Source organism: Gobio gobio (assembly GCF_949357685.1).
Source record: "Gobio gobio genome assembly, chromosome: 7".
In the NCBI taxonomy this organism is placed as follows: domain Eukaryota; kingdom Metazoa; phylum Chordata; class Actinopteri; order Cypriniformes; family Gobionidae; genus Gobio; species Gobio gobio.
The window spans coordinates 23304577-23448755 of record NC_137103.1 but is presented as its reverse complement, the minus strand read 5'-3'; the positions used below and the strand labels follow the sequence as shown (position 1 = coordinate 23448755).

At 39.6% G+C, this 144179-nt stretch overlaps 3 protein-coding genes across 3 annotated transcripts; 2 read left to right on the top strand and 1 right to left on the bottom strand.

The window, feature by feature from the left end:
* Positions 1–28174: 28174 nt before the first annotated feature.
* On the top strand, positions 28175–44573 carry LOC307128940 (Golgi pH regulator). The gene is made up of 14 exons (XM_079821025.1): positions 28175–28386; positions 28889–28948; positions 29043–29146; positions 29231–29337; positions 29444–29545; positions 32230–32350; positions 32441–32521; positions 33488–33597; positions 34715–34803; positions 37571–37663; positions 37760–37855; positions 40788–40877; positions 41118–41183; positions 43677–44573. The coding sequence occupies exons 1-14, from the start codon at positions 28345–28347 to the stop codon at positions 43881–43883; spliced, it is 1368 nt and encodes a 455-aa protein (XP_079677151.1). The 5' UTR covers positions 28175–28344; the 3' UTR covers positions 43884–44573.
* A 2675-nt stretch (positions 44574–47248) lies between these two features.
* pdzk1 (PDZ domain containing 1) lies at positions 47249–60909 on the bottom strand (the record flags this gene model as incomplete). The annotated part of the gene is made up of 8 exons (XM_079821520.1): positions 47249–47320; positions 48160–48486; positions 50787–51008; positions 54052–54248; positions 56234–56429; positions 58486–58622; positions 60373–60601; positions 60703–60909. 8 exons carry the CDS (start codon positions 60907–60909, stop codon positions 47249–47251), a joined length of 1587 nt encoding a protein of 528 aa, XP_079677646.1.
* A 3511-nt stretch (positions 60910–64420) lies between these two features.
* cckbrb (cholecystokinin B receptor b) lies at positions 64421–129723 on the top strand (the record flags this gene model as incomplete). The annotated part of the gene is made up of 5 exons (XM_079821028.1): positions 64421–64574; positions 111763–112011; positions 118358–118619; positions 127609–127736; positions 129194–129723. 5 exons carry the CDS (start codon positions 64421–64423, stop codon positions 129721–129723), a joined length of 1323 nt encoding a protein of 440 aa, XP_079677154.1.
* Positions 129724–144179: the final 14456 nt, after the last annotated feature.

The window sequence follows — 144179 nt, the reverse complement described above, 5'->3', positions numbered from 1 at the left end:
AAAACAGAATAGCTACAGACATCGCCACCTTGGAATGATAAGGTTCTATCTGCATTCTGACTGGTTTGGAGATATTGAGCTTTAAAGTTTTTGCATTCCATTTGACTGTGTAGAAAGAATCTTTTTATTTTCTAAATAAAAAGTAAAAAGAAAAAAAAATCTTAAACAACATCACATAATGTAAAGAAGTTGTCACAGAATGAGAATGTGAATAACTCAATTTTGACAAAAATGTCAGATAGAACCTTATAATTCCAAGGGGATGACATGGGATTCATTCTTAAGATTCATCTGTGGCAAGAACGAAAAAGGAGAGGAACAAGAGGAGGATGAAGCCAAACAAGAGAAATTAAGAAGTGTTGTAAATCTGTTTTGAAAGTTGTTTTTCAAATAAAGGTTTCCAAGTGATATCAGATTGTGAATGTGTTTTTATTGTAGGCTACTTACCCTGTAACTACATGAAACCAGAGGGGAACAAACACCACTTTAATTTACAGCCCGCAGATTCATACTTATCCTGTAACTACATGGATAATTACCCCTTAATTAAAAAAACTTACAGGAGAAATAATTTTTTATTATGTCCTGATAGACCCCTTTATTCCCCAAATTAAATATTGTTCCCTTATACCTACACGTATGTCCTTTATAGTTACACTATAATTACCGAAAGTTACGCTGTAAATTCGTTTTACTTACGCAGTACTTTCCGGACTGTAATTTAAAGATTTACCGTTTTTCTCAATGTTAGTTAATTTTTGTTAATGCGTTAACTAATGTTGACTAATGGAATTTTATTGTAAAGTGTTAGCCTTTTCCCCGCTTGTTAGATCATGTTAAATAATGTACAGTAGCTAATGTTTAAAAGTTGAACCTTAAAGTGTCACAAGTAATGATAACAGAGCTTCCTTTATATGGATGAAGCAGTCATTTTACCTTCCCAGCTGAGCTCTTCTCGTTTCCTTTTACGTTCTGTTGACTACATCATCACACGCACAAAAACATACAGTACATTCACACACAACACAGCTGTGTTGCTACAAAAATAAAAATTTTGCCTGACCTTTCAATTTTGCATAATCTCATCATTGTCTGGTCTTTATCTCTCTCTCTCTCTCTCTCTCTCTCTCTCTCTCTCTCTCTCTCTCTCTCTCTGTGTGTGCGTGCGTGCGAATGTGTGTGTGTTTATGTGCCCAAAGGCCATATGATTTCAGGTCCCAGTGAAACTCCCAACAGGAAGCCTGTGGGGAACAACCGCCATGGAGACATTACACTTCTATGAGCAGGAACGAACAGTCACTTCAAATTAAATAATAACTGTCCAATACATCTCATCCGTGGAAGTTCATTCATTTGAATTTCTTGAATAGATGCACTTGCTGGTCTAGATGAGGCAACATATGGTTGTGTAATTTTCTAATAGATTAAATTACCTCAAAGGTAAAGGGTCATCTGTCAGCCTTTTAGCTCAGTGATTCAAGATGACCTAACTCATTCCAGTGCTGTATATACTCCCTGGAATATCTGAATCTGATTGGTCAAAAGTGGCATTTTGCGTTCAAATCCACTCAACTATATAATTAAATAGCAACTTATTTGCTACATAGCATAACATTTAATGTCTATTTATTTATTTATTAAGCAGCTCTGTAATAAGCGGACAGTCATTATCATACAGTAAACCTAATAAACATAGAGGGTGATACAAATGCTGATCACCCTGTCAGTGTTTATTGAACTATAATTGACTGCATATGATCCTTTACTTAGTCCAAAGACTAAATTACTCAAAATATAAGATTTTAAGCATTAGGCTACATCTGGAGCAAAAGCAAGTTGTGTAACACACATCTATGGGCTAATTTTGTCTTGTATCACGTAGTTTTGCGGTTTCTGCCTGATTTGCATAACTACAGTATGTGGCACATAGAATGGGATTTTACTTGCAAATTGCTTAAATTCAAAAATAGTCCTTTCTTTCCCATATATTGATATTTCCCAGTGAACGACTTGATTCTAGCACAAGTCACAGAAAACAGTGGAGATTTTTTTTTCATTGTTAGTTCATGTTAACTTATATAGTTATTGTGTTATTATTTCTTTTAAGTGTTATCATTTCTTCTTTTGTTCCACTGCTTCCTATTTTTCACTGAAGAAAAAAATCACAACAGTTGTTGCTTTATAAAAACACGAGGGTGAGTAAATAATGACTCAATTGGGATTTTTATGTGAATTAATTCAAATGAAATGATGATGTTGCTAGGGGTGTGTGTGTGTGTGTGTGTGTGTGTGTGTGTGTGTGTGTGTGTGTGTGTGTGTGTGTGTGTGTGTGTGTGTGTGTGTGTGTGTGTGTGTGTGTGTGTGTGTGTGTGTGTGTGTGTGTGTGTGTGTGTGTGTGTGTATAACGGTGTGATTTCTTTGAGAAATTCCCTGACGCAGCAGAAAAAGTGCTGCTGCTGCACTGTCTGTTTTTCTCTTTCTGAGAGCCGGAGACAGTAGGGCATGACACACGCTAAACAGGAGAATGAGGGACAGGAAGACAAAGAAATTAAAAGGCAAGCATAACAATTAAATAACAGGAAAAAAATGCTACAACACTTAAAAAAAAAAGCTGTTAAGAAGCAATAAGCATTAAACCATAGAAGTGAGATATACAAGAACATGTTATAGTATAGAGTGCAATAACTAACACTCCCCATAGAACAATAACAAAATTAAAAGAAAAAATGTGTTTAAATTGTATGTCCGCTTGTCACCATATTGATGAGCAGAACAGGCTTGTTTTACTTTATTTTGACCAAAATTAAAAAAAAAAAAAATTCATGCATTTTCTATTTTTTCGTTGTTGTTGCTGTTATTGCTGTATATAACACAAAATTAAGCATATGCATATGACTTATGCATAGCCTATAAGACATCCCAAAAAACATTAAGGTCTTTTGAAGTTTAAACTAAATTAAACATTGGTTAACCCTAACCCTAACCTAACCCTAAAGAATGAGATGTGGATCTAATTGCAGCAGTAGCGTCATTTATTCACAATTTCAACTGAAAAAAATACACGGAATGCAGGAAAAAAACATCATAACAGCTTTACATGTAAAATAAAGACAATACCAGACACTGAATTGAGGGCATAAATACACAGGTAAATGAGGTACAAAACAAGACACATGTGATTATAATGAGTAACCAAGTGATTAGAACAAAGGAAACATGAATCAAACTAGGAAATACAATCCTTGGAAAGAGAAGGGAGGGGGTATACTTTCTATACAGGGGTAGGAATGAAGGACAGGACCTCTGCACCAAAGAGTCCAAGAAGGAGCATCCAGAGGAGTCCATGGACGGGGCAGTGGAGGAAGAAACAGTGGAGAAGCTAGCGAAGGAGACCACAATGGAACTGCCGGACCCATTAACCCAGACAACCCTGGAGGACTTATGATCCATGGTGGAGTCTTTAAAGGTGTGGACTAGGGCAGAGCCAGGGGAAAGGAAGACTGGAACAAAGTCCAGTGGAGACCACGATGGAGATGGAGAACCAGGGTGACATTGTGCTCTCTGAGGATCAAGGCAGAGCTGGAGAATCAGAGGACCAAGCGGAGCTGGGGGCTTGAAAGAGCAAGGTTGAGCCGGTAAGAGAAAGAATCAAGGTAGAGCAGAGGGATAGAGGATTCGGTGGAACCGAAGGGTTGGAGGGCACAGGCACTGCCAAAGGCCTGGTAGTCCATAGTGGAGCTAGGGGGTCAACGGACCAAGGCGGGTCCGAGGGACCCCGGTGAAGCCGGAGGGATGACAGACCATAGTGGAGCCACAGGGCATGATAAGTCACAGTGGAGCCGATGGGTGGAAGGGCTTAAGTGGAGCAATGGGTTCAAAAAACCACAGAGGAGTCAGATAGTCATGAAGCCTGGGCTGTGGTCTTGGGTCCTTTGACCACAGTTGGATGACCATGAAGACCATGGTCATCCAAGGAGTCATTCTAACATTCTTTCAAGTCTTCAACAATGTGCTGTCAAAAAAATGCTGAGACCTGTATTTGAGAGAGATTGAACAAAATGTATAGGCCTGACCTAAAGGATGATGGGAAACAGGGAGGGAGAGAAATGTTACCAGCTAGAAATAATGATAGAAAGACTGACATAATCTGTCCATCTGATAAGAAGGCTGTAAATTGGGCCACCACTCAGGCTTTGAATGTCTCTCACTGATTCATAGGTATTTTGTGAATGCATGAGGGTCATTCTGTATTTCTTTCTCTCTCTCCAGGGAGGATTTATCTGATGCCCTGATTCTGTTGTCTAACACGATACAGAATATCTCTGAACATGCATGTTTATGTGTAGAGAGTTGTACATGAATGAGAGTGGGATCACATGATATTCAGTGCACTCCCTGAGGAGTTTACCAGTATCTGAAGTATCTGTAACCCTACACTTACATAACTGTACCACTACTAAACTGCTTAGTAAAGCTGTATTGTACTATATTGCAAACTACCCCGTGTTCTACAACATTGCATACTACCCTTCCAGAAAACATAATTATTTCCAGGGGCTTTTTTAAAATACTTTATAAAAAATGAATTTAATTTAATTAAATCCGCAACACTTTACATTAAGGTTCCCTTTGTAAAGTATTTATAAAGGTGTTTGTTAATGACTAGTAAGTCATTTACAAATGCATTATTTTGTTGATTAGCTGCTATAAGGCATGAATAAAAAACTTTAACACAATACCTGTCAAATAGTGAGCCATGTAATAAATGCTTAATAAATGTATTTATTCACTTATTTAACTCAAAACCAGATTTCTGATTTATTGCATGATGCAGCAAAAATAGTGAGGCTGTGTCCACAATGGTTCAGAATCAGAAAGAGCTTTATTGCCAAGTATGTTTGCACACACAAGCTTCCAGTACAGAGAGACAACAACAGTACACTAAACTAAAGAATAAAGATATATAAATAAGACACACACACACACACACACACACACACACACACACACACACACACACACACACACACACACACACACACACACACACACACACACACACACACACACACACACACACACACACACACACACACACACACACACACACACACACACACACACACACACACACACACACACACACAGTCAAATAAGTACAAGTTGTATTGCAAATATTTATCATTGCCTAATGGGCATTTAACTGTTCATGATGTAGATTGCCTGGGGGAAGAAACTTCTATTGTGCCTGGTTGTTCTAGTGCTCAGTGCTCTGTAGCACTGGCTGGACGGCAACAGTTCAAATAGAAAGTGACTTGGACGTGAGGGATCCAGAGTGATTTTCTGAGCCCTTTTCCTTACTCTGGATAAACGTCAAGGGAAGGGGGCAGGGGAGCACCAATAATCCTCTCAACAGTCTGAACCGTCCTCTGTAGTCTTCTGATGTCTGATTTTGTAGCAGAGCCAAACCAGACAGTTATGGAAGTGCAGAGGACAGACTCAATGACTGCTGAGTACAACTGCATTAGCAGCACCTGTGGCAGGTTGAACTTCTTCAGTACAACCTCTGCTGGGCCTGAGACAGTGCTGTTCATAACATGGGGGTTGTGTTTCTCTATAAAGTATCATGACCCGGTTCCCTTTGTAAAGTATTTATAACAGAGCAGAAAAAGTCTCTAGAAATGGGCATGTAAAGCTGTGGAAAAGTGGGAGAGTAGTGGGGAATAAGAGAGGAGACAACAACTAATAAAACACAGACCTACAACACACTCATTATACAGACAAATTAATATTAGAATAATAGCGGAGGGAGAAAAACAGAGTTGAGGGCACCATGATGTGTTTCGAAAATTCTATGGCAACAAACGAGGGAGAAACACGGAAGAACATTTAAAAGATTTAATAATATTTTCACTACGTTTATGAGCACAATATAACAACACACGTCAGTTTAACAGAAATAATAAAGGCATATTTACTTATATTGGGGTTCTTCATTTATGGGTCACACTCAGGACCTTCGGGTCAAAAATGACCCGGAGGGCGGGATTAAGATAAAAAAGATTTGAGTAAAATCAATGAAATATATTTTTGTTCAATAATATTTTTTCTTTTCTTTTTTGGTGTTTTGAGATAATTTTATGATTTATAATTAATATTTATGCAATAATTATGACCCATATTTTCTCATTGAATATAATAAAAAATGTATATATATATATATTATTATTTTTATTTATTTTTTATTAAAGCTCTATTTCATTTTAGAGTCAAGCCTAGGCCTCATGAAAGCTATTTTTTTAATGAGATCGGTGCCATCCGGTGGACACATTGAGCATTTTTATCACGCAATAGCACATTTTTACCACTATAGTGGATCTTGCGTTTTATAATTTTAAAAAAAAAAATCGTAGCTTCTTCAGAATGGTCCGAAAGTGGTGACTTTATTGCTACTTGGTATATGAACACCCAAAAAAAACTGGGGACAGGGTTTGAAAAGTCTAAGTGGTCGTAAAAAAAATAGTCACATTCAGGACCTTCTGGTCAAAAATGACCCCCATAGGAAATGAATGGGAAATTAGTTTTTTTGTGCATACAATCTACAAATCAGCCAGGATCACCCCTTCACTGTTGAGTCCTTTTTTTCTGCATCCTGGCTGATTTGTAGGTTGTATGCACAAAATTTTTTCATGTTTTTGCCAATTATCCATTCATTTCCTATGGGGGTCATTTTTGACCCGAAGGTCCTGAGTGTGACTACTTTTTTTACGATCACTTAGACTTTTCAAATCCTGTCCCCAATTTTTTTGGGTGTTCATATACCAAGTATCAATGAAGTCACCAAGTTTCGGACCATTCCGATGAAGCTACGATTTTTAACATTAAAAAAAAAAAATGTTGGGGTCAGAAATGACCGAAGAACCCCAGAAGGTTAAACTCATTGCGTGTTCTGCGCAGAAACCGCTCTCATGCGCGCGCCACATGTTGTTTGAATTCTCAGCTGTAATGCGATCTCATGCGCAATACAGCACAGTGATTGGGTTAAAAGAGTTCATACTCATGACTAGATGCAGAGAAGTGCTCAGAAACGGTTGACGTCAGCTCGTTGTCCAGCAGCTACTGGAGAACCGCAGCCAGTCACCACTCCGGATCTTGTCGGTATTACGCATTGACATCAGAATCCGTGATGTTGCTTTGACTTTGCTTTTTATAAACAGGAAGACAGAAATTGCTCAAAAAATTCAAAATGAACTACTTTCCACTTATGAATAAACTTAATGATTACTTTTAGTGTTTTCAATGATGTGCAGTCTATATCTGTTCACATCTCAAAAAATGTGTTTTAAAGTTTCATGACCCTTTAAGTCCACAATCATCCACTGTTTTGAGTGTGTTCAGCTCCAGGATGTTATGACTTAACCAGACAGTCACCATTGTGTATAAGGCAGATGATGTTGTTTGCAAACTTCATAAGGTCTTTGGCAGTTCAGTCGTTGGTGAACAGGGAGAAGAGCAGTGGGGAGAGAACACATCCCTGAGAAGCGCCAGTGCTGACTGTGCAGGTGTTGGATGCGAATTTCCCCAGTCTCACTAGCTGTTGCCTGCATGTCAGAAAGCTGGTGATCCACTGACAAATATAACTAGCTGGGTTGACTTATTCTGGATTCAAGGAGTGCTGGGATGATCCTCACATAAGACCCTGGTTTGTCCATATGTTGCAGGATCTAATACAGTCCCATGTTGACTGCATCGTCCCCTGACCTATTTGTTCGATAAGAAAACTGCACGGGATCCAGTAATGTCCTTCAGGTGAGCCAGCTCACCAGTCTTTCAAATGACTTCATGACCACAGATATGCACGTGACAGGTCTGTAGTCAATAAGTCCAGTGATTTTGTTTTTTGGGGGATGTAGATGATGGTGGAGCGTTTGAAGCAGGAAGGGACTACACACAGCTCCAGTGATCTGTTAAAGATCTGCGAGAAGATTAAGGCCAGCTGGACAGCACAGGTTTTTAGAAAGGCTGGTGAGACACCATCTGGGCCTGGTGCTTCCTTGTGTTCTGTTTCCTGAAGTCACGACGCACATCCTTTTCACTGATCTGAATTGCAGGAGGGGGTGAGAGAGGGGTTACTGGAGTTGTTGAGTGTTGTGCAGAGAGAACGTCAGAGTTGGTGTGGGGTGTGAGTCTGGGATTTTTAAATCTGCAGTAGAAATCATTAATGTCGCCGGCCAGTTGTTAATTCCCTACAGATGGTGTCTTGTAGTTTGTGAAGTATTTCAGGCCTTTCAAAACTGACACAGGGTCATACAGCTTTTTAGGGTAGCTCCTCTTAGCCACCTTTGCTCTTTTGACAGTGTGTTTTTGGCCTGATTGTACAAGATTTTGTCCCCCTTTCCTGTAGGCATCTTCTTTGGCCTTGCATAGCTGTCTGAGTTTCACTGAGAACCATGGTTTGTCCAATGTTATCTCACAACCAATTTGTACGTATTTTACGAGGTGGCTAAATTATACAAATTTTTACGACCTCACTCATGCGAATTTGTACGATTTGTATAATTTGTCTAGACCCCAGTGATGGGTAGGTTTAGGGGCAGGGTTTGAGGTTAGGTCATTCATATAGACCCCTTAAAGGGTTAGTTCACCCAAAAATGAAAATTCAGTCATTAATTACTCACCCTCATGTCGTTGGACACCCGTAAGACCTCCGTTCATATTCGGAAAACAAATATTTTAGTTGAAAGCTGATGGCTGAGAAAGGCTTCAGACAGGCCTCCATTGGCATTCAGTACATTGACACTTCCAAGATCCATGAAAGGCACTTAAAACGTCGTTACAAAGTCTATCTCACCACAGTGGCTCTATAATAATTTTACGATGCGACGACAATAGTTTTTGTGCGCAAAAAAAAATCAAAATAACACCTTTATCCAACTTGTTCTCGACTTCCGTGTGTGCCTCCACGACGCATGCGCGAGAATATGACGTAGCGCCGGCGTTCGGGAATCCATGAAATACACACTTAAGCCACTTATTTTGATTTTTTTTTGCGCACAAAAACTATTGTCGTCGCATCGTAAAATTATTGTAGAGCCACTGTGGTGAGATAGACTTTGTAACAACGTTTTAAGTGCCTTTCATGGATCTTGGAAGTGTCAAAGTACTGAATGCCAATGGAGGCCTGTCTGAAGCCTTTCTCAGCCATCAGCTTTCAACTAAAATATCTTCATTTGTGTTCCGAATATGAACGGAGGTCTTATGGGTGTCGAACAACATGAGGGTGAGTAATTAATGACAGAATTTTCATTTTTGGGTGAACTAACCCTTTAATCGCCTACGTCACTGTGTCTTCACCGCTCTAGTTGGAGGCAAAGCATAAGGAAGAACTCATAGCAGGCAAGCTAAAAGTTTGAGGTTTTGACTTTAAAATGTCGTCTTGTTGTGTTTTTGGCTGCCAGAATAGAAGGAACAGCACTTTTGGTTCAAAACTAAAGTGTTACCGGATCCCGGCAGACATTCCTTCACAGAAATCAAGAAGAAAATTGTGGTTGAATGCAATACGGCATACAGTCTGGACGGAAACGATCATAAAAATGCTCATGTTTGCAGTGCACACTTCATATAAGGTAAAATAATCTATGCATATGTACTGGTGTGTTGGTTTTATCTAGTACAAATCAGCAAGTTTCTGTTTTATAGGTGAAAAGTCGTCAACCTTCAGCGCACTAACGTAAGCTAGCTTAAATGTTAAACAAACATACAGCGCTAGATGTGTGTGCCATCCTTTGAATGGTCTCTTAAAATAATCCACATTGCTAATCATAGTTAGCCCAGCGATAGGTTACATTAGACAATAAGCCTTGACAAAATTCCCCAAACCACCCGAAAGTAATTCATATGTTGTCTAGGAAATATCCAAAGCCTGGTTAAATTGTTTCTTAGCTTAGGCTTGGCTTAGCTAAAAAAAAATAAAAAAAAGTAGGCTACTGTAATGTTATCCACTCGTCATTATATTTCAGTCAGTTAACCAGTTTGGCATATGGGTCAGGCAGCCTGCTTCCATCCACGAGAGTAAATTTACAAAAATAGTTGTCACAGTCCCACAGAGTCAGTGACTGTACATATTCGGACAGTTCCGAACCTTCTTCTGCATCCATGTTTAAAAAATCCCTCCAAAAACGCGCTTGTCAACATTGCGTCCAGCGCCTTTTTTTGCCTCCAGCTAAGCCCCGCCCACCATTAAAAGTTGCAATGTTTACAAAATTTTAAGGGGTCAGAGACAGAGAGATGCATTTAGGCCACGCCCACATCGGTGGTGGTGGGGGGGGATGGGGGTTGCACAATCCAACGCTCTCCATTGACTTTGTATTGCGTGAAGTGGTCTCCTTGTCATTTATGACTTATAACAAAAAACATAACAATGTCTAAAAGCTGATATGTGACAAGTTGTACAGCAAACAAGCTAAAATAAACACATTCATACGTTTTTATAAGCTGTCGACCCAAAAAAATTAGCGTTTAAGGAGACAAAAGTGGATACAAGCAATAAAACGTGAAGCATCAGCAGGAAGAATGGGTACATTTTGGGATCCCGACACTCAGTATGCCTATGTGTGCAGTAAAAATTTTGACACTGTTAAAGGGTTAGTTCACCCAAAAATGAAAATTCTGTCATTAATTACTCACCCTCATGTCGTTGGACACCCGTAAGACCTCCGTTCATATTCGGAACACAAATGAAGATATTTTAGTTGAAAGCTGATGGCTGAGAAAGGCTTCACACAGGCCTCCATTGGCATTCAGTACATTGACACTTCCAAGATCCATGAAAGGCACTTAAAACGTCGTTACAAAGTCTATCTCACCACAGTGGCTCTACAATAATCATACAATGCGACGACAATAGTTTTTGTGCGCAAAAAAAAATCAAAATAACACCTTTATCCAGCTTGTTATTGCCTTCCGCGTGTGTCTCCACGACGCATGCGCGAGAATATGACGTAGCGCCGGGGCTCGGGATTCCATGAAATGCACACTCTAACCCCATTTTGAGCACTACGCCGAGACCTAAAGCACGATCAATGTAGAATCCAACAGCTTAGACACGCGCGTCTTCCTCTGCTCGTAAACAAATCGCTTCTGGGTCATATGTCCGAACGCCGGATCTGCGTCATATTCTCGCGCATGCGTCGTGGAGTCATACACGGAAGTCGAGAACAAGTTGGATAAAGGTGTTATTTTGATTTTTTTTTGCGCACAAAAACTATTGTCGTCGCATTGTATGATTATTGTAGGGTCACTGTGGTGAGATAGACTTTGTAACGACGTTTTAAGTGCCTTTCATGGATCTTGGAAGTGTCAATGTACTGAATGCCAATGGAGGCCTGTGTGAAGCCTTTCTCAGCCATCAGCTTTCAACTAAAATATCTTCATTTGTGTTCCGAATATGAACGGAGGTCTTACGGGTGTCCAACGACATGAGGGTGAGTAATTAATGACAGAATTTTCATTTTTGGGTGAACTAACCCTTTAAGTCAAATATCAAAATGTCAGTTTTATATATTATATTTCCTGTCGCTGATTACGTTCCACTCTAGTAGGTGTAGAACACTCGTTTTTTGAGTCAACAGCTCATAAAAACTTCTGGGTTTTTGGTTCTGGGTTTTGTTTAGCTTGTTTGCTGTACACTTTATCACATATCAGCTTTTAGACATTGTTCTGTTTTTTGTTATAAGTCATAAATGACAAGGAGACTGCTTCACGCAATGCAAAGTCAATGGAGAGCGTTGGATTGTGATTGTGAGCTCATCCAAATCAGTGGCAGCAACTTCAAAAACAGTCCAATCAGTGCAATCGAAGCAGGCTTGTAAGTGTCACGATCCCAGCCTGTGCTCCTCTTGTGTGGGGAATTCCATGTTACTTTCTGTTTCTAGTGCCATGTTATAGTCACTTTATAGTCCTATTGTTTCATTGGTCCCCTTGATTGCATTCCTAGGTGTGTCTTGTTAACTTATATCTTATTAGCGTCTCTGTGTGTCATGGTTCAGGGTGCTTCACCGGCTTCTGTGTTGTCCTGTCATTTTCTGCAGCTCGTGACCTGGGCAATCAGCCCAGTGTGTGCAGTTCACGAGCTGATTGTCCTCACCTGTCGCTTGTTCCCTTCCTCCCTTAAATTCTCTGCTGTGTCTGTCCCTTGTTTTCAGTAGATTTCGTGCTGTTGTTTCATGTACGGTGTTACCTGTGTTGTGTGTCATTTTGTCTTACCTTCATCTGCTGCTGTGCCCAGGACGCCTAGACGAGGAGCCATACAGCTGGCCGTGCGCTCGCTGTCCTCAGTCTCGTTCCCTGTCCCGTTGGGCATTGCACCTGAGGTGGTCTCCACAGTCTGTGTCCGCAGGTGTCTGTACGGACAGCTCTGGAGCTGTTACACTTTGTTTCTGTTCGTGTGTGTGTCATATGTATGTTTATTGGATTTTCTGAAGTGCCTAATAAACTGTTGCACAAATCCTCTCTTTACATGCTTGACACTGTGTATAAATAACCCAGTGTTTTAGACACAGTCTTTGTCAGTCGTTGTCTCTGCTAGGATGTACTTTATGTTTTGCCTTGTTTTCCTTGTGTTTCGGATTTCTTGTTCCTGTTTGGATTACTTCTTGTTTTATTAAAAACAATGCTTGCATTTGGATCCAGCCTCTCCTCCTGCATCGGCTACGTTACAGAACGGCTGACAAAGACTGACTAATACACTGAAACACTTTTTTGTTGGGTAGAGAGCAGAGAATTGCCAGATGGATACTAGGCAGCTTGGTTCTAAAGCCACTTTACCATCCACTTTACATCACAGGAAACATCACAGCTTTCCACTTACATTAAGGTTCACTTTCATAGATTACTAATGTTTGTAACTCATGAATAAATGGTTCACAGGATTCCACTTTTCGTTAAGGTTCACAAGAAAGTAATACTGGGATTACATTTTTCATTATTAATATCTTGAACTTGATTAATATAAAGTTATGGTTGTGCTCGTATGTTTTTTTCTAAATAAAGTTTGATAATTTCATCTTGATAAACAAGAAATTTCAGTTTTTTATACATTGTGGATAGCCATCATGACCTTTTTGCAGGATATCATGGGTAAGACAGTAACTTCTGGTGAGAAAAGTAATGATATATCAATGTGAAAACCACAATACAACACCCCTCAGTCTCACTATTTTTGCTGCATCATAAAAAATGAATCAGGAATTTGATTTTGAGTTAAATAAATGTGAATAAATACATTTATTAAGCATTTATAACATGTGAGTTAAAATGGCTCACTATTTGACAGGTATTCCCTTAAAGTCAACTCTCTTACAATCACTTTCAAACATAATAGCATAATCATAAGGTAAACAAAACTAAATATGCAATTTGTTTAAACGCTGCATGTGCTTTGTTTTGCTAATCTCCTCAAGAAAATGCCTACTGTAATGCAAAAAGAACATTTCTGTGCACTTTGTGGATGTCAAATGTTCGTGGAACATGTTAATGTGATGTATTGCATCTCCACAATCTAAAATAACCTTGCCCTTTGAAAGTTATTTAAAAACATTTTTTTTTTAATTGTTCAGAAAATGGTTAGTTCTGTAAAAAGATCTAGACATTCCGACATTTTTAAGTTTGACTAAAGTATCCGACTCATTTTTGGCCCACTCATCTAAGTCTCTCTAATCTGTTCTCTCTTTCTCTCTCATTTTGTGTTTCTCTCTTGGTTTTAACCAAAGTCAGTCGGTCTTGGCTCTTTTAGGTACTAATGAGAGGGCGTCTATTTCCTGATTACAGGAGAAATCACCAGTTCTATCCTGATCTTTTTTTTCCACCCCCCATGACTGGATTTATACACATATGTGTACATGAGATTGAATCCTGAGATTTCTTCTGTTTAAGCTGCAAGAGAAATATACGATTAAAACCACAGACTTTACTCTGATGAATTCTGTGTCTTACACTATAGGTCACACTGAAGCCAATTTTCAAGATCCTCATATCACAAAGCAGCGAGAGAAATCAAGATCATGGCAAAAGGGAACCATCTTTCACTATCTTCATCTTCCTTCCTCCTTAGTGAAGTGGGAATCTTGGAGCAATATTTATAGTAAAGAGTTTTATAAGAATTTATTTGAGAAAATTGTGGGTTATGTACACCAAAAAAAATTTAATTAATGTTTTAAGAAGTATAATAGTTTCAGAAATTAACGGCTTGGTGCAAAAATGCCAAATATGCCCCACATGTAAAATGTCGGTTTGACAAAGGTGAATGTTTTATCTGTTTTTAATATTTTATATATTTCCTAAGTGGCCTGTAGTTGGCAGATATCTAAATTTACTTCCTCAGAGGTGAGAGTTATTGAATGTGAAGCTGAAAGTGCATTTTGATGGGGGGAAACAACAGAGAGAGAGAGAGAGATCTGGGAAAGAATATATATACACTGATCAGGCATAACATTATGACCATTATGATTCCTAATATTGTGTTGGTCCCCCTTTTCAGTTTACCTGATATACCCGTTGGGGCATGGACTCCATTAGACCCCTGAAGGGTGTTCTGTGGTTTTTGACACCAAGATGTTAGTAGCAAATTCTTTAAGTCCTGTAAGTTGCGAGGTGGGGCCTCCATGGATCGGACTTGTTTGTTCAGCACATCCCACAGATGCTCAATTGGATTGAGATGTGCGGATTTTGGAGGTCAAGTCAACACCTAAAAATTGTTGTTGTGCTCCTCAAACCATCCCTGAACCATTTTTTTGCTTTGTGGCAGGCCCATTATCCTGCTGAAAGAAGCCACAGCCACCAGGGAATACTGTTTCCATGAAAGGGTGTACATGGTCTGCAACAATGCTTAGGTAGGTGGTTCGTGTCAAAGTAACTTCCCCATGGATGGCAGGATGCAAGGTTTCCCAGCAGAACATTGCCAAAAGCATCACACTGCCTCCACCCGGCTTGCCTTCTTCCTATAGTGCATCCTGGTGCCATGTGTTCCCTAGGTAAGCAACACACCAGCATGCCCAACAAACTGCGATGCACTGTGTATTCTGACACCTTTCTATCCGAACCAGCATTAAGTTCTTGAGCAGTGGCTCGTCTGTTTGATCGGACCACACGGGCCTGCCTTTGCTTCCCATGTGTATCAATGAGCCTTGGCCGCCCATAACCCTGTCGCCGGTTCACCACTGTTCCTTCCTTGGACCACTTTTGATAGATACTGACAACTGCAGACCGGGAACACCCAGCAAGAGCAATGAATAATGAGCAATAAACAATGAATCTCCTGTCTGTGTGATACACACACGACTCAAGCACAGAGAGCCGCTTCAGACAGTGCTTGAATGGACAAAAACACACAAAATGCCCGTTTTGTCGAGTACGTTCGTAAGCAAAGTCTTAAATTAGTTACATAAAGTCTTAAATGAATGTAAAGAGTTCATTTAAGTGAGAAAATGGGATGCATGTCAGGTCCGCGTCATGTGCGGCAGTTCATAAAGTTTCATTAATGTTAATCAAAGAACAAAAGAAAAAGATAAAATCACTCACTGCTCTTGAATGAATAACTTTAGTAGCCTCAATAAGGATTCATCTCTATTTAATTTATAATTTAGGCAGTGAAGACTGTGAAGTGTTTGATAACTTTACAATATAAAACTTTACAATATAAAAATATATTAAAAAAAACTCATGTTAGATGCGATTAATCGCAATCAATTACAGGAAAATATGTGATTAATCGTGATTAATTAAAGGAAAATGTGCGATGAATTCGTTATTTTTTTTATTTTTTATCGATTGACAGCGCTAACATTATTCCTCATTAGCTGGTTTCCTAGAAGAATCTTTTATTAGTTACAGTCTTATCCTTTTATTTAATTCCCTTTCTGCTTGTTTGATCAGCCAACAGTTAGATATATTTGAGTTGTGTACTGCTATGAGTCTGGCCCAGAGGGAGTATTAGAGAAAGCATTCAACATCTGGAGGAGAGAGAGGCAGACAGAGGGATGGACAAAGGTTAAGTCACGAGGCTTAAAGTGAGATGAGTGCTTGACGTAACTCATCACTACGAGATGAACCATTTACAGCAGGCAGCTTTTGACCCAGGCCTATAATCTCTCAGATATATGTCAGCAAATCACTTCCTAGCAAATTTCTCACTTGGTAATCGTTCGGTGTCTGATGCTCCACATGAAACTTATCTACAATTCTTTTGAACCGAATGAACTTTGTTTGAACCCAGCTCTCACATTTACTCATCTCTATTCTTTTCAATCGCTCTGAATTTGAACTCCGGATGACCTTGGTACTTTTGCCCACTTAAAGTTTCTCTGTCTTACCACACAGATTTCAAATTGGGTTCGATAACCCTCATAAATCGATCTCCTCTTTCATCCAAATAGATATAGAGATCACGCAGAACTTCAGTATAGAGTACACTTTTACATTAGGTAGAACGGTGCTAAAGGCGCCGCTGGGGTAAAAGGCGCCTATTTGATTTTATTTTCATAAACCAATAGATGGCACAAAAACTCGCCGCAGCACTTTCCAAAACATCCACTTTTCAAGATACACATTGAAATTTGTCTGATCTTTGACTTGATTGCGGGCAGCCACACAAAGTTGATTCAGCACTAATTTGATCTAATATTTGATGTTGTTTTTTAAATGTTGTAGATTTAATGAGAATCGATAATATTAATGTTTATATTTTGAGACAAAGGTCTTCTTAATTATTTTGTTCAAGGTAATGAAAGCAAGTTTTTCAATAACGGAAGAATATGTAAAAGTATGATGCGGTAAAAAATCCTCTGGAAAAAATCCTCAGATGGCGCAAAATTACGATATTTGCGCTATCGGAGGATTTTTTCCAGAAATAAAATGCATAATTCTCTCATCTCAGGGGAATATGAGGGGGGAAAGTACCATAATTAAAATATACTACGGGGTTTCTACTGATACAAAGCTTAATGCTAAATCACTGAAGTTACCCTTTAAGAACTAAACTGAGGATTTTTTGGCCAGAGGCTAAAAACTACAGCCAGTTGAGGGAGCTGTTTCAGCCGTGTTGCTCTTTTAGAAGGAAATGCTCTTTTAGAAGTGCTGAAGCACTCAGGGAGATGGCCGCGGCTCACAGCAGTCCGATTGCAAGCCTGCGTGTGAGCACTCAAAGAACAGAAACGCCCAGCCAACCAACACAGGAACAAATGTATGTTGCAGCGGCCACTCGCTGACTCGCGCCGTCACACCAGCACCCAGGTAAGAGAGCGTTCCTCCTCGAGACTCGTCTAAACACTCTTCGTAGAAACAGCTTGTTACAGCAAACCGTTCGGCTCCGAAGTTAAAAAGCAATGATGCGGTATTCCACTTCCGTATTTATACCCGCGCTGCGGGGCGGTGCGTGGAATGTGTGAACCGCATGCCAATGTCCATTGGCTGGTTTTAATCACTCGAAGTAGGTCGGTCTCTGGAAACAGATCCCAATTCGTCGGTCAGTTCCGACGTACGTCGAACGTGACCGACTGAAAGGGAACTGAGGATTTTTTGGCCAGAGGCTAAAAACTACAGCCAGTTGAGGGAGCTGTTCCGCATGTTATCAACCCGGCCACAGGGGAGAGATCTCACACACAGAATGTAAATGCGCTCGGCTCGGCCTCGGGCATTCATAACGGTGCAGTGCAGAGCAAAGTGAGTGTTTCAACTTTTCACTGAATTCCTATGAAAGTTTAGCTTCCATATGGGATCAGAAAACACACCAGACTGGACACGCGCTGAGAATGAATGCCGCGCTTACCTCAGCTCTTACCTTCTCTCGTGCTGAATGAGATTGGACTCATGCTGCGTTTGTCAGCTCTCGTGACTTTTGTTCGGCTCACTCACACTTTATTGAAAAGAAACGTTCAGTTTTTAATTGTAGTGTTTATTCTCTAACTGAACGAAATTATTGTATTATTATGAAGATCAAAACGACGCTGGGGGTGGTGTAAGGAGTGGCCTCGAAGGGCAGCGAAGCAAGTGCATTCTGGGAGTTGTTATCTTTCATCCACATGAGACAAAAATACATGTTCTGTCTTTTCTCAGTCTAGAAGGCACCAAATTCAAAAATAATTTCACATTTCTACTACATAAATGACCCAGTTTAAATACACATTCATCTTCCCAGCGCTGAAGTGCCCCTTTAAGTTCACACAGGTGTCCTAACCGACACAATTATGTTGGTATATCATAGACTATGTCCAAATGATCTATTGTTTTATTTTAAAATCTCTGTGTAATGTGTTGTTTGAAAAGTGTGATCTATCAGTTGTTTGTCTGAAAGAGATTCTGTGCTCTGATTCTGTTCATTAAAGGTGTATTGGGGGCGATAATGACATGAGAATTTTCTGGAAAGTACTTGGAACTCTCACCTGTGATGCTTCTCTGACACTCTTTATTCACATGGTCTTCACACACACACACACACACACACACACACACACACACACACACACACACACACACGCACGCACGCACGCACGCACGCACGCACGCACGCACGCACGCGCACGCGCGCGCGCACACACACACACACACACACACATACACCTCTCTGATTCAATCAGCACTTTCAGCTACATCACCTCACAACCTTCTTCTTTGTCTGGACCCTGCTAGCATTGTACTGCAGATCATGACAATAATGTATATGGTTATATATATTTATTTTCACATTTACAGTATCTATTTCCAAAGGTTTTTCGGCATTATGTTAAAATTGTATTGTTGCCAAATCACTTATTGTTATCCATGGTGAATGATACAGATTTCTGATTGTCAGTTCATTTGATAGACTGTATTTTTGCAGGTTCCTCACAGAAAACCATCACTTGGCTTCAGGAGGCTTGAAGATAAAGTTGTTCAGACCACTTTAATGACACTTTCACAGTGTTTGGCATTTTCTTGAAGCTTGAAAACGTCAGTCTCCATTTATTGGAGTTGCATTGAAAGAGCGACAAGCACAAATGGTCAAAACTATACAAAACAAAAAAAAACTCACAAACTCACAATCTTTTTCCACAACTGAAAGAAAGTCATACAGGTTCTGAACGACATGAGGGTGACTATAACGACAGAATTGAATTTTTGGGTGCTCTAATCCCTTAAGTAAAATGAGAAATGGTTTTAATCCTAACACAGAGAGGACATTAGCCTTGTAAGATTAGTCCCATGGAAGGCAATGATCCGGTGCAGTGTTCAGGACATTTCCCTTTATAGCAGAAAGGATATATAAAGGAGCACTTAGATAATAGAGGAACAGTCTAATAATTTCAGGTATTCACTTCATTTAGAGATTGTTTTTGAAGGTAACACTTTACAACAAGATTTAATTAGTTCATGTTTTAGGTATTATGAACTAACAATATACAATACTTTCACAGCATTTATTAATCTAAGTTAATGTTAATTACTATAATAAATGTTTAACTTGCGTACATTAACATTAATGTTAATGAATTTATAATTATCATAGTAATTTTATACTACTATATGTCATCCCACGACACACAGATTATATTTCAAACAGAGATTTAAAGGAACATTGGTAAATGCTGTAAAAAATAAATAAATAAAAAAAAAACATTAATTGTTGTTGTTTACACCTATTCCATGCATACAGCCAAATGCAGCTTATGTCAAACATCACAAATTACTTTGAAAATTGCAAATCACTTACGTCAGGTGAACAGGCAAACAAGATAAGTAAAATGAACATAATATGCTGTGCAGTTTTGCACCCAGTCTATACTATACAGTCTTCCCCCAAACATGCCCAATACCTATATAATCCTCTCCTGACCTCTTAAACCCCTTGTAGCATCTTTACAAGACTCATTTGGCTTCTAATTACCACAAACATGCAGATCGAAATATCTCGTCCTTTCTGTGCGTGGCCTGGGGAAGAGAGTTCCTCCTCACTGCATTGATGGAGCTCTGAAGTGTCAGCCCTGGGGGAATGTTTTATTTTTGTGATGTGTAAAGCAATAGCAGAACCTCTCTCTATCTCTCTCTCTCTCTCTCTCTCTCTCTCTCTCTCTCTCTCTCTCTCTCTCTCTCTCTCTCTCTCTCTCTCTCTCTCTCTCTCTCTCTCTCTCTCTCTCTCTCTCTCTCTCTCTCTCTCTCTCTCTCCTTATCACCATCTATCTCTGTTCAGAATCGCTGTTTGTCAGTGGTGGAATTGTATTCTCTGCCTCAACATGTCCACTGTCACACTCTGTAGAGTCTGTAAAGCATACAGCTTATAGTGCTGCAGCCAACATGAACACACCTCAATGACTCATATTTTCAGACCTTAAATAAAAGAATCATATCACAGTTACATGTTTTTGATGCTGTAAGAGCTCTATTTTCAAGTGTTGTATGAAATGTGCAGGCCTACAGTATGGTGTTCTGGCCTTACAATCACTGTTAACACAACCTCAAATGGCTTATTGCTTTTATTAAAAAGCAATGGTGGAGAAATAGTATGATTTATTTATGATAATACAAATCAGAATAAACAATTCTTTAGTAGTAGCTCAGCAACCGTTTCAAAATTATTGATTGATTGATGTAACGTTATGTGACGGCCATGTATGGTAACTCATACTTGGAATTTGTCTTCTGCATTTAAACCATCCAAGTTAGTGCACACACATTAGGAGCAGTGAAAAGTAACCACATACACTGTCACACACACACACACACTACAAGCTGTGTTGATATAGAATATTAAACATTGCCTTGTTAAAAAAAATATAAATATAGTTGATCCTTCCATTTTCATCAGATGCTGTTCTATGACTAGAATAGAACTGGATAGAACAGAACAGAATAGAATAGAACAAATCCTTCTGTTCATTATCAGATACTCAGATACTGTTCTTTGTGTGGAATAGAACAAATCCTTCTGTTCATCATAAGATACTGTTCCTCGAATAGAATAGAATAGAATAGAATAGAACGGAATGGATCCTTCTCCCTTTTTTATTTAATCAGATAATGCTCTGTGAGTAGAGTAGAACAGAACTGAATGGATTTTATATAGATGCTTTTCCATAAATAGAATAGCATATGATCCATGAGAAGGATCCATTCTATTCTATTCTATTCTATTCTATTCTATTCTATTCTATTCTATTCTATTCTATTCTATTCTATTCTATTCTATTCTATTCTATTCTATTCTATTCTATTCTATTCTATTCTATTCTATTCTATTCTATTCTATTTTATTCTATTCTATTCAAGGAGCAGTATCTGATGATTAACAACAGGATTTGTTCTGTTCTATTCAATGATCAGTATCTAAGCTGATGATGAACAGAAGGATTTGTTCTATTAAGCAGAATAGAATAGAGTAAAATAGAACAGAACAGAATAGAACAAATCCTTCAGTTCATCACCAGATACTGTTCCTCGAATAGAATAGAATAGAATAGAATGGAATGGATCCTTCTTGTTAGATCCTTCTCATTTCATCAGATAATGCTCTGAGTAGAGTAGAACTGAATGGATTTTATATAGATGCTTTTCCATGAATAGAATACCATAGAATACATCTGTTTTCATCAGACAATGTTCTATGAATAGAGTACAGCAGATCAGAATAGAGTAAAATAGAATAGCATTGATCGTTCCATTTTCATCAGATGCTGTTCAATGAGTAGAATAGAACAGAATAGTAGAATAGAAAAAAAATCCTTCTGTTCATCATCAGTTTCTGTTCTTTGAATGGAACAGAACAGAACAAAATAGAACATTTTATGATGTTAAAGTACCTCAGATTATTTTGCAGAGACAATGTTAAATTTGTTCGAAAATTACGAACAGCTAGACACAGCAACACTGTCTCAACCAATGACACTCCATGCATTTGTGCACAATTTGTGCAAATCTGTGGGTTGTATGTTCACAGGTTTAGGCGGCAAAATGAGCAGATTTGTGTAGAATTATAACATTAATCACCACAGCTGAAGGTTAAAGCTGACACTGATGCCCTGAACCATGAAATGGACGTTTGAGCTGTGTACAGCTAGTGTACACCACTATGGCGGTGTCTTTAAGGAGCGCCCATGTGGGACAGGCTTAATTTAGCTCTCACAGAAGAGGATTCTGACACAGATTGTGTGTGACAGCTGTTTCCTCCCACACATACAAACATGCTTTCAGACTTTCTCTTTCCCTCTCGCTCACATGCACACACAGACACACAACCCTTTCAGAGATAAAACATTCCACTGGAAAAGAAAATTACCATTTCAAAATAAAAATGGAAAATAAATAAATAAATACGAAATGCGTGAAATGAGTGAAAGGTCAAAGGTGAGCCACTTTTGAGACAAGGATGGGAAACCCAGATGCTGATAATTATGTGACATTAGAGCCAATTAATCTCATTGGCTCCCTTTAAATGGATTATATTAAAACTGTTTGCAGGGTTTAATGCTTTGTTGTGTTCATTGTTTTCTCAATTAGCATATACAAAGCGTATTCACATAAAAAGGAGAAATACCTCCAATCAATGTGTTGCTGTATGAACTCGAAAATATGAAAATAAAAGCGGGGATCTGAAAGAAGCCTGAGATATGTATTTCTCTCTTACAGTCAAAGAATATTGACTTCCCAAGAGTCCCAAAAGCTCATTAGAAACACTTTATCGCTTGCATCACATCCTAGTCTCACGGCGGATGCTTCCCCACACATCAGTCCTGGACTCCTACAGTATATAAATAAATCAGCCAATGAATTAGAAAACTCTCTGTCACCTCCAATTGTCTGCTGACAGTGCTGTGGGACACCTGAGCATCTGTTTCAATTCACACCTCAGCACTGTCAAGAAGCACTTCAGGGGCTGTGAAGAAGTTAAGCCTTTTGTGTTGTTGTGGGAGGTCTTGACTTAATGCTTATTTTCTTTGGGCAAGTTGTAGCAAAAGAAGAGTGGTGGTTGGCTAAAGCAGCTGTTCTCAATGGGATTTGCTGCAGGAATCTGATGTTTATCTGTCTTTTGAAGCTCACAGGACACACTTTAGTCAAGTATCCCTTCAATAACAATTCAATTCAATTGGGGGGATATAATTATGGGGGTGGGGGGTGGTTGATGGGGACAAATGTAAAAATGCAAAACGTTTCTTGTCACATCAAATTCGGTCATGATTTACATAAATAATGTCATATTTTCAATTCAAAATATTAAAATTTTGCATCACTTGATATTACTGTTGGTTGCTGAATTTGGCCATTTCTAACTATTCGGGGGGACTTGTCCCCTTCAATGTCTATGGTGTTTATGTCCCTGCTTTTCACAATACATATTTCAAAGCAGCTTTACTGAAAATGCATGTGTCTACATTACAATTTAGAGTGATCTGTTATCAGAGGTGGCTGTGTCCAAGTAATGTACAGTTCTAAGATAATACAAATCATGCAGTTAGCTAACATCATGTTTTAATTTAAGGTAGAAACGAGTCTTGAGTTACCTCAGGATGGGCATCCCGAGATAAAACAGAAAAGCAAATGGAAAATAACTGCCGTTCATAACATTTTTGAGCAAAGACAATCATGCGTTTGATCTGATATAACTGGAGTACAAGGTAATGAGATTCATTATGTGAAGGCTTGGCCAAAGAGATGTCTTTAATCTAGATTTAAACTGGGAGAGTGTCTCTAAGCTCCGAACCTCATTAGAGTTTAGGAACCTAATGCAAAAGTGCTCTCCCTCTTTTAGTACTTAGATATCCTAGGTATTACTAAAAGTCCAGACTTTTGAGACTTTAAAGAGTGTGATGGATTGAAAGGCGATAGATAGCATGTTCTGTAGCTTAGCAATGTTTCTGAGGTGGAAGAAGGCTGTTTTTGTGGAAACAGTGGAAAACAGTGGAAACTAATTTTATGTACAGTATATTGAAAAGCATATATATTGAGAATAGCAGAGGGCCTAACACAGATCCTTGTGGCGCTCCATAATTTACTGATGCTATCTTAGATTTTTCCCTGTTTAAATAGACAAAATGGTAGCGGCCTGACTTTAATGCCTGTCCCTGAATACAAGTGTATTCTATGGTATATCTGAAAGTGTAACGTGTATTAGTCGATCTAAGAGTATTTTATGATTTATAGTGTTGAACACAGCACTAAGATCAAATACAATAGTATTGAGATACAGGATTGGTCAGAAGTTAGAAGAAAATCATTAGTAATTTTTAACAAGCACAGTTTCTGTGTTATGATGGGGCCTGAATCCGGGCTGAAATTTTGATAATTTGATATTCAACATATACAAATATTGAACATATGAAAAATGACCACAGGCTGTTTTTTTTTGTGTCCATTTTTTGGTTCTTAACTAAAATATAAAACTCTACCGTACGGTTGAGATTTATGTAAAATCTTGCTTTAGATTTACAGTAGTTCCCCTTCGAGGGAACTCGCACTGCGTCGTCGAGTGACAACACTCTGGGAACGCCCTCAGCGTTACGCATCTGAAGCATGAATGAAATCAAGCCAATCTGATTGGTGGTGCGTCGTGACGTAGTAGATGACGGCATACCCGGAAGATACAAAAAGGAAGCTGATGCAAACACACACTAGCTTTTTGCTCTTCAGCGAAGCGCTATATGTCATTTTGTCTGTCTATTTGGTGTTGTTTGTCACAAAATATATCACAGAAAGTATGGCTAGTGGGCAACAGTTCACGAGGTGTGTGCATCCGTGTCCGCGATTCCTTTCGGGCACGGACACACACCTTTTGTGTGTGCAATGCCTGGGTGTGCAGCACGCTAGGGCGGCTCTCGAGGGAGCCGCCTGTGGCGAATGTGAAAAGCTGCCGCTCAAAGTGTTGCGCTCACGGCTGGCCATGTTCCCTTGTTCCCTTGTTCCCCGAGAAGGGAACGAGACACTGCGTCTCGTCGCCACACCTATCACGGCTAGAGCGCTTGCTTCATCGCAAAAGAACTAGTGTGTGTTTGCATCAGCTTCCTTTTTGTATCTTCCGGGTATGCCGTCATCTACTACGTCACGACGCACCACCAATCAGATTGGCTTGATTTCATTCATGCTTCAGATGCGTAACGCTGAGGGCGTTCCCAGAGTGTTGTCACTCGACGACGCAGTGTCTCGTTCCCTTCTCGGGGAACAAGGGTTATAGTCATAACCCGAGACGTTTATGAGGGTTTTTTTATGATAAACATACCTGTAACAATGTTAGTACAGTATACATTTATTGTATATACACTGATCAGGCATAACATCATAATCACCTTCCTATATTGTGTTGGTCCTCATTTTGTTTCACTGTTACTTCCTTGGACCACTTTTGATAGATACTGACCACCCACAAGAGCTGCAGTTTTGGAGATGCTCTGACCCAGTCGTCTAGCCATCACAACTTGGTCCTGTCAAACTCGCTCAAATCCTTATGCTTGCTACATATGCCCAACTTTGAGGACAAAATGTTGACTTGCTGCGTAATATATCCCACCCACTATAACAGGTGCCGTGATGAAGAGATAATCAGTGTTATTAATTTCACCAGTCATAATGTTATGCCTGATCAGTGTATGTGTGAGTAACATTATTGAAATTGTATTGTAAATTCCTTGTTTTTTTTTTTTTTTTTACTATATCTGCTTGATGAAAAACATAAAATATTCCAATGGACATTCTCATAATCCACTCTCAGAAGTTCCTATTGTCACACAGTCTGTCCTATCTGGCTACATTTTATCCCTTTTACCCTTTACAGACATATCAACTGTATGGTCACGCATACTTTTGGAAAATTATGACAAACATGTTGGTTTAGATGCAATAAGTTTATTTAGCGCTTCCTTTCCTAAAGCACTGCAATTGTTCGTGAGGGGCAATAATTGAGGCTAAATCATAAAACGCTGTCAAAACTTGTGCAAAAGTCTCAAACTGTGATGGAATATTGAGTTCAGGCAATGTCTGTTTATTTCTTAATCTAGCCACCGTATTAAATAAAAATCATGGAGTGTTTTGTTTATTTTCTATGAGTTTGTGTAGACGTTCGGCCCTGGCTGCTTTTAGAGCCTTTTTATAGCAGGACACACTGTCTTTCCATCTAGAATTAGACTTCTAAATTAGTTTGTTTCCATTTGTGCTCTAAATTGCGAATGAGTAATACTAGAAAAAATGGAGCCCATATACTGCAAGTCATTTCCTCAAGTTAATTTGTGTGTTAGGCATTTTATTGAAGGTACACTGAGCAGCTGAGAGAGATGAGGCAGGTTATTTGTGAGGTCACATGGTCTATACACGGTAGCCAAAGCAAAAGATAGTAGGGATTTTTTTCTCTTATATCTGAAATGGTAACATTTAGCACAGGCACTTCAAATGAATTAAACCTGTGTACTGCTTTCTGAGTAACATTAAGTATCAAATGTTTCTCAAATGTTTCTCCTAAAGTTTTTTAGACAAATGTTGACTCAGTACAAGTAAAGTGCTAAAATATGAATGTGGATAGCACACATTTAAAAATAAAGATTCTTTATTGGCATGATCTATGGTTCCATGAAGAACCTTTCACATAGGCTTATGGAAGCCTTACAAGGTTCTAAAGAAGGAAAACATTTCTTTAGATTATTAAAATGTTCTTCCCACTAAGAAATAAAATGGTTCGGTCACACTTTATAATAACTGCATGCTGTGAATCATTAGTTAAGCATTACATAGTTAACTCATCATTTATAAAGCATTAATTTACATAAATAAGTAGTTTATAAATACAGCTATACACTCTAAAAAAAAAAGGTTCTATATGCACCAAAATGGTTCTTGGCTCGTAATCATAGGGGAACCTTTTTTAGTGCTACATAGCACCAATTTTGGTGCTTCAGTGGTTCTTCAGCGGTTCTTCAGAGGTGCTATATAGCACCTTAGTCAAAGAATCGGTGAAGAACTGCTAAAGAACCACTGAAGCACCAAAATTGGTGCTATATAGCACTAAAAAAAAGGTTCCCCTATGATTACGAGCCAATAACCATTTTTGGTGCCATATAGAACCTTTTTCTTTAGAGTGTAGATGCTATAAGCATACCTATAATGTGTTTAATAATTGTATTGTCATCCTTTATTAATGATTAATTTATCATTTCTAAATTAAGTATTAAATTATTTACAAACCAGTTATTTAGAAGTTGTCGGTGGTTAATAAGACTATTTAGAAAGTGTAAGTAAATGAATAAACTATTTAAATATACATTTATACAATTACAAATCGTATTATTAAGACATAGTTACTCTGTGTGTTAATACATGTTTTATTAACATGTATTCCTACTGTAATTTATATATAAAACATTTGTGAGCTCATCTAAAGTGAGGACTATTAATGTCCCGAAAAAGCTTTTACAAAGGAGATTTAAAGGCTCAGTTACCAAAACACCTTTTCATTTAATAATATAATATAATCATTTGAATTTGAATTTTGCCATTCAACTAAAATGAATAACACAAAGGAAAAAGAACTTAAAATGATGTAGACTAAGTGACGTTTTGATATTTATAGTTATGAATTTTACACCAATGGGCCACTGGGACTGCTGTGTGGTGACAGCTTTCACAGGATGCGATTTAGCCAAGACTCCCATGTTCTCTGTTCCATATGTCGCACCAGTCTGAGGAGACTTTTCATCTTAATAATGAAACACCCAGCCCTGGCTTCAATCACAAACCAGAGCAGCATGATATCCATATAGCCTACTTACATCAAAAAATAAGTAGGCTACAATACGTATTGTGTTCATAATGTATTGCAAAACACTTTTGCTGTTATTGAGGTGGGAATCGGGTATGGTTAGGGACAGGTTTGGTGGTAAGGGTAGGTTTAAAGGTGGGGTTAACAATGCAAATAGATGTAAGTTAGGCTAATTACAGAAATTAATTAATTTACAGCTGTGTAATTACATGCAGGTTTTTTTAAGTACAACGTAAAACATATGTTCACAATAAGTGCATTGTATCAAATTATTAATTTAAATGTAAGTACATAGTAGTTAAAGACACCTAATATAAAGTGGGACCTTGTGTCGTCTGTGCTTTCGTGATGTTTGAGGTGGTATCGCCCTCTAGTGACCGCATTACGAAACAGTCGATGATGACATTACTGTGCGCCGGAAAACCTGTGTGTCCCAATGTCATGACGTCATCAGTTTGACAGCTTGGTCAGACACTTGTTCTGTTCAGTATTTGTTTCTCTGTATTAACCGAGCATTGAAACACTATGAGCTGAGAGTGTGTTAGTCGTTTTCTATATATAAACCTGATACCACATGCTACGCCATGTCTTTTTTCGTAGATTCCGTGATTATGGTCACTTCTCAGGTAAGTCTCATCTCTCTGACCTTATTAAATACTTATCAACCTGAACAACGCTAACAGAATTTCATTATTTCATTCATTGTACAATAAACAACATGTTTCTAAGTTTAAATTGATTAAATGAATGGTTTAAATTATGACTGTGTCCGTCTTTCTAACAAATGCCTAATAATAATAATAACAACTATATATATATACTTTTACATTTGTACGAAACACAACAATACATTAATTAAATATAGTTAATAATAATAATAATAATAATAATAATAATAATAATAATAACTTGATTTCGAGCTTTATGGGTGTGGATCTTCTTCATTAATATACATTTTATCCTTTATAAAAATTCTCTGGCCATCAATCTGCTCAGTATTTGTTCAAGTAAGTTAGTTTTGAAGCTGTTTGGTTTGGGTTGCTGACTGTATATATTACAATATACAATATGTTACATGTAGAAAAGCTGGAAGAATGTACTCCAACTAACATAGTTTTTCACACACAGGTGCTGTTTTTCGGGTTTGGGTGGCTGTTTTTCATGCGGCAGTTGTTTAAAGATTATGAGGTATTGTGCATAAGAGTGTAAATTTAGACCAGTTTTGTTGATTCTGGCCTTTCAGGATGTCTCATACAGGTGATCTGTCTCAATTCTTCATCAGGTTCGACAGTATGTTGTGCAGGTGGTGTTCTCCATCACATTTGCCTTTTCTTGCACTATGTTTGAGCTCATTATCTTTGAGATTCTCGGTGTATTAAGCAGCACGTACGTATTCACGATTTACTTGATGAAATACTCATTGAAGAGAACTGTAGATCAGATGATCACATGCTGTTTGTTTCTAAACAGGTCCAGATATTTCCATTGGAAGCTGAATTTGTATGTAATATTACTAGTTCTAATATTTGTGGTGCCTTTCTACATTGGCTACTTTGTGGTCAGTAATATACGTTTATGTAAGTAAATCCAGTTCTCACTTTATATTCCTTAACTTTTCCATTTGTTTGTCAAATTTGCTCAAAGTTTGCTTATGCACCGCACGTGTTTTCTTTTCTCTTACAGTGCACAGACAAAGGTTGCTTTTTTCATGCGTGGTCTGGTTCACATTCATGTATTTCTTCTGGAAACTGGGCGATCCTTTCCCTATTCTTAGTCCAAAACATGGTAGGCACTGTTCTTTTCACTTTAAAGGGATAGTTAACTCAAAAACTAAAATTCTGTCATTTTCTCACCCTCAAGTTGTTCCAAACCTGTATGAATTTCTTTCTTTAGCAGATCTCGGCAAAAAATGGATTGTGGGGAAAAAAAATCATGGCTGCCGAGATCTGCTTGGTTACAAACATTCTTCCAAATATCTTCCTTTGTGTTCAGCAGAACAAAGACATTTATACAGGTTTGGAGCAACTTGAGCGTGACTAAATGATGACAGAATTTTCATTTTTGGGTGAACTATCCCTTTAAGACCAAATGCACGGATCCAATATACTGTTACACATGCGTTTTCTTTCTCAACTGTTTATGCTTTCTTAAGACATAAATGATTGTGTTTATGAGGATGTCTGCAAAGACGGCCATTTTGACACTTAAGTATGTGTATTTAACCGTTCAAGCCAATTACGTGGCAAAAAGAACTCAGTTTGGTGCTCACACGCTTTCTGAGCAGCGGCTTTATGCACACGCGTCTCTCAGACAGCGCTCAGAAACATTGACTGGGTCCGAAATTGCATACTCTCTTGAGTACACTTATTTTGAATAAGTAATTACTTCACAACTGCTAAAAAGTAAATTTTATATGAATTTATGCAGTATGAATGTATGTAATTCAGATGTACTACATCCACCATGCTGTTATTATCATGTGGTCTACCAGTGTCAGTTGCGTCACTTCACCTCCATTCATAACTCCTCTCCCGTGGCCTCATGCAGGGTTTTTCCTGGGTCAATAATGGTCTTCGGTGGTGGCTGACAGACATGGTCATCCATACACACACACGCACGCACAGTAAAAAAGTACCCTACCCACGTGATCTGCAAGCGCAATACTGACAATACATTTTAAATAAATTCAAAGAAAGTTTGTAACTTTTGCTTATCTTATTTTGATCCCACATGAAAAAATACTATAGTATATTATAGTAAAATTACTATAGTGTTTTTGAACCGTACTATAGTAAATATACTACAGTAAATTAACAAAGTATAGTAAATACTATAATATACTACAATACTGTATACTACAATTTACTGTAGTATATTTACTATAGTATGGTTCAAAAACACTATAGTAATTTTACTATAATATACTATAGTATGTTTTCATGTGGGATACCTTGATGTTTGTTTTTGTTCCTCATTTTTACACTATTTACTGATAATTGTTTTGGTATATAATCAAGTAGTAATAAAAGTAGTAATAAAAAAATGAACAAATAGCCTAATTTTCTGCCATATACAATTTCATAAAATTATCAGCTAGCAAATAACAACTTTGTTCTGGGTTCACCTCACTCCAGTCTAAACTAAGTGATTTATAGGTAATTTATTGTACTACACATTATGAACATAAATAAGCTGAAAGACTGTGGATAATTAAAACTAACTCTTACACCCACTCTTCTGCTAAATTGTGTAAGCACACTTTTGTTCTCATTTCAGATGTTCAGAGTAAATGATTAAACTGATTCATTAGTTCAGTGTTGGACAGATCAGTTGTTCTAACCAGTCGTTAAAATGATTCGGTTCAAAGGAGTCAATAGGTGGCGAATCGGACATTAGCAGACGCGTTGTGTGCGAATCCCGCGAACATCGCGAAAGATTTGTCAACACACAGAAAACACTTCATAACCGGATAGGATTTGTTTCCCGTTTATTGAAAGTATGGTTTATGTCAGCTGGTCAGAGAATCAGTCAATGTTTTTTGAGCGCATTTCACACTCAGCGGTAATTAAAGGAAAACATCGTCTGATAGCGCCACGTGCAACATGGATTCGGTCTTCCGACCTTTTTATTTTGATTAACGTAATATGTGAAATATTAGAAAGCTAAGAATGCTTATTTTGAAGACAGAGAGAGTGCGAGCGGGGGAGGAGCTCTGATCGTTCTCTCTGTCACTCAGTTACAAGCGCAGCATCTATTCTACATCATTCATAAATCACAATAACTCATCAAATAAAGCTTTGGCGGGACACACATTTGTTTTGGCGACCGCCAACAATTTTTCAATGTAGGAAAAACCCTGCTCATGGGATAGTAAAGTGTCCATTGTATGCACACTTCAGAATCTCGACAGAAGTAGTGGGTCATCCAGGTACTTTTTGCCCACTCTTTTATGAGTAGTGTGAAATCGGACATAGCCCACTTCTTTTGTCACATACTGTTTTTCGCCTACAGTATGCGATTTCAGACAGATGCAGCCAGTGTCTTAGACAGCAAGCTCATATAGTGATATAGTGAAATGAGTTGTCTTTCGCTGTTTATTGCGCTTGAATGGTTTAAAAATCAAAAATTTTAACCACAGTGCTTAAAAACGACTTAAACAATACGTTTTCGTAACCATGCCCAATGGCAACATCACACACTCCAAAATGTCTTGTGTCTATCGGTATATATCGTATATATACTATGTATTTATGAATGAAATGGGATATTTAACAAGAATAAAAAAACATATAATTGATTAGTATATAAGAAGTTTTTAGTAGATTAGGAGATCAACCATTTGTTTTATTTGAAATAATAGGTACCAGTAAATTATGCACATTATGTGTGCAATAAGAGAGTAAATATATTAATAATATTATAAAATAATTGGTTTTCCAGCTTAATATCCAGCTTTCTTGTGTTCTCAGGCATTCTGTCCATAGAGCAGCTGATCAGTCGTGTTGGGGTCATTGGGGTCACACTGATGGCTCTTCTATCTGGCTTTGGTGCTGTAAACTGTCCATATACATACATGTCTTATTTCCTGAGGTATCTTTACTCTCAGACACATACAATAACATAGAAAAGTACAGTATTTATATTTTTTATGCTAGATATTTGTTTGGTTTGTTTACTCAGAAATGTGACAGACAGTGATATTCTGGCCCTGGAGAGAAGACTGCTCCAGACTATGGACATGATTGTCAGTAAAAAGAAAAGGTAAGCGATATAAAGAGAGTGATCCAATCAGTTCAGCCCAAAAATGAAAATACTGTCATCATTACTCACCCACAATGTGAAGTGAGGCGCTCTGCATTTAACCCATCCAAGTACACACACACACACACACACACACACACACACACACACACACACACACACACACACACACACACACACACACACACACACACACACACACACACACACACACACACACACACACCCGGAGCAGTGGGCAGCCATATTGCTGCGGCGCCCTGGGAGCAGTTGGGGGTTCGGTGGCTTGCTCAAGGGTCTCACCTCAATCGTGGTATTGAGGGTGGAGGAGGGCGCTGGTTTTCCCTCCCCCCACCAACAATTCCTGCCGGACCTGAGACTCGAACCTGCAACCTTCAGGTTACAAGTCCGACTCTCTAACCATTAGGCCACGACTGCCAGCCACTGTTACTGTTCAAAAGTTTGTAAGAAGTCCCACCAAAACCTTCATTTATTTCATCAAAAGAGCACTTTAAAAAAAAAAAAATATTTAAAATTTTGAATTTATTTCTGTGATGGCAAATTACTTGACTCTTCAGTGTCACACAATCCTTCAGAAATCATTCTAATATGCTGATTTGCTGCACAAGAAACATTTCGTATTATTAGCAATGTTGAAAACCGTTGTGCTGCTTCATTTTTTGTGGAACCCGTGATACATTTTCAAGGTTCTTTGATGAATAGAACGTTCAAAAGAACAGCATTTTTAATGAATTAGAAATTTCTTTACTCTCCTTTTTGATCACTTGAAATATTTGAAAATGGAAATATTTATTTCTTACTGACCCTGCATATATGGATGTTATATAAACCTAAAACACTAAAAAGTGAACAATTTAAGAACATAAGTTTTGTATTCAAGAGTTTTATCATAACAGAATGCGAATTTTCTTTTTAATATGTTTTTAATGTCTCTTTTTTTTCTAGGATTGCCATGGTAAGAAGGCAGATGTACCAGCGTGGAGAGGAGCAGAATAAACAGACAGGATTTTGGGGGATGATAAAGAGTGTGACCTCCTCGCCATCAAGCAGTGAGAGTATCCTTAATGATCCGGTTCATTTGAGACATTAAGCTAATACTAGTTATCCTAACTTACAGGCCTTCAGTCTCATTTAGGAGTGACCCAGCAACTGGAGAGTTACTGAGATCATATATATATATTCATCACTACTGTGCTCTGAGCAAAGTGCTTAACCCCTGTTTGCTCCTAGAGGACTGCCTCAACAATTTACTTTAAAGCATTAGTTAATGGGCAGTACAAAATGTGCATGTGTGTGTGTGTGCATGTTTAATAGACTGGTTAACCTTCTGGCTAAAAGCTATGGTTCTCATTCTCAATTTGTTTAGTTTCAGGACACAGATTTTACAATACACATTTTTAGTTATGACAAAAGCAAACAATGATTTGCACAGTCAAACATTGAAATGTAAACTATGAAAGCTTGTTTCGACTAGGGGTGGGACAAAATATCGATAGGGCAATATATCATTGTCCTTTTCCGTGCGATACGAGAATCGATACGCTGGCACCAAATATAGATTTTTTTTTTTAATGAATAAAATAAGGCGGTCCAATAGATTTCCCTGCTCCCAGTGTCGCTACTTCATGGCTCCATAAGGTGGCGCTCAACACATAAATGAGGGAAACGTGAATATAAGTTAACTAGCCTAAGAAAAATATGTTTTTAACGGGATGGCAGACAGCAAGGCGAGTAAAATAATAGATGCAACTGCTACGTTTAAGTCCAAAATTCTGGAAAACCTGCACTTTACCTTTTCACAGGCATTTTGTTTTCATAATTAGACAGAAATTGTGATGTATCATTGTAGGATTTTCTAGTGATATATTGATTGTCTAGCAATATATTGATTAGCGCAGAATTGCTATATCGTGATATTGGTGTTGTGAGCCATGTATCGTATCGTATCGTGAGGTACCTTGATTCCCACCAATAGTTTCTGAGAAAAAAAGTAAAAGTTGTGAGAGAGAGTACAGTTTCTTGTCAGAAACAAGCTTCCAGGATGTCCTTCGCTGTTTTCGACGCATAATTTTTTGGGGGTTGTGACGCACCGGTTTAGGACCACAGGCTGAAAGTTTGTTTGCTATGACTTGTGGTTCCTCGGAGGACTATTTCTTAACTCTGGCACTGCAGATCTTTCCCTGATCCAGCAGGAAGTGGATGCGCTGGAGGAACTCAGTAGACAGCTTTTCCTGGAGACCGTGGACCTGCAGGCCACCAAGGTATTTAACAATTGCAAAAAAATGCCTGAGATTTAATTCTATCCACCTTTTTCCTATGCTCCATGACGCTTTGCACAAATTATTGGAGTAACTTCCGTTAAACTGGAAACAATCAGTGAAACGTTCGCTCTATGAATGCAATAAGCATTTTTAAAAACTGGGTACAATGAGATGACATTATACACCCTTTAACATCGAACATTAAAAGGACATTTAAAAGTGTACAAGCATTAAAGGTCCCATGGCATGGCATTTTTCTATTATTTTATAATGTTTCCTGAGGTGTACTTATATTGTTAGTATGATTTTTACATCATAAAATGTCATAATTTAGAAATAAAAGGCATTTTGTCTATACTGCGGTTTGCCCTGTGGCTGAATGCCCTGTTTCAAGAGGCGTGTCTGCTGTGAGACTTCAGTAAAAACGCCCACTGTTGTGATTGGCTGACATCTTTGCATTTGAAATGAGCGGAGGGGGCGTGGTTTAACGAGGTCTACGACGCACGAGCTGCTGCCAGAGAGACGGATGGACCTGAGTTCACTTCTCATCAGTTCTCTCAGCATGTCTCAGTTCAGGGTGAACTGTTGTAGTTACTAGAATATACTTCAGGTTATTCGTTTATTTCTAGTCGGAGGGGCTGTCACTCATGTCAGAAAGTTAGTTACTTTAGTAAATTATGGATCAGCGCTGACTCGAGACGCGAACCGTTTAGAACGATTCAGTCCGATTTGGTGAACTGGTTCGGTTCACTAAAAAGAACCGATTCAAAAGAATGATTCGGTCGCGAACCGGACATCACTGAGACGGAGCGAATCGAGCGATTGCTAACAAAGTTATTTGTAGTAACTACGGAGTTGTGAGAGCGCTGTCTATCAGCGCGAGTTTATTGTGTTTGTATCTGAGAGTTCTGAATAAACACGAATCCCAGTCACGCCGAGTCCGTCTTCATCATTATTCTACCAACTTTGTAACACATGCAATGTACCATTACAGCGAGATGAACGAGTTAGTAAGTTTGATTAAAGCATTATTTCTAGATATGTTCCACTCATATGAAAAGCGTCAGTGACGCGCATTGAGTAACTTACACAGCGCAAACAAAGACACAACAGCAGTAATCGAATGTAATCCAGTTTATTGTGGGGAAAGCTGGCTAGCCTAGCCGGATACCCTCATGCTTACCCCCCTTCTGCTTAATCTCACGCCGCGTTTGGTGCCTCCGCTGTGGGCCAGATGCAGTACTGGGGGTCGGGGATGTTGAAGGCCGAGCTTCGGCGTGCGTGAGGTTTATCTCTAAAGATGTGGCTCTGCCGATGTTAAGCAGAAACTCCCGACTGTATGCACATTTAAGAACAGATAGACGCGACGAGGACGTACAAAAACACTGACTCACAAGATAGAAAACATGAAAACACCGCTCTGTCGGGAGAGAGAGAAGCTGCAGTGTGTGCACGAATAATAAATAATTAGCTACACATAAGAAATCAATGATCACAGATCAGAAGGAACTGAAAAAAGACTTCTGTTTTCATTTGTACATCCAAACACTGAGAAACTGCCAGCGTTCACTCGTTCACAAGCAATGATCTCTCGAGCGTTTGCATGGGCGTGCCAGATTCTCTGGGCTGAGGAAAGGGAGGTAACCGTTCCTGCTTGGACGTCAAACCAGGAGACTTCAGGATTGGCTCGTCTGGCCTGTCATTTTCTCAAAGGCAGAAAAAAAAACAGCCAGAACTTGGTTTTACACCCATCAACATTTCTATCCACTTGGGGACAATATTCAGGGTAGGGGAACTCATATTAATGTTGAAATACCTCATAAAATGAAAATTTCATGCCATGGGACCTTTAACAAATTACTACCACACATCATGAATATCCCCCGATTCTTTTTCGCAGAAACATTACTGACATGGTAAATATCACTTTAGTGATGTATGTCTGTATTGTGTAACACATTACCTTAATAAAAATGTTAATAAAAATTAACTGAAACATTGAGTAATACTATTTCAAAGTGATTACCGTCATTGTGACACACAATACATATTATATTTACCTGCTTTAGAAACATTCTAGTGAACACTGCTTATATGGATTAGAAGTGAAAAGGGAAAACAATTACATTTTAAAGCACCTGTGTGAAAAAGACATAAAGATTAGGGGAGAAAAACGAGAGATTCTTAGTGCATTCCAGTGAATTATTAATGGGATGCATCATAAATTAAATCGGGAGAGCAGACCACAAATGCGCGGTATATGTTGTCCTTTTTCATACTGTTACAGCAGGAAAAAAAGAAAATAATCAGGAGGAAAGGAATGCAGCAACTGAAACATGAAGGAAATTTTACTGCTCATTCAGTAAGGATTATTTGTAGCGCAACCTTATGATTTGAAATTATTTGTTTTAGTCTTTTTTTTGAGTGGATCATTCGCAATGCCTCCCATAATCTAAAACGCAGTTGGCTCTTAAGGAAAAAGGTGGATATACAGAGATCCTATGGTCATGTAAAACTGGGATGTATCAGGCAATTTAAAACATTGTAATTTCCCAGTCCTAACAGTCATGAACAAAATCATAAAAATAAATAAATTAACATCTGAATTAAATTGAATAAAGTATTTTGTTTTTGTCATGATAATCTTTAAAATATTCAGTAATTATTGTCATGGAAAATGTTTGGTCAAAATGTGTGGGAGCCCTATATAAATAAAAATAAATATTAAAAGCACTATATAAACAGTCTTATGTCTCTGTATCCCAAGGAACGGATAGAATACTCAAAAACATTTCAAGGGAAATACTTCAACTTCTTAGGGTATTTTTTCTCCATCTACTGTGTGTGGAAAATATTCATGGTAAGAATTGTTTTCTCACATTATTTTTGGCATGCTGTGTACAATAGAGTATTGTAAGAATGAATCTCAATCAGTGATGTAATGTGTTCCTTTCAGGCCACTATAAACATTGTGTTTGATCGTGTTGGAAAGACTGACCCAGTGACAAGAGGAATCGAGATCACAGTCAACTATCTCGGAATTCAGTTTGATGTATGTTATCCTCAACTTAAGCTGCTTTATATATTTTGGCTAACTAAATCTCTTTTTCTCCTGTAGGCTGGCACAATCCGATTTTTGTACTCACATCTGTATTTGTCGCACACGTGTAAACGCACAAGATCCGATCTGAGCCGCTTCCAAATGTGGTTTTAAATCAGATACATATACAATAACCGACCTATGTCTAAATGCATATATCCAATTCCCTTTGGAATTCCAAGCCACCGCAAGATGTGGGCGACACGTTTGCCCACAAAGATATTTTAAATGTTGTTATGAAGCAACAAGTGTGTATGTGCGCTCTTGCAGCTTTTTTTATTGAGGTGGGAACTGTATATAAAGGAAAGAAATTGCGTGCACACAGAAACAGCTTTATTACTAAAAGCTACATTAAATTTCTTAGCAATGAGGTGATAACTTTGCTGTAATTAAACCAACAAGCTTCACTATTATGCTACCCTCTCTCTCTCTCTCTCTCTTTCTCTCAAATTCATTCATTCATTCATTCAAAAAAAGTTATAGTGATACTTTATTTCACTTAAGAATTCTAGATTTTGTGCTGCAAAACATCCATGACAAATGTTATCTTATCCATGCTGGCAAATAATCATGGCCACCCAACATTAATTATATAAATAATTTTAATAGCCATTCAAAACCAGAGGGTAGAGCATTTGCATAGTAAAACGATCACCGACAATTATTTTGTGCGGGAATGAATGTAAACACAGATATCGGATACCAGTTGTGTCTAAAGTGAATGTAAAACTCGGATATGGTCAAAAGATCGGATCTTTGCATTAAGACTTGCAGTGTAAACGCAGCCTTAGACTTTCCAAGTCTTAATTTTATCATTTTTTGCATACGTTTGTTACTTGCTACAAATTTTCTCATGTTGCGATTAATTGCTGAAGCTTTTATCACGGTATACGGTATTATCACGATATTGAAATAAGTTGCAAAAAAAGTGTTGTCATACTATAACAGGTTTAATAACTTTCTTATAACAAAAAGAACCGAACATTTAAATACAATAAATCAATACATAAAAAAGTAAACAAATATTTAAAAAAAATTCAAGTGCAAAATAATTATAAAGAACAATAGGTGACACTTTACAATAAGGTCTCACTAGTTAATGCATTAACAAAGCGAATAGCTACATTTTCACAGAAGTTATTCTTCTTTGATAACGTTAGAAAGCAACTGTTAGTTAGTGTTAGCTCAGGTCCTTTAAATAATACAGTTACAACTTGTATTTTAATGTGTTATTAAATGCAGTAATTTACATTTAACTAATATTAATAAATGCTTTAGAATTATTTTTCATTGTCAGTGTGCTAATGAATGAACTAATGTTAAATAATAGAGCCTTATTGTAAAGTGTGCGACTGAACAACAAAGAATCAGAACATATTCAAACAATATCTAGGGCATGTACTCCAGATTAAAATATAAAATGTTTAAGTTTGAAAATGAATAGCCTTAAGTATTTGGTTCTGTGATGAGCACCGTAGCGAATACAGAAATATGAATAGCTGTGCGTTTAGTAGCGCGAGTGTTTTGTTTACGAGGATTACCGGGGAAACGGCTGCATCTCTACTGTTCTGTCAGCGCCCTCTGCTGTCAGAGAGTGTGAATGTGCGTTTTTATTCAGTGCGTCTCCTTCACTCGTTCCGCCATGAGCTGCTCATGCACGTCGGTTTACATCAGTGCGCGTTCCTCTTTGACATGTTGTTCATTTTAAACGTTTGATGGGTAAAGTATTCTTAAAATGCATTCTAGAAATCGGAATTATTCGTAATAAATAATTATTCACAGTATTTTGGTGCCCACGATAGCAATATCGTGCATGTTCATTATTGTGATATATCGTTTTACTGTATACCGGCACATAACTATACTTAGCATTGAATGGCGAAGTACATTATTTTTCAAAAGTTTGGAGTTGGTTAGATTTTTGTAATGTTACAAACTTATGCTTACCAAGGCTGCATTTATTTGATCAAAAATACAGTAAAACAATAATATTGTGTAATATTATTACAATTTAAAACAACTGTTTCCTATTTGATTATATTCTAAAATGCAATTTATTTCTGTGATGGCAAAGCTGAATATTTAGCGGCCATATCAGAATTAATTCTAATTTGCTGCTCAAGAAACATTTCTTATTATTATCAATGTTAAACACAGTTGTGCTTCTTAATCTTTTCATTGAAACTGTGATAGAAGGATTCTTTGATTAATATAACGTTTTAATACAAAGAACTGCTTTTATTTAGAAATATTTTGTAACATTATAAATGGGTTTTACTTTTCACTTTTGAATAATTGAATGCATCCTTGCTCAATAAAAGTATTGACTGACTCCAAACTTTTGAACAACAGTGTATGTTATGTTTTTCAAGCGAAACTTTTCGGGATGCTAGTGGTGCATAAATGATACATGTTTATTCATCAGCAACTCTTTCTTCTTGTGTTTCTCTGCCCCCTATTGGCCAATATATAAAGCAGATCAGACAGATGCAGGACAAATTACCACACCAGTTGTTTGTTTACTTTTTTAATAATAGTAAACGATTACATTTGTTAGTCCACACTCATCTACATAATTGTTGTGTACTTTCCACCCAAATAGACTTTATACTCATGACTGTGGTTGTATATGCAGGCTGTGATTTGTGTGTGCTGTGTCAGCTGACATTTACTGCTTTGGTTGGCAGTTAATTGTTCCCCAGCCTGTTAAATGACGTTTAATCTTTCCCCATGAGGAGGTAATGATTCAGCCTCTTAAACATGTAATCTTGGTCCGGCTTTACTCTTGCTCTACTGCTTAGCGCAAATTCTGCTCATCTCTTTCTAATGGATAAAAGCCTCTTAATTTATGTGCAGAAGAACTTAAACCTCTGTTTTCCCACAGGTCAAGTTCTGGTCTCAGCACATTTCCTTTATCCTGGTGGGAATCATCATAGTCACGTCCATACGAGGCCTTTTAATCACACTCACCAAGGTAATGAAGGATGACCATGTTTTTTTTTCTCTTCTCATTCAATTCATTCTTATCACTTAAGGGAAAACGGTCACGTATTACATTTGCGTAGGCGTGTTGGTTCAGCCGCTGTATAGGGAGTAGATTATTTCCTTGAGCAACTGCAACATGGTATTGGGCGAATTCAGTTTTTGAGAAGCATTAATGACGTTGAAAGCTCATAAAAAGCCATTTCGGTTTATCTCTTTCTTTTGTTCACAGTTTTTCTATGCCATCTCCAGCAGCAAGTCCTCCAATGTCATTGTGCTCGTCTTGGCTCAGATCATGGTGAGACATAATATAATATAGACAAAAATAACAAGTGCACTATTTTAGAACTTTTGTTAATTTAAGACGCATTCATACATCAGCGAAAGTTTGGCCAATACTAATAATTATTTGTACATCATAGTCATTGAAAAAAATCATATATTTCATACAAGTTCAAAGGTTTGGGGTCAGTAAGATTTATTTATTTTACGAAATTAATACTTCAGCAAGGGTGCATTCAATTGCTCTACAGTGATCAACAGAATATTTATATTTCAAATAAATGCTGTTCAAAGAATCCTTAAAACATTTTTTTTAATAAAAATAAATATATTTACAGTATTTCCACAAAATGTATATTAAATTAATAAAAAGTTACAGTGAAGACATTTATAATTTTTCACAAGATTCCTTTTTAATTAAATTTTCTTTTGAACCTTCTATTCATTGAAGAGTTTTGGAAAAAAAATGTATCATTATTTCCACAAAATATATATTAAAGGGTAACTAAACCCTAAACCAACTTTTTTTAGTTAATGATCTGTAATACTGGGGCTTTATTAATGCTGTTCATTGATTCGAGTAAATGTTTTGACATTTGAGTATAAAGTGTTTTAATTCTATAAAATATGGTGTAAAACCGCCAAAGTGCTGCCCTCTTAAGGTTGAACGGTGGCTACTGCAGTTGAATTTTCCTATTGGACGTTGTGGTACATCGTGACGTAGGATGGTACCTCCAACGGCTCTCTATCCGCGCCCCTGGCACGAGCTCACCACGCCCTCAGAAATGTTTCCCCCAATCACATGAGGAGAACGGCTTCACTCCAGTATGAACTGTCATGTTACATGAAGTAGAAACATTACGAATGAAACTCACTTGACACTTGCTTTAACATTGTATTGAAGAAAATACGGTTAAATAATGCAGTTGTCAGTACACGTCAGGCTTTTCTTGCGATATTATTGCCGCCCGTCATGTGTACAGATAATTTTCATACATGAGACGCGCTTTCAAACCCTCACACGCAAGTGGTTGCCGCGGACGCAGATAGATTAGGTCAGTTCTCTTGCGCGGCTGCTTCACTAGCATCGTCTGCATCGGGAGTTAACGCAGTTTGAGCTGCGGCTCGCATTGATAACGCTCCGGGTTTGTGTCTGTTACAGACAATCCACCCTCCTCCACTTCAGGTCAAGGTAGGAGAAATGAGCGCTCTGTTGCAAAGCTGGCGTCACTCCAGTCATTCTCCATCTCTGCGACTCGCGAGTCTGACAGCTGTCAATCAATCCGTCACTGCGGGTCTCAGGTGCACGCCCTCCGCTCAGCCCCGCCCTCGGTTTGTCCCCTCTGTGTCCGCCGGGCTCTGCCCACTTTTCCAGCATTTTTTGAAAATTGCCAGTGGGTGGAGTTAAGCTCTGAGCAGGGGTTTAGTTACCCTTTAAATTGATAAAAAGTGATAGTGATAGACATTTGTGTCTCGAATGATTTCTGTTTCAAATAAATGCTGTTCTGTTGGAACTTTCTATTCATCAAAAAATATGTAGTACAGTTTTCACAAATATATATTAAGCAGCACAAATGTTTATAACAGATAATAACCATAAATGTTTCTTGAGCAGCAAATCAGGATATTAGAATGATTTCTGAAGGATCATGTGTCACTGAAGACTGGATTAATGATGCTGAAATTCAGCTTTGTCATCAAAGAAATAAATTAGAAAAAATATAAAAAAAATGATAAATTGTTCAAATAGAAAACTATATATACTATATATATATAAACTGATATTTTTTTTAAATACAATTATATAATATATATAAATAATTTATACATTATTTATAATATTTATACAAATTTAAAAAGTCTTAAAATTTTAAAAGTTTAAAATTTAAATATTATGTTATTATCAATATTATCTTATGAAAAAAAGACTGATAGACACTAATAGTCTCCATATGCAAAATATGTTCAAGAACCATTAACGGAGTCAGGTCATAAAAACGTTTGGTTCCAGTATTGTTTAAAATAGTGCAACTGTTTTTGATTCCCAACTATTAATATTGTAAATCTTAACTGTATACAAAATGAGGTCCCACTTTATATTAGTTGGCCTTAACTACTATGTACTTCAAAAAATAAGTGTGTCTTATTGTGTTCATATTGTATTGCAAAACACTTTTGCTGATATTGAGGTGGAATACGGGTAAAGTTAGGGACAGGTGTTGGTGGTATGGGTAAGTTTAAGGGTAGGGTTAGGCGTAAGGGAAGGGTCAACAGTGTAATTATAAATGTAACTACAGAACTTAATTACAGATGTAATTTCATGCAGGTAATTTTTTAAATGTAAAAACATGTACACAATAAGTTCATTGTATCAAATTATTAAGTTAAATGTTGGTACATAGTTAAATTTGTTTATTCATAGTTAAGGCCACCTAATATAAAGTGGGTCCCAAAATGGGTGATACATACTCACACTCACTCACTCTCTCTCTCTGCTGTCTATTTGTAGGGAATGTATTTTGTGTCATCGGTGCTCCTGATGCGGATGAGCATGCCTTTAGAGTACCGCACTATAGTGACTGAGGTACTGGGAGAACTGCAGTTTAACTTCTACCACCGCTGGTTTGACGTCATCTTCCTGGTCAGCGCTCTCTCCAGCATCCTCTTCCTCTACCTGGCCCATAAACAGGCACCTGAGAAGCACATGACTTTGTGACCTCACAAGTGACCTCATCAGAGAGAGATGCACAGGACTGAAGTGTGCCTTTTTTGCCTCTACTCTTAGAAGGACCTGTATGCCTCTATCCTGTAATGAGCATTATTGGGTCTGTATTTCCTGAATCAGGAGGGGCCCAGAGACAGTGTTTCTTTGACTTTGGGTTCAAAGACGGTGATGCTGGTTCACTCTATCATTTGAATAGTCATATTATTGGAGGGGGCAAAATCGTATACAATATGGGTGTAATTTTTTATAAAGAGCATATAATTTTCCATACCAGGTGGTATTGTGTTTTCCACGATAGATGAACAAACAAACCCATTTTACTAATTTGTTTAGCATGAAATCAATCTCAAGCCATCTTTTATCATTAATAGACAACACATACTGTATATATCTCAGCAACACCCAGAGATGTTACAGTGGACTGTTGGACTCTTGTGTTTCTTACAGTCCTGTTAATCGTTACTAGCATTCCATGCCTTGTCCAGGGACATTAAGAATGATTCACATGTTGATACTGTATTGAGTGAGTGAGAGTCATAATCTGAAAAATCATGCTGAAATATATGTCATAGTTTAGGCTATCGTGTAATTCTTTTGTGTTAGATGGACGGGTGTAATTGTCTAGGGTTTATGCTCAAATGAAGTCAGCTCAGAATTCAATTAAAAGGCTTTTCAAGAATGTCCACTGTTTCTTAAAGGATTTTTCCATCCTGCATTTCCACTGTTTCTTAAAAGATTTCAAATCCTATTTTGATAGCTCCGCCCCACAAAAACATAACCCAGGCAACGACTATGGCGGAATCTGCTGTGCCAGCCGGCCGAGGGTATGATGTCATCAATAAGTGAAAGCAATGTGTGTTACTATTATAATCCAGGACAAATGTTCAGTGAAAAAGTCATCCCTTCCATCCCAAAAACAAATACAGTTCTCATGAACAACAGTCCAACTTACGAACATATTACAATTATGACAAGATTAGAGGGTTATATCGATCACGAAAAGAGAAACCAAAGGAAACCAACATATTAGGATTATATTATCTTACTTTTCAGACACACTTTGATCAAACAGACAGTGGAGGAGGTTTAGACACTCCAGGCTTATACGGTGTGGAAATGAATGGGTCTTTATCATTGCTGAAGTGAACAACAATATGATCGCAAATGGACAAGCAAGCAAACATGACACATGAGCATATTCAAGCAAAAGCCAGCATGTATTAGTTCTGTTAAACAAAACAAAATCAATGTTACTCGCCTATCGAGAAGAAATAAAGCAACCTCTGCCTTCGCTCCTTGAGTTCTCTCCAGCGCTGGAAAGCTGATCCGATATTTACACGGGTCCTACATCTTGCCTGATTGTAAAGCCTTGTTCATACTCGACGAGTGCGAGGGTGAGCGCAGCAAAAATGACGTGGTGTGTGCAGTCGCGCGCGTAATATCAAGGTTTACTGAGTTTTACACAATTCTTTTGTCGTGTGGTTTTCGGTGAAGTGTACTAAAATAAATATCATCACCTGTGTACATTAGCCCACTTCTTCACAACGCTTTTTCCTGATGGTTTTTAAAACAATTACTCCGAGTCGCCCTCTGCCGTTTCAAAGAATAGCACAACGGCGAGTGCGTCAAGTATAAATGCCTCATCCGTTTAGGGAGGAGCGCGCGCAGTCAGCGGGGGCTCGCGCTGCGGAGCCAGGCGAAAGTATAAACAAGGTACACAGGTTCCACAGACATCTTCCACATTTGTTTTTTATCTGCCATCTCTCTCTTTTTGTTGTCGCTCGGCTAATGTCAAAGCTGAATTTTTGAATAATGGCAAAGCTGAATTTTCTGCAACATTTATCCAGTCTTCAGTGTCACATGATCCTACAGAAATCATTCTTTATTATTTTCCAATGATAGTAATCAAATTTTATGGAAATTATTGTCTTTTCAGAATTCTGTCCTCAGTTCGTTGTGTCTTTTGAATTACGACGTACACTGAGCGCTCTCTTCTCCCCGCCATTAGAAGACATGCTCCTTACTGCTGATTGGATATAAGTTTGTTTTGGTACTCGGCCCGAGACACTTTTCTAAATCAGTTTTGAAATACCACTTACCCCACCTTTAATGGATTATTCTGTCCTGCTCCCACAGGATTCTGTCCCGCTCCCACAGGATTCTGTCCCGCTCCCACACAAATGTTACCTTCTCCTGCTCCCGCCTGTAACATTTCATGTTTTGTCCCGCTCCCGCCCACAAAAGCCAGTATATGTATTTTTCTGTCTGTCCATGAAATTGTTTCAAGTAATTTTACATAAAAGCAAGCGTGTGCATGGTTTGGCATTGCCTCCCTTAATAATTCCTAAAAAGCTGACATCTCAGTTCATCGCGACCTCACAAAGCTTCGTTATGAAGCTGACTGCACAATTAATCTTTCATAATGTCTACACTTTCTTTGTAATAATCAGAGGATTTGCCTGCATGCAGAACTCAGCACTGAACAAAAACTCACTTTGAGCAGTGACTGGATTCTATCTGAAATTCATCTGATTGGCCATTGTGTTCAAGAAATCAACACCTATGTCTGTGATTGGCTACATTGCACAATGCTGCAAAAACATGTTATAAACAGAAACTCTGCCCATGCTTGCACCTGTAAATCGTTTTTGTTTTGTTTTAGTTGTTCTTGTTGAGTAGATATTTCTATTTCGGGGGAGTCCCGCAAATAATTTTACTCTCCCGCAAACCGCACACACACGAGTACCCTACCACCCGCGCCTGCACTCCGATTCAATTTCGATCCAATTTGATTTCGATTCCATTTGATGTCACACCAAATGAAGACCAGGTTTTATTCAATAGTCTTCCAACAGAAAAAAATGACAAACTTTCCTGTAGAATAAATTACATATCAAGAAGTATGTATTTTCTAAAAGTCCGTAACTGCTTGTAATTTAATATTTCATGCATCAAAAGTATAATGAAGTTTAAATAGATCATCGTTGTTGAAAGCAGTACGGAAATAATCTGTTGCATTTGACATCCTTACTCAAATTATTTAATCAATGGTCTTACAGTCTCTTGTTCAAATAGACATTTTCTCTCTTAATAGATTGTGCAGTAGTTGATCAGGTAATTGAATCGACCTGTCACTAAATCACAGTATTAAAGTAAAGGGTTACACTTTATTTTAAGGTGTCCTTGTTAAAGTGCAACTATTAACTATTATAACATAGGGTTTGGTTTGGGGTTAGTTGCATAATTATGCATAATTTACTGCTATTACTATAGTCATAGAACATATAACGTGTAACAAGAACACTAACATAAAGTTTACTATTGAAAGTTTGTGTTGGTACACGAAAGTGGTGTGCTCAGAGTCTTTCGTCCTCACTCGTTTCTGCTGCTGAGGATGATGATGATGATGATGACGAGGATGAAGAAGAAGAAGAAGAAGCCTAGGATGAAAAGATAGATGCTGGAGTTAGTATCTCTTTTAGGATTCAGTCCAAACTGCATTTATTTGATCAAAAATACAGTAATATTGTGAAATATTCAGTCAAATAACTGTCTTCTGTTTAAATATATTTTAAAATGTAATTTATTTCTGTGATGGCAAAGCTGAATTTTCAGCGACATTTATCCAGTCTTCCGTGTCACATGATCCTTCAGAAATCATTCTTTATTATTTTCCAATGATAGTAATCAAATTTTATGGAAATTATTGTCTTTTCAGAATTCTTTAATGAACAGAAAGCTCAAAAGAACAGCATTTATTTGAGTAAGAAAGTAATTGACCCCCAACTTTTGAATTAAATGGTTTAAAGGAATAGTCCCCGCCCCAGACCACCCCCCCCCCCCCCCCCCAAAAAAAAAGTACTCACATTTATGCCATTCCAAACACAATGCATATTCAGATAGAAATACATATTCAGAAGACCTACGGACAGATTTATTAACAGCTTGCGCCAGCGCAAAAAATACTGTCAGGATTTACTAAAGACACGCAGTGATAAATTGGCGCTGAAAAGGCATGGACACTTTTGTGGAATTGCACCCTCACACTAATTTGCCCTGTTTAGTAAATCTGGCCCTTAAAATGAGAAAAGAGAAGCCAGTACAGTCTTCATAATTTCTTTTTTTATGTCTTACAAAAATCTAACAGGTTTGGAATGACATGAGGGTAAATAAATGATGACAGAATGGAAAAAAGTTGTGAACGTTGAAAACCTTTCTTATTTTTTCTGTCAGCTGAGAATGGAAAATGTTGAAAAGCAGTACTGACCCTTGAACGGGTTTGAGCTGGTGGGGTGGCTGGTCTTTCATTGTCACTTTCTGTGTCTTTCCTCTCGTCCTCTTTAGCATAAGCTGGTGCTGGTGCATCAGCGGAGGGCTCTTTGTTCAGCAGTTGAGGGGTGATGGCGATCCCTTGTGCTTTCAGGTGGTCATAGGCTGTCCTCTCAGCCACTAAGAGGACCAGCGTGTCCCCGCTCTTGCGGATGAGGTTAACAACTTCCTCATGTGTGCTCATTTCCACGTTCACCCCATTCACCTCCACAACAACATCATCATCCTCCAGTCCAGCTCTGTCTGCTGCTCCACCTTTCACCACCTGGCAGGGAATTCATTAAAGGATTGATTAGCTCCCATAGGAAAAAATAAAAAATAAATAAAATAACATTTACTCATGTTCGCATGTTGCCCATTTAGACACGTTCCTGGATCAACAGATTTTGTGCTATGTTTGAGAGACAGCATAACTTGTCCCTCAAATCCAGTGTTGGGCACGTTACTTTAAAAAAGTAATTAGTTATAGTTACTAGTTACTTCTTACAAATAGTAACTGAGTTAGTAACTGAGTTACATCATTATAAAAGTAACTAATTACCAGGGAAAGTAATTACTGCGTTACTTTTTTTTTTTTTTTTTCCAAATGTTCAAATATGTCAAATAACTTGGATGCCCCCAATATTAGATATGTTAAATGAATGAATTGGACACTAAATAGAATAAATTATTATTATAAAACATTGTACATTAATGTACACTATTGTAATGTTGCTGTGGGACAATGTAAGAGACACCTATCAAATTCAATGCATTATTGTAAATATTATCAGTAGGCCTACTATAGTGTAAATATTGAGTAAATATTATCCGTACTATACTTTTCTTTGGTAGTGAAGCTCACGTTATCACCTGGGTTTTTAGCCACTATTTTTGTGGCATATGATGATGTGAGGCGCTTCAGAATCACTTGCCACCGGCGTGGAGAGACTCTTTCTTCCTGGGCATAAGTTGCACGTTACTTAAATATTCTTACCTTTCACCTCAACGAGGGAAAAGTAGCGCTTATACTTCCAGTTTGCGAAAGCTACCTTTGAAGTCGTTGGACCATCGCTGAATGTGCATATGCGTGTGCGTCATTGGTGTGTGTGTGTGTGTGTGTGTGTGTATGAACCATAGACCGTGAAAAAAATAGGTGTGAACTCAACCTATCAACTTCAACCTTGTCTCCCACCCACCAATCATCATCAGTTATGTGCACCACCGCACCCACCCCCAACACGCATGGCTGGTGTGCGCGCGCGCACACACACACACACACACACACACGTTGCAGGTCCGACTGACAGAGAGCCTGTTCGGATGAAAAGCGCTTCAGTGAGGTCAATTATAGTAACGCGACTAAACCGCGTTTTTCCCCTCAGTAACGCTAACGGCGTTGTAACGGGAGGAACAGTAATTCGTTTGATTACTCGTTACTGAAAAAAATAATTCCGTTAGTAACGCCGTTTATCTGTAACGCCGTTATTCCCAACACTGCTCAAATCTGATTGGTTGAATGGAACGTTGTTCCAGGGTCAACAAAGATGTTGATCCAGGAACATGTTGCACTTGGTGGAATCAGGTCCGGCTTCATGTTCTATTTTTAAAGGGTATGTAAACAATATTTTAAGATTTATTTGTATTTTACTATCCACTCTTTTACAGAAAGTGAATGAGCAAGTCTGTTAAGCTTCTAAATTACAAAATCACCATAAAAGTATCATACTTTTTTATGTCTTTGTCTTCATTCACAAAAATAATTTTGTATTTATAAAAAATAAATAAACATATATATATATATATATATATATATATATATATATATATATATATATATATATATATATATATATATATATATTTTTTTTTTTTTTTATTTATTTATTTTTTTTCAAAATGCATTTATTCATTTTGCTTAAAATCAGCATGAATCGTTTCATCGTGAAAACAATTACATGTATTCAGTTACACGTGTAAAATATGGCTAGCTGTGGAATAAGCAATATTTAATTAGTTTAAATGCTTGTTGATTGAAATAAATAGGATTTATTGCTGATACATATATACATTTGGTTATTTTGTATTTAAAAAATAAATATTGTGTATTTTTTATTAGCCCTATTTCCGAAATCTTACCTCTTTTTTATTTGTTTCAGGTATATATTACTAACAAAATGCATCACATGAAGTGTATTATATTGATGTTAAAACTGAAATCCAAATGGATGGAAATGTTAAATACAATTCAAATGTACACTTTAAATGTATACCTAAATTTTGAGCATATGGCACTTGGATTATGGACACTTATGATACTTTTATGGTCCTTTTCTGATATTTTGGAGCTTGACAGTCACTAGTCCTCATTCACTTTCATTAAATGCACAAAAACAGCAGGGATTTTCTTCAAATATTCTCCTTTTGGGTTCTGCTGAAGAAAATAAGTCATACGAGTTTGAAATGTCATGAGCGTGAATAAAAGATGACAGAATTGTTGGGTGAACTATCCCCTTTGAACCTATTGAAACACTGAATCTATAAATAAAATAGGTCTGTGTGTAAAGTGAAGGTCATTTCTCAGACCTCTTGGATGTACTGTCCATTAACTCCCTGGATGCCATTGAGATGGAAACCGAATCCAGCAGTGGTCTTTGCCAGCCGGCACAGTTTGGGTTTGTGGTCCACATATGCTGGGGCAGGTACAGCTGGGACGGGCACGGGTACTGCTGGAACAGGTTCATGCTCAGGATAGCTGGGCGGGGATCCTCTCATTTCCTCCCAGTACAGAAGTGGAGAAGCACCACCCTTGACAATACAGTATTATTCAATCATTTAGTATAGAATGTAATGTATAATATACAAATGCAAGTGGAATATTTAAAGGCACAGTATGTAAGTTATCCGGTCATGGTGTGACATCCGACAGGACTCATAGCAGAAATAATGTTCATGAGTGAGTTCTTATTAGTTTTATTAACGCTACAGTGGTATGAAACCGGGCAGTGCCGAGAGCCTGGGACGTTTACACTGCAAAAAATGCTCTTCTTACTTAATAATTTTGTCTTGTTTCTAGTCTAAATATCTAAAAATTCTTAAATCAAGATTCATTTACTAGATAAGTAAAATGACATGATATTTTTTTCTTGTATTCTTGAAAATAAAATGCAAACGAAGTGACTTTTTTACTTAAAACAAGCACAATGATCTGCCAATGGGGTGAGATTCCAAATAAGATTAATAATCAAATAAGATTATTTTTCTCACCCCATTGGCAGATCATTTTGCTTGTTTTAAGCAAAAACTCACTTAATTTGTAACACACTGCTGTTTTACTTGGTCAAAACAATTATACTAAAATACATTTGAGTGTGTTGAGCGTTCGCTCGATGGCTGCTATGAGACACTTGTTGCACACTCACGGTAAATCAAGAAAACAAGACATTCAAACAATAAGACTAGGCAGCAGCTATTTGCACAATAGATGCTGTTTACACTAAGTGAAAATAACATATTTCTTAGCGATAGATGATATTTACACTAAGTGCAAATAGCCGTAGATGCTATTTACTAAGTGAAATAGCATACTAAGTGAAAATAGTGATATATTCTATTTACACCATATAAAAGTAGCAGTTCTTTGCAATATGTGTAAATAGTAATTACATGCAATTTATACTTTATTTTGACAGATACATAATATTTGCACCTCAGTATTGTTGTACATTGCAATAATAACATGGAGTGTAAATGATTATATTTATTAAAATTATTAAATGGATGCCGCCTTAATGATATAATAAAATCCCTCCCTACACCTATCCCTAACCCTACCCAATAAATGCTTTTATTATTATTAAACATTTCGTTAGGCACTGAATTTCCACTTTTAGAAAATTGTCTTAATTTTTATTGAAAGTAAATGCCTTTCCGATGTGATAAGAAAATGGATAAGAGCGAGCTCTGCAAAAGGCAGATTCGAACCCGCGTCAATCGCGTCATAACCAAGATCCTTAAGCCCTATGCTTAACTGATTGCACCACTGAATACATAAAAACACAGGCTTTTTTTTATTGTTTGGCCCAACCAGGCATTGTTAGGTGGAGCTAGTGCGAATAGCACTTGCCAACAAGGCACACTATTTGTACTTGGTGTGAATAGACACTCGGTAAGACTAACCATGTTAGGCTATATAGCAATTCGTTTTCTGTTGATAAAAGTATCCAAACAGTTGTTTATCTGTCTAATAAAGTATTAAAGTGACTTTGGAGTTTCCATGGTTTCTATGGAAGTAAAACTGGAAATCAACGAGGATATGACGTCATTGATAGGTGACGCAATGACAAGGGCCTTTATACTGGTTAAAATAGCTGATTCTCTGGATGTAAACATTGTTGGAAACATTTGGGAAACATTTGGGATAATGTAAGAACACATTAACAAAATACAGGATATAACTTTGTTTGGATCCAATTTATTTTGATGGTCCCTTTTGAACATTCTGTTGACTATAAGTAACGTTGCACCTACATGTCTATTAACTCTCATTATAGTGTAAGTAGAGTATTAGTAGACCGGTAGGTTTAGGGTTAGAATATGTTGACATGTAGTTGCAAAGTTACTTATAGTCAGTAAAATGTCCGTTGGAGGACCATCACAATAAAGAGTTAGCAGATAGTAAGCAGACAGTCTGCTAGTACTCTAATGAGAGTTAGTTGACATTTAGGTGCAACGTTACTTATAGTAAACAGAATGTTCAAAAGGGACCATCAAAATTGTTACCCACTGTGGTAGAAGTTTTTGGACATTTTAAATCCAAAATCCATATTTTGCCTTTAAGATTAAAATTTTTGGTTATAAGTAACTTTGCAACTGTGGGCCCTATCATTTTCACGTCCTGCGCCATGTTAATCGCAATTGCACTCGTGCCCATCTGTTCGCCCATGGGCGTGCTGGTTTGAAAACGAGGTGTGTTCAGGCGCATTGTTGGCACATTGCTATTATGAGGCAACTGAAAACGACTGCACCATTGACCAACAAAAACCTGGTCTTAAGTCAATGGCTCAGTATTTTTTGTCTTATTTAAAGGGCGTATTAGTAATATGCGCCTATATGTGGGTGCACAACGCGCGTACACTCTGCTTATTACACACACAGCAGCACACAACCATTTTTAAATAATAAAAATAAGGATTCCTCTCTGGAAGCGTTCAGTCTTTCCGCTCGCAAATTCCGGCATGTAAATAGCAAATCCGCCATGGTGCAAGCACAACTGAATTTTAAAGGGAATGGGAGATGACACTCTGACTGGTTAATTGCATTTTACGCCCAAAACACACCTATGACTCATTAAGAGACTAGGTACAACCCTTTTGGACCAAGCGCCTGGCGCATTGAACTAGCAAAAGTGGATTTGGACCCGCCCTAAGTGCATCTGCACAGATTGTTAAAATAGGGCCCTATGTGCACTCTCATAAGAGTATTAGTAGACTGTTCGGTTAGGGTTAGGTGTTATGGTTTGAGTTAGTAGAATAAAGTGACCTGTAGTTGCAAAGTTACTTCTAAAGTTACTTATAGTCAGTAGAATGTCTGTTGGGGAGCATCGAAATAAAGAGTTATCAGATATTAAGCAGACAGTCTACTAATACTCTAATGAGAGTAAGTTGACATGTAGTTGCAAGTCCCTTACAGTTAGTAGAATGTCTAAAGTGGACCGTCGAAATAAGGTTTTTCCCGATTTTTTATTTGTGTATGCACCAGTCACCAGTGTGCTCTTCAGTATCAATGTAAATGTTTCAAATGAATGTTTATTGCTGTATTGCAGCAATGTTAGTGAATGAAAAGGACTCACCAATTTGTACATTTTCTCAGTTTCAGCATCCAGCAGCAGGAGGCAGCACTTGTTTCCTTCTTTTGATATTTTGTTCACCACCTGCTCATGTGTGCAGTTATCGATTTCCTCTCCATTTACAGCCACTAGTCGGTCCATATCCTTCAGTCCTGCTCGCTCCGCAGAGCTTCCTTTGTCTATTTCGCCAATGTAATGACCTAAAATACAGCACAAAATATGACATGAATCAAATATTGAAACATGAAACAAATATTTTTCTATTTCTCACTTTATTGATTTTCTGGAAAATTTATGTATTAGTTCTAGTAAAAATATAGGAATTTAATCAATTTAATTAGGCAGCGGCCATTTGCACTAGCATTAAATGCTGTGTACACTAAGTTTAAATAGCGATAGATGTAAATAGTTGTTAGATGCTATTTATACTAAGAGCCAGGTTTACTTACAGCTTGTGCCAGGGCTGGACAGGGCTATTTTTGCGGCTGACCTTATTACATATGCATTTGTAGGAGTTTCCCTTTTAGACGCAAAATTTATGGGAGGAGAGTATTTAAATGAATCACACAAGGTAATTTACTAAGGTTTACGCTAGTCAATTTACTGCTAATTGTGCCGTCTTTTACCGCCAAAAAAAGCATGACGCTAATTTGCGTTGTGTTGGTCATTGTGGAAATGATCCGGCTGCGTCTGTGTTCTTTAATTTGTGCATCATTAGTAGCTCATGCGCTAAACTTTCCACTCCCAACGACGCTTTTTTGGATTTACGCTCTCATGCTAATTTGTCCTGTTTAGTAACTCTGGCCCTTAGTGTTAATATCGGCAGATGTTTGCAACTCAGTATATTGTAGTACATTATAAAACAGAATGCAACAACATATTTAGTGTTTATGATTATATTAAAATCATAAATTGATACTGCCTTAATGGGACATTACTTGTCCCAAAGCCCTTCCCTACACCTACCCATAACCCCGTCGCGTCAGAAGCTAACACCACCTGACTTACTCTCCATACCACTGCTCCAGTTATCACATGGGGTTTTTTTTGTTGCAATTTGTCTGGCTCAATCAGACAACGGTGAGTGGAGTAAATATAGCCTCTGCCAACAAGGTGGGCTATTTGCACATAATACATTTTCAATGTATTATTTTAGCTGAATTGAACTGATTTCATAATTGATGTACTTTACACAGTTATTGAACAGTTAATGAAACCTGATTTAAACTGAATACTGAATGTTTACTATTGTCTTTTTAGAGCTGCTTTACAGAAGAATGTATTTTTGTTTGCACATGGAATAATTATTTCAGCTTAAAAAAGTGTTTGTGTTGCCTTGAAATTTTAAGTTTAGGCAACTGAAATATTTTAAAGTATTAAAGTAAATATTTAAAAAGTTTTAAGGCAGCACGAATACTTTTTTCAAAGTAAATATTTAAAAAGTTTTAAGGCAGCACGAATACTTTTTTAAGTTGAAACAATATTTTTTTTACATTAAAATGCCTTCTTTTTCAATTTACCCCTTAAATCACTGAACTTATAAACATTTTGTGGTATTATATCACACTGGAATGCTTTTTACAGCATCATAGAGCCATTATGGTAGATAACCTTTGCATTGTACAATGTTATCAAAATTCCTCAGTTAGCCTACGCAATGTCAATTATCTAACATAAACACATTGTCCTTACATTGCAATAAACTTCTGTAAGTTCAGTTGGCACCACCCTGCTAGACAAAAGGGATGATAGTAATGCAATGGTTAATAGAATCTGGGCTGCCAACATCAAATTTCCAGGAAACAGAAAATTACAATCCTGCTGTATTTCCCTTGTGAGCAGTGCACTTAATCTTAGGTTGCTCCAGAGAGAAGTCCATGCAATTAGTGTACTATAAGTCACTTTAAATGAAATGACTATCTAAAGGATGAAATTCTTACAAAAATAATAAAAAGTGTGTGACAAAAGATAAGCCATCAAGATACTTGGAAAGGTTTTATTTGCCCAAAAGCTCAATAGCCTATTTTCAGTATTTGGATAACTGAAGCGGATTTAATTTAGATTGCATCTAACTTTGACAATGCCGTAAAGTCACTATGAGGATGATAACACATTTTACCCAAGTAATGTGTAAAAGGGTAAATGTGTATTTCATGTTGATATCCATACCATGGTAAACACTCACCTGCACGTTTAGGATCTTCCTTCAGGATGAAGCCATAACCATCTGTTCTCTTGATCATGTCTGCAATGCGTGGCTTGTGTATGAGATGCCGGACCGTGGCATGAGCCACCCCTGGTCGAAAGCCTTTGCTCTTGAAGTATTTGTCAGCATCCTCATCCACCAGCAAAAGCATCACTTTGTCACCCGCTGCTTTCACCTACAATAACAATTGGAAAACATTATTATAATATTTTCCTCAAAGTACTGATATTTGAGGTAATGCATGGTAAAACAGTTGGGTTAAGGTCTTCAGCAGCATGCATGGCAGCTATTAAAGGCAGTCCTATTATGATGGGTTTTTTTTACATTTTCATCTTACATATACATATTTTTTATATTTACAACTTGCAATGCATGTGTAATGTAGCTGTTTGAGGATGAAAAAGGTCTGCAAAGTTACAAAGCAAAAGGTCACTCCAAAGGGATTTATCCTCTATATCAGTAAGCACTGTCCCTGAAATGCCTAGATTGTAGTCTTGTTTAGTCTTGATTGTAAAGTTTTCTTCAGAAAAGTTAACATCACAATATTCCTCATTAATGTAATTCCTGTTCAAAGCATATACAAAAAAAAGGGGCGAGTTGCGTTAATAGGCTAGTGTGTTGAAACTCGCGGTTATGGTAAGGGGTTTGACATTTTCAAAACACACTCAAAGAGGTTGACCAATCACAACACACTGGTCCAGCAGACCAATCAGAGCACACTGCTGAAGGAGGGGCTTCATAGAGACAGGAACTAAACAGGGGTGCATTTCCCAAAAGCGCCTTTAGCCAACCATGGTTGCAAGTTCCGTCGTTATTAGCATAGTTCAACGAGTCTGTGTTTCCCGAAACCATAGTTCTAACGAACGTTCGCAAAACAGCATCACAAAGTTGCGTGGTTGGAATGACAGCTCTCGACCCGTGGTTAGAAGCATAGTTTCTTGTTTGCATAACATGTGGACTTAATAAATCCTTATCTTACGCAAAATAAGCAATCTGATATTCAGTACAATCTATATATTTTATTTAGAATACATACAAATGTCATTTACGTATTTTAGTTCGTCAAGAGATTTATAGATTTATAGCATCATTTTTAAAGAGTGCGCACGTGCTCTACGTAAGGTTGATAAAGCAAAATGACTGAGAAAAATTTGAATTAGTCAGATGCCATGTTCATAATTTATAGCAAAAAAAATCTAGCATTAATTCAACCTTAAACAGATCCATTAAAATAAGTTATTAATCCACCACTTGTGTGACCTCATAAACCAACATGGTTGAACGACAAATTTGCGACAATTTGGTTTCGGGAAACAGTCGCAATTAGCTAGTTGATTTATTCAACGATGCATTGTTCTATGAAGTTAAGCAGTGAGTTATGTCGTTTTACGGGAAACGTACCCCAGAGCGTTAATGATAGACTAGAAAGAGAGGAGCTGCAACAATGTAAAAATTTTTTTTTGAACATTCAAACAGAAAATCAAGCCTCTTTAAAGAGATAGTTCACCCAAAAAAATTTAAATTCTGTCATCCCCTAGACTGGATAAACCGAGCCCGATCTGACGGCGATTTGATTTCGCCGTGCAGCTCAGGTTGGAAACCAATACATATTTTTATCCTGCTTCTGTTACAAATTTGCGGGGACCAATCAAATCTGGCTTATCCACCTGGCACGCTATTGGGGAATTTAACACAATGATGGATAGAGAAGAGATGGATCGTTGGTCTGATTGTTTGAAGGACTATCCAATTGCGTACAGAGTCATTTGAACTATGTCCGTTGATCACGCCTCTTGTGCAGTAAAAATACAGAGCAGACTCCCCAGACCAATGTTCAATCTTAAAAGATTGAGCTTGGTGTGGTGATAGCTATACAAGTCATGACCCTTATGTCACTCCAAACCTGTATGACTTTCTTTCTTCTGTGGAAGACAAAATAAGATATTTTGAAGAATGTCTGTAAACAAACAGTTTCAGGTCCCAGTGACTTCCATTGTGTGGTCATAAAAAATATAATGGAAGACAATGGGAACGGAAACTGTATGGTTATCATTATCAACATTTTTCAAAATATCTTCTTTTGTATTCTGCGGAAGAAAGAAAGACTACAGGTTTGGGACGACATGAGGGTGAGTAAATGATGACAGAATTGTCCCTTTAAAGCTTTTCTAAAACTTTAAAGCTACTTAGACAGGAATTAATATAGTTAATAGGAAGGAAATCTAACTTACTTTTTGCACGATCTGATCATGTGTGAGACTCTCAACATTTTCGCTGTTTATATCCACCAAACGATCACCCAGCTTCACACCCGCCTGATCAGCTACTCCACCAGACACCACATCTATCATGAATACGCCATGACTACCTGAGAGAAAACAGGGTTAAAAAAAAGAACTACTGTTAGTAGTTCACGTGCCATTCCAAATGTTTCAGACAATTATCAACATATTGGTTGATTTATCCTAGACAGACCTAAGAAAATGAGTTAACCTTTAACTTTCTCAGCCTCAGATGACCATCTGCTGACTGTTGAGAGCACAGGAAAACATGTTCTTGAGTTGGCAAGCTCCAATCTGAGTTGCTGACCATGAACATTTCTGAGAATGAACTAATAACTCTATTTACCAACGTTTGCCATGTTTAAAGGCACATCTTTAAAATATATTCAGACTGAGGGTGTGTGTGTGTTATATCTGTCGAACAATCTGTACTTATTACACTATTAAAAATAAAGTTTTTTATTGGCATCTATGATTCCATTTAGAGTCTTTTACATGGAATCTTTCCATTGCACTATAGATTCATTATAGTGGAAAAGTGTTCTTCAGATTATTAAATTGTCCTTTAAACTAAGAAACATTGTTCTTTTAAAGAGCACCTATTATGGCATTTAAAAGTTTCCAAATATTGTTTTAGAAGTCCCCAACAACAGTTTTGCATGCAATGACAAAAAAGACTTTAGTTTTCTTATAATATGCATTTATTTTTACCTGTTTTGACAGCGATTCAATTTCTCAAATGATTCCTTTAGTGATTCACTTTTCAAAACCCCGCCTTTACGTGACGCTAATCTGCGGTGATTGGTCCGATGACCCAGTCAGTTGTGATTGGTATAGTCTGTGCAGATATTTTCGGAAACGGAACGCCCATCAAAGTCTTATAGTGACAGTAATTTGTTAATATGTGTCAGGAGTTATGAATATGAAAACCGCGTCGGTACCATTTGATTGATATAGCCTAATCATGAGCGATTGAGTCTCTTATGTGTTGTTTTCAATTCATACTTGCAGCTGGATGGCGCTCTGTGCACATGTAGTCCATATATGGTACAGACAGACGAAGAAGATCCATGTGCCATAATAGAAGTCCATAATAAAAGCTTCCTGAGATCATGCAAATAGAGACATTTGAAGACTAATAAACACTCAATCGCGACGATGTATGGTTTGTCTTCAAGCCACTTAGTCTTCAAATGCTCATCCTTGGGCAGATGAAAAAAGTTTGCTTTTGAGTCGCACTTCAGAACACAGCGTCTCGTTGCCATGATGTTTTCTAGTTTTCACTGGCGTCTTGGAGCGCAATAAGTGGGCGTATCGTATCCAAATAACTTGACAAGTTGACGTCATCTAGTCAGAGAAAAAGCTTCGGTCTTCTAACGATTCTTAAAAATGACTCAGAGTCGACTCTTACTTTTGAAAGAAAATAACTATATATACGGTGCACTGTCATATTTCAAACTTTGCAGGATGTTTTTGTTCACTTAGATCTATGTTACACACTACATGAAAGGTAAATTTCAAAATTCCATGATAGGTGCTCTTTAAGAACTGTTCACTGGGAGGTTCTTTTGGGAACCCAAAAAATTCTGTGGTATCGCTGTGAAAACCTTCATTTGGAACCTTTATTTTTAAATATCCTTTGAATGTACAAGAATTCAGATCACCCACACATCACATTTTGTTCTACGCACATTTTTACATTTCTGTCATTTTCTGTCATGGTCGCATGTTGTTCACATGGTCTATTTTGTCCAAGTAGTCTATTCTTGGTCCAAATTGTGGACCAGGTGTTATGCTGTTAGTCAACGATCTGGCTATGGGAGTTTTATAGCTTACCTTTGGCGGACTTTAAGGAGAAACCAAATCCACTGTTGGATTTTTGCAGATAACAAAGTTTGGCTTTAGCGGCTGGTGCAGACACTCCATTCATGGTGGGCTGGCTCTGACCTGACTGGGACTGAGGGTCGGCAAGATTCACACCCTTGGCTTTGGCCGTCTTATATGCCTCCTCTCCAAGAACATGCAATGTGACGCTCATCCCACTCTTTCTCACCAAATCTGCAACCTGACCCGAGAAAAAGTGCAAGCTTTACCTCCAAACTTTTGGTTTTCCTTTCAGTAGCCCCAATCATGAGATTAATTTAACCATTTCCAAATGTGTCAAACCTGACTGTGCTCCAAATTGTCCACAAAAATTCCATTGACTCGGACAATGCGGTCTCCATCCTTCAGACCGGCCAGTTCAGACACGCCACCCATCTCCAGGGCTCGGATCAGGTGACCCTCCTCTCCGCGCTCCACTCTGAGGTAGAAGCCATAGCCCTGTCCCTCTCGCTTGGTCAGAGAAATAATACGTGGTATTGGCCCAGCCATTTTTCCTGTTAGGAAACATTGATGGATCAGTGTTGCCTTCACACAGAGGTCATCTTACATGTGATGTGATAATATGCTCTTCTTGGTACATCTAATGTTATCTTATCAGATGCACACAATTCATTATCATTTGGTGATACAATAGGTAATTATAATCCAGAATGGACCAATGGAGTGAGGGGAGACTTTCTCACTATATGTAGCAGTGTTATAATGACAAAATGTTGTGAGATAAATCACAGGTGTTAGTAATTAATAAAAGCAGACCACTGCAGATTAGACAGAGGGGACACGTCCATGCTGATATGATTATGTAATCCAATGTTCTTGAAATGGAGGTGATAACTAGGGTAATATAGAATTATCAAAGGCCATATAATCATCGCCCTGTGTTAGGGTGCATCTGCCAATCTACAGTAAATCACTCAAGGTTTAAAGTCATGAACATGAAATGATATTTGTAACATATTTTGTGCAGGTTATTTAGATAAAAACACACAAAAAAGGTAAAAAATCATTTCAAAGCAAGTGTTTTCTTAATTTAACAAATTCCAATGAAATAGTTACTAAATTTAGTTAGATATCAAATCAAATTAAATTATTAGAGAAAAGAGTATTCTCTTTTGTATTAAATGTATTAACATTTCGATTAAAGTTTTTCAAAATGTACCAATTAATCATGCACAATAAGACCAGGAATGTGTCAAATAAATAAATAAATAAATAAATAAAGAATAAATAAATAAATAAATAAATAATAGAGTCAGCGCTCTGACCCAACTGTTAATTGTTAACAAAGTGTCTAAATGTGTTTATGTCCAAGTACACTTTGCTCTTAAATGCTTGTACCTTGCATCTGCAGTTACGATTACAGATCATATCAGAAAGAAAGAAAGAAAGAAAGAAAGAGTGTGAGAGAGCTCTGACTCCATAATTTGTATGTTGTTGAATGTGTTTATTTACATAAGTATGTTTTGTCTAAAACGCTAGTAGTAATCAAGAATGTCAATCATAAAGTCTTTCAAAAACTGTATACACACGTGAGGAACTGTCTTCAAGGCTTAGCACGATTGCCTACAGCCTTTGTTCATATTCATAAATGTTTGACCAGGGGAAAATGCATAAACATCTAGCTGTAGATTCAAGCACCACAGATGCCATATCAATTACATAATACCTCACACATCAGCAGAGAGCTGAAGTACACTTCTCACACTTGAGTGCTCCATAAACTGCTATATGAGCTGGTAATGTTTTCACATCTTCACATTATGCCTAAAACTACCACCTTGCTGCTGTTTAATAATTAATGCTACTTGCTTCAAGTTTCTCATCTGGTACAAATAATTTGAAAACAAGAATTTAAGCTGTCAAAAGGGTCAGGAAGTCGCATGATAACATTTCAATTCCCAGAGAGAACTTAGGGGTCAGGTACAACATTTCTATTCTATTCTATTCTATTCTATTCTATTCTATTCTATTCTATTCTATTCTATTCTATTCTATTCTATTCTATTCTATTCTATTCTATTCTATTCTATTCTATTCTATTCTATTCTGATAACAAATTCAAATGACATGACTCTGAATATATTTTACAAATTGTAAGTTAAATGTATATTCTATTCTATAAACATTTTCAAATGATGACTCTAAATGCATTTTCCAAGTTGTGAATTAAATTTCTTGTCGATTCTATTCTATTCTGATAAAAAAAATCAAACGACATGACTGAATATATTTTCCAATTGTAAGTTAAATTTCTATTCTATTCTATTAAAACGTTCAAATGACATGACTCTGAATGTATTTTCCAAGTTGTAAATTAAATTTCTTTTCTATTCTGATAAAAACTTTCATGATTACATGAATATATTTTACAATTCTATTCTATTCTCATAAAAATTTCCAATGAAATGACTCACAATATATTTTCCAAATTGTAAGTTAAACTTCTATTCTATTCTATAAAAACTTTCAAATTACATGACAATATATTTTCCAAATTATGTTACATTTTTATTCTATTCTGATAAAAAAAATCTAATGGCATGACTATATATTTTCCAAATTGTAAGTCAAATTTCTATTCTATTCTATTCTGATAAAAACTTTAAAATTACATGACTGATTTTCCATATTAAGTTACACCTCAAAGCAGATAATATTTAAACGTATATGTATCTATGTTCTGAAAAGAAGTGGATGTCACTCACCAGCTGCAGTCTCCTCGGTGTCCCAGCCTAACGGAGGTGGCTGCTTGCTTCTGCTCGTTGTCTGCTCAGGTGTTATCGCTGTGTAAGTGTGTGTGAAGGACTTTGACAGGCCAAAGGTTGATCTAAAAGGTGAGTTATTTAACCATGTCTCGTGGCTGGAGGTTTATTCTCTGTTGTTACAAGTGACCATATTCTACCCTACACTCTAAAAAAGAAAAAGGTGCTATATGGCACTAAAAGTGGCTCTTGCCTCGTAATCATAGGGGAACCTCTTTAAGTGCTGTATAGCACCACTCTTGGTGTTTCAGTGGTTCTTCAGTGGTTCTTCAGCGATTCTTCACCGGTTCTTTGGCTGAGGTGCTATATAGCACCACTAAATTACACAGAACATGTTAAGAAATGGTGCTTTTATATCACCAAAAGTGGTTCCCCCTATGATTACGAGCCAAGAACCACTTTTAGTGCCATATAGCACCATTTTTTGTAAAGAAGTTTAAACAAAAATATCTTGTTTTTTTACAAGACAGGCACCTTCATTTGTAAATGTATGAAGTATGCAAGGATACCTCTTATTCACTCTATTTACATGGCTATTTCATGATTTCAGAGTGTGTTCATTTTTAAGCACTTCAACATGCCATTTGTGACAGTTAACGAAAATATCGAAATCCAGTAACCAGACTGCACTACGTATATATCTTTTGCAGTTAAAACTACAAAGCAATTCTAAATTATTCATCTGAGAGAGTGTAATATAGCTACAACAATGGCCAAAGGTGATTTCCAGTCTTGGAAAATCGACGTCTGGCAACAAGTTTTGCTTCCACAAGAGGGAGCTGATGCTTCACTCCACCTGTCTCATCATTCATAACTTTCCTTAAGCCTTTTGTGCACGTACTTCACAAACTCCTTTTAATGTCTCCTCCTCTCCAGGATGCTCAAATCCCTGAATCCCACCGACACACCCCCAAACTCCCACCCCTGCTGTTTAAGAGCTCATCAATAAACCCTCAGTCCACGCGCGAGAGACTCAGTGCCGCTCCTCGCCTCATCACATTCTCATACAGAGCAACTGTGCCTTCACACTGCTGAGCAACAACGGCTGAAACCTTTTATTGCAGCATAAGCTAATCCTGTTTCTCCCTGATTACCTTATTGTTTTTTATTGATTCTTAATTTTTCCTCTTTAAACGTTTAATATGCTCTAAGCCACTTTTGCGCTCTCATTAGACACTTATTGTTGACTGATGATTCGGAGGAACTGCTAATATAAAATAGTTGTGGTTATGTCCGAAATGGATTTAAATGATACGTCTGGGATTTGGGAATGTCTCCAGCTTCAGAACAGCTCGGTTCTGAACGGGACCTCAAATGGAAGTATGGAGATCCCCAACGGCACCTGCGGAGACGCGCTTCTGCTGCCCAAGACGGAACCAGCGCGACCCAAAGGTGAGGATCTCTCGACACTCAGAACCCTGTTTTACATCGTTCATTCAAGGCACTCCTTCTCGTTTACTCTAGCAAAGAGGTATCAAAGCTTATGACTATGTTTTGACATTATGGGGAGGTTGAAGTGGGTGGGGTGTTAAATATTATATTACCTATACACATAAACATAATAATAATACATAAAAATCAGTTACCACAAAAGTTAGTTAGTCAGAGCGTATGCTCGCCAACATCTAGAGAGGAGGTTACCATAGTAACAGTAGGCTACTTTAGCGCTTTCAGCCTGCAAAACCAGTAGCCGATAAAGTGATTATTTATCACTTTATAATGCATGTATCGCAAGTGTGTAAGTTTTGTTTATTGATGCTAATCGACGTTTCGGTTCTACACTCAAAAAAACAAGCTGTTGAACGAAGACCATCAACTAGTCATGTGACTATCACTGAAAACTGAGACCCACACAGCAATTGATCACTGGATTTACAGAAATCATTTCACTTTTGACAAGTTTTTTTCATAACATTGCATCATTGCATATCTAATCAACTCCTGATTAACACAAATTATTATTTAAATTATCACTCAGTTTCAACCATGCATTAATGTATTTGGAAGGCTTTTGTCTTTCAAACACATTAAAATGTACACATTCATGCCATATACATGCATGCAGTGCAGGGATTCCCCAACTTTTTTTGTCAGCTGAAATTTCTTTGATGTAATATATTTACGTGAAGTACCCCGTGATATTTTCATTTGTAAGTTAGGTAAATAATACAATTAAGTCAATACAAAAAATTCATAAAATTTAGTTCACAGTTCTCTGATGTTGGTTAATGGTCACATTACATGCAGGCCAACAAATAAAATATTTTTTAGTAGTGGTTATATTATTTTCATTAACAAATTGGATAGTTTAATATTAGCTTTTCATTACACTCATAAACCCCAGTCTGGTAAACCCTGATGTAATGTAATATTTAATGCACTTCATGTTGTTGATAACAAAGAATGGACTATATCTATTTTTTCTTTTTGTGTTTTTATATGAATATGGTTTAGATTATTCTACTCAAATCAAAGTGATAAACAAGTTAGGTCAAAAAAGTAATCTAAAAGTAATACAAAAGTAGTCAGATTATATTACCTTAACTATGTAATGTAATAGATTACTTTACTAACTACATTTTTTGTAATGTAATTTGTAATCAGTAACCGATAACCATTTGTAAGTAATAAAACACTTATACTAACTCTTAGTAAAGATATGATGATGTTTCATTAGGCTATCCAAGAAGTACAATAAATGTGCTCACATTTATGGGAAAATTTGGATTAAATGGGTTCATTTAATTTCACAGATCTAAATGAGGTCAGCGGTGTCTATTCAGGAAATAGAGTATGCAATCTTTCCACTGCTATTAAAATCACAGTCAAAGCATGTAAATAATTCAGACGACTTCACTGCATTCGTTGCATGTTCATCCTCTGGGCATTATGACGTGAGGGACTTGAAAATGAACTATGACGTGAAAAATCAATTGAGAAAATCTTCAGTAGTTATGACAAATTGAACTTGACAAAAGCATCCCCTTAAATGCTAACGTTAAAACATTAAACAAAATATCAAAGTATACAATATCCCAAAACATTAAAGAGAGGTAAGCCAGTATTAGAAATGAGGTTATAAGAAAGCAGAAGTTAAATTTTCCTTATATTAGATTTGTGATGGACATTACATGACAGGCTCTATTGCCACTTGCAGCATATCAAGTCATAACCACAGTGTCCTCAAGGCTTCGGGCTGTTGTGTGCTTTAACAGGATTGTGAACTTCATGGTTGTGACTGAATTTCTAAAATTCGAAAAACTAAATATTGTAAATAAGACACTGCTCATAATGGAATTAAACATAAGCAGAAGAAAACAAAAGAACAGTGATTAGACTCAAATATAAATAATGAATCTGTCTGTTACAAAAAGTCTTTGTTCATTGCTATAAAAATTCATGTGATTATTTCAACATCTAAATCAACTGGTTTTATTTATGTTAAAAATGCTATTTAAAGACTCATTGAAACTGCCTTTATTAAGTTACACCAATGAGTGTAATTTTAAACAGTTGAAACAGCTCTTTGAGACACACACTACTACACGTTCTCGTTTTACAGCGAAAAACAAGCAGTGTGGTTTGGAGTAAGCGTTCAGCATACCTCCGGGGTCCAGGCTAAATTTAGTGCATTGCCACCGAGGAGCCTAATCAGAGATTTCTCGACAATTCGCTGTCCATTTCCTCCATCAGCAGAGGCTCTCTGTTGTTGGGTCCATAATAAACCCTGAACATCAAACACATGTCTGTCATTATCGCCATCACATAGTGCTCCAACAGCCTCTTCAAATCCATTGATTTTGGACTGTTAGCATGCACTGCACATTCATTCTTCTTCATGATGACTCTAGGAGGGCGTACACATGCTTGTATCATCTCAGTGAATTTATTTGAATCTTAGTAAATCTCTACTTGGCAATGCAATATTGTTGACTTCCATTGTGAATGCCTAAGTCGATTTGTTTGCTATGATTACATGATTAGTTGAATTCTATCATTTGCATTTAGCATATTCTTCTCTGTTGACCCCCATCAGAACAAATCTGCCTTTTTTTAGGGGCCAAGCACCGAAGGTGCGAAGGCATCTATTGAAACCGTTAGATTTCTTATTATTATTCCGCCATTTAAGTCTATGGCAGCCCATAGAACCGTTTGCGGGGAAGTTATGAAATTTGGCACACAGATAGAAGACTCAACATTAACCACACCAATTTTGGAGTCTCTAAAACAATCCCTCTAGCGCCACCACCTGTCCAAAGTTGCACTTCTTCGATTCCTTGGCTCAAGCCGAGTCGACTGCACCCTCTGACGTCATTTTCCATCATTAAAATTTTACCGTGATTTTGAATTTTCCGAAAAACTACTTTTGCGGACTCCTCCAGGCCGTAGCACTGATTTTCACATATATTGAACCAGATCATCTTCAGACCATGTTGAAAAAAAGTTATGGAATTCAAGTTGATTCGTCATATAGTTTTCGATAAACGCGCGAACAAATTTTACGTGGCGGTTGCGAAAATACACTTAAGGCTATTTCTCCACAACGCTTTATTGTATTCAAACCAAACTTGGTACATTTAATCAACAGCATGGCTTGAGACAACATGCTGAGTTTTGGCGCAGCGCCACCTACTGGTCCGGAGATACAAAAAATATATATTTTTGCTCATAACTTCTGAACCGTTTGTCCAAAAATCATAAAGTAAAAAAAATCTAGTAACTTTTTTCGTCTCCTGAATCCTTGCCAAATTCAACGATACCAGACTTGCCAGGTTTCGGCGTATTGTTTGTGCAGCGTTTAATTTAGCGCTTAATTTAGTCCTATTGAGACGAAACCAGCGTCAGAAGTTCGGAAACATAGGTCAATATCAAAATGTTAATGTCCAAATGTCAAAATATTGATAGGAAGGGGTAGTAAAATCCAATCAAAGTCAGGTGTCAGTCATTTTTTACGTGTTTTTCCATATAAATGTCTATAACTCCAAAACTAAATGAGATATTTTCACCAAAATTGACACACACATGTATGTGCTCACTCCGAGGACACATAAAAAATGGTAGGATTGTGCCTCTTGGTGGTGCTATAATAGAACAAAACATGAAATTCCCATAGACTACAATGCATTTTTCAGTCTTTTTGCCTAAAATCATCTCATTGCTGCCGTTTATCTGACACTCCAAGCCATTTTAGCATGTCTTGTCTTCTTATTTGCGCTTGCGTATTGCTGCTTGCAGCTATATTTTTATTTAGTCTTAGTCCTGTGTCAAAAGCCCTTTTATCGTAAAAAAAATATATATATATATATATTTAGTCAACCTATACTGGTTTTTTTCAAGTTTTATTTGACAATGGTGCCAATAATTCTGACCACAACTGTATCCAAGTGTCTCAAACCACTCTGAAACACGGGTTGAGGATCCAAACACAGTCTTTATTAGGGATAATCCACAATCATAATCCAATATGACAGGCAAGGGTCAAAACTACAGGGAAGACCATCCAAAACAAACAACAGGGTAGAAAGCACGGGCAAACAGGGGAATCCAGGAAATCGGGCAGAGGGTCAGAACCAAAACACAGGAGAGTGACTGAATAAAAAAAGCTTACATAGACAGAGTTAGGGTAATGACACACAGGTGGAAGTGAAAAAAAAACAATAATGAGTCCAGGCAATGGGTTATGGCAGAGGTTGTCTTATTATGTAGGGTATGCATTGACGTCACTTTTCCACCGGAACACTCCCCCTCAGCTGGACTGAGTGGCAAAAGAGATGCTGCATGATTGGAGCTTTTAGGGGAAACTGCGAAAACGCAAATAAAGAAAACGATTTTCAGTTTGAATTAAAGGTTGGACTCAATATAAGTGTTCTTTACAATATACCAAAGATCCAGTGATCCATGGATATTGACATGCAGCCAGGATCGTGTTTCCTGACATTTATATGAGCCTGATTTAGAGGCTGGGGGAATACAAAGCAAATTTGCCTGTGAACGCTTTATATAAATACAACATAGGTAGGTCTAAATCCGGGTGATCACATATATATCGTCATATCGTCCAGACCTAAAACTTGTATAGTTTTTGTCAGTGTTTATTTCAAAACATCAAATTCGGCAGAATATACGATGGAAAATATTGTATTGATGAGTTGTCAATATAACAATACAATTTATAGGGTATGATTTTACCCCAAAATTCAACATATTAACACAAAATGATAACTACAAAATATATGCACGTTTCTCTGCCTGGAGTTCAGTTGTTTCTGTGAATTGCAGCGATCCATTTGCTTCTCTTTTCTGTAGCTTTCGGCAGTCTGTAAAAATATACCTCAGGTTTCTGGTCAAATCTATTTGTACAGTAAATCTCAAAGCTCTTTCCTGTTTTAGTTGTGTTTTTTGTGGCATTCACACTGGAAACCAATGCTGCCGCTCAGTCTTTTTGCCACTCAGTGGGCGTAACAGCAGTCACTCAGGCCAACGGTGATGTCACGCGCATACCTCATATAGGGAGATGAGAGGGTCTGTATCTCATTGGAGAAAGTGTAATGGCTAACATTGATCACATGAGCCTATCGTGTAATGGCAGTGACGTCAGTGCCCGCCGTTCAAAGTTTTATGACAGTCAGTTACAGTTTACGTTAATCAATGAATACATTTTATTTTTGGTGTTATATTGCTGTAAGTGTACGGTAGGACTGCATTGTTTTTGCAAATTAATGTAAATTAATTGTATATTTAATACATATTTAATTCATTAAAATTATATGTGTTTTGCCATCATTATATCATCATCATTAGGCACACAGCATTCATAAATCATTACAGTATAAGATTAACCTGGCAGCGATAGAAATAACACTTTATTTTTTATCTTCATTATACAACATACAATATAACAAAATATTTATAATTAAATTATACATTTTCTCTTTATTCATTAAAACGCATACTATCAGTATATAGGCAATACAGTTCAATTCTTATCTGCATCTTATCTGATAAAACCTGAAAGCCAAAAAAAGAAAACATCTGTATTTTTTACTTTCTTTAGATAATATACAATATCACTCACTCAATATTACTATTAAATATTATAGTAATGCTGTACATGTGTCCTTCCTTCCGTGGCATTCCCTACTCTGCCTTCTCTTATTAAATAACCTTTTTATCAAGGTAAAAATCTACATATCGTTCTCAACAAAAGTATTGTTTAGCGTAAAACATGTTGAAGATAAGTGGACAGGCAGTTGATTAATTAAATGATAAGCCATTTCCTCACAAAAGCAGTTTATTCAGGGTAGTGAAGCCTCTTCTTCATTGACATCCATGCAAAAAAAGAAAAAGAAAAATGGCCTCTGGTCTCCTTCCCTGTGTACAGACACAGCCACAGCTTTAGCATTAGCTGTTACGCTGTTATTTTTGGCAAATGGTTGCACGCTTGCCTTCTAGTGGCTTTGGTTATGGCAAGTGTTGTTCATGATGGGAAAGCCAAGGAGACGAGAGGAGTGCTCTCTAATGGAAATCAACGCACTGGTGGATGTAACACCAAGTAATACATATGTCTTCTTTGAAACATAACATTATTCTGAAGTTAAATCTGCCTCCTGGTAGGTTTAATTTAAGCCTCAATTTAGTCCTGGAGTAGCTCTAGTCTTCCTGCAGGAAATCAATTTATTAAACTAAGGCCTAATCCTGGCTAATCTAAGACCTGTCTGTGAAACCAGCTCATTGGCGGTTTTCATAAAGATTAAGCCTTTTCCTAGACTAAAATGGCACTTTAAACCAAATTAATCCGCTTTCTCTGTCATGGTTTTAAATAGTCCTAGACTTAGTCTAGTCCAGAGTTCACAGCCAGCATTTTTGAAATAGGCTGAAAAATTGGCCCCATATAGGATTGTCCACAGTTTCCATAATGGCCCCAAGTTAATTGCCTAGATGGATTTCATAAAGGATGGCACTTGCCACGGTGGGACCCGACTAGGCAACATGCGCAAGACCCATCTCGGTCCCGGCTTTAGTTTAATTAGGACATTTAAGGATTTTTTGTAATGATGAAAAAACATTATTACATATTTTAAGATATCTCAGTGCAAGTTGCTTTCTGTTAAAACAGCTCAAACATGCATTTTAGTCTAGGAGGCTGTGAAACCAGGGGGGAAAGTCTGGGAATTTTAGTCTAGTTTTAGTCAGTGAAAACTTAGTCATACTGTATTTTAGTCATGGTGTATACTGGTTAAACTGATTATCACAATTATGTTGCTCAAAATTGTAATCTTGATTACCGAGAATGATTTTTGTCATTGGAGAAATGTCTTTTTACATTTCATCAGAATTATTGCACTTTTACCTATATGCACAAATCAGAGAATGTCATACACATGGTTTATTTATTTAGACATTTTCTCATCTAGTTTCCTGATTTATAATATTATCGTATAAATTAGCACAGTCTCTATCTCAAAAGTTTCTCTCAAGAGCTGAAACAGTGAAATTCCTAATAGTAATTCCAATAATTCTAAACTGTCAATTTTACAGTGTCATTTACGCTACATGTAGTTACTGAAGTAATTTGTATTTATTTATTTATTTATTTGGATGGGATAATGCATATTGATGAACGTACAATATAAATTGACGTAAATACACCGGATTTAGCAAAAAGCTAATTTCCATCCGTAGTCCCAAGTACTAACTTTAACTAATGCATACTTACATGCAACTAACCCTAAACCAACACATTTTTCTAACCCTAACCCTAATAAGTACATGAAGAGTTCAGATGCAAAAACCCAAAAGTCCATCTGACATGTTTTCTTTTAAATTGGTCTTTAAATTAACCTTTTTTTATGAGGCTCCTATGTTTAGGTTCATTAATTTCACTTTAATGGCAGTGAAAATAAAAACATTATCACATTATCCTGTGATAATGAAAATATTTAGTCAGTTATTGCAATGCCTTATTTTCAAAAATGTCACTTTAGTCAATTCATGGGTAATTAACAAATTGAACTGTCTTTTGCAAACCTCTAAGTCCACCTGTCTGGACAAAAAGACATAGTAAACAATCGCACAATCACTAAAGATGCAACTGGAAACATTGCAAATGATGAAAGCAGAATTCAAAATGCAACAATGAAGAAACTGATCCACACAGTAGGGGAAGCTGTGATTCAAAGTGACTGCCACATCCGTTTTACAGAAGCACGGAACACTGTTGTTTTACTTGCTACTTGGAAAATCCTGTCATTGCAACTGTAACAATGTAAGCTTGGCAAATGACGGCTCTTTCGCACCGCGTCGTTCATCTTGAAATCGTATGATTCGATTCATGCATGGTTTCTGTGGACTAAGATGATTTTGCTGAAAAAGGGAATTGGTGTTTAGAGGTTTCTGCCAACAAACTGGTATTTCTGAATGGGCTGACGCTGGGATTTAGTGGATTTCAAATGAAAGTATTTGATAAACATATAGCTACTATGTGTGGAGAGCATTCTCTCAATATCATTATCTAATTTTTGACGTAGGTGGCGTTTAGCGGCTATTGCATCTGAACTCTTCACATGTAGTTAGTAATTATTACTCAGTACTTAAATGTACTGTATAATTACACCTTAAAACGGACACCTTAAAAGAAAGTGTAACCCATTTTAGTATAGTCTTTTTCAGTCAATAATATTTCAAGATTGTGATATAGTCACAGTTAGTGTTTAATGATGTCAGTGTTATCTGATGTTGAAATGAACACTACATGGCCCACCAGTTGGGAAGCACTATATAGTAGGCTACATCTTCAAACATGTGCTGTGTTAACTTGACAATGTACTGTATGTCGTATAAGCCATTTGGCCGGAAGCGATGCAACTTCTTATCTCAGGTAAGACCCCTGTTGAGTCTGCTCAGGATGAGGTCATCAGTCATGAGCCCTTAACATTTAGATGAGTCCAGAGATGAAGCTCTGTCGGGGTAATTTAAAAGGACACAAAGGTTAGCAGAACGTCATGCTTTTGCTTAATATAGCAACATTTTATGTGATTAATAAACTTGATCTTGACTTGATGATGATTGACGCATATTTACATATTTAGGATCCAATCATGAGTTAATTTATTGCTTTACTGCCTGTCTGTTTCACTTCTCTTCATAGTGGGTTATGCATCTATGCATATATATCTTGGTTATGTCTTGGATGCTGTATGACTTGATACAGCTACAGCGATTTAGCAGGCAGCAAAACAGAAGGAATCTTTCACAGAAAAAAAAAGAAAGAAAAGAAAATATATTGTGGTTGTATTATTGCAGTATACGGTGTGCCCAAAGGGGTATCATGGTCTTAATTGACAAATGTGCTGTTTGGTTGTCTTCAGCACATCAGACAGTGATCTGAATCAAAATGATGGCATTATGTTTCTGGCTTTCATGTAAAAGCAAATAACTCAAGAACATTTGCTACCCAGTCATTTAAGGGCCAATTTATTATAATCTTGTGTCCACTCTGCATTACTTACCTTTTTTAAGATTTTCACATATTTGTGTTTGGAAAGAGACTGTGGCTGCAGAAGTCTGTCCGAAAGGTTTCTTGAGGTACCTTTGTGTCCAAACGCTACCTGCAAAGTCATTTCCTGATAGGGCAGCAAGTAGACAAGGTTGGCTTTCAGACGCAGCCTGTGAAAACAATCTCACACAAGCAATGCAGTGTCAGAAATTAATTGTTTTTAAAGGGGCAATATTTCCTTCCTGACAAATTGACTTACCTGAGCATTTTACCTTTATTATGCGGTTATAACCATATAATAACATGCAGCATGCCATTGATTTGTTAAAATAGTATAATTGAATCAATAAAAATAAAATAACACATTAACCCATAACTACACAACACGGTTATTGTTAACTAAAACTAAAGCTAAAACTCTTAAAAATTGTTTTCATTATTTGAACTAGATGAAATCAAAAAAAAAAAAAATGGTAACACTTTACTTGAAGGGGTGTGCATGAGACTGACATGACACCTTCATAATAATGACATGACACATGTCATGAATATGAAGTAGTTTGTATGCATGTTTATGAGAACTGTCATTAAGTGTCATTCGCTCAATTATGTCATTTTTAATGCAAAGATTACATTATTTGGATGTCTTTGTTATGACAACTTGACATAAACCAAGACAACATAACCTGTCATAAATATTTTTTTGAAGTTGAATTTGTCATTAAGTGTTAATACTCTGTCAAATTATTTTATAACAGCGTTGTGAATATTTTTCAGTTCATAATGTTTTTTATTTAAACAGTTAATTACAGCATCCCACACATTTATATTTTTTTGAAATGCTTTTTTACATCATGGATAAGTCTAGCTAAGACACATCATAATGGCGTACACCTTAACCAGTGGTGCCACTCTATCATTTTGAGGCAAGTTTTCACTGTTATAAAATCATTTGACAGAGTATTGACACTTAATGACATTTTAACGACAAATTCAACTTGTACCACTGTAGTTTAGGTCAAGAAAAATATTAATGACACTGTTATACAATAATTTGACAGAGTATTAACAATTAATTTGGATACTATTTAATATTTTAATACTTAAAGGGTTAGTTCACCCAAAAATGAAAATTCTGTCATTAATTACTCACCCTTATGTCGTTCGAGACCCGTAAGACCTCCGTTCATATTCGGAACACAAATGAAGATATTTTTGTTGAAAGCTGATGCTGAGAAAGGCTTCAGTTAGGCCTCCATTGGCATTCAGTACATTAATACTCCCAAGACCGATAAAAGGCACTTAAAATGTCATTACAAAGTCCATCTCACCACAGTGACTCTACAATAATCTTACGATGCGACGACAATAGTTTTTGTGCGCAAAAAAAAATCAAAAGAACACCTTTATCCAGCTTGTTATTGCCTTCCGCGTGTGCCTCCACGACGCATGCGCGAGAAAATGACGTAGCGCCGGGGCTCGGGATTCCATGAAATGCACACTCTAACCCCATTTTGAGCACTACGCCGAGACCTAAAGCACGATCAATGTAGAATCCAACAGCTGAGATACGCGCGTCTTCCTCTGATTGTAAACAAATCACTTCTGGGTCATATGTCCGAACGCCGGATCTGCGTCATATTCTCGCGCATGCGTCGTGGAGACACACACGGAAGGCAGTAACAAGTTGGAAAAAGGTGTTATTTTGATTTTTTTTTGCGCACAAAAACTATTGTCGTCGCATAGTAAGATTATTGTAGAGTCACTGTGGTGAGATGGACTTTGTAACGATGTTTTGAGTGCCTTTTATCCGTCTTGGGAGTATAAGTGTACTGAATGCCAATGGAGGCCTTTCTCAGCCATCAGCTTTCAACAAAAATATCTTCATTTGTGTTCCGAATATGAACGGAGGTCTTACGGGTCTCGAACGACGTGAGGGTGAGTAATTAATGACAGAATTTTCATTTTTGGGTGAACTAACCCTTTAAGTTTGATAATGAATCTGCTATGTCATGTTTATGACAGATTATGTTGTCTTGGTAATGTCAAGTTGTCATGACAAAGACACTAACAGGTTATGATGATGTATTGGTTTATGACCAGTTGTCATAACTAAGACATCTCAAATAATGTAATCTTTGCATTAAAAATGACATAATTGAGCGAATTACACTTAATGACAGTTGTCATGAACATGCATAAAAACGTGATTCTTTTTTTACATTTTGAAATAAAACAAGCTAACTGAAAATATTTTAAAAAAGCACAAACCAAAATTAAAATTAATACTGAAAAAAGGCTAATTCAAACTATTAATAAATACGATAATAACATTTAAATAATACTAAAATAACACTGGGATACATTGTAAACATAGGGAACAATGTACTGTATAAATATGAAGTAATTTTCCGTATTTTTTTTATTTTTTTACAGGTGTTTTACCTGTATTTTGAATTACGCATTGCCTAAGGTTGTGTTTTAAGAGTTAACGAAAATTTTTGTAAAATTACTGGCAGAAAATGATCACTACATTTTCTGTTTTTATTTTATACAGTTTAAAATATAATGAAATATCCCACGTTATAATAGTTTAAATGGAGGAAAATCACTACAGGGGATTATTTTTTTTTTTGCTCCAACATTTTAATTTTTTAATGTATTTTGTTCTGCTTCAGTGGCATTTCCCCCCCAAATCCCTGCTAGATTTCACTTGCCCAAAGGTTTAAAGTTAATTCAATAAACAATGTTTAACAATTCAGTTACTACTGTTTTCTGAATCTTCCTAATAACTTTTCTGAATGTTAATAACATTGTTGCCATCTATAACGACTTCACCCGACACTTCGGACTGTTGAGACTGTTCAGTTGTAAACGTGTGTGGGCTCTTCCACTCAGCAACATGCAATCTTATCCTCTGACACTTTTACAGTTACTAACACCTGCAAAGTTCCCTGATTCTCCGCAGACGGTTAACAGCTTATGTCAGGATGTGGGGGTGAATACGATTAGTCTCTGCTGTGTTTTGCTCACAGAATGTCTCTCAGGAACACAAATAAGTAGCCTATTCTGGTAAGAAGTACTATACAACAGTTCACAGACATTTAAGTGTACAGTGGGTCTGAATGATCCAGAAGGAGATGAGCAAACTGAGGGGTCACTGAAGGCACATCGGCTTGCAGGAATGAGCCACAGCCATTAATTTCTCTAAGGACACAGCTCAAGGACTCTGTACACCACTGTATGGAGGGATGCTGGGTATTCACAGCAACACTTAAATGGGATCTTTATAAATAGTAAGTGAACAATAGGCTTTTTTCTTTTCTTTTGGCAGTCTGATAAAAAAAAAAAGTAAAAATAATTGGGTTCAGAAAAGAAATGGTTCATTTGAAATAGAAGGTCAAGTTTTCCACACTGCATACTATATGGGATATAGTATGCAGTATGTAGTGTGCTTTGATGTGTACTTTTGGCAAATACAGTTGGTCATCTGGTTACTCTATGCATACAGATAAACATTACATACTGTGTGCACGCTCTAATCTAGTATATAGTTATTGTAGTATAGTATTTGTATAATCACAAAACACACAGACAAAATCTCTACAAAATCTACCACAGTACATGATTAAAAAAAAAAAAAAAAAATCTGTTGCCTATTGTTTTTTTTTTCCTGATGTTTTTTCATGTGTTTTGTCCAGCATTTTAATTAGCAAACAGTTGATTATTTCAATTACGGACAGGCACTTGGCCTCCCTGTGGACACCAATTACAAACAGCATTCAGGAAACAACATGGATTACTTCTCTGCTTTGGAAATATTGACTGCAGCCTAAAAGGACTGACAACTAATGCTTTAGTCATGCTTTCTTCCAAAATCCATGATTAGACATACATCTATTTAAAGTAAATGTACACGAGAATGTCTCCCAAAAGTATGAATCGATTCTTAGCGGCCTGAAATGAATCGTCAGTAATTCAGGTCTTATTTCCATGCACAAACCTATGTAGGTTTGTGCCAAACTTGCATAATGCCAGCCTCTGGTCTTCATTGGCTCCTCACAAACAAGTAAACAACATCTACTTTGACCCGCCCTCAAGCACTGTAGTTGTAGCTGAGGTCTGGAAGAGTTGTCGAGAAGACCAATTTGCATGCACTTCCAAAGGATGAGGACTCGGCCTCGAATTGATGGGTTAAAACCAACACCATTGTTACTGTTCGTATTACTGTGTATGCAAGTGCTGAGGAAACCTCTGAGGCTAAAATTTAGATAGGCGTTTCGTATCCGACACGCGCTGTAACTGGTAGACCAATCACAACAGACTAGGCCATCTGACCAATCAGAGTAGGCTCTTGTAAAGGAGGGGTTTAGAGAGACTCCTGATATGTTTACATGACAATGATGTACTAGAAATGGCAACATTTTAGGCTAGTTCGACTTGATACAGAGCTGCACAGAAAGATCGGCGGCTGACTTGAAGCAGTGCATTCCGGTTTTAAATTTTGTCAGACTTAGACAAAACACGAGCTCTGATGATGACACAGCTGTTCCACGATTGGCCGGATTCACCGCATGACAACGATCATGTGTGTTTCGTGTTTATTCGGACACCTTCAGTTCCAACACGTTCTCACACCCAACTCATCACATGTGACTCTTGGTCAGGGTACTTCATTGATTTCAGTTGTTTGCCCAATGGGTCAGATCAAGACGCATTTAATTCTTTGCATTTGTAAAAGTAGACATGATTTTATAAATATTTATTGGCTACTTTTATATTTTAGAGCAGCTAAACCCACTCCTACCCTAAACCTTCCCACTTTTCAACAATATAAAACACATAACAGGCAAATACAAGTACATTCACAGGTATTTATTGCAAAACAGTATAAAGGTATTAACTCATGTTGCATTTCAAGTCTTCTGAAGTCATACGATATCTCTATGTAAAGAACAGAGTTGATCTTAATGTTTTAATTTCAAAATATATACCGACTCTTTAGCATGACACAATCGGTCCCGAGACATACGAGAGCCAATGCAATTTCACTTTTAAAGCTGACATAATGTTTGTTTCCTCGGTTGGCAATTTTTTAATGTGTGCATGATCTTCGGCGGATGGAGACGCTGTTCGCTTGGGGATTTTCTTAACACAAATCAATCGTTTGGCCTCGGAACACTTGGAATATTTGTACTTTTTGAATAAATTGTGCCTCTAGTATCTGTGTCACAGGGTGTTTTGGTGTTGTTTCATGTTCATGTTTCATGTTTTTAGTTTATCATGTTCAATGTCATGTTCACTGTCATGTTTCTGAGTTGGTCATGTTCTCTGTCATGCACTTCCTGGTCTTGTCATGTGATTCCCTTGCCCTCATGTGATCCTACCATGTGTTCTTGTGTCATGTCATTGGTTTATTGTCTAATCAGTGTTCACAGGTGTCCCTTGTCTTGTCATCAGTCCTTGTGTATTTAAGCCCTCATGTTTGCCTTGTTCTTTGTCTAATATGTTGTAACCCATTGTTGGTGAGTTTTCTGTTCTACCATGTTATGCAAAGCAAAGACTATGTTTTATTTTTCGGATTTTGTGAATAAACTGCAATTGGGTTCTGCAACTCGCCTTCAATGGACTGTATGTTACAGTATACTTGACCTGTAACCATGAACCCAGCAGTTACCCTGCTTTGTCTACACCAGGAGAATCGGGCCATAGAGGAGTATGTTGAGGACTTTTATGAACTTTCCAGCCAAGTGGAGTTTTATGATGCTGCCTTAAAGGGCATGTTTCTTAATGGCCTCAATGATTTAAGTTATCTAATGCCTGAGAGCAATGCCCCATGCACTCTGGAAGTGTATATTGATTTTGCACTTCGGTTGAGTGGTTTCTCGTTTACTGTGGGAACTTTGGAGGAACCCAACCATCCCACAGTACCCTCCACACCAGGGAGTCCAGCGACCACCCCTCTCGTCCACATCCAGAGCCAAGCCATGTCTCCCGTCCAGAGCCAAGCAACATCTCCGGTCCATGTCCACATCCAGAGCCAAGCCATGTCTCCCGTCCAGAGCCAAGCCACGTCTCCCATCCACGTCCAGAGCCAAGCCACGTCTCCCGTCCACGTCCAGAGCCAAGCCACGTCCACGTCCAGAGCCAAGCCACGTCACTCGTCCACGTCCAGAGCCAAGCCACGTCTCCAATCCTGGACCAGAGCCAAGCAACATCTCCAGCCCCAACCAGCTTCCAGAGATGGTTCCAAGCCATGACACCATAGTCCCGCCCAATAATATTTTTTTTGGGGTTCAGTGGATACCTTGATGAGGCCATGAAGGCTGTGCCTCTGTGGCCCCATGAACTGCCCTAGCCACCATGGCTCCCTGAGACACTCCATGGCCCAGGTCCTCCCAAGCTCCATGGCCCGGGTCCTCCCAAGCTCCATGGCCCGGGTCCTCCCAAGCACCATGGTCCAGGTCCGCCCACGCTCCATGGTCCAGGTCCGCCTACGCTCGATGATCCAGGTCCGCCCACACTCCACGGCCCAAGTCCGCCCATGCTCCCAGTCTAAGTTGTGCCATGGACCGTGTCCAGTGCCCCTGCATGGGCCTGGCCCCGCCATCCCTCCCCCAAGGTGTCCCTTGTCTTGTCATCAGTCCTTGTGTATTTAAGCCCTCATGGCTGCATTGTTCTTTGTCTAGTATTGATATTGTAACCCATTGTTGGTGAGTTCTGTTCTACCATGCTATGTAAAGCAAAGTCTTTGTTTCTAGTTGAAGCCAAGTCTTTGTTTTATGTTTTGTATTTTGTGAATAAACTGCAATTGGGTTCTGCAACTCGCCTTCAGTGGACTGTATGTTACAATCTGCCTGTTATATCCTGTGTTTGATATCATATAAAACACAAATGGGTAGGTTTAAGGACGGGGTTGGGTAAAATGAATGTAAATTATTCTGGCTGGTTGAATTAAGAACCACACTTCGTCACATGGCAAAATCATAACCCATTATAATTGTATCATTACGATAACATTCCCATGCCCAACGCATCTGTATATGAGGGCAAAGGTTTCTCATTGAAATCAATGGAGTACCCTGCATGTCGAAAAATGTCACAGCAGCTGATGTCGAACACATTTCCTTTGCGTTTTTTGCGTACAGATGACAACGTTGTCAAAAAGATCACATGGATGCGTGAAAACTACTAAAAACACTGCGTTATTCATGCCAGGCCAGTAGTTGGCGATGTCACTTTGTAAAGAACTATGTGCCTAGACTGAACATGTAATACATATGTGCATTTTCACAAATTCTAATTAGTTTTTTTTTTACGTTTGCATTTTCAGGACCCCAAAACGCATTGCGTTCTGTTTTTAGTAGAATAAGGTGTAGTGTAAACAGCCCCTGAATCTTCGAACGAGTTGTTTTAGACTCTTTGAGAAATGAGATTATATGTGTAATCTGTATTATGAGAAAAATAAAGTGTTTTTTGACCTTTGATGTATGTAAACCTATTGTTTGAGACCTCCAAAACAAAATTAGGAACCTTTAGATAGCATAATAGGGGCACTTTAATACAAATGTTGTTATTTAATGGGGAAATAAATTCTTCTTGGATTTTATCACTTGTTTTTTAAATCTCTATATTTTAATATATTGCTGTGGCTCAAAAAAATCTTGACTATTTAGGGTGAAAGCTTAATAATAAATAAATTACAAAAATAAACTAAATAAACAAATCACACTAAATACAACTGAAAAGAATATGAACACATAGATAAATATCATACTGCAATAGAGACACTAAAAGCAGATGTACAAAAAAAAAACTTTATAGGGTAAAATGTAATTTAATTGATTTTATTCAAGTCAAAAATAGAAATAGTTCAAGACAATATCAGTTTTTACAATGGCTTAGTTATTCCCTCAAATTAGTTATATAGCACTGGTCCTATATAACAATGACCTTGAGTATGTAAAATGCAGCTGACATGTGAAGAAACAAATTTATGCAAGTGTAAAATATTTATGCACTCACATTTGGCCTCAGATTCATAATTCATGCAACTAACTTCCATGATATCTTGATTCCTCTTGATTGTAATGTATTCATTATTCACCCTTCTATGGTTTGGGTTTGAGACCTGTATTCATAACCCAGTTCAATCTTCTCATGCATTGATTATGAGGCCAAAAGCATTGATGAAAAATCAGAGGTTTGGAAAGGGGGAGTTCAACAGCTGAAACGGTAGCTGTGTGGCTGTGTTGTAAGATGGAAATGGACGAGGGATGATGAGAAATCATAGTGATGTTTTGTTTACAGGACACAGAGCCAAGGCATTTAATGACATGAGCTGCAGTTTATCCCATCTTGGAACAAATATTCAGTTATCTTTTAAACAATATTCATCTGATTTAATGATCTGTATATCTTGCATACACATTTTAGATAATGTTAAAGTGCGGTAGACATCACGCTATAAGTTTAGTTTTTTTGGGTTCTCAGTGTAAACACCCCGAAGGCATACAAGAGAATTGATCACAAAAGACAGAAATATCTATTTACTTTATTTCCAAACTTTATTATAATTATTACAATTATTATTGTATCAAAATGAGAGAGTATGTGCACTGTAGAGGACACTAAGCAGCATTTAGGGTTGCAATTATTATAATCTAAGCCAAAGGCAATTTGTAGTTAAATGTTCAGGGAGTGATATTAGATTCAAACCATCATTTGTGAGGGCCTTTTGTTTGTTTAGTGGGCATTTTAATGTTATTTTCTTTTAGCTCTATTATTAATAAATCAAATCCATGCAACATGGCTATTTTAATGAAATAATATTTAAGGCTTTTTGTTGACTTCAATGCTTATATTTTTATAAATAGGGACAAATAGGGATATAAAGTACACACAATATAGACATCTGGGCATTTAAAGAGGGATCCTAATTTATTATGTTATTTTAAACCACAATTTATGAAGGTTTGTGGTTTTAAAAGAGAATATTGTTGCTTATCTTTTGCGATCTTGTTTACTTTGTTTGCACACATTACAGGTCTTAGGGTGAACTATTAATCTGTGCAAGTTATTAAAAAAATCATATAATTTTATTAAAGAAATACTATGGCTAAATACTAATACAATGGCTGCCGAGATCTGCTTGGTTACATATATTCTTCAAAATATCTTCCTTTGTGTTCAGCAGAAGAAAGACCTTCCTATAGGTTTCGAACAACTTGAGGGTGAGTACATGATGACAGATTTTTAATTTTTGGGTGAACTATCCCTTTAGTTTTGTTTTGGAGGTCTCCTACAATAGGTTTACATGTATCCAAGGTCAAAAACGTTTTATTTTTCTCCTAATATACATTGCAGCATCACCTCTTTTCTAACAGTTTCTGAAACGGTTTGATAAAGGATTGGATTTGATAAACCTCTCCTTTTAGAGAGTGTACTCTGCTCTGATTGGTCAGATGGCCAAGTCTGTTGTGATTAGTCTACCGCTTACTGCACGTGTCGGAAATAAAACGCCCAATACCATATTTGAATATTACCCTCTGGAAGCTTCCTCAGCACGATACACAGTAATATGAACAGTAATGGCATATCGATTCAAGCCTGATTAATTTTGAAGTGCATGCAAAGAGGATTTGCTTTCACATCGCAGAAAACAGTGTCTAAACTCTTCCAGACCTCAGCTACAAATACAGGGCAGGTCAAAGTAGATGTTGTTTGTGGGCAGCCAATTAAACTCAATAGGCTTGCATTATGCAAATTTGTTACAAATATATGCAGGTTTGTGCAGGAAGTAAGATTCAAATGACTGATGCCTTGTTTCAGGCAGTTCAGAATCGGTCCTTATTTTTGGGAGACAACCTTATTTATCTTGCGCTTTGCAGACATTTTACATTCATAAACAGCTGTATTACACACTACATGTAAGGTAATATGAAAAGCATAAGCATAAGCACTTTAAACATGTTTTTAATGATCTACTAGTCACCTCAGAGGGTTAAAAAAAGATCAATAACCAACAGTGTTTGGTTTTTATAATGACCTCATTCATTGTCGTTTCCTCATGAGCAGCGAGCTATTGGCAGATAGCTCTTGGATGCTGTCTTGGATGGTTTGAATAGCGATGTGACTTGCGAATGTTGACAGTGCAGGTTTGTGCGAGAAAGGACGTGTTGAGATATCATCCTAAAACAAACAAATCTGTCACAGACGGCAAGATTACGTGGTGAAATATGCAGAAGAAGACATTCATTCACAGTGAGAAGAGCACTGAGGTAAGAGTTGAATTTGATTAGATGATCGCTTTGTAACATTTCAATTGTGGAAGAAGATTTGTTTCTTTCTCTGTAATCTAATTTATTGTCTCGTAATTCTTTTCTTCTAACTGAGTTGTGTTTGCATTCACCAGCGTGTGTTTGTGATTTCTTTTATATGTTTCTACTTTGTCTCAGGCTTTTTGTTTGGGCTTTGTGGGCGGTCGGCCTAGGTCCCTAGTGAAAAAAAAACCTATACCAAAATCTATTTAAAATAAATTTATTTTATACTAAGTATGCTACAAATCTATTAATATATTTACTGGCATATCGCTTGAGACGTTTTGCATTGCATTTGGTGATGTAAGGCTTGGATGCAGCTGCTCGGCCATGGAAACCCATTCCATGAAGCTCTCTACGCACTCTTCTTGAGCTAATCTAAAGGCCACACAGAGTTTGGAGGTGTGTAGCTATTGACTCTGTAGAAAATCGACAACTTCTGCGCACTGTGCACTTCAGCATGCGCTAACCCCGCTCTGTGGTTTTACGTGGCCTACCGCTTCGTGGCTGGGTTACTGTTGTTCCCAATTGCTTTAATGTTGTTATAAAACCACTAACAGTTGACCATGGAATATTTAGTAGTGAGGAAATTTCATGAGTGGACCTATCACGGTACCACGCCTGAATTCAATGAGCTCCTGAGAGCAACCAATTCTTTCACAAATGTTTGTAGAAGCGTCTGCATGTCTAGGTGCTGGATTTTACACACCTGTGGCCAAGGAAGTGATTGGAGCACCTGAATTCAATGATTTGGAGGGGTGTCCCAATACTTGGCAATAGGTATAGTGTGACGCTGCGTCCCAATTTGCATATATCCGTCCTAAATAGTATTCGAAAATAGAATTAGTATGTCCCAAATCGTAGTATGTTGAAAAGAGTATTCAAAAGATACTGGGATGGTCTACTATTTCTGGTCAGAATTCGAAGTGCAGATTGACGCACACTCTAATGGCTGATATTGCCCACAACCCATTGCGAGATCAACGAGGATTCGATTAAAACTGCAAACGCGGATAAAAAGTGTTAAAAAACTACAAACATGATGGTTGTGCAAGTCCGACAGTTAAGTAGAGAGGTTTAGATTAAGGGCTCGAGTGATCAATTCTCAGTATTTAACCTGACAGAAAGATATTTATTCAATGATATCCGCATTATATTTCACCTGCAGCAGCATTGTGAACTTTTGTAATTATACGTTTGGCCATTAACTTTTAAATGCATCATTATATTTAAATTGCAAGCACATGAGAATCTCTGCATTGAAGACCCACGAATGGCAGATCAACGTGCGTCTACATTTCTCTCCGATACAGTAGGAAATTAAATTTAATGTGGAGGATTTTAACTGTGACGATGATTGACAGGGCAGTTTAAATGGAGACGGGATGCACGTAACTAAGCAACAGAGTCCGTTAAAGATGGCAAAGTATGTCCCAAAGCTTGCATACTCTTTTGCTACAAACTCAAATGTATGTACTTTTTCTTCACAAAAAGAGTACATACTTTTAGGTCGTAGAATAAGTAAGCAAATTGGGACGCAGCATATGTCTTTAAATGCAAGATATTTAAAGTGTACCTAAAGTATACTTGTAATAGTCCCAGTTTAGCACTATCAAATATACTTAAGTATATCTTTATTTGGGCCGCAGCACTATTTATGAATAACTAAAATACAAAATTAGTTCAAAATTAGTTGTTCCAATTTAGCACTTAAGTATATACCAATTAAGTATACCAAAAGTAGATTTGCAGGGTATTTATATTAAGTACATATAAGTAAATATGTGAATGTATTTGTAGTATAAACATTTCTTATAATGAAATTAATGAAATAAAAGACCACTTAATTGTACTGAAAGAGAGTACACTTTTATGACTAAATTTAATTAACACACTTTAAAACACTTTCAAAAAGGGCACTTTGTACTAAAAGTTAAACGTTTTATTTTGAAGTGCATTTTACTTTTTTTGAACTTTTTTTCAAATTAAAAGATTTATTTTGTAGTACATTTGAATAATCTAAGTACATAATATACTAATAATTTAAGTATGTTATTAATAATAAGTAGATTTTTTTAATGCATTAACTAACAAACTAAATCACTTGTAAAGCTGATGATAATTTTAACTGTAGTGTGTTATTTGATATTACATTTAAAGTAAATATATTTTAACTGTTCAAAATTGCATCTTCATCATAACAAATGTGTAATTACTAGGGCTGTCAAGCGTTTTTTTTTTTTTTAAATCTTTTTATCTAATTAATTACACAATGTAGTGATTAATTCATGTAATTAATCGCAAATTAATTGCACATAAAATTTAGCTGAGATTAGTCCCAAAAATAATTTAAAGTCATTATTGTGTAAAAACAAAAACAAATGAACTATACCCAGGGACGGATTGACAATCTGTGCGTTCTGGAAAAGTCTAGAACGGCCGTCCAACCAAGGGCCGTCGCTTGGTGCATGAATTTACACGGAGAATACACGATATAAAAATAAATAAAACTTGCGCGAAAATTTATGTAATGTGGAACTACTGTCAAAGAGACATGATGTGTGTGTGTGTGTGTGTGTGTGTGTGTGTGTGTGTGTGTGTGAGAGAGGCACGATGCCGCGATCGAACAGTGGAAACATAAAAACAGTACATACTCCACCATTTTGTTCATACAGGACATCATTCAAACTGCAAAGTGTTTGCTTATATTTGTGTACACTCTCAATAAAACAAAACATTGTGCTTTTGTCAAACTGTAACCTACTGTCATCTAACCAAAATCTCTCTCTCTGTCTCTCTCACACACACACACACACACACACACACACACACGCGCGCACGCGCGCGCACGCACGCACGCACGCACGCACACACACAGTTTAAAAGCCACAAATATGTATCCAACCCCATTTAAAAGCAGTCTGTGGGTGTCATCTTTCGGACATTCATCATCATATTGCATTGGATTTCATTTCTTTCATTAACTTTGTATATGAGAGGTTGTAGTGAGCTCACATTTTCTGCTAGAATGAAGGTATTGAATTAAACAGGAAAACATCAGACATGCATTGCTACCTCTCTAAACGTGCTAACAAACGTGCTAACAAGGGGGCTAAATAATTGACTATATTTTTGTTTAACCAAAAAATCCTAGCTTGCACTTTCTGTCTGTCTTCCATCAGAGTGCAGTTTTTCCTTGTCTTTCATATTTGTGTTTATTATTGTGGAATTTGCAAAGACCTGGTGGTTGTTTGTGAAAGCTTCACAGACAAAATTAATAGGGCCTAACCATTTTCATAATTTCACAGCCTTAATATAAATCAAAGTTTATTATCATCATTGGTTTTGAGATGTTACTTGTTGTGAATACCTTGTCTGATAGTCTGACAGTATTGTGGCATAGTACATCCTGGCTAGTGTCTGTTGCGCACGGCTAGGGGCGAATGGCCGTATGATGGGCCTATTTGGGAGAAAGTCCAGGGCTGTTTTTTAGCCCCAGTCCGTCCCTGACTATACCTTTAATGTTTGTTTTTATTAATGTGGAAATATTACATTCTTTTAATGGAATTATACTCTAAATAAGAAACTAAAACTGCCAGAAGGTGGTGGTAAATGTCTAATGGAGTAAGTCATTGAGTCATTCAGGAGTGAAGTAAATGGTTCTCTTTATGGTTCATTGAATCACTGGATCCCCCGATTCATTCAAAACACGGATTCAGAAATGAAACACTCGGAGACGGAGACAAACAGCTTTGTCATTTATATTTTTGTTGGCAAAATAAATAAAATATTGTGCCTAAAACGATATTACCTTACTTATTTATTCTATTAAACTGCTGTATAAGACCAGTCACATTTGCACTCGTCTCGTGCTATTCTGGACAGAAAAACAGAACTTGTGTGATATTTCACTCGTTACTCGTGAGATATTGCTTTTACTTATACTGTACGTTTTCACACTGGCAGTTTAGTTCGAAACGGGCACGGTTCACATGAAAAATTGGTAATGTGAAAGCTAATGGTAATGTAGACCCTGGTGAGCTGAGCTCAGGGGTACCGATTCCAAGACTGCATGAAGGAGGTGGTCTGAGTTCGGTTGCGCATTTTTCGCTCAAGATGTGCTGCGATTCACGTGAATGTGAAAGCAACACGGACTCGGGCGTGCAAGAAAAGTAACCTGCGCGTGTGTTTTATCAGATGACGATGTATTTAGTTCAATAAAACACATGTAAGGGATGATAGTGTTGATGATTTACCTTGGATACGAGTGAGAGGGAGCCTGCAGTGTATTCGCACATAGCACCGGCGGGAACAACAAATGTGCCCAGTGTAAAAAACACAACTGAGTCTAAAACAGGCATTATTTAATTGAATTTTTGATTATTTGAATTTCCCATATCTTGAATTTTAGGGACATTCTAACTGCATGGCTTCATCACACAGTGAATTGTTGCCCTTCATCATATTCTTCATCAAGCAACTGTATGAAATTTAAGATGATCTAAATAGGTCCGGGCTGGGCAAGTGCGTTAAATTCGTTAATAATTTTAACGCGTTAAATCGACAGCCCTAGTAATTACAAATGAAGAGTTCAGATGCAAATCCGCTAAACGCCACCTCCGTCAAAAATTAGATAATGATATTGAGCAAATACTTTCACTTCAAATCCGCTAAATCTCAGCGTCAGCCCGTTCAGAAATACTGGTTTGTTGGCTAAATGTCACCAAATTCCCTTTCAAGGAAAGTCTGTTCACTCGGCAGCCATATTTGGAATCAAGTCCTATCTATTTGAATGGGGGGATCTCAAAAACTGCTTGCTGAACAAAAATCTAACATGAACTGTCCCATAAATGATGTTCCCTATTATCAAATCAGGTTTCTATGGGGACCTGAATTTCTAACGCTAGCTGCAGTGACGCAATGACTTTACAAATCAGCAATTGGCTCTTTAACTTTAGAAGGCGGGACTATTCCGCCATATTGCACATTGCAGTTTCGCCCATTCATAGGTAATAGGAGTGAACCATCTTTCTATATCTATAATCTTTGGCGCAGTCACTTGCATCACAGCTCCCCTTTCTGTGTGGATCAGCAATGTTTCCAGTTGCATCTTTAGTGATTTTGCAGATGTTTATGTCTTGTTGTCCAAAGAGGGGTACTTAAAATAAAATAAAAAAATAAAGAACACACATGGACTTAGCTGGTTTTGCAGCAATAGACAGTTAAAATGGTTAAATACCAATTAATTGACTGAAAAGATAGCACAGGTAAGTCTGTAAAATGTTAGAAAAAGCAGTTTTACATACATTCTAAATCTTAAACATCTTAAAGACAATTTCTAAATGTCTATATGACATCTAATAGGATACGTCGAGACGTATTGCAGATGAGCAAACACTCTAAAAAATACATCTTGCAGATGTAAATGCAGACTTCAAATAGATGTCTCAGAGATCTGCTTGTGCTATCTGACATTTTTGAAAATAAGACATTTCAATAACTGAATAATAACCTTTGTATTGCCATTAAAGTGAAATTACTGAACCTTAACATAGGAGCCTGATAAAAAAAATTATGAAAAAAAACATGTCAGACGGATGGTTTTTGCATCTGACCTCTTCAAATATAATTAAGTACATGACTAAAGTAGAGCTAAACTTGATGTTGTAATATTACAACAGTAGGCCTTACAGAGTTAACTATATTCCTTTAAAGTATATATATTTTTAGAAGTGTACTTCTTTTTCACAAGAGAACTGCTGTCAGTTTCATAAATGTACTTGTAGACTGTAGTCATGAAAAGAAAGGCTCTATGGGGTTTCAATTACTTTTGTACTTGTAAAGCTTGTGCAAATGAATATGAAGCACCGTATAATAGAGCATTCAAAATGATGAAACATGCTGTTTTAACCCTAAATCAAGTCAATCCCACACAAAGGAAACACACTGCAGTTATCTAATGCGTATAAGTATTTCCCAAGGCCTGTGAAACCCACGACTTTGACAGAATTCACAGCCATCCTTAAACAGTTTAATTCACGCTTCTCCCACATGAGGCTAATGCGTTCCATAGAAAGCATAGTGTCATGTGGAGAGTACCTGATAAATGCGGAAGCTTTCTTCGCAACAACGACAGAGAAAGTGAGAGATTATATCGATTTCAGTCGAGCGATTTATGTGGACCACATCTCTTATGAGATCAAAGTCCTGAGGATGTCAGCAGCATTTTGGCGGATCTAATCCTTTAAGACTGGTGGCTTCAGGCGATCAGTAACGGAGCACACGGCGAACCCTGCGCTGTAGTCAAAGGTGGCCTCGATTGATTGCTTTAGCCTGACTAAGCCACAAACAGGATATGACTGGTCACATCCCATAAGCCTCCCTGCTCATGCTGGCTCACATTGAATGCTCTCTGCAGATGCAGTAATGGAAAGCAGCTGGAATAAATAGAACTTTGCCAAAAAATGGCTTCTTGTCGATGTCTGATAGTTGGGCCCAACAATTAAGGCTTAGTGGGCAATTGTGTTTTTGTAGGTTTGTGGAGCTTTTCTACATCAAATATCAAGAGCAAATTAAGACTTAAAAAGCTTGTGATGTGTATTGTTGCACAAAAAATTACAACCCCAAATCAGAAAAAGTTTGGACAGTATGGAAAACGCAAAAAAAAAAAAGAAGTGATTTCTAAATTTACTTTGACTTGTATTTCATTGCAGACAATATGAACACAAAATATTTCATGTTTTGTCTGGTCAACTTCATGTCATTTGTAAATATGCATCCTTTCCTGTCATTCAGACCTGCAACACATTTAAAAAAAAGCTGGGACAGGAGCAATTTAGGGCTAGTAATGAGGTAAAATGGTTAAATAATGATGTGATTTGAAACAGGTGATGTCAACAGATAATTGTAATTATGATTTGGTACAAAAGCAGCATCCAAGAAAGGTCTAATCCTTTAGGAGCAAAGATGGGTCGAGGATCGCCAGTTTGCCAACAAATTATTGAAATTTATTGAAATGTTTAAAAACAATGTTCCTCAAAGAAAGATAGGAATAGATTTGGATATTTCACATTCAACAGTGCATAACATAATTAAAAGATTCAAGGAATCTGGAGGAATTTCAGTGCATAAAGGACAAGGGCGCAAGCCTAAGCTGAACAACCGTGATCTCCGATCCCTCAGGCGGCACTACATCAAGAATCGTCATTCATCTATAAGCGATATCACCACATGGGCTCAGGACTACTTTGGCAAACCTTTGTCAAGTACCACAATACGTAGTTACATCCACAAATGCCAGTTAAAACTGTACTGTGCCAAAAGGAAGCCCTATGTTAACAGTGTCCAGAAGCGCCGTCGACTTCTCTGGGCTCGGAGGCATCTGGGATGGACCATCACACAGTGGAAACGTGTACTGTGGTCAGATGAATCAGTATTTCAGGTATTTTTTGGGAGGAATGGACGCCGTGTGCTCCGGACCAAAGAAGAAAAGGATCATCCAGACTATTACCAGCAACAAGTCCAAAAGCCAGGGTCTGTCATGGTATGGGGTTGTGAGTGCCCTTGGCAAAGGTAACTTGCACTTTTGTGAAGGCACCATTAATGCTAAAAAGTACATAGAGATTTTGGAGCATAATATGCTGCCTTTAAGAAGACATCTTTTCCAGGGACGTCCATGCATATTTCAACAAGACAATGCAAAACCACATTCTGCACACATTACAAAGTCCTGGCTGCGGAGGAAGAGGGTACGGGTACTTGACTGGCCTGCCTGCAGTCCCGACCTGTCTCCAATAGAGAATATATGGCGCATTTTGAAGCGCAAAATGCGACAACGAAGACCCCGTACTGTTGCCCACCTTAAGAGTTGTTTGCAGGAAGAATGGGACAAAATTACACCTGAAACACTTCATCACTTGGTGTCTTCAGTCCCTAAACGTCTTTTAAGTGTTGTGAAAAGTAATGGCGACATTACAAAGTGGTAAATGCTTTACTGTCCCAACTTTTTTTGAAATGTGTTGCAGGTCTGAATGACAGGAAAGGATGCATATTTACAAATGACATGAAGTTGACCAGACAAAACATGAAATATTTTGTGTTCATATTGTCTGCAATCAAATACAAGTCAAAGTAAATTTAGAAATCACTTCTTTTTTTTTTAATTTGCGTTTTCCATACTGTCCCAACTTTTTCTGATTTGGGGTTGTATCATAAATGCAGAAAATTATTATTTTCAACCCTCATTCTGACCCTCTGTCTGAAACGATCAGTTTTAAGGGGCGGCTCCTTTAAGGCTGTTATGATTGGCCAATGTCATTGCGTAGGAAAAAGTATCAACATCATTTACAGACAAAGCATCATCAAATTGTGTACTTACAGTTTGTGATGCTGCTGTCTGATCCAATACAGTTGGCTGCTTCATCTTTCAACAAAAGTTTTTTTGTGAACTCTCCATTACACTGTGCCTTGCCAAAACAATCTGCAGTCAAATGCTCCGAAACAAACATAGTCCTCAGACGTGATCCAGGATGCCTGATAAAGTCACCATGAAAGGGAAGTTACGATAATCTTTTCTTCCCTATTGTGATGTATATCCGAGTGAGTTCTAGTGAGTTCTTCATTCATTGTCACTGTAATTAACAAATTATTATTGTTTAATTAGCTCATATGTTAAACAATGGCTCCTCCATGGACTCCTCCATCCTCCATGGCTCCTCCATGGACTGCCACCTTAACGTGGTGGAGGGGTTTGAGTACCCGAATGACCCTAGGAGCTATGTTGTCCGGGGCTATATGCCCCTGGTAGGGTCTCCCAAGGCAAACAGGTCCTAGGTGACGGGTCAGACTAAGAGCAGTTCAAAAACCCTTATGATGACAAAAAGAAGGAGGACCGTGACGTCGCCCGGTATGGCGCAGCCGGGGCCCCACCCTGGAGCCAGGCCTGGGGTTGGGGCTCGTTTGCGAGCGCCTGGTGGCCGGGCCTTCCCCCACGGGGTCCGGCCGGGCTCAGCCCGAAGGAGCGACGTGGGGACACCTTCCCGTGGGCCCACCACTCACGGGAGGGACCGTAAGGGGCCGGTGCAAAGCGAATCGGGCAGCAGTCGAAGGCGGGGGCCTAGACGACCCGATCCCTGGACACGGAAACTGGCTCTTGGGACATGGAATGTCACCTCGCTGGCGGGGAAAGAGCCTGAGCTTGTGCGTGAGGTTGAGAGGTTCCGACTAGAGATAGTCGGAATCACCTCCACGCATGGCTTGGGCTCTGGAACCACACTCCTCGAGAGGGGATGGACTCTTTACCACTCTGGAGTTGCCCATGGTGAGAGGCGGCGGGCTGGTGTGGGTTTGCTTATAGCCCCCCAGCTCTGCTGCCATGTGTTGGAGTTTACCCCGGTGAACGAGAGGGTCGTTTCCCTGCGGCTTCGGCTCGGGGATAGGTCTCTCACTGTTGTGTGTGCCTACGGGCCGAACGGCAGTGCAGAGTACCCGACCTTCTTGGAGTCTCTGCGAGGGGTGCTGGAGAGTGCTCCGACTGGGGACTCCGTCGTTCTACTGGGGGACTTCAACGCCCACGTGGGCAATGACAGTGAAACCTGGAGGGGCGTGATTGGGAGGAACGGCCCCCCTGATCTGAACCCGAGTGGTGTTCAGTTATTGGACTTCTGTGCTAGTTACAGTTTGTCCATAACGAACACCATGTTCAAGCATAAGGGTGTCCATCAGTGCACATGGCACCAGGACACCCTAGGTCGTAGGTCAATGATCGACTTTGTGGTCGTTTCATCTGATCTGCGGCCGTATGTCTTGGACACTCGGGTGAAGAGAGGGGGGGAGCTGTCAACTGATCACCACCTGGTGGTGAGTTGGATCCGATGGCGGGGGAGGAAGCTGGACAGACCCGGTAGACCCAAGCGTACTGTGAGGGTCTGCTGGGAACGTTTGGCCGAGTCTCCTGTCAGAGAGATCTTCAACTCCTGCCTCCGGCAGAGCTTCGACCGGATCCCGAGGGAGGCTGGAGATATTGAGTCCGAGTGGACCATGTTTTCCACCTCCATTGTCAAAGCGGCTGCTCGGAGCTGTGGACGCAAGGTCTCCGGTGCCTGTCGAGGCGGCAATCCCCGAACCCGGTGGTGGACACCGGAAGTAAGGGATGCCGTCAAGCTGAAGAAGGAGTCCTATCGGGCCTGGCTGGCTTGTGGGACTCCTGAGGCAGCTGACAGGTACCGACAGGCTAAACGGACTGCAGCCCGGGTGGTCGTGGAGGCAAAAACTCGGGCCTGGGAGGAGTTCGGTGAGGCCATGGAAAAAGACTATCGGCTGGCCTCGAAGAGATTCTGGCAAACCGTCCGGCGCCTCAGGAGGGGGAAGCAGTGCCCTACCAACGCTGTTTACAGTGGCGATGGGCGGCTGTTGACCTCGACTGGGGATGTTGTCGGACGGTGGAAGGAATACTTCGAGGATCTCCTCAATCCCGCCGTCACGTCTTCCATTGAGGAAGCAGAGGCTGGGGGCTCAGAGGAGGACTCGTCCATCACCCGGGCTGAAGTCACCGAGGTGGTCAAGAAACTCCTCGGTGGCAAGGCACCGGGGGTGGATGAGATCCGCCCTGAGTACCTCAAGTCTCTGGATGTTGTGGGGCTGTCTTGGCTGACACGCCTCTGCAGCATCGCGTGGCGGTCGGGGACAGTGCCTCTGGGATGGCAGACCGGGGTGGTGGTCCCTCTTTTTAAGAAGGGGGACCGGAGGGTGTGTTCCAACTATAGGGGGATCACACTTCTCAGCCTCCCCGGGAAAGTCTATGCCAGGGTACTGGAGAGGAGAATACGGCCGATAGTGGAACCTCGGATTCAGGAGGAACAGTGTGGTTTTCGTCCTGGTCGCGGAACACTGGACCAGCTCTATACCCTCTACAGGGTGCTGGAGGGTTCATGGGAGTTTGCCCAACCAGTCCACATTTGTTTTGTGGATTTGGAGAAGGCATTCGACTGTGTCCCTCGCGGCGTCCTGTGGAGGGTGCTCTGGGAGTATGGGGTCCGGGGTCCTTTGCTGAGGGCTGTCCGGTCCCTGTATGACCGAAGCAGGAGTTTGGTCCGCATTGCCGGCAGTAAGTCAGACTTGTTCCCGGTGCATGTTGGACTCCGGCAGGGCTGCCCTTTGTCGCCGGTTCTGTTCATAATTTTTATGGACAGAATTTCTAGGCGCAGCCAGGGGCCGGAGGGTGTCAGGTTTGGGGACCACACGGTTTCGTCTCTGCTCTTTGCAGATGACGTTGTCGTGTTGGCCCCTTCTAACCAGGACCTTCAGCATGCATTGGGACGGTTTGCAGCCGAGTGTGAAGCGGCTGGGATGAGGATCAGCACCTCCAAATCCGAGGCCATGGTCCTCAGTCGGAAAAGGGTGGCTTGCCCACTCCAGGTTGGTGGAGAGTTCCTGCCCCAAGTGGAGGAGTTTAAGTATCTAGGGGTCTTGTTCACGAGTGAGGGGAGGATGGAACGGGAGATTGACAGACGGATCAGTGCAGCTTCTGCAGTAATGCGGTCGATGTACCGGTCTGTCGTGGTGAAGAAAGAGCTAAGCCGTAAGGCGAAGCTCTCGATTTACCGGTCAATCTACGTTCCTACTCTCACCTATGGTCATGAGCTTTGGGTCATGACCGAAAGGACAAGATCCCGGATACAGGCGGCCGAAATGAGCTTTCTCCGCAGGGTGGCTGGGCGCTCCCTTAGAGATAGGGTGAGAAGCTCAGTCACTCGGGAGGAACTCGGAGTAGAGCCGCTGCTCCTCCACATCGAGAGGGGACAGCTGAGGTGGCTCGGGCATCTGTTCCGGATGCCTCCTGAACGCCTTCCCGGGAAGGTGTTTCGGGCATGTCCAACCGGGAGGAGGCCCCGGGGAAGACCGAGGACACGCTGGAGGGATTATGTCTCCCGGCTGGCCTTGGAACGCCTCGGTGTCCCCCCGGAAGAGCTAGAGGAATCAAATCAAATCAAATCAAATCACTTTATTGTCACACAGCCATGTACACAAGTGCAACAGCAGGTGAAATTCTTGGTGCAGTTCCGAGCAACATAGTAGTCACGACATGACATGTACAACATTTAGAGCAGCATCAGATTACACTGATGCGCCCACAATTACTCACAGCACAGTAAACTCTACAATAAACAATAAATAATTTACACAATGTGAGTGTGGTTCTCACAGCTTTAACCAATATACACATACTTACAATATACATATACTTTAAACAATATACTTTAAACAATAAACTTTAAACAATATACACACTAAAACATACATTAAACAATATACATTACGCTATAATAATAATAATAATAATAATAGTATACAATGTACAGTATACATTATTATTCACAGTAGAGATCCAATGTGCAATAGGTGCTATATGATAAATAATAAATTATATAAATGTGTATATAATGTGTGTGTATCGACAGTGGGTTGTGCTGAGTGATATTCTGTCCAGTGTGTGTTATGATCCTGATGGATCAAGAGTTCAGGAGTCTAATTGCTTGTGGGAAGAAGCTGTTCTGGAGTCGGCTGGTGCGTGTTCTGATGCTGCGGTACCGCCTGCCTGATGGCAGCAGTGAGAGCAGCCCATGGCTCGGGTGGCTAGAGTCTCTGATGATCCTCTGAGCTCTCTTCACACACCGCCTGGCGTAAATGTCCTGGAGGGAGGGAAGCTCACCTCCGATGATGCAGCTGGCCGTGCGCACTACCCTTTGCAGGGCTTTGCGGCTGCGGGCGGTACTGTTGCCGTACCAGGTGGTGATGCAGCCAGTCAGCAGGCTCTCTGTAGTGCTGGTGTAGAACCGTGTGAGGATGTGGCGGTTCATTCCAAACCTCCTCAGCCATCGCAGGAAGAAAAGGCGCTGATGAGCCTTCTTCACAACGGCCTCGGTGTGGACGGACCATGAGAGTTCCTCTGTGATGTGGACACCGAGGAACTTGAAGCTGCTGACTCTCTCCACCGGTGCTCCATCGATGGTGATGGGGCGGTGTTCTCTCTCATTCCTCCTGAAGTCGACCACCAGCTCCTTGGTCTTGCTGACGTTGAGGGAGAGGTTGTGCTCCTGACACCACCGTGTCAGAGTGTGCACCTCCTCTCTGTAGGCCGTTTCATCATTGTCAGTGATGAGACCTACCACCGTCGTATCGTCAGCAAACTTGATGATGGTGTTGGAGCTGTGGGTTGCCACACAGTCATGTGTGTACAAGGAGTACAGGAGTGGGCTGAGAACACAGCCCTGAGGGGCTCCAGTGTTGAGAGTCAGTGGTGAGGAGATGTTACTGCCCATTCTGACCACCTGGCGTCTGTTTGACAGGAAGTCCAGGATCCAGCTGCATAACAGGCTGTTTAAGCCGAGAGCCCGGAGTTTCATGTCAAGTATGGAGGGCACAATGGTGTTGAATGCTGAGCTGTAGTCTACAAACAGCATTCTCACATATGTGTTCCTCTTTTCCAGGTGGGAGAGAGCAGTGTGAATAGTGGATGAAATGGCATCATCAGTGGAGCGGTTTTTGCGGTATGCAAACTGCAGTGGGTCCAGTGAGGGGGGGAGAACAGAGCAGATGTGGTTTCTGACTAGTCTCTCAAAACATTTGCTGATGATGGGGGTCAGAGCAACAGGACGCCAGTCGTTTAAGCAGGTGGTTTTTGCTTGCTTCGGTACAGGAACAATGGTGGACGTTTTGAAGCATGTGGGGACCACAGACAGGGAGAGGGACAGGTTAAAAATGTCCGTGAAAACTCCAGCCAGTTGGCGCGCGCACGCTCTGATGACGCGGCCCGGAATGCCGTCTGGACCTGCGGCTTTACGGACGTTCACCCGCCGGAAGGATCGGGTAACATCCGCTACAGATACGGAGAGTGCACTAACCTCTGTATCTTCAGCCACGAGCTCTCTCTCCGCGAGGGCGGTGTTAGTTCCCTCAAAGCGAGCATAGAAGGTGTTTAGCTCGTCCGGGAGAGAGGCAGCGGTGTTCACGGTGGAGTTTGTGTTCCCTTTGTAGTCCGTGATGGTGTTAATTCCCCTCCACATGCTTCTGGAGTCGTGGTGTTGAACTGTCCTTCAATCTTGTCCCTGTACTGGCGTTTTGCTGCTCTGATGGTTTTCCGGAGGGCATAACTTGCTTGTTTATGCTCCTCCGCATTACCGGAGTTTAAAGGCGAAGGTCCGCGCATTGAGTGCCGCGCGAACATCCACATTTAGCCACGGCTTCTGATTGGGGTACAGCCGTATTGTTTTGGTCGGAACAACGTCTTCTACGCACTTCCTGATGAAACACGTTACGCTATCGGCGTAGACCTCGATGTCGTCATCAGAGGCCGACCGGAACATCTCCCAGTCCGCGTGATCAAAACAGTCTTGTAGCATAGAGTCCGATTGGTCCGACCAGCACTGGATGGTTCTGAGGGCGGGTGCTTCCTGTTTCAGTCTCTGCCTGTAAGCGGGCAGAAGGATGATGGAAGCGTGATCCGATTTGCCAAATGGTGGGCGCGGGAGTGATTTGTAACCATCCTTGAAGGGAGAGTAACAATGATCCAGAACTCGGTTCCCTCGTGTGTTGAAGCTAACATGTTGGTGGTATTTGGGTGCGATGCGCTTGAAGTTGGCTTTGTTAAAGTCCCCGGTCACAATAAACGCAGCCTCAGGATGCGCGGTTTCCTGCTCACTCACTGACCTATACAGTTCCTTCAGTGCCCGGTCTGTGTCGGCTTGTGGGGGAATATACACCGCTGTGATGATGACCGCTGTGAATTCCCTCGGTAGCCAGAATGGTCGACACATAACCGTGAGAAATTCCAGATCAGGAGAACAGAAAGACTTGATAGAATGTACGTTCCTCTGATCACACCAGGATCGGTTGATCATAAAACATACACCCCCGCCTTTGCTTTTCCCGGAGAGATCTTTTTCTCTGTCCATCCGATGCACGGAGAACCCCGTGGTTTCGATGGCCGAATCTGGAATCTCAGCGGACATCCAAGTTTCTGTAAGGCAGATAATGCAGCAGTCCCTCGTCTCTAGTTGGAAAGAGATCCGTGCTCTCAGCTCGCAGAGTTTATTGTCCAGAGACTGAACATTTGCCAGTAAAATACTGGGAAGCGGGGGTCGGTTTGCGCGGCGTCTTAATCTGATGAGCACGCCGGCTCTGCTTCCCCTTCTCCGGCGCTGTTTCCGTGGTCGGGCCGCCCAAACAAAAGGATCCGCTGCTGTGTTTGTAAGCAGCGGTTCGTCACTGGAGAATTTAAAGTCCGGTTTTCGGTGTGCGATTGCCGAACCAATGTCCAAAAGTGTCTGTCTGTCGTACGTAGTGAGGCAGACAACATCCAAGACAAAAAACACAAAAACTATAAACAGAACAAACAAAAAACTACAATGTTTCAGCAGAGCTTGCAACGTTGCGGCCATCCTCGGCGCCATCTCGACTCGACTCGAAGTGTCTAGAGGAAGTGTCTAGGGAGAGGGAAGTCTGGGCATCTCTGCTTAGACTGCTGCCCCCGCGACCCGGCCCCGGATAAGCGGAAGAAGATGGATGGATGGATAGCTCATATGTAAAAACAGTTAGATAATTCTTTGTTAACAACTTAATTTTTCGGGGTGGTTGCCATGTTTTATATGGAGTTTCCATAGAAATTAGGGATGCAACAATACAGTTAGTCCACGGTTCAATACATACCTCGGTTTTTAACCACGGTTTTCTGTTCGGTTCGGTTCTGATGGCTTGTCACATCAGTTTTTTGCTATTCTATTCTTAAGCAACAGGAACAGCAAGAGGTTAAGGAGAAAAAAAAGACTATTTTTTTATTGCAATACTCTTTATTTTACTTAAAAGAATTGAAAACCCTTACTCAAACTTAAAACTTTACTTAAAAAAAAAAACCCTTGTACACATTCCTAGTGTATTGTAGCCTATAATATAAAATAAATATAAAGATTTACACTGGCAGCTCAGAGCTGTATAGTAGCATTTAAGTATGAAATTGAATTAATAAATGTAAAAATAAAACACTACACAGACTTCACTATAAAATATACATTGATTCTTATTAAAGCTACTGTATTAGTTTTTCAGTCAAGAGCAATAAGTGATTTTCTCTTTGTCTTTTGTTGTTGTATTAACATTAAAGGGATAGTTCACTCAAAAATGAAAATTCTGTCGTCGAGAAATTAATACAGGTTTGGAACAATATTAGAGTGAGTAAATAATGACATAATTTTAGAGGTGAACTGTCCCTTTAAGGACAGCGAGTTCACTACTGCACTTCTGTCAATTTAAGACCTCCGTGCATCTAATATACAGACACACCCAATTTTACTTTCACTTTAGACATAACCGACTGTTTTTATGTTAACCTTGTGTGTATTTGACAGTATTAGTGCAGTAAGATGACTACTTAGTTCGGTAGTCACGTGGTTGACAGGCGTTTAGTGCGCGCTCGGAAAAGCGCATGTTAAAACCGTGCACGCGAATGAGCCGGCAAGGCTTTAAAACGCATGCAAATAATGAACTTTCTTGATTGTGAATAACTATAGTGTTCCGTGAGTATAACTTTACCACTGACGTGTGGTGTGAATGTATGTCGCGTTGTTCAGTATTGGGATGGAGGCAAATTATATAATTTGTAGAAAAATAATTAATTAAATGCAAAACCGAAAAAAACACAATTCACTAGCGCGTATTGAATGCCGTACCGAACGGTTCAATATTATATTGAGAATTGTGGCATCCCTAATAGAAATAATGAGTTCCCCTTCGAGGGAACTCGCACTGCGTCGTCGAGTGACAACACTCTGGGAACGCCCACAGCGTTACGCATCTGAAGTATGAATGAAATCAAGCCAATCTGATTGGTGTTGCGTCGTGACGTAGTAGATGACGGCATACCCGGAAGATACAAAAAGGAAGCTGATGCAAACACACACTAGCTTTTTTGCTCTTCAGCGAAGCGCTCTGTGTAAAGTTTGTCAGTCTTATTTGATGTTGTTTGTCTACCAACGTTGTTCACAAGCAGGGCTCGCGAACCCCGTGGCTGGTCCCGTGTCTGTCGAAAAAAAGACAGCACGGTTGATCAGTCATGGGACTCGCAGATGGGCTGTCAGGGGAATTGAGAGGGTGCTGAGGCATCTTCTCCTTCCCTGTTTGACAGTTCCATTGTTCTCCTTCCCCGTGTGGAAGCCCGCGCTGCGGCTTCTTCCCCCGGGGTGGAGGACCCGATACGTGAGCTGTCTGATTCTGAGGAATTAGACGTGCTCCGTATCGAGGCTCGCCATTTCCTTTGCAAGATTCAATCTCGCGTTGCCAAAAGAGGGCAGCGCGTAGGTTCGAGTCTGCTAGTAAAGTGATACAACGTGATACGGTGAAATGTGATACTGTTAGGTGCGAGGCATGCGGTCAGCACCTGAGGGTGCTGGCTGTTTTCATTGAGAAATATCTCGACGCGTACTGCCGTGCGCTTTTCGGGTGTTTCAGCCTCGCGCCTGTTTGGCTTTTTTCCCGAGGGATGAAAGCCAATTGTATTATAAGGGCTCGAGCCACGTTGCTAAGGCAACGTGTGGTTTACGAGTCCGTATAAATACAATAAAGCAGTATCGTCTGGTGTCATTTCTGACCATGTTTCACTGTATTGTGGATACTGTTGGGTGCGAGGCATGCGGTCAGCGCCTGAGAGTGCTGGCTGTTTTCATTGAGAAATATCTCGACGCGTACTACCGTGCGCTTTTCGGGTGTTTCAGCCTCGCGCCTGTTTGACTTTTTTTCCGAGGAATGAAAGCCAATTGTATTATAACGGCTCGAGCCACGTTGCTGAGGCAACGTTGGTTACGAGCCATATAAATACAATAAAACAGTATCGTCTGATGATTTGGGCTGTATTTAATTCTGAGGAATTAAATAATATAGGATCTGACTTTGAGGAGTTAGATATTCAGCCTATCATTCAGACCATATTATGGCTGCATTTAATTCTGAGGAATTAAATTAAAGTATTATCTAACGTGAGGAGTTAGATGTATTTTTTATTCAGCCTGTTATTCAGACTAGGTTGCACGGGTTGGGTGATTATGATGACATTTAATTCTGAGGAATTGAGTGTCATGTTATCTGACTTTGATAAGTTAGATACTTTAATCAGTCTGTCACCCAAGCGTGTTTGACTTGTCTGGATATTCATCTAAGAGGGAGCCCTCCTGAAGTTGATGTCGTTCTCGCCGCCTGGTGGCCTGCGGGACACATCAGTTTCAGGCGGTTGCTAGGCGCAGTGTCCGCCCTAGTGTTGCGGCCCTGTCGAGCTGCTCCCTTAGATGAGGCCCCTGCTGGCCAGCCCCCTCTCCCGGGTAGGAGCGACCGAGGTCGTTTTCCCCCAGGAGCTCTCGGGAAATCAGTGCTGTGTTCCCGCCGTCAAAGACGCTTCGGGCCTCACTGATTTCCCGCGCACACACGCTGCCTTCGTCGCCTCCAAGGGGACTTGCGACTGGGCAGCGAACGTGTGCGCCCACCGAAAATCATTCTCGACCGCTCCCTGCCGGTTAGCCGCTTCAGGGGGGTCGGGAACGAGTTTCGGTTGACACCCGAGGCCAGCCTCGAGAGGCTGGTTCCCTTAGTAGATTATCTTGGCGCATGGTCATGCCTTCCGAGTGTATCTACATGGGTCCTGCAGACTGTAGAGCTGGGTTACAGGCTGCAGTTCGGTTCTCCTCCCCCGAGTTTCAACGGGGTGGTCCGGACTGTGGTCGGCCCAGAGCAGGTTCGGGTTATGGAACAAGAAGTACAAGCCCTGTTAGCCAAGGAAGCCATAGAGCGGGTTCCTTTGGCGGACAGGGACTCCGGGTTCTACAGCCGGTACTTCATAGTTCCAAGGAAGGATGGTGGGTTGCGTGCGATAATAGATCTCAGGCTCTTGAATCGGTCTCTGAGGAGATTCAGGTTCAAGATGCTCATAATTCCAGCCATCGTGAGTCAGATCCAGTCCGAGGACTGGTTCGTCACGATAGATCTAAAGAACGCATACTTCCATATTCCATCCTTCTATGTCACAGGAAGTTCCTGAGGTTCGCTTTCGGGGGCGAAGCGTATCCAATATCGGGTTCTTCCCTTCGGCCTGGCACTCTCCCCTCAAGGTGGCGGTTCGGCATCGAGATGTCGTTCTGGCCCACATCAGATGCTTGGGGCTGAGACTCAACACGAAGAAGAGCGTGTTGACGCCCTCCCAGTGGACTACGTTCCTGGGGGTTGTATGGGACTCCACGTCGATGCGGGCACAAATGTCCCCCGCACGCGTGGAGACCATACTGGCGATGGTCTCCTGAGTGAAGCCGGGCCGCAGCCTCACTGTGAAGCAGTTTCAGAGACTGCTGGGGCTCAGGGCAGCAGCGTCCAAGGTGATACCTTTTGACCTGCTGCACATGAGACCCCTACAGTGGTGGCTGAGGGCCAGGGGGTTTTCCCCGAGGGGAAATCCGTTTCATATGATCAGGGTAACGCGCAAATGCCTTCGTTCCCTCGTCATATGGCGGAAACCTTGGTTCCGGTCCCAAGGACCAGTGCTGGGAGCATCATGTTGCCGGAGGGCCGCTTCAACAGATGCCTCCCTCACTGGTTGGGGCGCGGTCATGGAAGGCCGCTTTGCGAGAGGTCTGGGGGAGACCCGGCATTCTTCATGGCATATCAACTGCCTGGAGATGCTGGCGGTCTACAAAGCTCTGAGGAGCTTTTACCCGGACCTCCGCGGCCACCATGTCCTGATACGCTCAGACAACACTTCGGTTGTCGCGTATCTCATCACCAGGGGGGTTTGAGGTCGCGCCCTCTATGCAGACTGGCGCATCAAATCCTCCTGTGGTCCCAGAGGAAGTTATCGTCCCTCAGGGCGATGTACATTCCCGGGGACCAAAATCAGGGAGCAGACATCCTGTCGAGGCAGGGGCTGAGGCCCGGGGAGTGGCGACTCCACCCAGAGGTGGTGGAGGCCATGTGCGAGAGATTCGGCCCAGTGGAAGTGGACTTGTTCGCGTCTCGAGAGACGTCCCACTGTCCACTGTGGTTCTCTCTCAGGCACCCAGCCCCGTTGGGACTGGACGCCATGATGCAGACGTGGCCGAGGCTGCGTCTGTACGCATTTCCCCCGATCGCTCTGCTCCCGGGAGTTCTGGAGCGGGTCCGCCGGGAGGGTATCAGCCTGCTCTTAGTAGCACCCCGGTGGCCCACTCGAGTATGGTTCTCGGACATCATAGCTCTGCTAGACGGCTCTCCGTGGCAGGTTCCTCTGAGGAGGGATCTGCTCTCTCAGGCAGGGGGCACAATATTTCACCCCTGGCCAGAGTTGTGGAGTCTCTGGGTCTGGCCCCTGAGGGGGCTCGGTACCTAGAGGCGGGCCTGTCAGCAGAAGTAGTCGAGACCTTACTCAGCTCCAGGGCTCCTTCTACCAGGATACTGTACAGCCTCAAGTGGAATGTATTTTCCACTTGGTGTAGAGAGCGTGAGGTGGATCCAGTTAACTGCCTAGTGGCTTCAGTGCTGGAGTTCCTCCAAGATCGCTTCTCCGCTGGTCTTACCCCGTCCACCCTGAAGGTGTACGTGGCTGCCCTTGGGGCTTTCCACGCACCTTTAGGTGATGGACCTTTGGGGAAGCACCACCTGGTTGTACAGTTCCTCCGTGGGGCTCGGAGGATGAGGCCGGTAGCTCGCTCCAGAGTCCCAACCTGGGACCTGGCGGTGGTTCTGGAAGGGCTGGCTGAGGCCCCCTTCGAGCCACTGGAGCTGGCTGAGCCTAAGAACCTGACCTTGAAGGTGGCCTTTCTACTCGCCATTACCTCTCTGAGGAGAGTGGGAGATCTCCAGGCTTTGGCGGTCACGCCAACCTGCCTGGAGTTTGCCCCTGGCAGAGTAAGGGCCATTCTTCACCCTAGACGGGGTTACATTCCCAAGGTTCCATCTCAGGGAGCCCGGTCTCTGGTTCTTCAGGCTTTCCATCCCCCTCCCCACCTGACGGCGGAAGAGGGGAGACTTCATCTGCTCTGCCCGGTCAGAGCTCTGGGTATTTATCTAGAGAAGTCTTCCCATTGGAGGAGGTCAGACCAGTTGTTGGTGTGCTTTGGCTCACCCAAGAAGGGGCTGCCTGCGTCAACTCAGACGATCAGTAACTGGATCGTCCAGGCTATAGCCACGGCTTATAGGGTGCGCAATTTGCCTTCACCCATGGCCGTGAGGGCCCATTCCACCAGGAGCATGGCTTCCTCAGTGGCCCTCCTTTCTGCGTCTCGCTTCAAGAGGTATGCGAGGCGGCCGGGTGGGCCACCCCGCACACCTTCATAAGATTCTACAGTCTGCACCTCCCGGTGACGCCTGGTGCTCGAGTTCTTGCGTCCTAAGTGTGCCTGGGTACCCAGCTTCACACTGGGACGTGGGGTGATTTGGTGTGGCCTAGTGGGTATTAACGTTCCCAGAGTGTTGTCACTCGACGACGCAGTGCGAGTTCCCTCGAAGGGGAACGTCTCGGGTTATGACTATAACCCTTGTTCCCCGAGAAGGGAACGAGACACTGCGTCTCGTCGCCACACCTATCACGGCTAGAGCGCTTGCTTCATCGCAAAAGAGCTAGTGTGTGTTTGCATCAGCTTCCTTTTTGTATCTTCCGGGTATGCCGTCATCTACTACGTCACGACGCAACACCAATCAGATTGGCTTGATTTCATTCATACTTCAGATGCGTAACGCTGTGGGCGTTCCCAGAGTGTTGTCACTCGACGACGCAGTGTCTCGTTCCCTTCTCGGGGAACAAGGGTTATAGTCATAACCCGAGACGTTTTATACTGTTGCCTTATACTAATGCTAGGCTATACTAGCATTGGGGATTGGCTTGATGTATTTGTAAACATTTTAATGAACTCTTAATCATACTGCAATTAATGTCCAATAAAGTTTGGTTTAAATCACTTAATTAATGTAATTTTCCCATTTTCCGTGACCTAATCTAAAGTGAGAACTGTTTATGGTTAATACGGTGTGAAAGGGATAGTTCACCCAAAAATGAAATGAAAATTCATAATTTTCTCAATATCATTTAATCAAAATCATTTTCTCACCTTCAAGTTGTTCCAAACCTGTATGAATTTCTTTCTTCTTCTGAACACAAAGGGAGATATTTGGAAGAATGTTTGTAACCATCCAGATCTCGACAGCCATTGACTACCATAGTATTTTACCCCCACTATGGTAGTCAATGGCTGCCGAAATCTGCTTGGTATAACTATCCCTTTAGCAAAGCATTATTTAATTTTACAGAGACAATGAATGTGGAACTCACTATTTGTACATAGTCTATGAATGTATTAACTACAGTTTATAAACTATTAATTAAATATTTGTAAATGATTTGTAAATATGTATTGCACTATACTTGTTATTAAGTGTGACCATATAGAGTAGGACTTGATTTTGTCTATTGAGAATTGATTGGATGGTTGTGGTTTTGCTATTGCTGTGATGTCATGTGAGTGACAGGTTAATCCCGCCCTCCTGCCAGTAAACACATCATTAGAGAAGAGAAGAGATGTTAACACAAGAGGGAGGGGAAGCTAGTTTGAATAAAAATGACAAGGGCACACAGATTTAAAAAAAATATATATTGATGTGCATGGATAAATAATTTAAAATAAACTGCAATGTTCCATAAAAAAGGAGAATGGGTTTTATTTTCTTTATATACACAGGCGGCGCTCACATCTGGTGTAGATGTGTCAGCCATTAAGCGACTGAACACCAGTGTGATGATGTAAAACTATCAGTCGATGTTTTGCTCTAGAGGCAATCATATGCAAATGCATTTGCCCGTGTTTTTTTAATGTTTTTATTTTTATATTTCTCCCTTTGTGTTCCACAAAATAAAGAATATCAGTGTTATCTGAAATGATATTGACCTGGTCAAGTTAACAAAATAATGTACACTAAGTTTAATGAAGAATTAATTATCTGTCAGGCCATCACCACTGTAGACATTAAGGGGTATGTGCTCTTCAGAATAGTGGCATAACTATATGGTTTTCAATGACTGATTCTTATACATTTGGTTCCCTGAATCTTTGATTAAATCACTGAACTTTCCTTTTTTCTTGTCCAACTAAACAAATAATTATTTGTGATTTATTATTTGAAATGTCATATAAAATACAATGACATATCTACTTCTCTAATCATTAATCTTTTGGTGCCTTTTTTTTTTTTTTTTTACATTACATTGATTTTATCTTGTCTAGCATGAAATGGCATGTCTTTATTAAACTCTGCGGAAATTAAACTTTGAGTCCACGTCAGCTCTGTAGGAACCACACAAATTCCGATAAGATGCATACAGTCTAGTAATTGCCTAATATTTCTTGAAGTTATGAAACATTTATGCAAAAAAAATTCTGGTTCCTGGGTTAAAATGTATTAAAGTTTCTGGAGAGTTAAAATATTTTTTTTTGTAGCAACACTGCCTGTCTATGTAAAGATAATAGCGTTACCCACATGGATGATCATTATCATTTAGGGTTTGAATACGCAAAAACGTTCGGTTCAAACTAAAAATATGAAAGTGGCTTATGAAGGGCTCCATGTTTATGATGCTATTAAATTAATTAATTGGAAGTTTAGGACGTTCCTGTAGAATTACGTTTTATAGTCTAATATTGTTTTGTAGTAATTCTGCATTTTTTCTCCATTAATCACTGCAGTTCCCTCTGATTGATCAGCTTTTCAATTAAACATCAGCATTCCAGTTACAGATATCACGTTTCCAACTCATTTCTTAAATGAAATGATGGGCTGTGTACAGAAGAATGATTCTCTGTGTAAAAATTTAGATTTATGCCCACAGAGATCAGCTAAAAAAACACAATCCATCAGCCTTGTCTGAAAAAACACACAGCTTTAAGTGTTTGAGTGAGCTGTTACATACTGGGGATGTTATTTGATGATGGCTGGATTTTTTTCCATTACCAGCACACGGTTGCATTGAGGACCATTAGAGGGATTCATCAGTTAAATATTCTCTGAAGTCAGCAAGAAAAGCTGCAGATTTATTGATTAACTTGCTACCACAATGTGTGTTATCATAAAGGGTTAGTTCACCCAAAAATGAAAATTCTGTCATTAATTACTTACTAATCAAGACCTCCGTTGATCTTTGGAACACAAATTAAGATATTTTAGATATTTTCGAAGCGTTATGAATCAGTGAGTCGAATCATGATTCGGATTGCGTGTCAAACCGCCAAACTGCTGAAATTTGGCGATCCAAACTGCTCATTCGACTCACTGATTCATAACGCTTCGAAGCTTCATGATGCCGTGTTTTGAAATCGTCATCACTATATAAGTCGTTATTTAGGGGTTTTTTTGCGCACAAAAACTATTCTCGCCGATTCATAAAGTTATTGTAGAACCACTGTAGTGAGATGGACTTTGTAACGACGTCTTTAGTACCTTTTAAGGGTCTTGAGAGTGAACCGTGCATTGTGCCAATGGAGGCCTTTCAGAGCCATCAGATTTCAACTAAAATATCTTCATTTGTGTTCCGAAGATCAACGGAGGTCTTACGGGTGTCGAACGACATGAGGGTAAGTAATTAATGACAGAATTTTCATTTTTGGGTGAACTAATACTTTAAGGTTTTATATCTAGTCACTTTTGAACTCAAAAAATTATATTTTATAAGCTCTTTGTAAATAAAGTAAAAAAAAAAAAAAACGTTTCAACCTAATAATACTAATAACGTTTATTAATCTAATATCTGTTACCTGACAAATATTTTACATTAATAAAATCGCTCCATTTCTTCCACTCCAGATATCCTGAACTTAGTGATTCAGGTTATATTATGCATATGTGATTATTTTATGAATATTTTAATTCCTTTTCTGTGTAAAGAACTTTGAAGTACCTCTGTGTATGAAATGTGCTATAAATAAACTTGCCTTGCCTAATTTGAATCCCAGTCCCATTGCTTGCTAATTAAAAACTCCGTCACAATGATCTTTAAATTGTTAAAGTGTTTTGTTGTTCTTAGGTCATGTGTTTCCTCTGTGCACAATTTAGAATTAACCACTAATAACACAGTTTATCTGTGGTTCATATATAAATATATCATTTACATCAGGAAATTGCTGGCAGTGTGGAAAATAAAAGTAATCAAGAGAGAGTGTGGAGGGTTTCATTAAAAAAGACCTTTTAAAAAATGTCAGTAATTAAATATACGTGCAAAATTTTGGCATATTTAAAAGTAATTAGTGATATTTAAAAGTGATGCCCAATAAACCATCCTCCCATCTTTCCCCATCAATAGTTTTTTTATTCTTTGGTCGACTTGATTTCCTTAATTTCCTTAATTTAATTTGGAGCTGGAGAACATCACTGTTTTCTCCAGAGCGGCTGTACAGCCGAATCAAATTCTGTTGCATTATTTTCCTATTTAACACTGTGAAACTGCTTTGAAACAATCGGCATTGTAAAAAGCGCTATAAATAAAGGTGACTTGACTTGACTTGTTTTACATTTTCCTATTATCCCTTTTATTGACCAATAATCAAGACATATGAGATAATATTTTTTTAATGAAAATATAAAAAACAGTTTGCATGTGTGTTTTTTTAAAGGATCATATTTGATCCATCAGGCTTTTATGGCTCTTATGTATAGGGATAGTATTGATCTCATATTTGGGACAATGTTATTAAATACCAAACTGAGCAAAAATATAGTGCATTTTGTTCAGTTCAGTGCAGTTGTTGATATTTATCTCCTGATAAATTCTGAGCTTGAAATGTAAATCAGATTTTTGTATAACAAGTAACAGACTACAGTATTTGCATAAAATACAATGTAATAATCAGTTGTCACTCTCTATATGTATATCACAATAATATGTTTTAGAAAGGTGATATTTAAATACTTAGTTTTATGATCAAAGCTCTGTAGTTTTTATTTTGGGGGACAAAACATATAAGGCAAAGCGATACAGTGATAATTGATAATCTATTATATTTGATACTTACATTTTTTACCATGATTTTAAAAAAAAATATGGGTCCTACTTTATATTAGGTGTCATTAACTATACTAGCATTTAAATTACTCATTTGATACAATGAACTTAGAGTGAACATACATGTTTTTATATTGTACTCCAACCCATTCTCACTCCCAAGGCGTCAAAATCCGAAGCATGGTCAAGTGCCTTCCACAATGAAGACGCTAAAGGCACCCCTAAGCGGCACTATATCGACACGCAGGGTAGCCTGCCCTACTCCATTCATTTCAGTTGTTTACCCAATGCGTCAGATCAAGACGCAATTAGTTCTTTACATTTGTAAAAGCAGTCATTATTTTATTAATATTTAAAGGCTACTTTTATATTTTGGAGCAACTAACCCCACTCCTTCCCTAAATCTACCCATTTCTAAACAATATAAAACACGTAACATGAAATAAAAGTACAGTCACAGGTATTTTTTGCAAAAACTGACCCAAAACAGTATAAAACTATTAACTCATGTTGCATTCCAAGTCTTCTGAAGTCATACGATATCTTCGTGTAAAGAACAGAGTTGATCTTAATGTTTTAATCGCTGAGATGATGATCCCGCCGCTCTGTGAACGCACTAGCATGACGCAATCGGTCACAAGACACATGAGAGCCAATGACATTTTACAATCAAAGCTGACGTAATGATGCAATTGGTCACAAGACACGAGAGCCAATGCAATTTCACAATGAAATCTGACGTAACCAGCGGCAATTTTTGAAATTTGATGTGTGCATGATCTTCGGTGGATGGAGATGCTAATCGCTTTTGGCGATTTCCTTCACAAAAATCAATCCTTTGACCTCGGAACACTTGGATTATTTGTACTTTTTGAATAAATTGTGCCTGCAGTCGTATCTGCCTGTTATATCCTGTGTTTTATATATATATATATATATATATATATATATATATATATATATATATATATATATATATACTACACAAATGGTATAGGTTTAGGGATGGATGGGGTTGGGTTACATGTTCAAACGTGTCTAGCGTAAATAAAATAAATGTTATGCTGGCTGATTAAAATGAGAATCACACTCCAACATGTCATAATGGCAAAATCATAACCCAATAAAATTTCATCATGACGATAACGTTCCCGTGCCCAAAGCGTCTGTGTATGACGCCAAAGGTTTCTCATTGAAATGAATGGAGCACCCAGCGCGTCGATAACCTTTAGCGTCTTTATTGTGACGCAGAAGGCACTTGACCATGCTTCGGATTTTGACGCCTTGGGAGTGAGAGCGGATTGTGTACTTACATAAAAAGATACCTGCATGTAATTACAGCTGTAATTCATTTCTGTAAATACATCTATAATTACACTCTTGACCTTCCCTTACATTTGAACCCACACTTAAACCTACTGATACCACCAAACATGTCCCTAACCTTACCCATATCCCACCTCAATAACAGCAAAAGTGTTTTGCAACAATTTGAACACAATAAGTACATTGTACTTATTTTTTTGGGTAAGTACTTAGTAGTTAAGGACGCTTTATATAAAGTGTGACCAAAATGTGCATGTATAATCAAGTAAACCTAAGTTTAATAAGGTTCATAGAAATTTTAGGTTTTATAGGGTTATAGCGTTATTTTGACATTTCAAAAGCAGGGATTTGTCTTTTAATATGTCGATCTGTTATTTGATCTTTGTCTTTCAGACATGGATTCGCTGCGCATACTGCTATACGCTCTCATATTCCTGCTGAGCGTGTTTGGTAATCTGCTCATCATTGTGGTTTTGGTGGTGAATAAGCGAATGCGGACGGTGACCAACTCATTCCTGCTCTCCCTGGCCATTAGTGATCTTATGATGGCTGTTTTCTGCATGCCATTCACTCTTATTCCCAACCTACTGGAGGATTTCATCTTTGGAGCTGCCATGTGCAAGATTGTGGCCTATCTTATGGGTAAGATGGACTTTCATTTCTTCCCATGCTCTGGTAAAAAAAACAACCCACAAGCTTCAGGCACTATTCCCTAAATCTGCAGAACTTTAGGTGGCTTCAAAATTGTTTAATTTAGTCTATCCAGGTGCAATCAGCATATAAATGCTTGTGGCATGAATATTAAATGAAGTCAATATTGTCTTTGCAAACCTTCTTTGTTTTTTTGAATACATTTTCTTTCAACCGTGGCAGCAGTAATTCATCATATGATGATCAAATGATGGAAAAAAGCATCATAACTGAATTGATTCCCTGTGTAGAACTAGTAAAGTGGCCGATGCTCGCCTCACCCAAGGATTAAGAATTATTGCTTGAGTTATTATTTTGGAAATTTATGCTATTTACTCAAAAATATAACTGTTTATACATAATTGTTTCCACATAAGGTGGAAAAATAACTATGAAATTACCATGTAAACTTAACTAACACAGAAAGCAGAAACCTAACTGAACTGAGTAAAGCCCAATAAAAATGAGATGTCAAAAATCATTAAAAAAAAAATCCCTCTCAGTTCACAACTAGCCAGCAATAGCACATGCTAATATGCTAAATGTGCTTTTTTTTAAACTATATAATAAAGCATGGTGAAGTAAAAGAAAATAGGATAGCATTAACACAAAAAAATGTCCTAATGAGTAAAGCAACAGTATAGTTTAAACAAAAGCTCTTCAGTATAATGGCAATCACCAAAATTCCATAACAGATACTATTCTAAATCACCAACATAAAAGAACAGTAAACAATATCAAGTTTTCCCTTTTCATTTTGTAAAAAACAAAAAAAAACAAAACATAAGATAACTTTTAATTCAACATTTTCTCTGCTCATCTAGTCCCATGAACCACATGCTGGAAACTTAGGGCCAGATATACCAACAGCTTGTGCCAACGCAAACTCTCTTTTGGCGTTATAAAACTTCGGTCAGGATTTACTAAAGACACGCAGTGAAAAGGTCTGGCTGACCTTATTTCATATGCATTTGTAGGAGTTTTACTTTCAGATGCAACATTTATGGGAGGAGAGTATTGAAATTAACCATGCAAGGTGATTTACTAAGGTTTGCTCGTCAATTTACTGGTATTTGCGTCATTATTTACTGCCCAAAAAAGCATGTCTTTAACCAGACGCTAATTTGCGCTGCTCTTGGTAGATTGCGTTGGCTGTTATGGAAATGATCCGGCTGCGTCTGTGTCATAGACCGTAAAAAATATGGACGATGCAACTTTATTCTCTTCCACTGAAGAAAAGTGAAGCCTCCGGAGGCCCGAATATGGCGCTGACATCTTGCGCAGATTTGGGACAGAGTCTGTGCAGTAGTGACCTCGGGACCGGAGTCTGCGCAGTAGAGAGCAGGAAGTAGAGGCGTGATATCAAAAGCCCGCCTACACTCTCGCAGAACAATTCTTTATGTCGGTGTGAAATAAATGTTGAAATTATAACTAAAGCTCCAATGCAAGGTGAAAATCCAGAAAAAAGTCAGTTGGTGGCTCAGTGACAACTTCACTCAGAGAAGCTCTCAATCTCAGCTGTCAATCATGACGTCACACCCCCCATTTTTATAGCATCAAATAACTAACTAAAACCAAACTTATTTAAAAAACGAACACTTGAAATTATATCATCGTTATAAAAATGACCTAAAATGACAGAAACCAACGTTGGGAAAAAATTATATGAAGTGTAATAGAAACCCTTAAAAGTTTGTAAACATTGCAACGTTTCATGGTGGGCGGGGCTTAGCTGGAGGCAAAAAAAGACGCTGGACGCAATGTTGACAAGCGCGTTTTTGGAGGGATTTTTTAAACATGGATGCAGAAGAAGGTTCAGAACTGTCTGAATATGTACAGTCACTGACTCTGCGGGACCGTGACAGCTATTTTTGTAAATTAACTCTCGCGGATGGAAGCCCTGACCCGTATGCCAAACTGGTTAACTGGCCCAAATATAATGAGGATAACATTACAGTAGCCTACTTTTTTTTTTTTTTTTACTTAGCCTGGTGTAGTTCTTGTATCTTGTTCTCATTAGAAACAATTTAACCAGGCTTTGGATATTTCCTAAACAACATATGAATTACTTTCGGGTGGTTTGAGGAGTTTAGTCAAGGCTTATTGTCTAATGTAACCTATCGCTGGGCTAACTATGATTAGCAATGTGGATTATTTTAAGAGGCTATTCAAAGGATGGCACACACATCTATTGCTGTATGTTTGTTTAACATTTAAGCTAGCTAACGTTGAAGGTTAACGACCTTTTACCTATAAAACAGAAACTTGCTGATTTGTACTAGATAAAACCAACACACCAGTACATATGCATAGATTATTTTACCTGATATGAAGTGTGCACTGCAAACACAAGCATTATTTATGATCGTGTCCATCCAGTCTGTACGCCGTATTGCATTCAACCACAATTGTCTTCTTGATTTCTGTGAAGGAATGTCTGCCGGGATCCGGTAAAACTTTAGTTTTGAACCAAAAGTGCTGTTCCTTCTATTCTGGCAGCCAAAAACACAACAATTTGACATTTTAAAGTCAAAACCTCAAACTTTTAGCGTACCTGCTATGAGTTCTTCCTTATATTTTGCCTCCAGCTAGAGCTGTGACGTCACAGTGACGTCACAGTGACGTAGGTGATGAAGGGGTCTATTTGATTGTTTAGTTTGTCTCGCGTCCATTAGAATACACGGAGGGGCGGTGGTTATGAGCTATACTGGGACCAACCACCTGGGGGCAATCTAGGCGCGTAGGTTTTTAACATGAGTGCTGCAGGCTTGGTCTGTGTTCTTTAACAACATTCTTTTGCACGTCGTCAGTAGATCACTCGCAGAACTTTCCACTCCCATCTGCGCTTTTTAAGGAAACCGCCTGTTCAGTAAATCAGGCCTTTGAAATTCTCTGCCCATGTTCAGTTAAGACCAATGATTCATACGCAAACATTAAGTAACTTTTATTTTACAAATTTAACCCCTGGTTTCAAAGACAGTTCTTAACCCTAGTCTCAGACCAAAATGCATGTTTGAGCTGTTTTAACTGAAAGCAACATGCATTGACAAATCTTCAGTGCCATTGTTTTGTCTCAAGATGCACACCAGTAATGTCTTTTTATAAGGCACATTTATAAAAGCTACTTAAAGCTACACTATGTAACTTTTCCGTCCACAAGAGGTTGCCTGTTCAAAACAAATGCATAGTTTGATGACGCCACGTTTGAGTGCAGAATCTTGGGACATGTGGTCTTCACCTCACAGCCGGTGGAAAAGAATCGGGATAGTACTCGGGCAGAAATCATGTTCATGGATGCGATTATTAACATTGCTGTAGTATGAAGCAGAGCAGGACCAAGTGTTGTGGAGCTGAGCAAGGCCGCAGGAGCGATTGAAGAGCAGGACTATTATTATGGCATAGTCGCCGGCGGGAGTTTTATTATGACACAGTCGCCGGCGCCACTTCCTCTTTTCCAGTCATGAGTATGAGGTAACGCAACTCTGTTTATCGTATTAGATATATCTGAGTGTGTTGAAAAGGAAGTTATGACGTTCACTCGGCGGCTGCTATGACACTTGTTCACACTGCAGTGAGAGTACAGCATTTCTGCTAAATAAAACCGGAAACCGAGGGTAACGCAGATATGACGCAATCGACAGGCGACTCCCTCAAATGCATAGCTCACACGTCCCAGTTCCTTGGTTACAATAGCAATTTCTCATGATTTACAAATAGTTGGAAACATTTGGGATATTGTAATTACTCAACTGAACAAAATATATAACACTGGCCTTGTGGTTTTTGGATATTTTACTGCAAAAATCTTACATAGTTCACCTTTAAATATCTTAATTGAACTAAGGCCTAAACCTGGCTTAATCTAACCCCTAATTGTGACACCAGGCCCAAGTGTGCACTGTGGAATTAATCTGTGACAATACGTGGCATTATTTAATTTTAACAAAGTATATTGAGCTAGTAGTCCATAGCTGTATGAACAATACTCTGCTACAGACCTGATGTCCAGAACAACAGTTAATGTCAACTACATATCAAAACAGTCAAAAGTCAAGAATTGTGTGCATATGTAATATCCATGATCTAAATAATATCCGTGAGCCAAACAACCACATAACAACTACATTTTAAATCTATTTTAAGGGGTCCTTGTTACAGTGCAATTATACATTTAGGTACAGAGTAATATTTAACAACATGTTCTTACTATATGGTTAGGTTAAGGGTAAGTTGCATGTAATTATGCATAATTTATAGTTATTACTACAGTAAGTACATGTAACATGTGCAACATAAAGTGTTTCTCATGTTGTCTGTAGTTTACACACATTTACATGAATGTCTTTGGTGTTGCATGTATATCTCTTCACAGAAACTGTTTCACTGAGTTTTTGGCTCCTAAACAGCACATACTGTAAAAATAAACCAGTGAACCAGACTATATAATTCAAGTCTAATTTTCTACGTGAGACTACTGTTTATTTGTAATTCAATTACCAGGATGTCAGACTTTGGCACTGACTTTCGCTTTGAGAAATTGGCCACTGATGTAAACATATGTATGAATGCATTCTGCTTGATTCTGCACTTTTTCATGGATCACTACCTCCCTCAATGAAAGTCAATGCTCATCCAGCAAAAACCGATACAATGCCAAGGTCATATTTGACACACAAGGTCTGCTGGCAAATGGATTGGAGGAAAAAAAACAACAACCTTAAGACAGTTCTGTTCTGGACAGCAGCGGAATACTGTGTATTGTAACGTATTTTCACAAAATTCATGGGCACAAAGTCAAGTCAAGTCACCTTTATTTATATAGAGCTTTTTACAATGCAGATTGTTTAAAAGCAGCACTGGAGAAAACAGTGTAAATATGGGCGGATCAGTAATATAGTTGAATATTTAGTGTCCCCAACTAAGCAAGCCAAAAGCCAAAAGCCAAAAGCCAAAGGCGACAGAGGCGACGGTGGCAAGGAACCAAAACCCCATCAGGTGACAGAATGGAGAAAAAAACCTTGGGAGAAACCAGGCTCAGTGGGGGTACCAGTTCTCATCTGGCCAGCGAACAAACAGTGTATGATTATGATTCAGGCAACATTACAAGTCAAATTAGATTGGAATATTCAGAATATTTGTCCAGTTCCATCTGATTGAAGATCGGAGTCATCACGCCGGAGACGGGTTTGTTGAGGATATTGTGTCGATGAGGCCGTCTCACAGGGGAGTCTAGTTGACCCAGTCTCTGCAGACATTTCAGGGATGCGTTGGTTGTGTCTAGCGCAGGTCCACCATCTGATCTGGATACGGGCCGGATATGGCTGACTACAGTAAACCTCGGGATAAACAGAGAGACATTAACATTAACATGGATGCCATTCTTTTAATGATGTAATGAGTACATCAGGTGTTATGGGAAGTGTTCCCGGATCCAGCAGACCTAGTTAAAGCAGCCTAAAACAATCATTTAACTGATTCGAATAATATAAATTGATAATGTTCTATGTGTATGCCATAGTAAAGAGATGTGTTTTTAGTCTAGATTTAAACTGACAGAGTGTGTCTGCTTCCCGAACAATGCTAAGAAGACTGTTCCACAGTTAAGGTGCTACATAGGAAAAGGATCAGGAATCAGGAAAACAATTACACTGTCATGTTTTGTACTCGCGTCGGCTAGAGTTTCTAACGAATGCTTTTCTCCAGCATTATGGTCACTGTCTGGTGGAGGCCCTGGAGATGACATAGTTCAGAAGAGGGCAGATCTTATTTGCTTGAGTGTGTGCGAGTGGCCCGCGGCCCACACAGTGTCGGAGTGTGACAAGGCAGCACATCCAACACACAGTGGTAACCACAACCCACTGTTTGTTCTTTGGAGGAGGCAGAGAAGGAAGGGGATTTGTAAAGCAAAGAACAATTTTCCTGGTATGTGCTCTGGTGCGGAGGTCGAGATCAGATCAAAGCTCTTGGGGCATCGAGGCAGTAATTCCTCAAACATGAGGGGCTGTCGAAAATCTCACCTTACAGCGTTCACCAACAAGAATGCCATTTTGCAATGTATTTCACAAAGCTTTGTATTTTTAGGAGAACGTATTAAAGGTTTTCGCTTTCAATTTTGCAAGGCGTCAAGCTTTCGGAAAAATAACAGATGTGCAGTGAATACATGTAACAATAAGTGCAACTGAATCAGAAAAGTTGGTGGATAAACTATTTGGATAAGATCTTTGAGCTTTTAACTAGTTTACGCAATTTAAATGTACCAATTTTTATAAAAAAATGTCACTCTTCTGCTTTATCACAGGAATTTCCGTCTGCATTTCTACCTTCAGTCTGGTGGCTATAGCCATTGAGAGGTACAGTGCCATTTGCAACCCGCTGAAGTCACGTGCATGGCAGACCCGATCCCACGCCTACAAAGTCATCGCTTCCACCTGGGTTCTGTCCTTCCTTATTATGACACCCTATCCCATTTTCAGCACCCTGGTGGAGTTCATCAAACCCAACAACATCAAGGCTCACATGTGCCGCCATGACTGGCCAAAGAGCGAGGTGGAGCAAGCGTGGTAAGTGATTATAGTGTAACGCACTTATGGTGTATGGATGTGGGGCAATGCCAAAGTCCCTTTAAGACAAATCATTTCACTCGACGGCTATCTTTGAAACGTCTCTCGGGCATGCAAGTGCCGCTCCTATCTCTTTGAATGGGGAAACATACAAACACACAATTCTCCCATACTGTTTGCCAAGCTTACGATTCAATTTCATATTTGAAATCACCAATGAAATCGGACAAAAAACCTGTCTCATAAATTTTGTTTCTAATCACTGACATTTTTCTGATCATGACAAAAATCCTAATTTTTCAGGCTGGACCAAGCTAATTCCTAAGCGCATGTCTTATAACACTGACTGTTTCTACAGGAACCGGAGCTTCTAACGGCAGCTGCAGTGATGCAATGACTTTACAAATCGGCGATTGGTTCTTATTTAGAAGGCGAGACATATCCATATTGCGTGTTGCACTTTCTCCCATTCATAGTAATATGAGTGCACCGTCTTTCTGTATATAAAGTATTTAGCAATGCATTGCAATGGGATAAATATTAAAATACAAGACTTGTAGTGCGCGCAACTCTCGTCAACCACGAAAATTGTTCGCTTTTACTAACACTCCCCTCATCTTTTATTAGTCACTTAAACACATCATAGTTTTATTGCATTTATTTATGGATCAGGGCAGGACCAGAGTCAGACTTAAATGTGGTTCTTTCTCAGCCAACAGTGTCTAGAACACATGCATATACCACTAAACCACAGCTCTGACAAACAATATTTTCAAACACTATTTTAGTAGGGCCTTAGAGTAAAGTTTTTGCTTAGTAAGAGTTTTGGTAACACTTTATTTTACAGTGTCCTTGTTACAGATGTTACATGTAGTTACTATAATAATAACAGTAAATTATGCATAATTACATACAACTAACCCTAAAAAAACAACTCCCTATAGTAATGCAGGCAGGTTTTTGAGCCCGTAAGTTATGACTTCAAACACGACTCATGACATTGTAGCGTTCCAGGCAGTCACACCAAACTGCCTGAGCAGTAGCTAGATGTAAACAAAGCATGGCGAACCGTATGGGGCTTATGCTCATTTACAATAATTTTTATCATCAAAGGTGCTTACTGCTTGCTTAATTGGGGTGAAAAAACGGCGCATAAGGAAAGAGAAGCTGTTAAACCTTTTATTTTACATTATTTGTATATTTGGAAATGTACTTGGTATTAATTTATTCTTGCACTCAATGGACTGAAAACTAGCTAATGCTAGAAAAGCTGCTGATAATGCAAAACATTTGCGAATAAATAAAGTTAGATAAATAACAGTGTACGACTTTCCGCATCCGTAGGGGCTGCCATTGTTGTTTTGCGGGCTATGTGACGTCAGAGCACATAACTGGGAGTACATCGATCTAGTACGAGTTCACGGGTGGGAAGTCACGGGTTTGACTGCCGTTCCAGTGCACTTTCACGGGTAGAAGGTTGGAAAAACACGGGTTACGGGTTGTCTTGAACACGGCATAGGTACACAGTTAATTAATATGACTCAGTACTTAAATGTATCATTACACTGTAACATGGACACCTTAAAATAAAGTGTAACCAGATTTTTTTAATACTTTTATTAAATATTTAATTATTTTGTTTTTAAATAAAATATTTTTCAGCAAGGAGACATTAAATTGATACAAAGTGACAGTGAAGAATAATTTTTACAAAAGATGTATATTTTAAATAAATGCTGTTCTTTTAAAAAAAATATTCATCAAATAATCCTGAAATAAAATGTATCAATGGTTTACATAAAAATATTAAGCAGCACAACTCTTTTCAACAGTGATACTAATCAGAAATGTTTCTTGAGCAGCATATCGTGATATTAGAATGATTTCTGAATTATCATGAGACACTGAAGACTGGAGTAATGATGCTGAACATTTGAATAGATTTTAAAACGTATTAGAATAGAAAATATTTCACAATTTTACTGTTCTTACTATATTTTTTAATCAAATAAATGCCGCCTTGGAAAACGTCTCGGTTACGTATGGTAACCCTCATTCCCTGAAGGAGGGAACGGAGACGTACGTCGGACGTACCGACGAATTGGGATCACTTCTGGGAGCCCCTATCAGCTTCGAGCTATCTAGAACCGGCCAATGAACAATTGGCGTGCGAGATTTGCATCTCGCGCCACGCCCCGCGCCGCGAATGCACGCTGTTTTTCACTGAGGAGCCAAACGTAGTGGCTCAACCTGCAGTGATGGTACAGCAACTGTGGCGACGGGACGTACGTCTCCGTTCCCTCCTTCTGGGAACGAGGGTTACCATACGTAACCGAGACGTTCCCATTCAGTCGGTCACGTTCGACGTACGTCGGACGTACCGACGAATTGGGATCCCTATGGAAAACGGAAAATGAGCCCCACAGACCCCGATCTGATGCGGGCGGGAAAGTTCACGCAGGGAGAGTCAAAGCTGCTGTTCCGCAAGACCCACTCAGCTGACTGTATTGGATAACGCTGGGAAAGCGTGCCTGTGAAGGCAGCTGCGGAAGCCACATCATGCCCAGAGGGAGTTACCATGTGGAGAATACACGTATGGGCTGGCCGTGGGCAGCAAAACATACGGAAGTCCCAGGGGTGGCCCCGGCCAATTAGGAGGGAGACAACACGTACCTGGGACGGCAGAGGAACTCTGCCAAGGGAAAGACACGGGCTCGCCGTAGGGAGCCGTACCGTGGAAGAATACACATATGGGACCGCCGTGGGGGTCACTACATATGGAACCCAGCCTAACACAAGTTCCACCAATGCATACGAGTGTTAGACCTGGCGTCGAACGCTCCGCCACGTCCGACTGCCGTGGGTTGCGGAGGACTCAACAGGGTTCGACGTTCCGGGGAACTCGACTGGAGCAAAATAAGCGCACGCATCCGTCTACCACAGGGGAGGGAATGGCGCAGCAAGCAGACACTAGAACGGGCACTTCGGTGTTACTGACTATGGGAAGTGAGCACACAGGAAGAAACCGGCTCTACACGGAGGCTATAGAATCTAGCGAACGTGTTAGGTGTCGCCCAGCCCGCAGCTCTACAAATATCTGTCAGCGAGGCGCCACGAGCCAGCGCCCAGGAAGAGGCAACACCCCTAGTGGAGTGGGCTCTTAACCCGAGCGGGTAGGGTTTTTTTCTTGGGACTGATAAGCCAAGACGATGGCATCCACTATCCAGTGGGCCATCCTCTGCTTGGAGACAGCCTTTCCCTTTTGCTGTCCTCCGTAACAGACGAAGAGCTGCTCTGAGGTCCTGAAGCTTTGCGTTCTGTCCACGTAAGTCCGGAGAGCACGGACAGGACAGAGAAAAGCTAGGGCTGGGTCTGCCTCCTCCGAAGGCAGCGCTTGCAGGCTCACCACTTGGTCCCGGAAGGGAGTAGTGGGAACCTTGGGCACATATCCAGGCCGGGGTCTCATGATCACATGAGAGTTACCGGGCCTGAATTCCAGGCACGATTCGTCGACCGAAAATGCTTGCAGGTCCCCTACCCTCTTGATGGAGGCCAACGCAGTCAGGAATAATGTCTTTAACGACAGAACTTTGAACTCAGCTGACTGCAGAGGCTCAAAAGGTTCTCTCTGTAGTGCAGTTAGCACCAGAGTTAAGTCCCAAGAGGGTATGGAGGGAGGACGAGACAGATTTAATCTCCTCGCTCTCCTAAGGAACCTGACGATCAGATTGTGCTTACCTAGAGATTTTCCATCTACGAGCTCATGATTAGCGGCGATAGCGGCGACATAGACTTTGAGGGTGGAAGGAGACAGCCTTCGCTCCAACCCATCTTGTAGAAAGGTAAGCACAGATGCGATCGAACATCTTCGGGGGTCTTCTCGGCGAGAAGAGCACCAATCGACGAACAGGTTCCACTTCAACGCATAGAGGCGCCTCGTAGAGGGGGCTCTAGCGGAAGTAATGGTGTCAACTACCGCTTGCGGTAGGTCACCTAGAACCTCCGCGTCCCGTCCAGGGACCAGACATGGAGTTTCCAGAGGTCTGGACGCGGGTGCCATAGGGTGCCCCGTCTCTGAGTCAGGAGGTCCTGTCTCAGAGGAATGGGCCAGGGAGGTGCTGTCGCAAGGAGCACTAGTTCCGGGAACCAAGTCCGGTTGGGCCAATACGGAGCGACCAACAGGACCTGCTCCTCGTCCTCCCTGACTTTGCACAGTGTCTGCGCAAGAAGGCTCACTGGGGGAAACGCATACTTGCGTTCTTCCCGGGGCCAGCTGTGGGCCAGGGCATCCAAACCGAGGGTCCCCTCGGTCAAGGAATAAAACCACTGACAGTGGGTCGTCTCTGGGGAGGCAAACAGGTCTACCTGTGCGGCCCCGAAACGACTCCAGATTAGCTGGACCGCCTGGGGATGGAGTCGCCATTCTCCCGGAAGCACCTGCTGACGTGACAGCTCGTCGGCCGCACGATTGAGCAGGCCCGGAATGTGAACGGCATGAAGCGACCTCAGATGCTTCTGACTCCATAAGAGGAGATGGCGGGCGAGTTGCGACATGCGACGGGAGCGTAGACCACCCTGTTTGTTGATGTACACTACGGCCGCAGTGTTGTCCGTCCGGACCAGAACGTGCTTGCCTCTGAGCGGCACTTTGAAGCGGCTGAGTGCAAGACGAACTGCTAACAACTCGAGGCAATTGATATGACATTGCAGTTGAGGCCCCGTCCACAGACCCGAAACTGCAAGCCTGTTGTACGTGGCACCCCAACCCGTGGATGAGGCATCCGTGGAGACAACGGAGTCCTCTGTGAGATCCTCTGTGTGGGACAGAGTTTGCTCTTCTCCCAGTTGACCCGAAGTCCCAACTGGCTGAGGTGACTGAGCACCTTGTCCCTGTGTTCGCACAACTGCTCTCGCGACTGGGCAAGGATCAGCCAGTCGTCGAGGTAGTTGAGGATGCGAACACCATGCTCTCTCATGGGAGCAATGGCCGCCTCCGCAACCTTCGTAAAGATGCGGGGCGACAGGGACAGGCCGAAGGGTAAGACGCGGTACTGATATGCCCGTCCCTCGAACGCAAAGCGCAGAAAGGGCCGTATCGAGGGAGAATCGAGACATGAAAGTACGCATCCTTCAGGTCGGTCGCTGCAAACCAATCTCGGGGACGGATGCACCTGAAGATGCGCTTCTGCGTTAACATCGTGACCGGCAGCCTGTGAAGGGACCGGTTCAGGAATCGCAGGTCCAAGATCGGTCGTAACCCGCCGCCTTTCTTGGGTACAATGAAGTACGGGCTGTAGAACCCGGACCTCATATCGGCTTGAGGGACCGGCTCTATCGCGTCCTTCGCCAGTAGGACAGCGATCTCCGTCCTGAGCACGGGGGCGTTCGCCTCCACTACAGTCGTGAAGTGAATGCCCCTGAACTTGGGGGGACGCCGGGCGAACTGAATCGCATAGCCGAGTCTGATGGTACGGAGGAGCCACCGAGACGGGCTGGGAAGCACTAGCCAGGCTCCCAGACTCCGAGCAAGGGGGATCATCGGCACCACAGACGTACCCGCAGCGGGGCAGCGAGGCGGAATGCAGGGATCCAGCTCGGACGGCATGAGAGCGGCCCGAAGCGGGATCTGAGTGTGCTGTGCAACACTTACCTGCATCCGCGGAGGGGACGTGCGAGTGTGGGGAGGCCGCTTGTGTGCGTCCCGACAGCCGGCGTCCCCTGCTGGCGAAGGGAGAGGTACTTGAGGGGGGCGAGGCATGGGAGCGTCGACCACCACCAAGCGCGCTCTCTTGGCACCCAGAGATATTGGAAACTGCTCTTTTATTGAAGTTTTGGGTGCACGGAACAGACAAACAAAAGATTCTCCCCCGGCCCTCCTCCGGGGGAGGGAGTGGTGCTGCAGCCATCTCCCTCAGAGCAGTTTCCTCCATCTCTGGGCGGCCCGTCTCAGGGTCGCTTGCGACGGCGCTTGCCACCTGGCTTGGCAGCGGCCTGAGCGGGCTGGACATCCTTCCCACGGCCGGCCCCACGCCGTCGGCTGGTGTTAGGCTGCTGCGGTGCCTTGGCGGGGGCGGAGACGGCGGCGGGTGGACGTCCTCGGCGACGAGTAGCCGGAGGCGGTGCCACCGGCGGCGGGGTGAAGGCAGCAGCGGGCCACCGGGGCAGGATGTGCTTGATCGCCTCCGTCTGCTTCTGGGCGACAGAGAACTGTTGGGCGAAGCTCTCGACCGCGTCGCCGAATAACCCAGCTGACGAGATGGGGGAGTCCAGGAACCGATATTTATCGGTCTCCCTCATGTCAGCCAGGTTCAGCCAGAGATGACGCTCCTGGACCACAAGCGTGGACATCGCCTGACCGATGGCACGGGCGGTGACTTTCGTCGCCCGGAGGGCGAGGTCCGTCACCGTCCGGAGCTCCCGGAGGAGCTCTGGGTCAGGCCTACCCTCGTGCATGTCAAGGAGTGCCTGGGCCTGGTGGACCTGCAGCAACGCCATGCCATGCAAGGCGGACGCAGCCTGTCCGCAAGCCTTGTAAGCCTTTCCGGTCAGACCGGAAGAGAACTTACAGGCCCGGGACGGGAGACGTAGGTCACCGCGCCAGTTAGAGGCGGTCGCCGGACACAGTTGCATCGCGACGGCGCGCTCCACTGGCGGGATCCCCACGTAACCCTTGGTCGAGGGTAGTGAAGGGGGAGGAGTCACTCGGCCGGTTTCTGGCAGAAAAAGGTGCCGTCCACGACCTCGTGAGCTCCTCATGCACCTCCGGGAAGAAAGGTGTCGGGGCGGGACGCTGAGAACCAGCGCGACCCACCTCGAGGAACCAATCGTCCAACCTAGAGGGTTCGGGACACGGTGGAGGGTTCCACTCGAGCCCAACCCTTTCGGCGGCCCGGGCAAGCATAGCAGCCATCTCAGGGTCCGGGGCAGCCGTTGCCACTCTCCCAGAGGGAGGCAGTACAGCTGACCCTTCATCCTCCGAGGACTGAAACTCCCCCTCCGATGCAGCGATTGACATCTGCTCGTCTGCTGGAGCTCCAAAAGTCACCACTGGTCTCCCGTGGGAGGGTCCAGCGGGTTCCCTTGGAGGCTCTACCGGCTGCGGAGCTGAGGGCTTAGGGGCCTGCGGAGGTTCGCTCGGCGGGTTTGCCCTAAACGTAATCCTCAGATCACCCTGGCCATCCAAAGAAGCAGGTCCACCCGGGTTAGGGGTAGACCTAGTTCGTGGGATGGGTAAGGGGACTCCCCCAGCCCGGAGGTAGGAGAGTCTCGATCACAGCTCCGATATAGTCATGTTCCCGCAGTGGGAACATGAACTATCCACAAACGCTGCCTCAGCGTGCTGTGTGCCCAAACACGTGAGACAGCGATTGTGACCGTCAGCAGGGGACAGGGAACGACCGCATCCAGAAACACACGGGTGGTAAGACATCTTGAAAAAGACGCCACGTCACCCGAGAAGCTCTTTTTGTGAGGAAACGCTCTGTGCTGAAGCACTCAGGGGGAAACGCGACAGCGCACGGGATTGTGTGCAGCCCGTGCCTGTACTCAGCAGGAAAACACGCCCAACCAGACCAACAGATTTGCTGTTGCTGTAATAACAGCAGTTTTTCTCTGCTTGCAGAGGCAGCCGATGAGTCAGCGCGGATCCCGCTGAAGTGTGCCGTCTCTCCAATACGCGTCTCCTGGAATCTCCGGTTCTTTCTTTGTCTTGCTGATAGCAGCGATATACTCATTTAAATGAATGAGAGTCGTCTTCATCTGCCGTTTGGCTCCGAAGTGAATGACAGCGTGCATTCGCTCTCGCTTCCTGTTTATACCCGCGGCGCGGGCGGAGCGCGAGATGCAAATCTCACACGCCAATTGTTCATTGGCCGGTTCTAGATAGCTCGAAGCTGATAGGGGCTCCCAGAAGAGATCCCAATTCGTTGGTACGTCCGACGTACGTTGAACGTGACCGACTGAATGGGAACAGAAGAGTCTTCTTTCAAAAACATTTACCAATATTATATTTATATATTGCTGACCCCAAATTTTTGAATAGTACTGTACATTGAGAAAATAAGTTTGCTTACTTATAGTTGTCTCCACATATGAAGTTGGGTAAGGAAAAATAATTTAACTTTAAATGACACACTTTATCTTTAAGCGTTAAACATGTCATACTGACGGTAACAAGATACAATTGCTTACTAACCTTGTTATGTTACAAGTTATTTTACTTGTAAATGTTACTATCTTCAAAATAAAAAGCTTTATTTAAAACATGGGTTGCTCCTTTCTGTTTTTAAAGCCCCCAGAACGCATGACACAGACGCTGTCCATAGTGCCTACGTTGTTTTGAACCTGGAACATTCCTTTAATAGGAATAGCATCCTGCTATTACTCAGTCATAATGTAACATTATAGGCTCTCTGCGTCTGTCTCTGTACAAGACAAAGACAGAAACACATATAGAGAAGGAGCCGGTGTCTTAAACATCAGCTGGGTGCCTCTTATGGAACATTCATGTTTTATGATGGCTGTTGCTATGTAGACAGCAAGGGATGACAACAGTATTCTCTCACTCTCTCTCACTCTCTCTCTCTCTCTCTCTCTCTCTCTCTCTCTCTCTCTCTCTCTCTCTCTCTCTCTCTCTCTCTCTCTCTCTCTCTCTTAGTTTGATTGTACATGTTCCTTATTCTTTATTTCCTTATTCTTATTCTCTATAAATTCTGTTAAAGCAATAAGTCAGGATAGGCTGGGCATTACCGGGATTTTATCACATAGGTGTTAGCACATCACAAATGTTCCCTTCAAGATGTGCGAATGCATGGCTATGCACTTCTGATGTTTATTACTCATATTTAAATTAATTAATAATTATAATCAGAATGTATAAATCTGAATAACAGAATGTTTTGAATTATTCGCAAGTGGCCACCCTTGGGGAAATATACAAGCAAGCGTGTGTGATAATGAGGAGTTTCAAAAGGGTTTCTATTTGTTTCAGGTGCATCCTGTTGCTATTTGTTCTGTTCTTCATTCCTGGAGTGGTGATGATCATCGCTTACGGGCTCATATCTCGAGAGCTCTACCGTGGAATACAGTTCGAATTGGAACAAAAGAAAGGACAGTGTGGTGAGACCTATGAAGGCGATAACACATTACAGTCTGATTTAGTATCATTTTTTAGAAAGCCCCAGACCCTCCCAAAGGGTATTAACCGTTCTAGTCGCTGTGAACATATTGCATGACCTGCCCTGAGGATTTAATTGTCTGTGTGTACACTCAGTGGCCATCTGTTTGTGAACGAGACTCAATTTCCAAAGTAATGACCTATAGGACTTTCAAAAAAAGATAATTGCAGCTGTGCAAAATTTCCGTAACTGCCCCTTAAAAAAAGCAAGAAAAAAGCAGGCAATATAAACTTGAATATTTCCTTGAAATTGCTCATTGATGGAGCCCTTAAACGTTAATATCTGCTGGATTGCTTTGATTATGTCCCATCCTGAATTCCGATGTTCTGACTAAATCACATTCTATTAATGTTATAAATTTGACCCATTTCCCCTGGGCTACAGTAATCATTCAAACTCTCCGGTGCTGAGTCACCACTCTACCCATTAGGATGTTTTCAATTGAATTAGCAAAATGTAATTTCCTTTCCCATTTTTATTGGTAACAATTTGTGCAAAAGAAGGAAACTCAAGAATGTCAAAATACAACCTGCTGTGTGGTTTTATGTAGTTTATTGTTTAGTGAAAGACACAAGGGTTGGAAATCATAAGGAATGTACAAATTATGATTTCACTGAATGACTCCTTAAAAAGCTGCACTATGTAACTTTTCCGTCCACTAGAGGTCGCCTATTCAGAACAAAGGCGTAGTTTGATGACGCCACGTTTGAGCGCAGAATCTTGGGACATGTGGTTTTCACCTCACAGCCGGTGGAAAAGAATCGGGATAGGACAGAAATCATGTTCATGGATGCGATCATTAAAGGGATAGTTCACCCAAAAACGAAAATTTGATTACCCCCAGGGAATCCAAGATGTTGGTGTCTTTGTTTCTTCAGTAGAACACAAATTAAGATTTTTAACTCCAACCGTTGCCATCTGTCAGTCGCATAATGCATGTGAATGGGGTCTAATTCTATTAGAGTAAAAAAACATGCACAGACAACTTCAAATTAAACCCTGCGGCTCGTGGCGACACATTGATGTCTTAAGACACGAAACGATCGGTTTCTGCGAGAAACCGAACGGTATTTATGCTATTATTTCACCTCATATCAGACGAATGTCATCAGCTCTCCAGACATATCTATGACCCGGCCGGTATTTTGACCTCACTCACAGGAAGCTATGGCGGTCTGGAGAGCTGATGACATTCGTCTGATATGAGGTGAAATAAAGCCGCCTAAAACCCGAGTTTACCCAAAACTTTAACACTTTTTTTTTTGCTGCCGCTTTGCAAGAACTACAGTACATTCAGGAAATGCAAATCTGCTTCAAAATGGAAGCATTCATGATGTGTGTTTATCTGTATTCCCTCAGAGCTTCTTTTTTAAGGAAAATGCAATGTTTCCTCTCTAGGAATGAAAAATGGTATCAGCGCAACTGTCTTATGTAGTACCGACGACGGAGACGGCTGCTACATCCAGGTGTCCAAGAGGCCCAACTCCATGGAGATGTCAGCCCTCACCCCAACGGGCTCCGCAAAGGTTGACCGACCCCGTAGCAATACATCCGAGGCTAAACTGATGGCAAAGAAGCGAGTGATCCGCATGCTAATCGTCATTGTGGCCATGTTCTTCATCTGCTGGATGCCCCTGTATTCCGTTAACACCTGGAAAGCGTTCGACCTTCCCTCCGCCCACCGGGCGCTCTCTGGAGCCCCCATCTCGTTCATCCACCTGCTGTCCTACACATCTGCCTGTGTCAACCCTATCATCTACTGCTTTATGAACAAGCGTTTTCGAAAGGCGCTTATCACCACTTTCTCTTGCTGCTGCTGGCCCTGCCGTAGAAGAGGCTTCAGGGAAGGTGACGATGAGGTCACTGCCACTGGAGCGTCCATGTCTAAGTTCAACTACACCACTGTCAGCACAATGGGACCATGCTGATTCTCAGAGGACCAAGGCTGGGAAAGATTGAGGAGAATTGGTGTTGATGTTGACTGTGTCAGGGTTTACCCTTTGGTAGGAGGAAGTAGCTGTATTCAAATGAACAGACTTAGATTGTTAATCGCCTACTTGCAACCAAGCAAACCACATGCTACATCATCACCGGTCATTGTTTTATGATCCATGACATACTCACTAGAGACTTGTATAAATGTTTATACTTAAGGTGGCATCCCACAAGCCGACCTAAAACAACTCGGTAGGAGAGGTTACACCAACCTCATCCTCTTCTGTTCAAGGTCTGTTACTCTCACTCTTTAAGAATGCAAAATTGTTTTCGTCTGACTGAATTAGCCAATGTCATTTTGGTGCAGCAGAACCCCATAAAACACACATTTATGAAACTACAATGAATAACTATTAGTGCTTGATGTACAGTATGTAGCTTAGAGTTTGCTGAGGAGAAGTTTGGATCAGATCAGCCTGACAGCCGTTCTTCAGAATGAGAAGTAGCTCATTTGTCATTCTTATCGTGATAATGATAATGTCAAAAATGCTATTGTCAGAGTCAGCTACACCATCAACTCAGCAGGAAGCAGAGTTTCTGGAGCTGTTAGCGCTCACTGAGAGACGGCCACATGTACTGAAGTCCTATGATTCTCATACAACTATGTAAATGACTGAAAATAGCTAGTGGAATTCCATCCTTAGACATTTTATGTTAAGTTATCCTTTTGTTGTAGTTTTAAGTGCCTGCATAATTTTTGAAATCTAAGGTCAAGGTTTTCTTCAGAGTAGTAGTTGCATAATGTAAAAGATTTCACTTATGCGAAATGATCAGGGCTGCGTTTCCCAAGAGTATTGTAGGCCTAAGTAGATCGTAAAAATGATCGCATAAATTATCTTAGACTTACGGGCCGTATCCCAAAACCATCGTAACTTAAGTAGTACTTGAAAATCTTCATAGAACTACGAGTGCTCTGGAGTAATCGTAAATCCCTAAATGCATCGTAAGGAGACAGAGCTATGAAGTCTCCTGCAGGACAGCCGGAGAATTGCACCAAAACTTTTTTTTGTATATTTCTTTATATGTTTTTTTTTATATTAAATTATTATTTTGAATAATTCAATAAAGAAATAATAATGAATAAATAAATAAAATAAAAACTACATGACAGAACACGTAATGAATTAAGGAATGAATATGGAATATGGACTGTATATGGACATTTATAGGGATTGCATGCTTATTTTCAGTACAACAAGTAGCCATTTAAATTTGAAACACTAAAGAATAATTCTACTGTATTATTTCATAGAGCCTTAGTCTTTGAGTGGTTCAACAAACACAAGGACATCAAACCACTGAATCGAAATTTAAGTTTGTTGTTTGTCAGGATACAGCAAAATACATTCCACAATGGGATGAGTCCGAACTACACATGGAAAAGAATATTTCATGTTGCACTAGAGATTATTAAAACATATAATTAGGCATGATTAACCAACTTTAAACAATATTACCTGAATCATCTGTCAAGATAATTGGCACCAACATGGAGTGCCTTGCAAACCTCATCTCCTCCAGTGCCAGTCTCCTCTCTTCTAAAGCCATCTTGGCCTTCTTGAGGTCAGTGAGCTGCTGCTGAAAGTTGATGTCCCTCTCATTGGCATCTTTAAGACATTTTTTGGATGTCTTTTAAGAAATTTTTTCTCCCTCTTAAGCTCCACTAATTCCTGACTACAGCCACAGACATTCTCAAATCACTGAGGTGTTGTGGTCTGACAATTGAAGATGGAGGTTTGGGCATGGGTAGGCTGTTGAGAGGACTGGAAGATGGTAGGAGTCTTACAATGGGAGGTGAACCTGATTGCTTCTGGTTCAGGTTCAGGCATCCCTACTCCTCCATGGAGGTCAATACCACCACAAATCCCATCTGAGTCCAAGTATCAACAGTGCCTTTTCTTCTTCCAGTGTAAGAAGGGGGGAGTCATTGGGCAGTTGTTTTATTAATTGTTGACCTCTGTGGTACCCTTGAGGCTTGCAAAGTCCTGCCACTTCTTCCTGACCTTCTTCCCGGATCTTCTAATGCCCCTGCTTGCAGTTTTATAGCAATATCCTCCCAGATTTTTTGTTTTTGTTTATTTGTATGACAGCCATTAAACCTGCTGAAAATGATGTTTTTAAGCTCCACCTGTAAAATAACATTAGTTTCCTCTTTTAAAAAATTTATTTTCTTTGTGTTGTGCTTTTTTGTTGTTTTGATTCAGCCTTTTTTTTCAACCATTCCACTTATGTGCTTATTTTTTTATTTTTTGACCTTGTAGCAAATGATAATTAGGCTAAACGTTTAGAAATGTAAATGTGTAAGTGTACTACAACTGCGAGCCATTCTATAAGGTAACATATCAGCACTTGACAAATGGACATCGACTCTTAAGTAGCTCTTAAAGCTGCGTTAAACCCAATTAAACCCTTTTCTGTAGTCCTTAGAAATTGATTTCTTTAAAAGCAAATATCTCCCTTTGCTTTAAACTTTGAACGTTGTAACTTTGCAGATGTTGTTTATGCTCAAGCAGCAACATTACACGCTAGCTAAAGTTAGAATAGTGAAATCGTGGTTTACCACCCCTTTAAGTACGAAGATGCATCGTTATCTGGAAAAGCAGCCCAGAACTCTTGAACACTGAAATATAACAGCTCTCCAAAGAGCTCCCACAGGCTTTTATTTAAAGTATTCTAAAGTATTACAAAAACCTAATGCAGTGGTTAATGTTGATAGTCTGTTGCTAGACAATGATTTAGCAAATTGGTTTCATCCCATTTTTTGGAGCCAAGGAGGTTTTGTTTTGTCTTTAAAGTTGTCCTTCGCGGCTTTCACAATCTCTGACTCATCGTCTTGTGTGTCGGTAAATGCAGGTCACCTCAACTGAATGAGAAGCTTAGACCCCCAATTAGGATGAACTCATGCCGATCTGTCATAATCTCATAGACTGATTTATGACTGCTTTTACATGCCCTCATACATTTTATAGATATAAGCTTATTAAGGTCCTCCCAGATGGTCCTCATCAAATAAGATCACTCAAATCTGATTTGCGATAGTTCTATTTCTCCTTGGTTTAGAAGAGAAAAAATGACATGAGACAGGTTAGAGAGAGAGAGAGAGGCTTGATTAAATGTCAGATATTTTTGACTGCCATGGGACCCATGGGAAGTGAGACTTGAGGCAGTCACTATAAAAATGGCCAAGACACGAAAATTAAAAACATCAATTTGATTGCTGACTTTAAGTAAAATTAAAGTGCTGCCAAAGTGAGAACCTGCAGTGATGAGTTCATTACACTTTCAGCCACTTTGATTTTAATTACTGATGAAGGAAATTAAGCTGAAACTAAAATAAAAATTAAATAGGAAATTATGACGCCTTCAATGGATGAAAACAAGATTTATTTTCTGCACGGCCATAAAAAAGTCGCTGTTTGCATTTAAATAGGCAAATGCTCAAAAGTCAATGATCGGATCATTATTGCAGTGATTATTATGTGTCTAGAATGTTATAATGTATGCTTGGCAACAGCTCTTCTAACCCTGATTGACGGAGTGTGTAGCTTTTCATTTCTTAAACAACCATGTGAGAAGACACATCATGGCCATATTCTACGATGACAATGTCAATATTCATCAGGCTCAAACTGTGAAAGAATGGTTGGGAGGGAGCATGAAGGATCATTTTCACACATGAATTGGCACCTCTGAGTCCAGACCTTAAATTAATTGAAAGTCTTTGGGATGTGCTAGAGTAGACTTTACAGAGTGATTGACTCTTGAATTGCAAGATCTTGACAACAAAAAAATTGATGTAACTCTTAATGGAAATAGTATCACCACATTTATTTACAACAAGAGGTGTATCAATTTTGGGTCAAGATTGGCATTGGTTGTATAAGAAATGAAAAGCTACACACTCCATCAGTTAGGGTTAGAAGAACTGTTGCCAAACATATAACATAGAAACATAATAATCACTGCAATAATTATCCAATCATAGACTCTTAAGCAATGCCTATTTAAATCCAAACAGCTACTTTCTTTTTTTTTGGGGGGGGGGGCAGGCAGTGCATAATTCTTCATTAATTTGCATGTACACCATTCATGTTGAAAAAAGTGACTCATTCGCAGTTCGCATCCAAATATTACAATTACTAACATTACAGCTTATTAGGAAATGGTCACATTGACATTAAGTCAATCCCCGGGGTATTTTAGATTTTTTTTAAACGTATAAAACAGTAATTAGTTAGAATAACTAATTATGATTCATGTAATGATATTTTTCATAGAAAACCAAACAATGGGCAACATTAATGAAGCAGTTTGTGTAAATTGGTCATTCTTACATGACTAATTTGAACTACAAACATTTCAGAAATAAGTTTTAAAACTTTGAAGACTGGCTTTCACCGAAATTAATTTCTCCTTTGGTGTTGATAAAGAGACTCTTGGGCTTTACTGATGGGACTTTTGATATACATTAGACAAAAATGCTTTAGAAACTGGTTTAAAAGATGGCATTGAATCACTTCTGTCCTTTTACTCTACATTGCTTATGTTCACTTTGCACATCATTATCTGCAAAATGTGTCTTTACATCATAGGTACAGTTAAGCATAGTCATAACTGAGCAGGAACCAGCATACCTGCTCCCTGGAATATTCCTATTACTTTCTGTTTATTTTGCCACACATCTTCTCTTTTTCCAAATGTCTGTCTCCTTTCTATGTTCCTGTTTTTCCCTTGGCTTTCTAATCAATGTGCATCTGCTCCCTGAACCTATACTTTGCAGTGAACAATGTCAACAATACTGATATCTTGCTAGCACACTTCTCCCCAGCCCTGATGGCCGCCCATCACACAGCAGCCCTTAAAACCTGCCAATTTCCCCATTAAATGTATGCCGCTTGGCCATCCAAACATTCCCTCATGCACCAGCCATGGTTTTAATAGAATCCTTCCCCTGAGTTGCTCATGCCTTGGCTAATGGGTCTGTATTCAGGATCACACACAAAGATTAGTTTTATGATATCACCCAGGCAATGTTGTCGGATTCTGTTTTTTTTTTTTTTTTTTTTTAACATTTTAAAACAGCATCCCATTAGTTCAGGATGTTATTTTTAGTTCAGAAAAGGTGACAGCATTCGTAGTTGAAACTGACTGTTTGAACTCTTCCTGATTACATGCTTTGCTGTACTTTTATATGAGCCAATCTTTAAATTGCATGGCATCACTCCGTCTTTAAGAGGGTTTGGAGGGATGTCTGTTCGGCAGATGTTTCAGCATTATTCTAATTAGAAGAAAATGAGGTCAGCAGATGTATTTAGTTCTGACCTTTCCAAGCCCATCATGACTCCTTTTTTTATGAGACCAATGAAACCAATATATAGCCAGTGGTACAGATCCTCCTGTAAAGACATTTTGAAACAGACGTCAGCTTTGGATCCAGACTGAGAAACCATGTGTTTCCTGTGAAAAACAACTGGCATGCTGCAACATGTTTTTCTATAAAGTCCCAAAGCAAGAGAAAAACCCATAACTTTATTGGGTCTGAATGCTTATTGAACTATGAACGCAATAGTAAAATGTAGCATTGCCTGCTGTAGACGGCACATATGTCGTTTGTGAAGGATAATAATGGATGCAATTGTGTATTCAATGTTTCATAACCCACAGTTTTTTAATACAAAAACAGGCTAGTTTCATTCAGGAAATGCTCTCATGAAGGAAACATTTGACATAATGTTTTTGGATTAGCAGAACGTGGAATCAATTAAACCCTAAACACTTAAATGAATACGTCCGAACAGACTGCAACAACATCTGCCATGTAAATCCAGTACAACAATAAGCGTTTAGAGATTGCAAACGCCTATGCCTGTGGAAAATTCATTTCACAAATGAGCTGTGGGGCACTTTATTTAGTCGGACATCGTAGCGCCTGTCTCCGTCTGGAGGCATTTCGCTGTTGTAAATGCTCTCAAGCTTGGGTGCTGTGGCTGAAAATGGAAGGGCTGTAAAACATTGATTTCCCTGAGGTGTATTTCAGAAGTCTATGATGAGAGCTCCGAACACATTGTGTTGTTATGGCCCACAGCTCTCTTCTGATTAATAGAATATAATCTGAAGGCTAAACTAACCACATCCTTCATGATGTTTAACCAACAGACAACTCAAGTGTTCTCATTAGATTACATACACAACCTCTTAGCTTTTCTGCGTAGGCTTTCCTCGAAATAGTTCACCTTGCTACTTCTGGACGGACAAAGTTAGCATGATGAAAATAAAAGTTTATCAGCCTCATCAGTCAAGATGACAGGAAACACTGAGGCAGCCAATTTCATACAGACAGAAAACAGGTTTTGGGCATATTTGGCTAAAATATGTTTAGTCAGAAGAGCATTTGTAGTCAGAAAAAACACATGGCATATAATTTTCACAAACCCTATCCAAACCACATTCATATGCGGTTTTAAAATGTGACTTTTTTATTGCAATCTCAGTCAGACTGGATTTAAATCATCAATAACGTCATACGAAGTGCGCAGTTTTCTTGATGCTTACAGCAGATTTAGATACAATGAATATGAGCGAAACTATCCTTATAAATGAATCGAATTACATCACCTACACAATGACAGTCAGTCTGAAAGATTGGATTTGATTTATGTACAGTGTCAACCCAAAAGGTCCTTTTAAACCTTTTTTTGATGATGTATTAAAACGTTCATCTCTTTTGCAGGCAGCTTAACAGCCTTGCAACCAGTTTTATGCAGCATCTGTTATTAAGGCAGTGGACAGATTTCACTCAGAAAGCATCATGATCTATTACTGGCTCATGCAAACTGATGACATATTGTGCTTTCTAAAACAAATAGCAAACCTATGCCCATCACGTCAATGAATTTGAGATTTATTTAAGGTGACATTCTCTAAAAATCGCCCCAGTCACCAAAAAGTAAAGATGGAAAGAGCCATTTATAATAAAACAGATGAAAAGCTTTCATAATCTTAGTTTCATAGTTTCTATACTTAGTGGACTTGTATTTTCCTTGTGAATGCTTGTTAAATCCTTTGTACAGAGCAAAGCCACTGGTGGAGATATCCATCATAACAAAATCTATGTATGCACATGTGCATTGCTATTATATCACAAGGCCGTTTTAATAACTTGAAAACATTGTACTTAATATAAAATAAGTTGAATTACATACAGTGTCATATCATTTAAATTACATATAAATTATGACATAAATTCGAAATCTCAGAACATAAATGTTAAAGTCATTCATGAATATTTTTTTTAATAATTTATGTACATATGCTACATTTAAATAGAATAACTGACAAAGAATATACCAAAGAAACAGAAGTAAAAGAAATGTGGTCTCACTTTATATTGTCTTTACTATGTACTAACATTTAAATGAATAATTTGATACAATGTACTTATTGTGTTTTACATTGTACTTATTTTAAAACTTCCTGCATGTAATTACAGCTGTAATTAATTTCTGTAATTACATCTATCATTATACTGTTGACTCTTCCTTAACCCTTAAACCTACCAAACCCGTCTCCAAACTTATCCGTATCCCACCAAAAGTGATTTGCAATACATCAACACAATAAGTGCGTTGTACCTAAAAATGTTATGTAACTTGTTGTTAAAGACACCTAATGTGACCAGGCATGTTATATAGCCTACTCTTGAGGTAAATTATGTTTTCTAAAGGTGTAATCACCCGCAGAGGCTTCAAGCTAAAGCTAGATGTCTAGAGGAAGTTATTACATCTACTGATCTCTGTGATCTGATATCTGCACCTGAGCAACTGTGGCGACATGTTCCATATACAGCAAATTCTGGATGAAAGGATGAATACTGCTACCAACTCATAGCAAATCCATAGCCATATGCCCTACGGAAGTACGTCTCCATGTAGGTTATGTCATGTATAGAGTCCAAGGAGAAAACTCATACCACCACTAGTGTTGCAGCTTGTAGTTGCTGTTGGCTAGTATTATAAATGATGTACTTTATATCATAGTTTTTATTCCATTACCCTGTCACAGACTTACATTTTTCTACCTACAAGTTATTGCTGAAATACAAAGGCTTAGTGTTTCTGATTAAGAGAAGAAAAAAAAAAGCAACCAAACAAATGAAAATATGTGTCCTCCCCTCCGGCTAGCAGTGATGTATGCTGATCTCTATGCCTGAAATGTATTTCAGGCTCACAGAAGATTACTATTTATTTTATTTGTATTATTATTATTAGTATTTTCTTCAATGAATGAATGTTGGCGTTATTCTATCTACGGTTACATTTCATTACTTTTGTGGAATACTGTAGGAATTTTAAAGGATTTTAAATTGAATCTGTATATTGTGTAAACAAGAAAAAAAAAAGACAAAAAAAAAGAAAGAAAACAACACTACATGAAAAAGTGTAACATTATAGACTTTAGGCCACCAATGCCTTAAAACTATGTGTATGTGTGTGCACGTGTTTGTGTTTTAGCTAGCTGACTTCATTGATCTTAATGACTAGCTGATAGTCCTTATTTAAGCATGGAAATGCTTATGTGTGTGTGTGTGTGTGTGTGTGTTTGTGTGTTTGGGGGGTTGGGGGTAGATTGAAGGTGTGCAAATATTTTTTGTATGCTTCTGATCTCTTTATTTTCTTTGAAGATTGAACATTGGGTAGAATAATCTGTTTACCACTGCTGTGAATTTGCTTTCTTGTTTTTTAAAGGATGTCATATTCAGGCTTGTGTTAATTGTACTGATATTACTTACAATCTATATTAATCTGTACTATGATTGTTGTGACAGCCATTTGTGTTGCCTTGGTTTTTGAAAGAAATCTCATTGCTCATGCAACTAAGTAAAGAAAAAAAAGCTAAGAAGTGAAGGTGATTGTACTATAATGATACGTATCTCATATATGACACCATATGATGGATTATAAACAGTAAGTTAATTATGACAGTATATTAAGGAGTTTATGAGGACTCGGTTTAATAATCCTGCAGTAGATGGCATATTTGCTCATTGTCTCAATTTTCTTCAGCTGCAGAATCATGTCCTTTCTGTATTTCCACTGCGAGTATAAATTGTGCTTGCAAACCCAAGAGACTGACGCTTGTTGCTTTCACAGCGTGTAAATGTATATGTAAACCAGTGAGTCCGTCTGGGGCCACTGAGGCTGTGTAATTTGATGTTGTACGGTAATCAAATAATAAAGCTCATTATCTCTGTAGTGTCTGCTGTGAAGATTACCATAATCAAAAACGTTCTCAACACAATAAATAACGTCAAGGCATAACATAATTGTATGGTCCTTGGTTATTTTGGAGTTGTTGGCTCTGTTCAAAACAGTTTCAAAGTTCACCAAGTTCAATGTTCAACTTTTTTTGTTGTTTAAGAGAAATGTACCTTTGCCAAAATCGAAGATATGAATTAGAGATAAATTCCACAGCGGTATATGTTTATAAGCTTTAATGGATGGGGGCAAGGGTGTGTGATATTAAAAAGTAATTTCCATTGTGTCATATCGGGAAGATGTTTATGATGTTCTTTGCTTTGAGCATCAAAACCTTTCAGAGAGGAAGAGATGCAGAAGGATATCGATTAAACTTTCAAACTAACAGCATTGCTGTACATTTATAGCTGATTACTTCACTCCCTCTAACAGCAAATATGACCCTAAAGTACTTTAAGGTTTTGATCTCATGTCCCAAAGGATTATAGAGGAAAATGTATACTCAGAATTTTTTTTTGCTATCTAAGCACTACATTTTCTGCCTTCCTAAATGTTCCGGATCAAACTTTAGTTTGACGCCACTAAAGAACAAGTGGACAGAGTGTAAAGCATCATTTTTGACACAAAAAAAAATACTATTTTAAGGTTACACTTTATTTTGATGGTCCACTTTAGACACTCTACTAACTATAAGTAACTTTGCAATTACATGTCAACTAACTCTCATTAGAGTAGTGTAATTCCTACAGTAGGTTCCCTGCAAGCAATAACCGCCATTTCAATAACCGTCTCGGTTAACTATAGACACAATAAAGTCCCCATTTCTAGCCAAAATAACCTTGAATTTGGTTACATGTTGTTTTAGCCAAAAGCAAAGTCAACAGTGATTACTAGGTGTTTAGTTTCATTTCTTTGACATGTTCTAGATGACTAGTCTATTCTTAGTCTATGGTTAGATGTCTATTAAATTTGCACTGAGCCAAGCGTAGACGTCAGGGCTATGTTTGGATGGCTATTAGACATCTTTTAAACGCAAAATTGCTGGCTGACTTGTCTGCTGAGGGGAACATTACAATAAAGTTTTAGCATACACTGTAAAATCTAATTAGTTAGACTTACTTTAAAAAAGCATGCAAGCCGATTGTCTTAAAATTAAACTAAGTAAAGTGAAATAGGAACAGTCTGTTGCACTGACAAATGCTTATTTAGTATAGTTCACTTACACAAAAGTTCTAGTAACTAAAAAAATAACTGTAGAGAGTAATTGATGTGTGTGATTCAAGCATGGTCAATTGAAAGATATATTTTCACAAATATAGAGAGATTATATCAACTCAATTAAACGTTTCTCAATGTGTTTATGACATAAGTGTTAGCAATAAAATAAAAAAAGCATTATTTAACATGAAAAATAATGATTTAGTTAGAAGGTCACATTTAAAAAGCAACCTGTTTATTACTTCCCTTCCTTTGAAACCAAATAACTGATTTCTTGTTGCCACTCTGCATCAATAGGAAGAGAATTACAATAATATAAATGAAGTTCTGATCACCATAATGATGAGCTTAAACAAAAAAACGTTTTAGGAAAGTCAACATCAGCTTTGTAATGACGAAGTAGAGGCAAGCGGATCCATCTGCAGAACTTTATTAACTCAGATAATGAAACAAGGAATCTCAGATATAAACCACAAAGGAAACACGTAGCAACATGCAGCGTGGCAAAACAACACTTCACAAAGAACAAAGAACAAGGCAGTCCAGATAAAGGGTGGATAATGATAAACAGGTGGATGTGAGGATAATGAATAGACAACCAGACAGGGCTGGGAACTAATGATAGCAGAGGGGAATGATGGGAATTGCAGTTCTAGAACTCCGGTGACAAGGAGCTTGTGAGACCGGAGGGAGGTGAAGACGCGCACTCAGTGACAGGTGTGCGCTCCGTGACAAGCTTATGTGATGTTCTCTCAAAATTGACAATTCAACATTCAAGGTGACTTTGGGAAATGAGTGAATGCAACTTGAGAAAGATAACAGCAGAAGTGGAGAAGTGAGTGAAAAGTCTATTAAGAAATGCCCCGCCTCACTTTTTTTTCCTTGACAAAATGGCTCTCAAACCAATCAATTAATCTTAACTTGGGTTTTACATGAAAGGTAAAAGGCCTGAGACTATTTTATATTATTTGTTATCAATCATTTTAATACTTTATTAAAATGTTTATTAATTCACTATTTATGTTACATTTGCACTTTACAGGGAGTGCAGAATTATTAGGCACGTTGATTTTCTGATCATATTTTTTTTCCAGGCACATTTGACCAATTCCAAACCACAGTAATCCTAATAACTACTATTGATTTAGTATTTAATAATGTATAAGTGATATATAATTGTTCATGAAGGCTGGAAATGAAAATCACCTTATATTCAGGTGTGCAGAATTATTAGGCATGTTTTCTTTTACAGATAAATTGAGCCAAAAAAGAGATTTAACTCAGACTGAAAAGTCAAAAAGTATTAAATGCCCATGAGAAAGATGCAATACTAATGCAATACTAGACATTGCAGTTAAGGCATGACCATTGGACAGTGAAATGCTCGTTGGGTCAGCAGGATCTGACAAAAACAGGTGGTGAAGAAAAGACACCTGTTAACTGCAAAAGAATTAAGAATTAAGGTGAAGAATTAAGGGTGAAACCATCAGGAACCCTTTAGTCTCCAGCGCCACCATTTTCCAAAGCTGCAACCTACCTGGAGTCTCCAGAAGTGCAAGGTGTCAGGATCTCAGAGACTTCAGTTAGGTAAAGAATCTTAAAAAATGACCCCCACTAGATAAGAATCACAAGCTGAAGTGTTGTAAAATACATGAAGAAGGTTTTTTTATAGGCTTTATGGACAGATAGGTTGAGAGTGACTCTTGAAGGACCAGCACCACATCCTCTAGTACCACTGTTTGAAGAATTCATCTTCCAGAATCTGGCAGTACGTTTTGGGAGTTCATTTTTAGTCCATCTCTGCAAAACGGACTTCAGGATGGACTAAAATGAACTCCCAAAACGTACTGCCAGATTCTGGAAGATAAATACTTCAAACAGTGGTACTAGAGGATGTGGTGCTGGTCCTTCAAGAGTCACTCTCAACCTATCTGTCCATAAAGCCTATAAAAAAACCTTCTTCATGTATTTTACAACACTTCAGCTTGTGATTCTTATCTAGTGGGGGTCATTTAATATGCCCTCAACAAAGATTTTAACGTCTGGTGAAAACGTTCTAGGGCACCCTGACTTTCCGCATGGTACGCACTGGATTTGTTGTGTCTAATGCCAAGCTGCCGTAGAACCTCTTGAAACATATTAGATGTAAAGTTTGTCCCCTGATCACTCTGAACAACCTTTGGAATTCCAAAAATAGAAATGAACTGGGACAAGGCTTTTACAACTGATCGTGTGGTGATTGATCGCAAAGGAAAAGCCGCAGGATATCGAGTGCTCTGACACATCACTGTCAATAAGTAAACGCTACCAGACTTTGAAGGTGGTAAAGGTCCAACACAATCCACCAGGAGATGCTGAAACGGCTGTTCCATAACAGTTATGGGATACAAAGGCGCAGGCTTTATGGTATGGTTTGGTTTTCCAGTCAACTGACAGATCGAACAAGTCTTAATATACTGCCTTACATCACTCTTAACACGAGGCCAGTAAAAATACTGCAGCAAATGTTGATAGGTCTTATTTACGCCCAAATGACCAGACACCCCACCATGAGCAGAATCCAACACAGCATTTCGCAAAGAAACAGGCACAACTACCTGTATAATTGGTTCAGTCAAACCTCCCTCTGTGTTAGAAGTCCACTTCCGCAATAGTACCCAATTTTCAATGAAGTAATAGTCAGGATGGACTAAAATATATATATATACATACTCATCAGTAAGAATGGCAGCCTCTTCCATAGATGTAACATTTCGATCAGTCAAAAAGATAGAAACATGCTCAGACAAAGTGCTTTTAAACTGTTCTAACAGGAACAACTCATGAAGATCTTCACAACTTTTAAGTCTCTCGCAAATTCACAATATGTTTGTTCTGCAGGTTTTCGCATGTTTCTAAATTTCTGCCGATAGGCCTCTGGCACCAGCTCATAAGCTTTCAGTACAGCCTCTTTAACCTTATGATAACTTTGACTATCATGAGCATTTAAAGAAGAATAAGCTTTCTGTGCCTTACCAGTTAGCACACACTGCAACATCAACGTCTGTTCAGTATCTGGCCATTTCATAATATCTGCCAAACGCTCAAACAAACTGAAGAATGTGTCTACATCAGTTTCACAAAATTTGGGTATCAGCTTAATATTATTGGCTACATCCAACCCTTTTCTGACAGAACTGGTTAAACCACTTGCACTGTCCCCTATTTTACCCTCACCAATTAACTGAAACCGCACAGCCTCAACCTCCAATTTGCGAATTTCAATGTCACGATTCAATTTTGCCTTTTCTATCTCTAAAAGCATTAGTTCTCTTCGTTGCTCAAAAGAGAATGTGGAAGCAATAACTGAAGATTGTGCAGCGCTATCGTCATCATCATAACCAACAGGCTTATCAGAATCAAAGACCTCTAATTTAACTAGAGCGGCTTTAACAATTAGTGCCACAGACTCTTTTAATTTTTTTTCTTTGGTGGTTAAACAAATCTCATACCTAGCGGCCACCTCCAACAACTGTTCTTTCGTTAGTTTATCAAACAATCCCTCACAAGGAGACTCAAAAAATACATCTAAAACAGTAGCCATTATCGATTTTCTATTCAGCAGAACTCGTAATCGGTTGCTTTAATTTACAAACACCAACAAGTGATTATTCCCCCTACTCTCTCCTCCCCCCTAAAATAACTCAACCCTAGTCTTCATGCCTCCACCAAGAGTCGAGTATTTTTAAGCACTCAAATACCGTCAGATGTATAAACTCACGGACAAACCAGTGAGACATACAAAAGCGGCAGTGCTCTCAACTCAGCGTCAGCACAAAAACAACAAACTAAAATAAAAAAGATCAACGCAGGGCGTTGCTAAACCTAACGGGGAATATCACTATTAGTGTAACAAAATACAGAGTTCGCTGACAAAT

Bases quoted from the DNA above. Each gene is read 5' to 3' on its own strand.
- LOC307128940 (XM_079821025.1), top strand. From the start codon at position 28,345: ATGTCTTTTTTCGTAGATTCCGTGATTATGGTCACTTCTCAG. The intron at 28,387-28,888 runs GTAAGTCTCATC...TTTCACACACAG, and splicing joins TGATTATGGTCACTTCTCAG to GTGCTGTTTTTCGGGTTTGG. The intron at 32,522-33,487 runs GTAAGCGATATA...TTTTTTTTCTAG, and splicing joins ATTGTCAGTAAAAAGAAAAG to GATTGCCATGGTAAGAAGGC.